Source organism: Vitis vinifera, chromosome 4 (genome assembly GCF_030704535.1).
Source record: "Vitis vinifera cultivar Pinot Noir 40024 chromosome 4, ASM3070453v1".
Classification (NCBI taxonomy): Eukaryota; Viridiplantae; Streptophyta; class Magnoliopsida; order Vitales; family Vitaceae; genus Vitis; species Vitis vinifera.
The window spans coordinates 15,099,831-15,244,009 of record NC_081808.1 but is presented as its reverse complement, the minus strand read 5'-3'; the positions used below and the strand labels follow the sequence as shown (position 1 = coordinate 15,244,009).

General features: G+C 33.5%; 3 protein-coding genes across 3 annotated transcripts; 2 read left to right on the top strand and 1 right to left on the bottom strand.

The window, feature by feature from the left end:
• The first annotated feature begins 36,485 nt into the window (after positions 1 to 36,485).
• On the top strand, positions 36,486 to 92,151 carry LOC100263947 (uncharacterized). The gene is made up of 16 exons (XM_059736575.1): positions 36,486 to 36,759; positions 48,761 to 48,835; positions 49,026 to 49,114; positions 58,388 to 58,472; positions 61,098 to 61,179; positions 61,834 to 61,925; positions 71,484 to 71,930; positions 72,569 to 72,628; positions 72,730 to 72,777; positions 78,364 to 78,496; positions 78,587 to 78,663; positions 79,826 to 79,924; positions 80,006 to 80,076; positions 80,177 to 80,267; positions 80,364 to 80,463; positions 90,497 to 92,151. The coding sequence occupies exons 1-16, from the start codon at positions 36,586 to 36,588 to the stop codon at positions 92,035 to 92,037; spliced, it is 3,264 nt and encodes a 1,087-aa protein (XP_059592558.1). The 5' UTR covers positions 36,486 to 36,585; the 3' UTR covers positions 92,038 to 92,151.
• A 24,633-nt stretch (positions 92,152 to 116,784) lies between these two features.
• LOC100241669 (uncharacterized) lies at positions 116,785 to 122,254 on the bottom strand. The gene is made up of 3 exons (XM_002266386.4): positions 121,832 to 122,254; positions 117,115 to 117,656; positions 116,785 to 116,994 (listed from the first exon to the last, which is right to left on the bottom strand). The coding sequence occupies exons 1-2, from the start codon at positions 122,177 to 122,179 to the stop codon at positions 117,141 to 117,143; spliced, it is 864 nt and encodes a 287-aa protein (XP_002266422.1). The 5' UTR covers positions 122,180 to 122,254; the 3' UTR covers positions 116,785 to 116,994; positions 117,115 to 117,140.
• A 17,668-nt stretch (positions 122,255 to 139,922) lies between these two features.
• LOC100246790 (protein CANDIDATE G-PROTEIN COUPLED RECEPTOR 7) lies at positions 139,923 to 141,633 on the top strand. Its single transcript, XM_010650643.3, has one exon. It carries the CDS (start codon positions 140,181 to 140,183, stop codon positions 141,513 to 141,515), a length of 1,335 nt encoding a protein of 444 aa, XP_010648945.1. The 5' UTR covers positions 139,923 to 140,180; the 3' UTR covers positions 141,516 to 141,633.
• The last annotated feature ends 2,546 nt before the right edge of the window (positions 141,634 to 144,179 follow it).

Here is a 144,179-nt window from a genome sequence, read left to right as displayed (position 1 = left end):
GTGGTTCTCTTTACTTGGAGAGTATATGTCAAACTACCATCATACGAACCTTAACTAAGAGCTTCACACTTATAGCTTACCCGAGTTTTGCATCTATAGTTTTCATTAAACCCTTTATGCTTGAACTCAAGTCCAATTTAAATAGGTAAATGTAATTATGGGCAGCTATATTTGGTCAAAATGTCATTTGTTATAGACCTTATCTTAATACTTAATCAAGGCAACACATATTATCTTTATATATTTGTCACTCATTCACCATTATTAGTATACCATGTCCCATCCCAACTCATACACATGACTATAACAAGTAAAGTCATCTATAAATGTGATGAAGTACAAGACATCATGCCTTACTCTAACACTTATAGGATCATAGATGTCATAATGAATGAATTGCAATGGTGTGTCATATTCAGTTCCTTTTCTGAATAGTTTTGATGTTGTTTTGTCAACAAGACAATACTCACAAGTTGACATATCAATTTTAGTGAATTGACCTAGAAGATTTTCTCTAGCTAGTCTATTCATTCTTTCTTGTTTAATATTCCTAGTCTAGCATGTTATATGATAAAATTATAACATGCATTTCTAGAAGTAGTCATTAATAAATAATAATTATCAATAATATTAGGTAACACAATTATTAATGTCAAGAACCATAAAACCATCCAAAATGAATTTAAAATCAAAGTATGTTGTTCCCAAATACAACTCCATTACTGAATCATGAAAATTCAAATTGAAACCTAAACTAAGAAGGACTAACACAGAGACCAAGTTTCGTCGAATATTCAGAGCATAAAGAACATCATGTAGGAATATGGTACATTCTTTATGCAATTTCAATTTGCACATTTTAAAAACAATCCTTCAAATTAGTCCAATAAATTTCATCAATAAAAATATACCAAAATTAGAAAATTTAGCCCAATAGAAATATCCACATGGTATATGCCCTAGTCCAAGATTTCCAAATTAATAACCAAGATATAAGCACAATCAACCAAGATCAAATGTGACAAATCAAAATAAATTCAATTAGGTCTAAATTCAACGTTCCAAGATCCAAGCCTAATTTAATATGTAAACTCGAATCTCCAATCAAAATCAAGTCCAATTTATTAAATAAATAACTAAATAAATTGAGCCCAAATCAACAAAATTCAAACCCAAATTCAAAAACAATTAATGTAGAAATTAGAGATAAATAAAAGAAAAACTTACACATTTTGTGCCCTATGATGGAAATGCAATGGGGTGATGATTTTTCATGGGTGAGTAATGGAGAGAAAAAAATAGAGAGGTGGGGGTTGTTGGAAATGGTGCTGATGTCACATCATCGATAGTGGTATCGGTGACGTCAATAGTGGAAGGTGATGTGGTGAAGGAGAAAGAAAGGGAAAAAAAAAAAAAAAAGGAAAGAAAGGAGAAGAGAGGAGGTCGGGAAGAGAGGGAGAGTTTGCGGGTGTGGGGAGTGTTAAGATGTGGGTAGATGGTGGGAGGAAGAGAAAAGGAAGGAAAAATAGAGGAGGGAAGGTGGGAGAGTATCTTCCTAACATGGGAATGAGGGGAAGTATGAGCAAAAGAGAGAAATAAGGGATTGTTCGGAGTAGGTGGGGAAAAAAGTGAAAGAAAAAGGAAGTAAAATAAAATAATAATAATAATAATAATAATAACAACAACAACAACAAAATAAAAATAAAAATTGTAATACTAATAATACTAATAATAATAATAATAATAATAATTAAGATTTAAAGGGTATAAGTGAATTGAAACATTCAAATAGAATTAGGATTGAAATTTAGGGAAAAAAAATAAGGCTCAAAATCAATATAAAATAAATTTGATACAAATTTTGAGGTCTACATTAAGGTTCCTTTTGTAGTTTATAAGCATATCCAAATTTGACCAAGATCCTCTACTCCTTAATATTTTCTTAGTGGTCTTCCTTTATATCACTTTAGACTTGCAAAAAAGGATTATAGTTAATTTAATTTTAATAACATATACTCATACTTTAATTAAATATTTGAACAAATAAAAAAATTAATTAGAAAAACTTATTTATTATTATTATTATTTAATAAATTAGACAATTGTCTATTATTGCCTTATTTTGTTTTGAATAAATCAACATACATAATTTAACTACAACTCATAAAATTTATATTAGACATTAAGTTTTAATCATAGTCTAAATAAATAAATAAATGTTTTATAACCAACATAATTAAATTGGGGTCTTACCAAAAGGAAAAACTAAAAGACAATATAAATACATTTTTTTTAATATGATTTTACAAAAAAAAAAAAAAACATATATGTATACCAGTAGATGAACATGTGTAACGTACGTGAAAGTGCATGTACAATACAAATAAAAGTGTATATACTAGTGTTTTTGTTTTTTTTTTTTGTTTTTCAACAATATATTTGTTACCATTATGTTAAAATAAAATTTGAAATGATATATGCATCAAACTTCAACTAACCTTTTACAATTTGTATCATAATACAATGGATAAAATTTAAGAGTCTTATTGTTTGGATATAATGTGTTGGTACATTTAATACTATCCCCCATTTATCCCAATTAATAAATATATAATAAATGTAAATCAAGTATGCAAATATAGAATAAATACCCATTTATGATATTTTAGTGCTATTAGAATAATATAAATGATAAATTTATTAGTATTATTAACATAGGATGAAAAAAAAATTATTTATTAATAAAAGATAATTAACCATTTTCATGGTATCATGAGTAGTTATGAAAATGTCAAAATATAAAGATGTCTTCAAAGATTTAAATTTAGTAAGAGTATTATATAATATCATATCTTATAATATAATGTAATATCATATCATATAACTAATTATTAATATATTTAATATACCAAAAATATATTTAAGAATATAATATTTATAAATAGATTTATTAAATATACTATATTGATTATAATAATAGCTAATATAATATAATTGTAGACTCCTAAATTTGTCTCGTATCCATTCTCTTTTTGTTTATTTATTTATTTTATTTTATTTATTTACTATTATTTATTTATTGTTAAAGCCCATTTGGTTAATGTTTTTGAGTCTATTTGTTTTATTTTTTTGGCCCAACCTTTAAGCCTATATTATTCATACCCATTTAGGAAGACTAAATCTTAGCCCTCCATTTTTATTAAATCTTCATCTTCCATTTCAAACCCTAAAACCTTATCATTTCTCCTTTCTTCTTTCTTCACTAGTCATCCCACCCTTTTTTTTTGGTAAATTATCATTTAAGGTGGGCAAGGTAAAAAAAATAACAAGAAAGAGTTAATAGATTTGATAAGTGTTGTAAAGGATAGGCTAAAAATGTGATAATTTCTCTAAAGGCATTTTTTTTAAATGCCAAGACTACCCTTAATAAGCTTGTTTTCTTTTTTTCTTTTTATGTTCTCTCAATTCCCCAATTTCATTTCTTCTTCTTACCTTTCAAACACTTTTCTTTATCTTTCCTCTTTTTCCTTTTTTCTTTTTTTACCAATTGTCCCACCCATTTTTTTTATTTTTATTTTCTCTCAATTTCCTAATCTTCTTTCTTCTTCTTACATTCCAAACATTTTTCCTATTCATTCATCTTTTTCCTTTCTTCTTTCTTCACCAGTTGTTCCACTCTTTTTTTTTTTTCTTTCAATTCCCCCATCTTTCTTCTTCTTACCTTCCAAGCACTTTTCCATTTCCTTCATATTTTTCTTTTTTTTTTTCTTCCCATTTCCTACCCATTTCCTCCATCTCGTCATCCCACTTACAGTCCCATTCCTTTAACATCTTTTCTTTTCTTTTTTTTCTTTTTTTTTTTCTTCCACTGCTTTTCTCATTGATATCACTACTACTAAGTCGCCATCAACAGTACTGTTGTTCACACCACCTCTAACCGTCGCCCATTTCCTCCACAGACCACAACTCTTTATCTCTTTCTTTCTATTATTTTTATTTATTATCTACCTTTTTTAATTATTAGTTATTAATTTTAATTTTAATTTCAATTGTATCTTATTATTATTATTATTTTCTTTTTTTTCCTCTATGCATTGCCTTAAACAAGCCTCCATCTTCTCCACAGGACACCAATTTGCACATGGGTTCGTCAAAAAGAAGGTAAGTCTTCTCTTTGTTGATTCCTACAATGATGGTTTATAGGCCTTGGTGTAAACTCCTTAAAAGACCAATAGTTTCTTCCATTTGTCTTGGACCACCCGGGGAGGCTTCTTTTTTTTTCGTTCATTTTCAAGATGAGGGGGACCCCTTTTCTCCATGAACCTAGCTGCATGAGACGTGTAGCAAGAGAAGACAGTTGGCCATGGTGGTGGGTGAAGATGACGGATTGGTGGAAGGGTGCACAATGGAACGGGTAATGGCTTGCCGAAGAAGACATAAACAAGGGTTTTGGGAGATATTTTTAGCAAGGAAGAAGCCAAACGAGAGGGTAGGAGAGCTAGATATCTGTGGGTGGGGAGGGGAGGGGGGGCGCTTGCTGGTGAAGACAGTGAGCATAGGGGAGAGCAAGAAAGAAAAAGATCTGAGGACCCACTCACCCTGATTTCTCTTGGTTTAGGTATGATTCTAATCTATTTTGTTTCCCCCATTTTGAACTATTCTCCTCTGTTTTTAGTCATTCGTGGATTCCTTTGACATTTGGAGACTACTTGTGCATTTTGCTTTCTGTTTTGGAATATTCCAAGTGTAGATTCGTCATTGCATTTGATTTTTGGGGATCATGCCCATGTTTTTCTTTTGGTTCCACCTAAATCCCTCCCATTGACATCTGTGGAATGGGGCAAGACCCAACAACTTTCTTTTACGTATATATGCATGCTCTGTTTTCTTGTATTTTTCTGTCAAGCTTTTTTTTTTTGAAATGTTGAGCGCCACACTTCGTATGGGTCATCTGGGTCGAGGCGCTTATGGGAAAACTCAGGTCCCTTCCATAGGTGCAGACTACTTCACTTCCTCATTTTGGTTGTATTAGAGAGAAGCATTGGATTAGCAAAAGTGCTATATTGAAAGTTGATTATAACAGAGATGTGTTGCAATATTTGGTCAATGAAATTGTCACATCCATTTTCTCTGAGGAAGGTCATAATGAGGTCTTGAAGCTCTTTGATGCTTTGCAGCCTTTGTTCATGGAAAGTTTATTTTTAGAGGGTTTCAGTGTCAGCTTGGAGGATTCTTTCAATCCCAAGGAGGTCATATAGAATATCCAGAAAAAGGTTGAGGACATTTCATCGTCGTTGCATAGCTTAAGGTCGAGGTACAGTGAGCTGCTGAAGTTGCAGGCAGAGAATCACTTGAGACGTACCTAGTGGACACTCATTTTTTTTAGAGGAGATATGGGTTGTCTTGAGGCATATGCATTGAGTGATCTTATCAAAGAGGTGAATGCAATTCAAGCTTGTGGAGATCATATGACAACTGATGGCAAATGCTTTAGAACAAAGAATGTTGGTTGATAATGATATCGAGTCGAGATATAATGGGTTTGGCCTGGATGAATATTCAAGGCACGGGACTTTGAAGATACACACAAGAAATGGGATAATGATTGACGCATGCAAATTTGTTTCGCCCAAATTTTGGACCGGATTTAATAAGACCATTTGGAATGGCGCAAGTGATAGCATCGAACCTGTTTAGCTCCTCTTCTGTAGCCTTCATGCGAAATTGTTCCCCACTTGCAGCTTCACGTCTGCCAAGTCTTTCAGCCACCAACCTCCTAGCCTATGAGTGGCAACCAGCAATGAGCAAGATGAGAGGTGTCCATGTACTAATGCATCTTTAGGGGTAGCATCCTTCTAAACGGGCAACAATGAGAATGGGATGCCACTAACTCACTTCTCATATTGCACCCTTGTCATCTATCCTACCCATGAACAACACCACCAAACCCGTGTCTCTCTTACTACCCGTGACTGTGCATCAAATCCATTCCCCTCACCTTTGCATTACCTTTGCATGGCCACACCCACTTTCATGTCCATCCCCATGCATACCCATGTCAGCCATCCACTACACCCCTTACCACATTTTCTCTTTCTACCCCACATACCCTTCATATTCATCAAAAACTCTCACACCCATACCCACCATATCCCTATTCATACCCGTTCTTCTCACTAACTCGTTTTCCATACCCATTTCATACCCTCATACCTACATCGTGCTCATTCTCATTCCTTATTCGCCTCAATACCCGTTAAACTCATTTGACTCACCCGTCCACCAACCCCATGCATATCACTCTTTTTAACACCACTGAACTCATCTTTCTCTCACTACATCATCTACCTATTCTACCATTCATCCATCATAAATATTTTCCTCATCCTCTCCCCTGCGCGTATGACCCGCATGCATGACCATGTTGACGTATGCATGGCCTCTTTAGGCACTTCACCTCTCGAGCTAACAAACGCATGAGACCTTTCATTGATGGTTCTCCAAGCTCAGTCGCCAACAATCAAAGCGAGGTCTCTAAGTTATTTCTGAATGCATTCGGGTTGTTATGCGGCATGGTGAAATGGCATGCATCCTTAAACTCCTCTTGCTTTCGCGAGAGGAAATCCTCCTACAAGACACTCTCTTCAGCCGCTTTCTAGAAGTGTTTTCTCTCCTTCAAAATACGGGGAGAAGTCTTTGGAATGATGCCGATTCAACATATATTATTCGTCTGCACTCACGGGGTCACCTAAGATTTAAAGGTTGTGGGTATCGGTGATAAAAAGGTCCATGTCACTATTCGGGTGATGGGAAGTGTATTATAGGGCATTATTGTTGGGTAATAAATACAGATTTTCAAGCTCTGTCATGTTTTGCCGCTCCAGACGTGCCTTAGCTTGTAGAATTTTTTGACTCATGGATCAGATAGCGACATGGTAAATACGCTGAGTGATGGAGATGCTTTCATAATTCGGGATAAGGAATTTTTTACCAACACTCATTGTGCTAAACACGCTACACCGGCCTGTTGGAGCAACTGTTGGTCTAAAGGCAAATGTCCTTTATTTTTTGTTCCAAAAATCTGGAATATATAGGCGTTTGAGTGGAATATTTATTAGCTAAGCCTAAGTGGTCTTCTGGAGGGGAATAGTTTTTTGTTACTGACAGAAAAGTGGGTCCCGGAACCTTTATAGATGGGTGAATTATGACCGGCATCTTAATCATGCATACTTGGAGGGGCTATAATGATATCATGTCGTCCTCATGCGAAACTGTGGAAGTTTGTGAGTTGCGGCTTGAAAGTTTCCTTACTTGCATCAAGTTGTCAAGGTGGTTGACATTGTTGATATATTTAAGCTTCAAGTGCAATCAGTATTGGACAAGAATCAGTTTGCCATTTACGTGAAGAGACATGTGAAATCGTTGACACCAAAGCTCATTGGAAAGATTACCCAGATTTTTTAGGATGCGGGTTGGTCGCTACAAGCGGGTCAAGTGCACAGAAGGAGTGTCAAATACCACGTTGAGGAAGCATGGGCCATGATGCATGAGGCTAAACTTCTCATGCAAACAATGGGCCTTCAACCATGGGTTGTTCCGAATGAGAACAAATTAATGTGGATGAGTTGTGGATCTTGCATTAAGGGTGCCCTATTCCTTTTGATATCCTGCCTCAGGCCCGTGTCTTGCACGGCCTCCTCCGGGCCTACAATGCCAACCACCGCACCTTTTATTGATTTGTTTGTTCATTTATTTATTTTATTTATCATTCCTTCGTATTTTGGTTTTCAAACTTCTCTTCAAAAATAAAAAACCTCCAATATTCACATTCATTTGTTTAATTATTATGCCTCATTATTATCATTATTCCATTTATTTGGTTATTCACTTATTCATTTATCTAAAATCCTATCTCTGAATAATTCTCCAAAATTCCAATTTTCGAATTTAACTCTCAATTTCTAAAATCCTAGTTTTCTAATTTCCAAACTTAATTTCCAATTTCCAAAATACCGATTTTCACATTTATTTATTTATTTATTTACTTACTTATTTATTTATTTATTATCATTATCATCTTATGTGTTTATTTTCAAAAGAATTCCACCTTCGATTCGAACGATTTCCAAAGATTCCTGTTTGTGTAATAAAATTTCTACGGTTTCTGATTCCCAAATAATTTTCAATTCCAATCTCTCTCAAATTCAGCTTCCAAATTTCCAATTCTCAAATTTAATTCTCAAGACTCCAATTTTCAAACAAATCCTCGAAACTCCCAAATTTCAAATAAATTTCAAAAATCCAGTTTTCCCTCGAACAGTTTTTAATTTCTGTTTGGTGATACATGAGATATGTTTTGTGCTCTTTATTGTACACTGACCCCATTTTTACGATAGCTCCCTCAACGTGGTATTTGATACTCCTTCTGTGCACTTAAAGGAGTGCTACGACCTACATGAGATATGTTTTGTGCTCTTTATTGTACACTGACCCCATTTTTACGATAGCTCCCTCAACGTGGTATTTGACACTCCTTCTGTGCACTTAAAGGAGTGCTACGACCTTTACCGTACCTTCCCGATAAGTAACCTGACCCCCGAGCTCGATCCGATTTTTCACTAACCACCTTTTCCAAAATAAGGAGTCACACTTAAGGTTTTCTTTCTTATTTTGTTTACCTTTTTAAAAATAAAACAAAAATAAGTGGCGACTCCAAGTTATTTTCTAATAAATAAAATCATTTTCAAAATAAAAATCGAGCTCGCTATCTAGTGGAAAAAACGTGAGCCGAAATACGGGGTCCACACTTGGGTATTTGCATTGGATCTTGGTTTTGGTTTAATTGATTTGGGCTCACTTGTTGTTGGTATAATCTATAGTTTTGTTAGATCATTGGGTTTAGTTTGTTGGATTTCCTATTAGGCATTTGATTTATTTCTTTAGGTCTATTTTAGGGTTTTTTTTTTAATACTTATTGGTATTAGGCCTATCCATTTTGCCGATGCATGGGTTATGACATTTCTTTTATTTTTATTTTTAAAGTGGGAAGAGAGGTGCAGGGTTGGTTGGGAGTAGTAAGAGCAGTTGGAGGTAGGGTATGAGCATGGGCAGAAAGCTGGTAAGACTAGATTTGGGATAAAAAGATCACTTGGAGTTGGAATGATGACTCTCTCTAGATTTTTCCTAAAACTCTGTATTTTTTTTTTTTTTTATGAGAGGTTGAGATGTTTTTTGCATTTCTTAACTTTGTTGGGGAAACTGTGGAGAGCCACTACTGATATTGGGATTACATTGTAAAATGGTACATATTTATTTATCTCAATCATTTATTTTTGTACATATTTGCTTTTATTTCTATACATACTTAGTATCTATTTTTATACATATTTGTGTACATGTTTTGCTCATTTTTATCATTTATCCTATGGATATGTAATTGTTGTATTGTCATTATTTTGTTATTGAATTTATTTATTATTTTTTTATTAAAAAAATACATGTATAGGTATTTGAATGAATAAGGATTAATATATTGGTTCACTTTTAAAAGATATTATAATAAATAATAAATAATTTGTTTTTCTCTTGTTTTAATAAAGTTTTAAAGTTGTTTTTTTAAAACAAAGTCATGACTAATGAATTTAGGAAGCATTGTTTCTAAATAATAAACTTAAAATATTTTTGTTTAAAATAAATAAAGTGAAACCTTCTTCTTTTAAATTAAAAAATATAATTAAGATCATTTTTATTAAATAAAATAATGTCTTTTTTTTTTTGTACAGTCTAGAAAACCTTCTTCATAAAATAGATTTTCTTTTCTATTGTAATTTTTTTTTAATAAAAATGAAAAAGTATTACTTCTAATGAAATGGGAAACAATTTTTTTGATCTATTTATTTATTTATTATTTTTAACAATATAGCATTTTTTTATAGAATCTTTTCCAATAAAATTGGGTAAGTTTTTTTAAAATTAAATTTGAATTGAAATTTCCTTTTAACTAAAATTTATGAAAAAAAAATGTTAATATAGATATTTTTTTTAAATAACAGTTCTACAAATCATTTTGGAATAAAAAACTATTTTGGAATATGTAAATGAATTTGTAAAAATTGATTTTCAAAATAAAACTAAAAAAAAATCTTTTTTTTTTGGTGAATAGAAGTTTTACCATTTATAAATAAATTTGTAAAATTCAATTTTCTAAATAAAAGTTATAAAAAGTCATTCTTAAAAAAAAAATGTAAAAATCCATTTTCTAAATAAAAGTTGTAGAAAAAAAATTGTTTTCGATTTGTAAATGGAATTGTAAAAATCTATGTTTAATAAAAGTAAATCAAAATCCAACTTTTTAGGTAAATTCATCATTTTTTTTTTATTATTATTTTTTTAAAAAAAGGCAAAGCTATCTTTTAAATAAATTTTTTTTTAAAATCCCTTTTTTCAAGTTAAGTAAAATCCTTTTTTAGATAAAATTATAATTGTTTTAAAGACAAAATTCCTTTTTTTTCTTTTTTAAAGTAAAGTTAGATGAGAATTCCTTTTCAATAAAAGTTAAAAAAAAAAAAAAAAATTCCCTTTTCATTGGATAAATTTGTGAAAGATTTTTTTTTAAGGTAAATTCTTTTTCTAAATAATTTGTAATCATCTTCTTTTTTTAATGATAAAATTGAATCCAATTCTTTTTCTTTTAGATAAAATGGTCAAAGTGTAAACTTCTTTTTCAAACAAATAAAGCATTTTTAAAATGAAAAAATAATCAAATTGGAAAATCAAAATGGGATGCTTCAATGAATAAAATATGAAAATTTGTTTTTCTTTTTTTAAAAAAGTAAAATCAAATAAACTTTTATTTATTTATTTATAAAATCCAAATCTTTAAAGACAAATAGAATCAAAGTTTTATTTATTTATATTTTATTTTTATTTATTTATTATTATTTTAATATTATTTTTGAGTTCTAATAAAATTGAAATTTTTTCCTTCAAATCAAACAAGATAGAATATCTTCTTCAATCAATCTTCTTTTAATAAAACCAAATAATAAATCATTTTTGATAAATAAAAAAGGGACTAAGACACTTTTTATAAAAAATCACTTTCCTATTAATAATTTTTTATTATTAATAAAATTAGATTGATTTTTTTACCATTTTTGTAAATAAAGTTATAAAAGTCTTCTTTTTTTAATTAAAAATTATTTTGTAAAAAAGTTATAACTTAAAAAAAATTAATTTGTATAATTTACTTTTCTTAAATGAAAATAAATCCAAATACTTTTGTAAATAAAATTGTAACAATTAATTTCCTAATAAGGGTAAATAAAAATCATTTTCTTGCAAATAAAAATTGTTTTTAATAAATTTTTTAGATAAAATAAGTGCAAATAATTTTCTTAAAAATAAAAATTGAATACAAATGAAATTCGATCAATTAAATTTAAACTTTTTGTTTGTAAATAATTAAATTGAAATCATTCATTCAAAATCAGTTTTTTAATAAAATCCTTTGAAATTTTTTGTTCTTAATTTAAAAATATTCTTTTTTTAATCAATTTAATAATTCAATTTGCATTATTCTCTTGTCATTTATTTTTTGAATTCTTGTAATTTGATTTTATCGTTATTTTTGTTTGTATTGATTTGTGTCCTTAATATTGGTATCCATGAATAATTAATTAATTACCACAATTTTCTCCGTTCGTTTAATAGAGGTTGTATGTATAGGAGTTTAGAGGAATATTATGACTTACCATTATATCTTCCCAATAGGTAACTTGATCCCCAAATCGGTTTTTTGTAGATGTCTTTTCTAAATAATGAGTCACACAAAGTTTTCTTTCTTATTTTATTTTCTCTTTAAAAAAAACACTAAAATAAGTGACGACTGCTAGTCTTTTTCAAAAGAAAATGAAATTTTGACAAATGAAAAACAAGTCTCACCATCAAGTGGAGATATGAAAAATGCAGGTGCACAATAATATGTTATAATAATATAAAATTAATATAAGATTTTTTATCCTTTATTTTTTAATTATTTTATATTTATTGATAATTAACTTGTTTTTATCCTTATAAAACTGAATTGTACCATTGGTAATATGTTATGATTGTTATTTAGGTTCATCATTACATAAAATAAATTCCTTAAGTTGAAATTTATTATAATAATTCTAATAATTATAGAATCTTCATAATCTAATGTTTTAAATTTTAATTTTTAATTTTTAATAATTTTGTATGACTTTTTCTAATAATATTTTTTTTAAATATTAATAATCACATAAAATTTAGTCATTATCTATTTATTTTCTTAACAATTATTGAAAATTAAATTTAGATAATAATGAAATTAAATTAACTAGTCATACAAGTGATCCTAAGGTTTGAAGAGACAGCTCTTCATGAAGACTTGAATTTACTACTTTAAATAATAAGGAGTTTTCTATTTACTATTAAGACTTTTGTTCATTATTTTTTAGCATATTAAATGAGATCATTTACATTAAATATGAGAGTTTTTTATTTAAAAAAAATAAGTTCAGGAGCATCATTTGTAACTAATGATATTTCTCCATTGGAACAACAAAATCATTTTGGTTCATGTTCAAACCTTTTAACATGACATGATTTACAAAGTGGCACTTTCACTAATATATTGGACTCAATATTTATATTTTCTAAAATAGATCCTATTATTTTTCTTTTGCATATCTACAATATATAAAAATTAATTGAAAAATTGAAGCATATTACCTTTTTTATGAGGGAAATTTTTTTACCTATTATATTTGTGTTGGATATACAACTATCAATAGATAAGTCATCTTGGCATGATGAAGACCCTATAAATTAAAAATCAATAATTTTACATATAAAGTTGAGGCCTATAATATTTTTATTTAGACTAAAAAATATGTCTTACCAATTTTGAAAGTACTAAAAACATTTATCTACTTTTTGTCTTTCTCAATCAATTGCTCAATCATAATCTCATGGTTGGAATTTCCTATAAATAATGTAATCATGTTATCAATTAGATTGTATTAGATAAATGAAAATGTTAAAACAATTAGATGTTTGATTTGTCCCTAGACAACGGGTGTTATCAACAAAATTTATAAAACCTAAATCACCTTACACTAGGGTAGCATGGCTACTATAGTATAGTGGCTCTAGGATCGTCCACAGGGATGGGTTTTCTTTGTACAAGTGACTTTAGTGAAGGTAATGAAATGGTGTTTTTTCTTATGAAAATTAGCTTTTAAAGAAAATGGAATTGTGGTTGAAAAAGTTGATTTTAAGTTAAGCAAAAATAGTAATTGAAGTTAACTACAAAAAGAATGTCTCTTGGAGCTTTAGGTCACTAGGATCGGGTTCCTTAAGCAAAATGAGAGATTATGGATCTTCTCCTCGCATTGGAGACAATAACATAAAGGATGGTTATCTCCTGAACCGGTTTTGTATTTAGCAATTAAGATTTGATCCAAAGGGTTCCTGAAAAATGGCAGTTGCTTCCCATTAATGGCTTCAAACACTAAAGACCCTCACCTTGAACCACCTTCCAATGGCTCATACTTGATAACTAATGAACATCCATGGATCTAGCAATAAGCATTCATAGAATCCGGAAAACTTACCAAGTATTGGCCATTCAAGGTGATTCTCACCTTGAACCACTTTCCAATGGCTCGTAGATAGCAATAAGCATCCATAGAATCCGAAAATCTTACCAAGTATTGGGCATTCAAGGTGATTCTAAGGGATTTAAAGCTAAACTTCGAAATAAAAACCATTAATAGTTAACAACGACCTTCATTTAAAGCAAGGAAAACTCCCACCTTTGCATCCGGGTCCTTCACCTAGTTTTCATCACTCCAAGAAACGTAAAACTTAGCCACTCCTCTCCTGAGAAATCATCCTCAGAGGTTGTTTGGCTAGAAAGAAAAATGAAAACAAAATGAGAAGGAAAGATAGAGCAAAAACTCTATATATTTCTTCCTTTTTGAATTACAAGTGTCATATATTTTATATATTTTAGATTATACAAAAGGATCTTCTTATATAGAGAGGTCTTTCCAATCCCCCTTTATAGTTCCTAACCAAGAAATCCTATCATTGGTTGATTACAAGGATAAAATAGTAATTTACACAAAAATCTAGAGATAAAAATCTAACGGAGTCGGTGCACAGGAAGATTTCGCAAACCATGCGAAATTTCGCATGGTGTGGTTTCGCAAGGTGTGCGAAATTTTGCACAGTGTGCAAAATTGCACTTTACTCAATCCTGCAGCTGTTCTTCCTCTTGATTTCGCATGGTATGCGAAATTTTCTCTTAGACATGCGAAATTGCTACATGTTGGATTTCTTTCTCTGGTTTTCCTCCTTACATCTCTGATTGGCTTGGCAACCTATTGCCAAGCTTGGCAAAGGGCTATGAGGTGCTCCAAAGCTCTAGTTCTTCATGTATTTGAGCTTCAACTTGCATTGTCATGGATTGCACAAAATTCTCCCTCATTCTTTGCTTGTTTCAATGATCAAAAAGCTACCAAAAACACCAAAACTAGCTAAAAACTTATTAGTAACCCTTGCTAGGTTCCTTAATGTGCCAATTGAGTTAAAAAGTATTTCAAATATCTTACTTAATCACAATTTATAAAGAGTAGGCATTATGCAAATTTAAGCATCAAAAGAATTTCCACTCCCAAAGGTCCAATTCTTACTCTTCCATAAAAATCTAAGTGTTAAACTTATTAGTTTCCGATTATAGTATGTTGAACTATTCTCTCCCCCCAACTTAGTTCTTTCTCAAACCTTAGCAAACTGACCAACCTCTAATAAGCTAAGAATGCACCTCTTTTATTTCACAATAATTTTTTTTTTCATTGTAGGAGTGCAATGCTAAAGGTATTGTTTTCTAAAGTATCCATGTAACGGGGATCCATCGATGAATCCCAACCAATCAAGGTTTAGGGCATCAAGCTTTAAGGATCTTTTGACCACTAACTCCTCAGATTTCACCCCGAATTTTTGAGATTGAAATTCAATACCCAAGCACCTACAATATGTTAAACTCCACCTATTCACCCTTGTAACGAGCATTGAGGTCGGTGACTCCCAACCAATAAAGGCTTAGGGCACCGGGTTTTAAAAACTTTCGTCATATACTCCTCGGACCTTGCTCGGGTTTCAAGGCAAGTGAAACACTTAGTTTCATTTCTTTTTTAAGGCTCATTGGCCTTTTATAAGGTGTCCCAACACTATTAAAACGAGGTCAAAGGTATCAAGTCGAAATTTTCTTAAGTTCAGGGGGTAAGATAGTTTTTCATCTTATAATCGGAACCTAATGTGCACAGTGTGTGGTAAGATTAAAGTGGAAGAAATAAGGTTGAATTCAATAGGAGTTTCAATAATTCATCAACCTCAATAAGCATAATACAAACTCTAAGATTCAAGTAAAAAGGCAAGAACTCAATTTTTCTTATTTCATTTTGAGAATTTTTCCTTAATAACCATGGAGAGTAGAGTAAAAAATTTTAAAATTAAGCAAAACAATACTTCCTTCCTCAACTCTCCCCCCAACCAAGATCAACATTGTCCTCAATGTGTCAAGAGCAATTGAAAATAAAGGGAGGAAGTGGTACCTCTGAGTGAAATGGAGTCTGAGTCGTATGGGAAAAACCACATGAGTCAAAAAACAAAAGAGTAATGAGTAGAGGAAATCGAAAAATGCCAAGTAATAGCAAAAATGATGTCTATATATTAATATGAGAAAATACAATATGAGATAGCATCATGTAATACATCCAATCCTAGAATATAAAGCATCAAAACAAGGAACAATCTCCACTAATATAATATGTAAATACAATAAGATAAAGAGATGTCCTATGATCAAGTAGTGGGAGCCTCAGGTGGAGATGATGCATCCTCAGGTGTAGCTGTGACTGTGTCAACTATCTGAGGCTCATCCTAAGGATCAACTGAAGTAATGGCATCTGTGGTGGCCTCTTGAGGGGGCGGGATCTGGACCTCTGCTGTGGTAGTGTCCTCAGCTAGAATAGTATCTTCAATTGGAGCTAAAGGCTTTGATGATGCAGGAAGGTCAGGCTAAGGTGGAGGCAGAAGACCTAGGTGTTGCTGGATTTGGCGAAGTATAATAGTCTGTTGGTTCTGCTAAGAACTCATCTAGCCATCTGTTGGAAGAGAGCGGCATGTGTGGTGGAAAGTGTCTGCAAAGTAGCTACAAGGCCGCGAAACTCCGAAGTAGAGATGGTGATGGAAGGCTCAAATGTAGTAGGGACAACAGGTGGAACAGTAGGAGTCATAGGGGGAGTAGCAAAAATAGCCTCAGGCATGGGCACTGGTGGTGCTGGATTAGGTGATGCAGGGGCAAGTGGTATAGTCTCTGTCGGAAGCTTGCCCTGCTTTGTAGGTACTGGAGTAGATTGTGTCTGCTCCGCCCGTGGGGGCTCTAGAGGTGCTACCATGGGATGGGCTCCTAGAGGTGCAAAATAGCCCGCTAATTGATTCCATTTGTCAAGAATGAATCGTTCTCGAAAAATGCGGTGACGCTCATGCTGAGGCTTAGTAGGAAAACCCAAATGCTCCAATATCTGGCAAAGCAACCTCGGGAATAGCAATGGAATTGTGTCCGCCCTCCGAAGCTTCTTCCTATGGACCTTCTCCTTAAAATGGACGAGGGAGGCCATGATCAAGTGGTGCAGGCCAAAGTAGAAGCCTTCTGATATGCGGAACAAAGCATCTAAGATAGCTTATCGCCTCTGTACCAAATGTTGTAGGGGAAAGAGGTTAGAGCGTAGCACCACATCTATGAGAAGCATCCCAGGTAGAAGCTCCTTCCAAAGAAGGATCGAATCTGTAAAGATCCCCATGGATAAAATGCGGACCATGTCCCTCTGAGATACTGGGGACCACTGGTGGAAAGCATATGGATCAACTAGCTCGAAAAGAATCTGTAGAGCCTCTGCAATATGTCTACCCTCGAGGATACCATGACGTCCATCAATGGTGAAGTGAATTGAGGTAGGACTCGAGACGCCACGAGTAGTCATGGACCAGTAAAAGTCTAATGCTACTCTGGGATAAAAGAACTCAAGAGGAGTCATAAGCTGCTCAAGATGGTATCTCTGCAGTAGGCCATAAAAGTCTCGGAGCTCAGGCTTCTGTCGGAAGGCCTCTTGATCAAAATAGAACTCCTAGTGGAAAGGTCTCGATATGCAATCTAAGTTGCCCTCAATGGGCGATGCTGTGAGCATCGGGCATCTGATAATAGACCCTGGTGACATGTTGGAAGGAAGCTTAGAATCTGCAGGAGCTCGAGCATGTGTAGCTACAGAAGGCTCAGGATGTGAAGCTCTGGATGACTCGCCTGGGCTTGAAGTCCTAGCCGTCTTGGCAGGAGGGCACCTCACTAAACTCTGAGGGTGCAAAACAGTCGCCCCTTGTGTAGTAGCTGGTCTCCTAGTCTCATACCTGCGTTGAGGAGTAGAAGATAAGGGACTAGTGGGCGTTCCACCCTCAAAAGAGGGAATTTGCGGGGCCTCTATGGTGGCGAATCATGAGGTACTTGAGCAGAGGAGGCTTTCTGCCTCGGAGTGCGACTCTACAAAGGGACACCATGGGCCCCTTGGGTCCGTGCCATATGGAAATTGAGAAGTGGGACTCTGGTTCGTGCTCCAAGGGGGTGTCGAATGGAAGAGAGATGGAGGAGTGAGATGCTAGGGGAACATGTGAACAGAGGGTGGAGATTCGCAATGGGACCAGGGTGACATTGTGAAGAGGCCATAAGGTGGCAGAGATATTCGCAATGGGAGGGTGCTTGCGAAATTGGGGAAAAATTGGGGAGTTAGAGTTCGGGGGTATTTAAAAGTAAATTCACATGGGCGTTTCGCAGACCATGCAAAATTTTGCATGGGGTGCGAAATAGATTTTCGCATGGTGTGCGAAATAGATTTTCGCATAGTGATTCAAAATTCGCAAACCCCTTAGATTTTTACACAGTGTGCAAACTGGTGTTAGGTGTGCGAAATGGAATTTAAAGGGTTGGTATTAGGCTTCGCATACCCTGCAAAATTGCCTTGGTGAATCTTTTCTTCAAGGTTTTTCCTCTGCCAAGAATCTTTAAGGACATGCCCAACTACTTTGAAGTCCCCCTTGAAATTGATCATCAAAAACCTAAGTTAAATCAAACCAAAATGAAATTAAAGCGAGAAATCAAAATCAAAACAAGTTACAATACAAGAAAACTCTCAAATAAAAAATAAAACAAAAAGATATGGACTTGATAGTCTTTAGAAAGACTAAGTCCATCCAAAAAACTGGTCTTGTCAAGCTTAATGTGGATCAAGGAGGATGAATTTCTCATTGTCACGAGAAAAAGGTTCCACAAAGGGCTTGAGACGGTGGCCATTCACTTTGAAGCTACTGTTGTTGTTGGAGTTGAGTAGTACCACTACTCCATTTGAATGCACTTGGTGAATGATAAAGGGACCTATCCACCTTGATTTCAGTTTGCCGGGAAAAATGTGGAGCTTAGAGTCATAGAGCAAGACTTTTTGTCCCTTTTGAAAATCTTTGCGGGAAACCAACTGATCATGTCACCTCTTCAATCTCTCTTTTGCAATTTTTGAATTGATGTAGGCATCATTTCTCAGTTCCTCCAACTCATTGAGGTCTAAGAACCTCTTAAACCCAACTCTGCTCAAATCCATGTTGAGCTTTTTTATTGCCCACCAAGCCTTGTATTCCAATTCTACAGGGAGATGACATGTTTTGCCATAGACTAGGCGATAAGGAGACATCCCAAGAATGGTTTTGTAAGTTGTTCTATATGCCCATAGTGAATCAAGGAGCTTAGCAGACCAATCTTTTCTATTCGTGTTCATAACTTTCATCAATATGTTTTTAATCTCCCGGTTTGCTAACTCAACTTGCCCACTAGTTTGAGGGTGGTAAGGTATAGCTACCTTATGCTTCACCCCATACTTGGCTAGGAGAGTTTCAAAAGGCTTATTGCAAAAATGAGTAGCCCCATCACTAATTATGGCTTTGGGCACCCCAAATCTTGAGGAGATGTTCTCATTGAGAAACTTGAGAACCATTCCATGGTCATTGTGCTTGCATGGGACTGCCTCAACCCACTTAGAAACATAATCTACTCCCACCAAGATGTAAGAGTAGCCAAAAGACATAGGGAATGGTCCCATCAAGTTAATGCCCCAAACATAAAAAAGATCAACTACCAAAATGGGGTTCAAAGGCATCATGTTCCTGTGTGTCAACTTCCCAACCCTCTAGCATCGATCACAACTCTTGCACATGGTGTGGGCATCTTTGAAAAGTGATGGCCAATAGAAACCCGATTGCAACACCCTCATGGTTGTCTTCTGAGAAGCAAAGTGGCCTCCACATGCATTTTCATGGCAATGACTGAGGATCCCCTGTTGCTCTTCTTCAGGAACACACTTCCTTATTATCTGATCCGCACAATACTTGAATAGAAATGACTCTTCCCAATAGTAGGCATGAATTTTTGCAAAGAAGTACTTCTTATCTTGTGTTTTCCACTCACTTGGAACTTCTCATGTGACTAGGTAGTTAGCAATGTGAGCATACCAAGGAGCAACTTCTACCAACATGAGAGACTCCTCTGGAAAATCATCATTGATGGGCAAACCATGGGAATTATGTGCAATAGCTAGCCTTGAAATGTGGTCTGCTACCACATTCTCGACTTCTTTATTGTCTTTGATCTAGAGATTGAACTCTTGAAGCAAGAGGATCCATCTAATCAGCCTTGTTTTTGCATCTTGCTTTGTCAACAGATACTTCAAAGCAAAGTGATAAGTGAAAACCACAATGAAGGACCCCACCAAGTAAGCACAAAACTTATCCAAGGCAAAAACTACAACTAACAATTCTTTCTCGGTGGTTGGGTAGTTTCTTTGTGCCTCATTCAATGTCTTGCTCGAGTAGTAGATCACATAGGGTTTTCCATATTCTTTTTGCCCAAGAACAGCTCCTATGGCAAAGTCACTGACTTCACACATTACCTCAAAGGGCAGTTGCCAGTTGGGAGCCCTCACTATTGGTGTTGTTGTTAGAAATAGCTTCAATTCTTCAAAAATCCTTTGGCATCTATCATCCCATATGAATTTAGTATCCTTCACCAATAGTTCACAAAGAGGCCTTGCAAGCTTAGAGAAATCCTTGATAAACCTTTTATAGAACCCGACAGGGCCAAGGAATTGCCTTACTCCTTTGACATTTGTTGGGGATGACAACTTGACAATGAGTTCAACATTTGCTTTGTCAATTTCAATTCTTGCTTGGAGATGATGTGCCCAAGGACAATCCTTTGTTGTACCATGAAATGACACTTCTCCTAGTTAAGCACTAAGTCTTTCTCAATGCATCAGTTCAAAACAACTTCTAAGTTGACTAAGCATTCATCAAATGCACTTCCATATATGGTGATATCATCCATAAAGACTTCCATAATACGCTCCACCATATCACTGAAAATGCTTAACATGCATCTTTGGAAAGTTGCAGGTGCATTGCATAAGCCGAAAGACATTCTCCTGTATGTATAGGTGCCAAATGGGCACGTGAAAGTGGTCTTCTCCTGGTCTTCAACATCAATTTCTATATGAAAGTACCCAAAGTAGCCATCCAAGAAACAATAAAAATGATGCCTAGAGACCCTTGATTCGTGCCCAATTGGTGTCTCAGCTAATTCGTGTCCAGCTGGTGCTCCTTGATTGAGAGAGTAATCAACAAAATTTATAACCTATTACACCATGTACTAGGGTAGCAAAGACAAAGCTACTATAGCATAGTGGCTCTAGGATCGTTCACTAGGATGGGTTTTTACTTCACAAATGATATCAATTCAAAGTTGAATTGGTGTCTTTTCATTTCAAGGTTAGTTTTAAAAGAAAACATAAAGATGTTTGAAAAATGATTGGTTTTAAGTTAACCAAAAATAGTAACTGATTTTACTTACAGAAAAAAATGTTTCTTGGAGTTCAAATCACTAGGCTCAGGTTCCTCATACAAAAAGGAGAGTTCCGGTCACTTGTTTCTTTCCCTCGCATTAGAGAATTAACATATAGTTAATTCTCTAACCGGTGCTGTACAGATGCTTCCCATTAATGGGTTCAAACACTAAATCCCTCTCACTGATGCACCTTGCAATGATTCATACCTCTCACCTAGCACTTGCCATTCAAGGTGATCTTTAACCTTGGATTACCCATCAAAAGCTCGCAAGAGATAACTAATGGATGTCTCCGTAGAGTCTAAAAGCTTACCAAGTGTTGGCTATTCTAGAAAATCCTACCTTCAAACCATCTACCAAAAGCTCGCAAGAGATAAACTAGTGCATCTCCATGGACGGAGATCACTTGCCTTACCAAGTGTTAGCCCAGGTGATTTAAAGGCGTTTTAAGTTAACTAAAAAGATAAAAACCATTAACGGGTCACACTTTCTCTTCATTAAAAACTAAAACAACAAAACTTCCAAATTATGCATGTGGAAACTTACCCGGATTTCCTCACTCCAAGAGACAAAAAGCCTAGCCTATCATCCTCTGAGGAAAAATCCTCAGAGTTTGGTTAGCAAGAAAATGAAAATGAAAGAGAAGGAAAAAAAAACAGAGCAAGGCTCTGTATATTCTATATATTTATAAATCTATATCTTTTATAGTGGATGCAAAGGAATATATATAGAGACGTTTTTCCAACCTTCCTAACTAAGAAATATTATGGTTGGTGGATTACAAGGAGAATAATGGAAATTTATACAAAAATATCTGAAGAAAAATATCCAAAAGTGTCGGTCGCAAATATCGGGAAGCACTAAGGACCATTTCTCAGGTGAAAACGAGGTTTGCGAAATTTTGCAGATGCACAAAAAGGGCTGCGAAATCACTTCGCAGCAAAAAGCTGATTTCGCAACGTTGCGAAGTTGGTTTTTAGCTTGCGGTGTTCGGCTTTTAACGTGTCGCAACTATCGGAAAACTTCAGGAGGAATTCCACAGCACTGTGCAAAATGGCTGTGAAATCATTTCGCAGCAAAAGGGTGATTTCGCAGCCGTGCAAAATTCTTCCTTCAGCTTGGAGTGATTGGCTTCCAATGGCTGTAACTCCTTCATTTCAACTCCGAATCGCACACCGTTTGAAGCACTGGATTTCTGACTTCCTAAGCTTTGAAACAACATATAGTATGCATAAATTGGACTTCAGGAAGTGCTCCAAAAGTGGCTGACATGACTGTCATAAAAAATTGCTTCATGGCAGATTTCTCTTTGCTTCCCCTCCTTGCATTCCGGATTTGCTTATGGCAAAGGACTTCAAAGCTTCGATTCTTCATGTTTCTGAGCTTTCCATTACTTTGCCATGGATTCCAAAGAACTCTCCTCAATCTTGGATTGCTTTGGTGATCAAAAAGCTATCAAAACACCAAAACTTAACATAATTTGATTAGAATTGATTGCAAGGGTCCTTAACATGTTAATTGGGTTAAAAGGCAATAACTACTACTCAAAAGTGTTTAAAAGAGTTAATTACAAGCTATGAAATAGCACTTTTTGAGTAGTAATCAACCCTCTCAATCACCTGATCAATAAAGGGCAACAGGAAATGGTCATTCCTTATCACTGCATTCAATCTCATGTAATCGATACACACCCTCCAACCTGTAGTGAGGCATGTAGAGACATCTTATCCCTTATCATTTTGCATCACCGTGATCCCAGACTTCTTTGGCACAACTTGAGCAGGACTCACCCATGGGCTATCTGATATGGGGTAGATAATACCGACCTAAAGCAACTTAAGAACTTCAGCTCGCACCACCTCTTGCATGTGAGGGTTCAACCTTCTCTAAGGTTGATGAACTGACTTAGCTTCATCCTCCATGTAAATATGATGGGTGCAGACTAAAGGACCAATCCCTTTCAAATCAGAAATTTGTCACCCTATTGACTTCTTACATTTTCTAAGGACTTCAAGTAGACAATCCTCCTGATGAATGGTAAGAGATGAAAATATAACAACAGGGCACTACTTGTCTTTTTCCAAGTATGCATACTTCAACTCTATGGGTAGTGGTTTAAGAATAAGCTTTGGGGGCTCCTCCTTAGCAACTTTTTGTGTCTCCTCCTCATTGAATAAGGGTAGAATTTCTTCTCTCCTTCTCCAATGAGATAGGGTAGCAAACAAATCTGAGGGTTCAGGTAACCCTTCATCAAGATCCCCAAGACTCTCAATCAAATCCTCCTGCATTATCTAATCACAATGCTCCTCCACTAAAGAGTCAATCATGCACACTTCCTCTGGACCTTCTTCTTCTTCTGGATGGATATGCTTTTTGCACAAATGAAAGATGTTGACCTCTAATGTCATGTTACCAAACGTGAGTTGCATGACTCCATTCCTACAATTGATGATTACATTTGATGTAGCTAGGAATGGTCTTCCAAGTATGATAGGAACAGAATTAGTTCCTTTGACAATCGGATCCATATCAAGAACAACAAAATCCACTAGATAGTAGAATTTGTCAACTTGAACCAAGACATCTTCAATCACCCCTCTTGGAATCTTCACTGATCTATCTGCCAGAGATAGAGTGATGGATGTTGGCTTTAACTCTCTAAGTCCCAACTGCTTGTAGACAGAGTAAGGTAGCAAATTCACATTTGCTCCCAAGTCCAACAAAGCTTTCTCCACATAGGTCCCTCCAATACTCACTAAGATGATAGGGCAGCCCAGATCTTTGTACTTCACTGGAGACCTGCATTGTATGATGACACTCACTTGCTCAATCAAGAAGACATTCTTGTTCACATTCAACCCTCTCTTTACAGTGCATAAGGGCCTGTTTGGTTGCTGTTTTTGAAAACTGTTCTGGAAAACAGTTTTTGAGAACAATTTTTAAGAACAGTTTTTGGTGTTTTTTAAAAAAAAATTATGTTTGGGAACTGAATTTTGAAAAACAGTTTTTGTTCTCAAAAACAAAAAAACATGTTTGGTTGAGTTAATAAAAAAAAAAATTAGAACAAATAAAATAAAAAACACGTTTGAAAGATTTTTTTTTTTTCTAATTAATAAAATATTTTCTTCAAGTAATTTTATATTATAAATTTATAAATAATTTTTAGATATATAGTTCATTTAAATTAAAAAAATTATTTATTTTATTAATTTAAAAATAAAAATATTTTTTATATTTTTTTAAAATAAATCAAACATAATAAAATCATTTTTATTAATATTTTTTTATTTAATCTTTAACTTTATTAAAAATTATAGCATTCTCTATTAAATTGAGATAAAATTGTTCTCATGATTTGTTTTTTTTTTTTATCTCTACTAAATATAAAATTCAAAATGCCACCCTTCTCTGATCGGGCATCAAGAAGCCCTTTTCTGAAGGAAGCCCTTTTCTGAAGTTGCCCTCCAGCCGAGAGAATCCCTAAAAGGCCATATTTTCCTCTGCCACTCTCAATCCTCACAGGTACTAATCTAATCATGTTATTATTATTATTATTTTTTTTTGCAACCCCCGTTTGATTCCCAAGAAAATCCATCCCCCATTCGATTTTCGGGAAAATTCATCCTCGTTTGATTTCCGAGAAAATCCAAGCAAAAACCCTGCAACCCCTGTTTGATTCCCAAGAAAATCCATCCCCCATTCGATTTCCGGGAAAATTCATCCTCGTTTGATTTCCGAGAAAATCCAAGCAAAAACCCTGCAACCCCCGTTTGATTCCCAAGAAAACCCATCCCCCATTCGATTTCCGGGAAAATTCATCCTCGTTTGATTTCTGAGAAAATCCAAGCAAAAACCCCAAGGAAAACCAAAAATCCCTGCGTTTTCTGGATCCGTTTTAGGGGTCTCTTTGCTATTGTGCGATTGGATTTAAATTTCACGAACCTTGAATCAAAACTGAGAAACAAGAAGAGGCGAGCCACTATGCTGGAGAAGAGATGAAAACGGGAAGAAAAAAAAAACACGGGAAACAGATTGTTTTTTTTTGGTTTAATTTTGTTCTGTGAACAAGGGGAAAACAAGATTTTGTTGTTCTCTAAACAGTGTCATTTTGAGAACACGGGAAACAACAAAAACAAAAATCACTCTCTCAACCAAACGAGTTTTTGGTGTTTTTTGTTTTCAAGAACAGAAAACAGTTCTTGAAAACACTAAACAAACATGCCCTAAGTCCTTCAAGAATTTTGCATATGTCGGCACTTGTTTGATCATGTCTAGTTTCACTTGCCTCAACACTTCAAAAATTTATGATGCATTATTGGTTCCCTTTTTGCCATGCAAAGCTTGGAGGGAAAAGTGGAGGCATGTGTTTCTTCATCATATCTTCCTTGATGACTATCCTCTTGGGTTCTTCATTCACACTAGAATCATGGTCATCTTTCTTTGTACCTTTCCCTTTTCTCTTTCCTTTAATTTCATCACTCTTTTCTTTTTCTGCTACACTCTCTTCATCATGCTTTGGCTTGGATGTGGGTTGATCAACCTCTTTACCACTCCTCAAGGTGATAACTACTTTGACTTCCCTCACCTTCAAAGATTCTCCCTCTTGAGCCTCCATTTAATGGATACCCTTGGGATTTTGATGAGGTTGAGAAGGAAATTTTCCTTTCTCTTGCACTGTGTTGAGGTTGGTAAGCCTTGAGATTGTGTATTGGACATTGTCTATCTTCTAAGACAGATCACTTTGCATCTCATCCATCCTTTTGTTCAATGTACTCTCCACACTATCAATTCTTTGATTAATTTAAGCATTGATGGACTTCTGATCTCCCACAAAGTCTCCCACAATCTTGCTAAGGTTCATAATAGCTTGTTCAAGATTCGAGGCTTGCTGAGGTGCTTGAGCAGGTTGTGTGTACGGAGGTGGCTTTGGTTTCCAAGAGAAATTTGGATGGTTCCTCCAATTTGAATTGTAGGTGTTGCCATATGAAGCATTGTTATTGGGCTTGAATTGACCAATAACATTTGCTTGATCATCAAACATCTCTCTCATTGCTGGAATGGTAGGACTCCTCCACCAAGTGCTCATAAGATTGACAAATGGAACAAGGCCTAGCTTGCACTGATGTCTCATAAATGGCTTACACTTCTTGTACCTTCTTCATTTATAGCTCTTCCAATCTCCTTGCCATAGCTGCAACCTTTGCCTTCATGTCAATGTCTTCATTCAAAACATACATCCCACCCTTAGCATTAGGTTGAGACTTCATTCTTCCCACCTCTCTAGTGTTTGTTCATCCCATATTCTTGAAACTTCAGCCATATAACTCAAAAATTCCATGGCTTCCTCCGGATTCTTACTCATGAAGTCTCCTTCACACATAGTTTCTAGGAGTTGCTTCATTGAAGAAGACATACCATTGTAAAAATAACTCACTAAGAGTCATGTGTCAAAGCCATAGTGAAAACAAGCATTAATAGCTTCCATGTACCTCTCCAACACTCATAGAATTTCTCATTCTCTTTAGCTGAGAAGTTCAAAATTTGTCTTTTCAAACCATTGGTCCTATGAGTAGGGAAGAACTTCTCAAAAAACTCGGCTTGCAAATCAGTCCAAGTTCGGATACTCCTTGGCCTTAGAGAATTGAGCCAAATCTTGGTCTTATCCTTCAAGGTGAAAGGAAATAGCTTGAGTCTCATCAAGTCAATTGAAGCTCCTCCTTCTTGGAATGTATTACAAACCTCCTCAAATTCCTTAATATGTGAGTAGGGATTCTCACTTTCCATCCCATGGAAAGTAGGTAGGAGTGGCATAATGTGAGGTCGGATTACTAACTACTCAGTGGGAGACACTATGCATGAAGGTGCACTCATGCAAGGTGGATGCATGCGGTCCCTCATGGATCGGTATGCATTGAGATTGTCCTCTTGACCGTGTTGGCTATTTTGGTCTTCAGGTGGAACATCCATGATGTTCAAGCACACTTCCAACTCAGTTTCTTGAGGAGTTTCAATTTTCACAAGTCTTCCCTCAATATCTCTTATCCAATAGGGCATGCACAACTAAAAATCACTAAAACAAAAATAAAGAAAACAAAATAAATACAATTCTAGGAAGAGCTTAAGGTTAGCTAAAAACTAAATAAAAGATAAGATAAAATTGAGACAAAGAAAAAGAATTAGTAAAAGAAAAATCACCAAACTTGTGATGAAGATCACAAGTGTTCACCAAAAGTAATGTCAATGTACTTTGGCACCATCCCCGGCAGCGGCGCCATTTGATTCATCCCTAGACAACGGGTGTTATCAATAAAATTTATAAAACCTAAATCACCTTACACTAAGGTAGCATGGCTACTATAGTATAGTGGCTCTAGGATCGTCCATAGGGATGCGTTTTCTTCATACAAGTGACTTTAGTGAAGGTAATGAAATGATGTTTTTTCTTATGAAAATTAGCTTTTAAAGAAAATGGAATTGTGGTTGAAAAAGTTGATTTTAAGTTAAGCAAAAATAGCAATTGAAGTTAACTACAAAAAGAATGTCTTTTGGAGCTTTAGGTCACTAGGATCGAGTTCTTTAAGCAAAGGGGGAGATTTCAAATCTTCTCCTCGCATTGGGGACAATAACATAAAGGATGGTTATCTCCCGAACCGGTTTTGTATTTAGCAATTAAGATTTGATCCAAAAGGTTCCTAAAAAATGGTAGTTGCTTCCCATTAATGGCTTCAAACACTAAAGACCCTCACCTTGAACCACCTTCCAATGGCTCGTACTTGATAACTAATGAACATCCATGGATCTAGCAATAAGCATCCATAGAATCTAAAAAGCTTACCAAGTATTGGCCATTCAAGGTGATTCTCACCTTGAACCACCTTCCAATAGCTCGTACTTGATAACTAATGGATATCCATGGATCTAGCAATAAGCATCTGTAGAATCCAAAAATCTTACCAAGTGTTGGCCATTCAAGGTGATTCTAAGGGATTTAAAGCTAAACTTTGAAATAAAAACCATTAATGGTTAACAACTACCTTCATTTAAAGCAAGGAAAACTCCCACATTTGCATCAGGGTCTTTCACCTAGTTTCCATCACTCCAAGAAACGTAAAACTTAGCCACTCATCCCCTAAGAAATCATCCTTAGAGGTTGTTTTGCTAGAAAGAAAAATGAAAACAAAATGAGAAGGAAAGGTAGAGCAAGGCAAGGGCTCTATATATTTATTCCTTTTTGAATTACAAGTGTCGTCTGTTTTATATATTTTAGATTATACAAAAGGATCTTCTTATATAGAGAGGTCTTTCCAACCTCCCCTCCTCCCTTATAGTTCCTAACCAAGAAATCCTATCATTGGTTGATTACAAGGAGAAAATAGTAATTTACACAAAAATCTAGAGATAAAAATCTAACGAAGTTAGTGCATAGGAAGATTTCGCATGGTGTGGTTTCGCAGGGTGTGTGAAATTTTGCACAGTGTGCAAAATTGCACTTTACTCAATCTTACAGTTGTTCCTCCTCTTGATTTCGCATGGTATGCGAAATTTTCCCATAGACATGCGAAATTGCTACATGTTGGATTTCTTCCTCTGGTTTTCCTCCTTATATCTCTGATTGGCTTGGCAACCTATTGCCAAGCTTGGCAAAGGGCTATGAGGTGCTCCAAAGCTCTAGTTCTTCATGTATTTGAGCTTCAACTTGCATTGTCATGGATTGCACAAAATTCTCCCTCATTCTTTGTTTGTTTCAATGATAAAAAAGCTACCCAAAACACCAAAACTAGCCAAAAACTGATGAGTAACCCTTGTTAGGTTCCTTAATGTGCCAATTAAGTTAAAAAGTATTAACTACTACTCAAAAGTGTTTAAAACAGTTAATTTCAAGCTATAAAAGAGCACTTTTTGAGTAGTAATCAATGTTATTACTCGATTTCCGTCATGTTATATTATTAATCACAATATTGTTTTTTTTCTCTAATTTGTTTATATTTTCATTCAACTTTTTTTTAGCATATGTTTCTTATTTTTTTCGATATTTTTTTTTTCTTCATATAACATTGAGTACCAACTTTTTCTTTTACTTTCTAGATCTTTCTTTTGTGAAGAATCTGGGTCCATATTCTTTGACAATAAATTGATTCTAAAACGACATAATAACCAAAATAATTATGAATAAACTACATTATTGTAAAGAATTAATTTGAAAAACAAATATATATATACAAGAATAAATAATCGAAACAAACATATAATAAAAAAGAGAACTTACAAAAAATGAAACACGAAGTATAGTAAAAGAAAATAAATTGTAAATTAATTATTAATGTATAGGAATCATTAAATGATTTAAATAAATGAACAAAAGTAAATAAAAGAAACTCATTATAAATAAGACAATATTATAAAAAAAATGTATAACAATATTGCACAAAATAAGTAATATAAAATAATGTAATATAATAGAAATAAATAAATTCAACACAGTAATTGATGAATAAGAAAATAACAAGGGGCAAAACATATTATTATCATTAAAAAGGATGAACTACATATTGATTATTAATTGACAAAAATGAATTCAAATGAGAACGTAATTATGGAGCAATGAGTGAGTGAGCCTTGATTTCTCTCATATTGGTGAATAAGGAGGTTTGGCCTTGTATGTATTGTACAACATTTTTAAAAGATTGTAACAAAAAAAAATATTTAAAGGTTTTGAGTCATTGGTATTGGTGCTCAAATTTGATTTTAAAATCTTTATAAAAAAATCTATGCTCCTCCAAAAACTAACTTGCAACCCATTTATGAACAAAAATGAAAATTTTACATTTGAAATGAAATACTTACACTCCTTATAGAGTTTACAACCCACCTAAGACGACCAAAAAATAAACCAATCACAATCATAGATATTATACATATCATACACTCCTTATAGAGTTTACAATCAAATTAATAAATATTATACATAAAGAAAAATATTGGTCATACTCTGGTTTTTACCACCATGGTGATTGGATATTAATAAATTTTTGAATTTAATAAATGAGAACCACTTTGTAAATAAAATTGTAAAAATTCATTCTTTTTTTGTAAAAACAAGTGAAAATAATTTTTGTCCCCAAATTGAAATTTTATAATAAATTCTTTTGATACAATAAGTGTAAATAATTTTTTTTTGAAAATTGAATATAAATGAAATTGAAAAAATAAATTGATTCTTTTTTTGTAAATAAATAAATTGAAATCATTAATTCAAAATTATTTTTAATAAAATCCTTTGAAATTTCTTGAAAACCATTTTATTTTATTTTATTTAGTTCAATAAATCATTTTTGCATAATCCTCTTGTCATTCATTTTGCGTATTCTGGTTATTAGATTTCATCATATTTTTTTTTGTATGTTGATTTTCACCATGACTTGTACATACTCATTTACATGATTAATTTCTTTGGTATCCATAATTAATTAATTAATTAATTTCCACAATTCCCTCAATTCGATTAGTAGAGACCGGATGTATACGGACTTAGAGGGGTGTTACGACTCACCACCGTACCTTCCCAATAAGTAACCTGACCCCCAAACCCAGACTCGTTTTTTCATAGACATGTTTTTTTCTTCAAGAGTCACACTTAGGGTTTTTCTTTCTTATTTTGTTTTTCCTTTAAAAAATAAAACAAAAATAAGTGGTGACTCCAAGTCTTTTCAAAAAAATCAAAATTTCGCCAAATAAATAAAAAAACAAGTTTCACCATTGAGTGGGAACGCATCGACCAAAATACGGGGTCCACAAAATGAAAGCACACTCATGAGAAAAATGACACGTACTTAGAATAAAAGATTATATCACTAAATGAACCAATGAGTACATCATGTGTAAAACGAAAAATGACCACAAACGACTGGACTCTCAACATGAACTATAAACAACGACTCTGAACCCATCGCTAGACCCTACTCCTAATCACTAGCTTGGTCGAAGAGCAAACAAAGCAACAAGTCTCATATCAAATACGAAATCAAGGAAAACAAGGTTGACCGAGACTAAGGAGTTGGAGGTAAAGGGATAGATGTGTGTCTCACACAGACAAACAATACATGTATCAAATAGAAGAATAGCAGTCATGCAAATAACATGTATATCACTCAAATCTACATACAAGCTAGGTAAGAATATGATACACAGGATAGGTATATAACAAGAATAAATAATATGTTGAGATAAACAAGATAATATACAACAAATAAAATCAATCATGTTAAGATGAATGAAATATACAAAAATGAGAACATACAATCCAGAGAAAACAACACACCAAGTCAAACGATGTACAATAGTGAGTCTATGCATGTGAAGTGAGTAGAATAATCATGAAAAAATCAGAATCGCTATGCCAAGCAAAACAAGATGAGCAATTAACGATAATTGGCATGTTAGTGTACCAAACTGATATAGCAATGAAGCACAGAAAAAGCGACATTGGAAGCCCCCTAGGATGTTGAGGTAGTGCATATGTGGAGGTGATGACCACCTTGCATGGAAGTGTCTCATCTCTTCGAAGGCGTGCAGAGGGTTGCGTACCACCAGAGGGTACGATCGTTTCTGCTAAAGATCTTTTAAAGTCCACTCATCTTATTTTAGGGCCACCTTGACATTGTAGGATGAGCTTAGATCCTTTGATTAGGATTCCTTCCTCACACGTGGGTGCATATGAGGGTCTTCAGAGTCTCTTTAGTTGTAGTTCGAATCCAATGCTTCCTCATTTGGTCTCTAGTTGAGAGTGCTTAGAGATCAGTGCGAGTTTGAGTATCAATTAGACCACCATTTGTTGTATGGTTTTGGTTTCTTCTTGTCGTTCATTGAGTCTAGCACCCTTTCTCCCTAGAGCTTTAGATGATCTTCTTTTCTTGAGTTGACACTTTCTTTCGGTTTGTTGTCACTTTTTACTTGACGTTTTGGGATATGCTCATTGATTATGCTCACTTTTTTATATTCTTCACCTATTATGGGCTTGATACTTCATTCTTTGGTTGACTCTCCTGATTCTATTTTTAACCCGATATTTTTATCACCTTATCATTTTTCTTTATTGAGCTTGGGTTAAAAGTGAATCAAAAATATTTTGTTATAGATGGAGTATCAATCTCATGACAGTGTTGTTTTTTCACACTCATTCATTTTTTGGATTATTGATAGGAATTCTTTAGTCACATTTGTAGTCATCTCACAGTGGACACCTTTATGACCTTAGAGTTTATGTCATTTACCCAATTTTAGATTGCCATCATAGGACCATATATCATATGATGTGTTATACTTTTGACTTGAGGCATCTATTCATTTGCGCATTGTGGTATTGAGGCCTGACCTATCATGGAGGATATTGAGCCTATTGACCTAGGATTAGGAGATCGACCTAGGGAGTTTAAGACTGTGACCCATTTCACTTTCCGATCAGAGCAGTACCATATCCATATCCTAACTTTGTAGACTTGATGACCTACCCTTTGAGCGTGACATGACATCACCCCTTAGTACCATTATACGACCTTGCCATCCTTATTTGCTTTTGTATACTAAAGTACCATTGCCTATTTTTTCCATCATTTCCTTGATCTGACCAAGTAGAGTTCGAGATGGTTAGACCTGAGGTGAGCTTTGCATGATGATAGATGGATCATGATGAGAGAGTGGTTTGACTGCTTGACGATATTGCTGAGGTAGAGGGGTTATCGTGGAACATCTAGATCTGAGCCATTGCACATGACTTCAAAGAGTCGGGATGACTAGAGATGGTGATTTTATGAGATGATGGTGAGTGGCTTATGATGATAGAGTGAGGTGATTATCAGAAGACATTGATGGTTATCACAGAGCATCAGTGAGAGCTTTCACACGACTTTAGAGGAGTTGACATGACTATGTTGGATGAATGCCAGTATTTAGTATTGGCCATGTGAGATATTGAAACCACAATGTTCGAGGTTGTGGTTAAAGGATGGGTGGCCATCATTTCATGAGCCCATTAACCCTATCACCCTTACGTATACCCGTTGCTAGCCCATTGAGCCTCATACGAGTACCATAGCCTTTTCTTTCATCACCTCATTTACCTATTACGCCGAATTGGGGACCCTATAGTGCTTGCATGCTTTGATTGGATACATCATGAGTTCTAGACCTGACACACATATTCTGGCCTCATTCCTCACTCTCCATTGTGATGTTTTCCTCTTTGACATCATCTCATCACTTTTTCCGGCATCACATATCCCCACTTGTGATATTCACTCTCTATATTTTCTCTCATCATTACTTACTCGACATTATCCTTGTTTCACCTTCAATGGTGGTTTTTCACACGTCACTGTATGGAGGATTGTCACATTCTTTCCCCTCATTCACCTCATGGGCAATGGTTCAGAGATTTTAGTTTGAGAGGTTGTCTTGTTAGTGAGGATTCGTGTTACATCTATATGTGGAGAGGGTTTGATCATTTAGGTATATATTTTCATGGGAGTTCATTCACTATTGATCAGAGTATGCGCAAAAAAAAAAAAAAGTGCATTGTTCTGTGCTAGTTTGCTTCATTGAGTTCATGTGTCAGAGAGAGTTCGTATGAGTGCTTCTTTTTTAGATTCTATCTTGGTATATTTTGGGTGAAAGTATGAGTCACCCATTCGATTTTTGTGAGAGAGGCGAGCGACCTTTCTTTAGTATCTCTGGATCCTTGCTCTATCCACCATCCCATCTGTTTCGAATGTGACTACTTTCCATGCTTTGATGCAAGCTGCCCATCACTCACTTTTCCATCTCTTTGCCTTCTTCTATCTTTATTTTATTCCTTCATTTCACTCTATTTCATCTTATTTCTTTCTTTTCTCATCTTACTCGATGTTTGACTTTGGTTCAGTGTCCACACTTTATTCTTGCTTATTCGATGTGTCCATTCATTTATCATCATTTTTCTTGTGGGAACCCCTAGGTCCAGGACTCATGACATTTTCTATGCATTGCATTTCATGCATGAGGGGTATGGGGGTTATATCATTGGGATCTTTAAGCCTAGTTTCGATTCATTTTGTTCACCCTATTACTTTGGCCTACGTTATGTCCCGCGTCTTAAGACCACCTTGAGGCTATTACTTCGCATTGTGTTTGACGGCTCACACATGGGCAATACTTGAGATTGGTTGGAGATTATTTCTTAGAGCATGACGGGTAGGTGTGAGAGCAAGGATTCTGGCAGTTAGAGAGGGAGGTGCGTTTGGAGACGTTTGGGTTGGGGGGAGATATTTTTGAGGAGGAAGCCAGAGGGAAAGGAGAGAAATGAGATGAGATATTTTCTGGATTTTTTTTTCTATTGTTTGAGAAAGGGGAGAACCAGAGTGAGAGATACGGGGTTTACAGAAAAATATGGGGGTAGCTTGAAGAAAAAGGGAGCTAAGGGGAAGAAGAGGGTATTAGTGGGGGTAGTTCACAGATTTTCTAGAGAATTTTTGGAGCCAAAATGGTGAGAAACCCATCACAAATTTGTTGGGGAGAAGCATTTTTCAAATACATTTATTGTGTATTTTCCATCCACTTCAACTGGTATGTTTTTCTTCTCCTTTTTTTACTGGTTCTAAGATGATGTTTGTTGGTTGGGAGTAGCATGTTCACATCTCTCTTCTTAATGGTTTTTGCTACAAATCCGTTTGTCCTTGTCTCATTTTCCCCATGAGATATTTGTAACCTTGTTCTGTTTTATATATATATAGTCATTTGATACCACCCACTCTCGTCTAAACCCGTTGATTCAAATATGAAGCATGGCTTGTACGGGTCCTTTATTTTGTTCCTACCATTTGCTCTGTATTTGTTGTTTTCTATATTCTTGGTGTTCATCCATGGTGTTAATGGGTTGTGTTTATTTAATTAAATAAATCAATGAGATTGGAGATCGAGTGGCAGCCATAGAGGATTGATCTGGTGACATGTTTGTTGTTGAATTAAAAATTCTAAGTGGCCGGTCATAGAAGTTAAATGGAATGTAGTTTTTGATGTTAATATGGAATCTTGAAATCAATGCAATCGTTCATGAGTATGTGAAATATTAGTGCTTATTTATGTGAATAAAGAATTCAATGTAAAATGGGATTGGTAATGTTAGTGGTTGTTTGTCTTAATTAAAAAGTCAATGTGAATATGTTATGAGAGAGAACAACACTTGCCATCATCAACCTCACAGTACAATGCCGTATGCACCCCCGGGGACCCACTTGTGTATGGTTTGCATTGGCCTCATTATGCTACATGTCATCTTCATTTTCTTCCTCTTTGATTTTAAAAATAATTTTGTTTTCGAATCCCAATTTTCAAATAATTCTTTAGATTTTAATTTTTTAAAATAATTTTAAATCTTCCATTTTTCATCTTTAGCATTTTTCTTAGGTTTTGAAAATCCATTTTTCAATAAAATTTACCACAATTTTTCTTATGGCAAGCAATTTTCATAACTTCCATGATTTTAAAAAAATGTTTTAAAATAAGTATGAATTTATTTCCGTAATTCCGAGTGATGGAATTTACAGAATTAATTCATGCAAAAATAAATTGGGCTTTGGTGGGGGCCCAACATCAAATAAAATTTTCTTTTAAACAAGAATGAATTTTGAATGAAGTGTCATACGTGCTATTGGCGGTTCCTCATCTTGTTTGGTGATATGAGTGACATATTTCATGTTCATTACTATGCACTAACCTTATTTCTTGATAGCACATTGTGGCTTGTCGCCCAGGTATGCATCCACTCCCTTTCTGGTCTTTTTATATGTATGTTTAGATTCTCACATGTGCATGATCACTCTGAGTATTCATTGATTCCCTCATCAATTGCCATGATTGTTTCATTTTATTAGTAGAGACCTAACTTTAGGGACTTAGAGGGGTGTTACGGTCTTTACCGTACCTTTCTGATAAGTAACCTGGCCCCCGAACCTGATCCAGTTTTTCACAGACCACCTTTTTCAAAATAAGGAGTCATACTTAGAGTTTTCTTTCTTATTTTGTTTACCCTTTAAAAATAAAACAAAAATAAGTGGCGACTTCAAGTAATTTTTCAAACAATAAATCATTTTTCAAATAAAAATCGAGTTCGCCATTAAATGAAAACGCATGAACCGAAATGTGGGGTCCATACACTTATTATCATATCTTATCACAACTCGTCTTATAAATGAGCAGTAAAAATAATGATTCAAGTACAATATAATGATGAGAAAATCGATATAGCAATTGAACTTTATGAAAATATTAACAATGAAATTTTTGTAAAAAAAAAAAAAAAAGTTAATTAAAAATAGAAAAAAAAAAGTGAAACTTTAATAAATAATTTAAAATTTAATAGCAAATATTAAACTAGATTTCTTAAGAAAATAATATAAATATGATAGAGTAAATACTCCCAAGTTAACGAATTTGTTGGTGGAAATACTGGGGATATTTTCATACCCAAGATTAAGATTCATTTTCACTCGGATTCTCAAAGGAGGTCGGGTTAGAACTGAGAGAGGAAAATGCAAGAAAGAGAGGAGGCAGAGGAGTTGGTGACGCCAGGAGAGGTGTTGGGGAAGGGTTCGCAACTCAAGGCAGGGAGGGGAGCCTACTTCTTACCCCAAAATGGCACCGTTTATGCTTCCCTCACTGGTCGCCGCTCTCTCATCCCTCCTTCTCCCCTTTCATCTGACCAGGTCTACTCTCTTTTCTTTTCTTTTTCTTTTCTAGGGTTTTTTTTTTTTTCATGTTTACTTTGCTCCAGAATGCTGGAAATGCCCCAGTTTTATCTTTTATCTTCATTTGTCTTTTCATTGTTAATTATGCTTCTGTTTTGGTTGGGAACTGTTTTGCACTCTGTTTGGATGCTGAGAAAGTGTTGGCAAGAAACTGAGCGGAACTTTTGAATCTTAAACTCTTTGGGCGTTTTTTTTATTTATTATTTCATTCCTTAAAAGGGGAACAAAAACCAGTCGGAACGATATTTTTATTAGATTACTAACCAGCATTAGGAACTGTTCGATGCCATGTTTGGTTGCTGAGACATTGTTGGGAAAGAAATGAGTTGAAAATTTGGAGTCTTAAAGTATTTACCTTAGTTGAATCATGTTGTCTACTCTGCTCGGTTGCTGAGAAAATGTCAGGAAAGAAGTTTTGAAGCCTAAAACTATCTGGGTTTGTTGTGTTGTTGAGTTGTGGCCGTGTTTCTTTTCTTTTTTATTCTTAATTAATTTTCAACCGATAGAAACATTATAAAATGCCTTGACTCTTCTTCTCTCTCCTTTCCTTTTTATTTTACCCAATTTTCTCAGATGCCAAATGGAGGTTTAAGGTTGCAGGTATAGTTCAAAGGGTCGAACTTATGAAGTCATATTTACTTTGCTTTTGCTCTGTTTTCCTGTAACCAAATAGAGTATTAGGGATTATGGACTCTAGGTTTTTTAGGTTTAGGCATGATGAAGTCACCTTTTTTATGACATGATGTTTATGTGCTGCTGTTGCTGTGGAGGGTTGATTATTACCTAGGAGAGCAATGGAGGCTATCAGTTATTGGTTATGATGCTCATTTTGAGTCTTTTGAATTTTAGGGTTTAAAGATTCATGTGGTTATGGTAGGAGCCACATCTGGCACGCTTCAGTGGCCAAATTTCAAGGACTACCCACTTCATCCTGGGCCTTTTTCGTAGGTCTAGGGAAATTGTGGAGGGTTATTCCTAGGATGCATGGGTTTGAACAGCATGTGCAATAGGGTAGGCTTCCTGTTTGCCAACTGGTTCCTGTCATGATTAATGGCATTTCCCTCTACTGCTTCAGCTGGCATCTGAAGCATTTGTCAGTCATGGAAATGACATCAGGTTGAGAGTTAGTTGTAAAATCTCTAAAAGACGGTTGCATTATAATTAGGTTTGTTAAGTTGATTCAAAAGTTGTTTAAGCTCATCAAGAGCTTCTGGATGTGTTTAGACAATTTTACCAAAATGAACGTTTAGCTTATAAAAGAGCTTAATATGGAAGTCAGGATAATGATGCTTCTTATAAAGTCAATTTTTTTAGCTTATGCTAAAAGTTTCATGTTTAATGAAACTTTCTTTAATATCAAGATTGTTTTTCTGAAAGAGTGCATCATGCTTTAGGGTATGAAAAGTGGTGTTATTAGGGTGAAGGATACAAAACTTTATAAACTAGTAAAAAATCCATGATAAGTAAAAAGACAAAAATACCATTCTTGTCTTTTCTTTATTTTAATCATTTTCTCCTTTTCTTAATTATTATTTATCTTTTCATCTTGCTCTTTTATTTATTATTTTTGTTGTTTTTTTTTTATTATTATCATCATTATCATTTATCATCATTTTTATTAAAACTATTATTTTAATATTAATGTTGTTGTTGTTGTTATTATATGAACATTTTAGTTCTTTTAACATTATTTTTTTTTTTGGATAAATTTAGTTCTTTTAACATTATAATGATACACACATACCCACACACGTACATATGTTAGTATTTTAAATATTATTTACTATTAATATTTTATATTAGTATTATTATTTGATGTATTATTGCAAGCAATTACTTATTATTAAAAATATATAATAATAGTTATATTAATATATATATTGCATATTAATATTATTATTGCCTGGAGATAATCTTCATTAGAAACTATAACTGCACTAAACTGCCTTTAAGTCTCAAAATTGCCTACATTATTTCTCTTGAGCTGCATGAAAGTACGAGTTTTTGTGAGGAAAATGCTCAGGGTTTGTTGGAACTTTGAACTTGTTAATGGAGTGTGCTGGAAGAAGCAAGTTTGAAGAAGTTTTCTCTTGGTGGAAACTACTGTTTTGGGGAGGAATCAAAATCCTTTGAAATTTCCTTGGAGTCAGTTAATAGTTAGGTGATGGGGAGAATTATAGAGAGGGGTCGAGGGTTTTTTGGGGAGAGGGGTTGTGCTTGGCTCCTTAAGGTGATGGAAGACTGCTTCGAAGGGAATTTTAAGGAGCCTTTCAAAAGGGTGTGGAATGAAGGTGGAAGGGGCTACAAGCTGGAGTTGCACAACAACAAAGCTGGAAGATTTTTGCTGTGTTCAGCTGTGTGCATAAAGGGAAAAAGGTTTTCTTTGGCTTTCCCAAAGGGAAAAGTTTTCCAAGGGGTTTGGAAGACCCTTGCCACTAGTCTTAGGAGCATTGGGGTTGTCCCTAAGTCTAGGCCTTTGGAGGAAGTCTAAGGAGTTGATTAGGTGTCGGGAGGAAAAGGGAGGTGGCATTCTGTTAAAGCATTCTTCCTTTGTAGAGGTGCTGAACAAAGGCAAGAGGGATGGGCAATGTAGGGTGGATTGAGAGTGAGACTAAGGAGGTTTTAAGTAACTTGGTGTCTCTCAAGAAGTGTCATGTGGGGAGATGGGATGGCTCTACAAAACCGTTTGCCAGTCTTGGACTAGGCTGAAATCATGAGCTTGACAATCTTGGGGTTTGAAAGGGGATGTGCATTTGCTTTTGTTGGGAGGCGCTTTCATTTTATTTGAGTTTAAAGATGTTACTAAAGCTAAAGGAGTTTTGTGTTTGTGCCTAGGTTTTTAGGGAAGAAGACTGCAGTTAGACTGGTGGGGGCCAGATGTTGACTGCTTCAGAGAAGGCGCCTGCATTAGTGAAGTGTGGGTGAGCGTATTAGGTTTACCAATGCATTTGTGGGGAAAATATTTCTTTAAGAGGTTAGGCGATGCTTGTGGAGGTTTTGTGATGGTGGATATGGAGACAAAGGACAGGCATCACCTGAAATGGACTAGATTACTCGATAAATCTAGTGGGAGAAAGGCGTTGAGCAAATTGACTGTTGTGGACAGAAAAGATGTCTTTAACGTTCAATTGTGGTGGGAAGTTTTGCCATAGTTGTCGAGGGTGGTCTCTAAGGAGAGATACAGGAGCACAAAAGCCTAGGATGAAAGGGAGGGAGGCTCACGCATGGCAGGGAGAGTTGAGGGGGATGGAGGGAGATGTGTTGTTGAAGTTTTGCAGGCTTTGGTTCTTGATCCTTGTCTCATAGCGCAAGCAACGTCGAAGAGAGCTTTTTCAAATGAGGTCAACAACTTGGACGACGAGCTTCTTGGACCCCCTTATGGGATGCTAGGCCTTAGGTCTTTAAAAGACAAGGTTGTCGGTGAAAGGAGCCCAAGCGTCTTCTTGGGCCAACCCATAGCTTCCTCCTCAAGTTCGTTTGAAGAGAGCCAAGGTGGGCTTTCCAAGTCTAGGTCATGTCTCTTAAGTCCTTCAGGGAGCTGACCCATTATTTTTTATTTTTTATTTTTTTTTGATAGATAAACAACCAAATATATTAGAAAAGGCTAAGAAGCCGCACGTATACAGGGGTATACTGAACAACCCAAAACAAGGCTGAAAAAAACAAAAAAGGGGAAAAGCCTCACCCACCCTCAAGTGGTCGCAAGCCACTCCAAAAAGCCTAAAAGAGAGTAGGTTTCCTCACCAATGTACACCCTAGCCCAACTCCACAAGTTACATACAAAATTTTTTTTGAATTTCTGAATATCTAAAGACCCTCCCTTGAAAGTTAACCTATTCATTTCCTTCCAAACCGTCCAAAATATGCACAACGGGATGGAATTCCATATCTTTTTTCTTTTTTTCCCCACAAAAAAACCCCTCCAGCTAAGTAACACTTCTATAACTGACTCTGGGAACACCCATTGAACTCCGAAAATGGCAAGGGTAATCTCCCAAATAGTTTTAACCACTGTACAATGTAAGATAATATGATTCGCATTTTCCTCTTTGCAGCCGCACAAATAGCATCGATTAGGGAGCTGCCACCCCCTTCTTTGAAGCTTATTCAAAGTGAGGATCTTCCCCCACGAAGCTTCCCAAACAAAAAAAGACACTTTTGTTGGAACCTTATCCATCCGAATGCGTCTATTCGGAAAAACACCGGCTGAGGAGCCACTCAATATTTTGTAGGCACCCTTGGCCCCAAAAACTCCATTGCCTTCCCGTTTCCATCTCACTGAATCCTCTTCAGGAGAAATCCTGAAGTCCTTCAGAAGATTCAGCATATCTCCTATCTGATCCAGCTCCCAATCATTGAAATCTCTAGCCAAACTAAGATTCCAACCTCCTTGACCTAGGCTAGAATCCCATACTTCACAAACTTTGGCATTCTTATGACCCGCCAAGGTAAACAACTGAGGAAAATTTTGAGAAAGCGCCTCATTGCCACACCACTTATCCGTCCAAAACAAAACTCTATTTCCCTTCCCAACCTTAAAATCAATGCTCTCCCAACACCAATCGGCCTCCTTCATGATCTCCTTCCACAATCCCACCCCATAAGGCCCACAAACTTCCTTAGTCCTCCACCCACATCCCTCTTGACCATATTTTACCCTATCGCTGTTTTCCAAAGATTATCCTTCTCATAGGCATATCTCCAAACCCATTTGCCCAACAAGGCTTTGTTCAACAAGTCTATCTTTTGGATGCCTAAACCACCCTCCTCCTTAGGGCTGCAGACCACCTTCCAATTAATCAAGTGAACTTTCCCCTCCAAGCTTCCCCCCCCCCCCCCCCCCCCACAAGAAATCTCTTTGAATTTTTTCAATCCTTTTTGCCACAGCCTTGGGAATGCGTATAAGGAAAAGGAGGTAGATGGGTATGCTGGCCAAAGTGCTCTTGATAAGAGTAATTCTTCCCCCCTTCGAAATATATTGCCTTTTCCACTGGGCTAGTCTTCTTCTCATTCTCTCTTCCACCCCATCCCAGGAAGAAGAGGTTTTATGTTGGGCTCCAAGGGGTAGCCCCAAATAAACAGTGGGTAAAGCCCCCAATCTGCAACCTAGCTTAGCCGCCAACTCCTCCAGCTCATCCACTTCCCCACAGGAATTAGAACACTCTTAGCCAGATTAATTCTGAGGCCGGAGGCCGCCTCAAACCATGCCAAAATCCAGCTTAGATTGGTAAGTTGCTCTCTTCTAGCTTTGCAGAAAATGAGTGTGTCGTCAGCAAAGAGGAGGTGAGAAACAGTCAGCTCTTCCCCCCCTCTCCCCCGCAGCCTATAGCCTGAAATAAAGCCCCTCACCAGCCCATCTAATAAGGGTGCTAAGCACTTCCATACCCAAGACAAAAAGGTATGGAGAGAGGGGGTCTCCTTGCCGCAACCCCTTTGAATTCGAAAAGAAACTAGCTGGAACCCCGTTGATTAATATGGAGAATTTGGCAGTAGAAATACACCACCACATCCAATCCATCCAACGAGACCCAAAGCCCATCTTCCAAAGTACCTTCATAAGAAACTTCCAGTTGATGCTATCATAGGCTTTTTCGATGTCCAATTTGCATATCATCCCTTTCTCTTTTCTTTTATACCAATAATCAATCACCTCATTAGCTACTAGAGAAGCATCCAAAATCTGTCTCCCTCTCACAAAGGCATTTTGGTCAACTGAGACCACCCTATCCAACACTTTCTTTAGCCTATTTGCTAGGACTTTGGCCAAAAGTTTATACAAACCCCCAAGCAAGCTGATTGGCCTGAAGTCCCCCAAGTCTTCAACTCCTCCTTTCTTAGGAATAAGGACCAAAAAGGTGGTGTTGAGAGACTTGGCAAAGGACCCATGCTCAAAGAATTCCTTAAACAGATCCACCACCTCCTCCTTCACAAAATCCCAGCAATCTTGCCAAAAGGCCACTGTGAATCCATCCGGGCCTGGAGCTTTGTTTCCCCTCATCTCCATCAATGCAAAATGGATTTCCTCCTCAGAGAAAGACATCTCCAAGTCTTCAGCTTCCCGGGAATTAAGTTGATTGAGCTGCAGCCCCTCAATATCCGCTCTCCACACTGGCTCTTCTGAGAGTAATTTCTGGAATGCATTCACAATCCCATCCCTCACCTCTTGATCTTCGGTCAGCAGCTCCCCATTAATCATAATCCTATCCAAGGAATTATTCCTGCGGTGGGCATTAGCCATACGGTGAAAATAACCGGTATTCCTATCCCCTTCCTTGAGCCACAGCTCCCTAGACTTCTGCCTCCAATGAACTTCTTCCATTAGCACCCATTTATAGAAGGCATCCTTGGCTTCTTTTTTCTGCTCAGTTTCAGCTATAGATAGGCTCCTCTCACTCTCCACTCCATCCCAGTACTCCAGCTGCTGAAGGGCAGAATTTTTGTTGACTTCCAACCTTCCAAACACCTCCCTATTCCAAACTTTAATATTATGTTTCAAAACCTTCATCTTATAGGCCAATCTGAAACTGGCCCTTCCTCTCACCTCAATCCCTTGCCACCACCCCCGAAGAAGACCATTAAAGTCGTCCACTTTCAGCCACATATTCTCGAATCTAAACGGGGTGGGGCCCCTCCTTATCCCCCCACCCATCAGCAAGATAGGAAAGTGATCGGAAGTGGGTCTATGCATTCTGCATTGGGCTACCCCATTGAACATATCTAGCCACTGCTGAGTCACAAGAAACCTATCTAGTCAAGCCCAGGATTGGTTATTCCTGCCCCCACTCCAAGTGGCAATACCCCCTTGCATAGGAAGATCAATGAGTTCTAAATCATCAACAGTTTGGGCAAAACTTCTCATAGCACCAGACAACCTTCCCTGTCTACTCCTTTCTCGCTGGGACAAGATGACATTGAAGTCTCCCCCTAAACACCACGGATCTTCCCACAAGCCTCTAATCGCCCCTAGCTCTTCCCACAAGCAATCTCTGTCTTCTTTGGAGAAAGGCCCATACACACCAGTAAATATCCAGGTCATCCCATCTTCCACATTCCTAATCCTACAGGAGACTGAAAACTTCCCCACCTCCGTCTCCATCACCTCCAGAGACCTTTTATCCCAACACACCAGAATCCTCCTGCAGAGCCCAAGGCGTCTAAAGCCGCCCAATTAGACCACCTACCAGAACCCAAACTTCTCACCAAACCCTCCGACAATGTCTGAATTTTGGTCTCCTGAAGACAAAAAAGATCCACCCTCTGCCTTCTGATCACTGCCTTAATAACCCTTCTTTTGGAACTGTCATTGGCTCCACGAACATTCCAACTTAGGAGTCTTAGCTTCATTTAAATTCCGTAATTTGGCACCCCCTTACTTGCTCACCACCGTTTTGCTTCTTCCCCCCTTCATAGTTAATGAAACACTCTAATCTTTTCAATTCTCTCTCAAATTTGGATTTCTCCATAATGGTTTTGCTATGAACTCTTTCCCTTCTCTTACGAATTTTAACCAGGAATTTCATAATGTCCTTCTCCAGACCTTCTGTCGAAAACCCCAAGAAATTACTAAACTTGGCCAAGTCGCTTTTCTCCCAGCTAAGCTCCCCCCTTGCCTTATTTACTCGTGGCACTATTTGATCAGAGCCCAATTCCTTTCCATTAGCTTCAGTTCTGCTTTTGTTGACCTCCACCAAATCCCAGCATTCGATAGTCTCACTCAAGGGGGGTTCCATGCCAATGATCATTTGAAGCGGATTTTCACTCTCGTCACGCTCCTTTTCAAGCCCAGAAAGGTCGCAATACTCCCCCACTGGAGTCCGACCGAAAAAAGGAGAAGGGAAAGAAGGAGGCTCAGAGATCAAGCAATCGGACTGAAATGGAACATTATCATATCTCGTTGCTTCCTCTACAAGGGCGAGATCAGTCTTCGTTTGCTCTATGTGGAGGAACTCTGCCTCGCTCAGCCTGCGCAGCCCATCCTTCTCCCAAAACAGAGAAATTTTAGAGAGTGGGCTTCTCGAGTGGCTTGGGCCACAACTCTGGGCCTCAACAAATTGGTCACTAGGCTCCCTCACGGGGCTTTAACCATCGGCTACTAGTCCAGCATCCACCGTGGGCTTCCAGGCCTTGGTCCGTCTAAAGTCCACCTTCTCCTTTGGCCCAAAAGAGTCCATAGAGGAGGAGGATGGGTTAATGCCCTCAGACCCACGAGGCTTCACCAAGAAGCCCATCTCTAAAGGCCCGCTCTGCATAATCCCTGCTCCCTGGGGCCTTAACTGCGGCCCACCAAGCCAACGATAGCACTCCATGGGTCGCCCCGACCCAAAAGTCAACCTTCGCGTCCCATCCGTAGACTGCGTCTGCTCCTTGAGCCTCGAGCCCCCTTCGGCCTCCCTCACGTGCTTGCCCTCGCGTGGCTGGAACTCACACTCTACCTCTCCATCTGTTACGAAGGGTTTTCCTTTCTCGTCGGTCGACATCACTCGCAACGTCGGCCTAGTCTCCCACCACAAGGTTAGGGAATAGCACATATTCTCGACCCATATTTCCACCATATTAGGGATTTTCTCATCTTTTATCCTTACCCGAATTCTAGCCCACTGTAACTCTTCCATCCTCTCCGTTTTAACATCTATGTCCAAAAAACCCCCGCACCCCTCTCCTATCTTGCTCAGAGTGTCCCGATTCCATAAAGAAATGGGAAGGCCCACTATCCTTACCCAGGCCTCTCTTTCTTTCTCTTCCTCCATCAAACATCCCGTCCTTTGGCTCCATTTCTCCAGTCGCATGACGAAGCCACCGACCGATATTTCCCCATCATCTAGGGCTTTCTCAGCTTCTGTTATCATCTCAAATTCTAGTAATGCCTTGCCGTCTTCCAGTTTGGCCAAGCCTAAATTGCCCTTTAGCCCCCACAATTTTGCCATTTGGGTCCCCCAGCTTCTCAAATCTTCCCCCCCTCCTAGCATTGGGTCCCAGCAACTGACAAGGCACTGGGCCAGCTTCTCCAAGTTCACACATAAAGCCCTGTTATCCACTTTCACCCTAGCCACCTCTTCTCCAATGCTGCGATTCTGCTTGACCACCTTCGCAAAGGATTTTCCCAGCATGGGTTTCCAAAACTTGTCCTTGTCCTTTTGTCTCACTTGCCCATCTGGAATAGACTCCATCTCTCACAGCGCCTCCACCATGAGGGCCCAACCCCTTTTTGCTCCTCTGCCTCTGGGTACAAAGATACTAAACCTCTTCTTTTCCCGATCTATAACACCCAGGCGTAGGAAACATCCCCCCTTGTTTTCGCCGCGCACTAAAGAGAAATATCTCCCATTCTCTTGCCAGAGTTTCTCCCAATGGCCAGTCCTCGTGTCCTTTAAACAAAAGACAAGGCCTTCAATGAGCGGCCCTAAACTTGCCGGCCCCAACTTAATCCAAGAAGAGACACCTCCCTTTCTTTCCACTATAAAGATTTGCGTCTTGCCCTTCTTCTTCTCTGTCTCAACCTTAAAAGTCTTCGACTCTATCCTAAAACTCCTTTTCCGACCCCCTGACTGGAGATAACCCGCTGAATCCCCGTTCGCACCTTGGAACCAGCTCTCTTCTCCATCTCTCTCACACGCTCTCTCTCTAGGTCTTTCTCTCTCCTCCATTTCTTAGAGCAACCTCCTCTTTTGACCCATTATTTTTGGGAACTTTTTTTATTTTTTTGATAAGTAAGCAAAGTGATGTAGGACAAAGGTATTGTATTAATAAGAGGCGTTAAAGAAGCCACCCAAGATGTACAAATAAGAGAAACTTACCCTCTTACAGTTGTACCCAAAAACAGACCAAACAAAGATGTACGAAAAAGCCCTCCCTCAACGGGAACCCACCCAATCAATGAAATTTATTAATGTCGTAGGACCATCTTTTATAAACAGTTTGGTCTTCGACCAAAGTGAAAAAACAAAAAGGCTTTCAGCCTTTGCAAGGACAACACCCCATCATCAAAAGCAATGTTGTTTCTAACCTTCCAAACTGACCAAAACAAGCACAGGGGGGCCACTTTCAACACTGTTTTGCGCTATTTGCCTACCCAAGCACCATCCCATCCCACAAGGGTCTCCCATTGTTTTTGGGACCTTGGTTAAGATATCCCAAGAAGGGCTTCTCAGACTTCCTGCCCACGATGTTTTTGGCATTTTCTTAGAGCATTTAGTCAATCCCCTTCTAAAGGCGGCGATTCAGGGTCTAACGAAATGGGTTTTGGGAGTCGATGAAGCCTTTGTGGTAGAAACGATAGGTTTTCATCCCCCTGCTTCTCTTCCTTCTCCGACTAGGTCTCCAATTCATGTCATTGAGCTAGCATGTTGGGGAAGGGTGGGACCTCCTTTAGGGACTCTAGATTTTGGTTGTTTATTGCTAAGAATGATGCTACAAGATGGGAGGATGTTGGATTTTATGAGGAGTGCAGTGATGGGTTCTTTAGGTAAGGAGTTAGTGGTTAAGGGCTAAGGAGTTAGAGGCGAACAAAGCCTTAGAGGCCTGTTGCATTTTGGAGGGGGAGGAGCTTGTGTCTATTAGTATTCCTGGTGAGTTTGCCAATTTCAACAACTTTTTTAGGTTGTTTGTGGTGGGTTTTGAAAACGAAATTAGTTCCCTTCTAAGGAAGATGGAGTCAAGAAAAGGACATGGGGTTAAGGTCTCAAGGGGAAGTAGGAAATCGTTCTCGTCTACTCGTTTAGAGAGGGAAATCCAAAAACTAGAATGGTCGGTTAATTACAATTGCTCTTTTCTCTCAGTAAGGGGAAGGAGGAAGAGCAGTGGAGTTTTAACTCTCTCAATATAAGGTCGTGTTTTTCACTCCCAAATTGGTTGAGGGTTTTTGGTTGCAGAAGGGCTCAGGGGCATTTTTTTTCTTTTCCTTCCTAAGCCTTTCCAGGCTTTAGGTGTTTCTTTTTGTGTTGGTTTTGGCTGTTCTTTGATCATTCCCACTAAGGATAGTCCAGTTTTCTAGGTTGTTGTTAGGGTGGTTGGTATTTGCTCTTCCCTTCCTTCTTACTAGCCTTTTGGCCTTTTTTTGTATACTTTGTGTGTACTTTATTGCACCGTTTTGCTAGCACTTTTTAGTATATTCTCTAATTCACCTATCAAAAAAATTATTATTGCAAATAATTATTTAGTGTTGAAAACAATACAGATAATATTTAATATTAAAATTTACATAATAAAGTGAATGATAATAATAACAAATAGAACAAAAGAAATGAGAAAAATGAAAATTTAAAAAAAACAAAGGTGAAATGGTAGAAGAAAGACAAAAAAGGGGCAATTTTGGCATCTTATGATAGTCAAATGGTCAAATATCCTTAGGAACAATTTAAGTGGAACTCATGAGTTGTGAGGTGAAATTTCAATCTTTTATATCACCAATTATATAATTCTCCCTTTCTCGAAATATATTTTTGACTTCAATGTCAACTTCAACTTTAGCTAAAGCAAAAAGCTATCCAAAACATGGCTAAAATATAAAACATGCTATTTATATTGGTTCATTTGCATTAAAACCTATATTGATGGATGTGGTAAAGGTTATTTGCAATTAATTGGATGATGTGGTTACTATGCTTTTGACCAATTATATAATTCTTCCTTTCTTGAAATATGGTTTTGACTTCAATGTCAACTTCAACTTTTAGCTAAAGCAAAAACCTATCCAAACAAGGCCAAAATATGAAACATGCTATTTATATTGGTTGAGTTGCATTAAAAGCTATATTGATGGATGTGGTAATGGTTATTTGAAATTAATTGGATGATGCGGAACCATAATGGTCCATATACTTTAAGAACAAGTTCTAGGTTTGATGTTACCCTTAGATTTTACTTATGAACTCATCTTTTTAAGAATTGATGTTTTAACTTACTCTAATTTGTCTTTTACAATTTTTTTTATTTTCATTGTTGTTGATGATGTCATTATTAGAGGCCAACTGTCGAAGTAACAGGTCATAGTGCCCATGGTGCCATTCCTGAGCCTGGTTCCATTGTCATTGCCAGGGTAAGTTTCTTCAATATTTATCTCTGTTCATTTATTTTGATGATCTCTTGTATATACATGCTGCAACTTATTCATCAATCAGCAGCATTATATGTTTTTTTGGGTTCAATTCAAGGATTTCATTATAAGAATTTCTTCTAAACAGAATTGAGTTTGGGATGACCAAGATTTATCCTCTGGCTTATGATAGGTTACTAAAGTTATGGCTAGAATGGCCTCAGCTGATATAATGTGTGTTGGCCCCAAGTCTGTGCGAGAAAAATTTACTGGAATAATTAGGTATGTAAATTTTTATGTATCTGTCTAATGGAAAAAAGGATGCAAATCTGTTATTTAGTTGTTGATTGTTGATTTGTGCAATGAATTGCAGTTTAAATGATTTAGAATTATCATAAATTTCCATGTCCATGGCTCATACAGGCTTATTTACAGCACATAGGCAGCATAGTATTAGACAGCCATGATTTGGTTAGATAAGTTAATGGCCTTGTTGATTGGTCAAAGTTTGCTGGCTCTTCTCGCATCTAAGGGTGGATATTACTCCAAGTCTAAAGAAATTTTGCATATATTTGAGTGGATTGATCTAGGAACTTAATTTCACAGTTGGACCTGAATTTACACAGTTACAGATAGATCTCTGTTTCAGGATTATGAATGGAAAGGCTGCCTGGGCAACTTTAGTTATTCGGTATTTCTCATGGCTTTTAATCGCTAGAACAAACATTTGTTTACTTTTATCATAATTAATTGATTGAATGACTATTATACTTTGCATGAAGAATGGGATTCATTGGTAAATATTATTTGTGAACAAGGCATTGGATGAGAGGGGTAATGCAGGTAGATTTAGAAGTATAATTGCAGATTTCCATTTTAGTTCTCCTGCTCCAAGTGATGACAAGTGTCAAAAATGGCTTCAACATGGTCTGTGTCAATTGCTCATTTTTCTTTTCCTTTGTTTTGATCAGGTTTGTAACTAGGGAAGGATTTATCATCCGTTTCTGTTTTACTCTGTTAATGAAAATGCTTTTGTTTCTGATAAAAAAATGGTGTATTTCAATTGCATTGTCAAGAGTTGTGGTTAATGGTACGATTCCACAAGATAATCTTGGAGGGTTTCAGTGTCAAAGCTAACATTATAATCCAGGAGAGAACACTCACTGTTAGTTTGAGGGTTTGGGGGATAAAGATAATTTCTTAGTCTTTGTCTTTGTGATTCTCTAGGTTATAGCAGCTAACGTGAGGTTCTTTTGTGGGAGATAATAATGTGTCCTTGGTGAAGGAATCATGAGATGAATTAATGGATCTCATCCTTCAGATATTCTTTTGTGTCTTGGAGATGAAGAGGGTATGAAGGGAGGTAGGGATCCAGAGTTCCAACTGCATGGAGATATCTCGGTGTTGTAGACATTGAAGGGGACAGAACATTGGAAATAAAATAAATAAATAACTAAGGTTAGGGCTGTGAAATGAAATATTGAAATTTGTTCGCTAGTTGAGTAATAATTAGGAAGAATCTGAAGAAAAAAAAGAAAAACATCAGGGAGAAAGAAGAGGGTGATAGGATCCACCAGAGTTTCTCTGCTAGGAACTAGGAAATGATCCTAGTTAAAGAATAAGAGAGACTGTAACCATTAGACTAGCTCCAGTTCGTCCTAGGCTCCTAACATTATATCTGATTACCTGGAGAAGAAGAATGAATATAAACCTACTAGAATTGCACTAGTATGTTCAGACATTACTTCTAGGCAAGGCTTCACACCATTTAAATCTGTGAAACCATCTTAGTATTTAGAAATTTCTTTATTTTCATCCATTGTCAAATGCATACCATAAGTCTTTCATAGAATGTTTTCAAGCTCTTTAGGATATGCATTCTGGAAACACTGGAAAGTTAAAGTTTTTTCTATATTTTTCGCTAACTTCTTGCACATTCTTAAGGTTTTTGGAAAGTTAAAGCCCTTTCCTTGATTATCTATTAATTGAGCATTTAGATTGAAATTGGAATGTTTCGGAGACGCTTGTTCTATTGGCACTTAGGATTCTTAGAGATACGTGTAACTAATATTTGACTAGTTGGGCAAAAAAGATATCAGTAGAGTCTGAGTTCCTAGAGAAACATGAGTTCAATCAAGCATGTTGGTTGGTTAATTGATCCTGTTGAATATAATGAATTTATAGTGTACAATCTTTCCTTTTTAATATAGGTCACATGTATGGTAGTTAGGACTCCTAGCCTTGTATATATATATTTTCTTAATTGTAAGTAGACACAATGAATGAGAATCAAGGTTTTCTTCTCTCTCTCTCTTAACATGGTATCAGAGCCAAGGGAGAAAACCTAATTCTTTCCAGTTTCCCCGTGTCATCAATTCCGGGAAACCTTACTGTGACCGTGTTTCATTTTGGTCACCTTCCCCAGACCCTAAAGCTTTCCGGTCGGTCGAATTGTCATCAGAAAACATTCACCGCCGGCGATTTTTCCGGCGACGTCTTTTTCCCATACCGCAAGGAGCGCCTGGAGGAGATCTCCAATTTTTCCCAAAGCACTGGAGCCAGAAAACCACCCACGCGCCGGCCACGCGCGTTTTTTCGGCCGGCGACTGCATCTCACGCGCCGGCGCGTGAGGGCTCGTGAGCCACTTTCCGACGACGCGCTTCCTCCTCCAGCCTCGCCTGACGCCGACTAGCCACCCTTCATACCTGTTTCTGCCATCCGAGCCCTGCACATGCCTCTTTTGGGGTTCTTTTGCCTCTGCCGGCCCTCCGAACAGTTTTTTCGACGTCCTCCGGCAATTTTTTCTCAACCCCAATCCCTGCACGTGCCTTGGGAAGTGTTCTTCTACCTTTCCGGTGGTGCCACGGTTATTTTTCTTTTCCATTTGGTCTCTCACACGGGCGATTCTTTGGTTTTTCCTTCTTCAGCTGCATCTGAAGCCGTATTAGGGCTCTCTTCGATCCAAATATACTTCATTATCTAGATAAGTGGATATGGCTACTAAAACTTCCATTTTTTCCTCTGTCATATCTAGATCTCCTATGATTACTTCGGAGAAATTGGTTGGCAGTGAAAATTATATTTCTTGGTATACCTCTGTTGAACTTTGGTTTATGGGACAAGGATATGAGGATCACTTGGTTACACAGGAGGCAGATATCCCTGAGGTTGAGCGCGTACAGTGGAGAGATAGATGCCCAGTTATGTAGTGTATTATGGCAATCCGTTGATCCCAAGATCCTTCTTCATCTTTGGGCCTACAAAACTTGTTTTAAATTTTGGACTCAGGCCAAAGGATTATACACGAATGATATCCAGCGTCTTTATAAGGTGGCTTCTGCTATTGTCCATATCAGCCAACAGGACTTGGATCTATCTACTTATATTGGCCAGATTGCCTCTCTTAAGGAGGAGTTCTTGACTGTGATGCCTCTTACTCCTGATGTTGGGGCTCAACAAACACAGCTTGATAAGTTCTTCATGGTCCTTACTCTTATTGGCCTCCATCCGAATCTTGAGCCTGTCCGCGATCAAATTCTTGGTAGTTCATTAGTTCTGTCCTTGGATGATGTGTTTGCTCACCTCTTTCGTATCTTGTCCACTCAGACTTTGCCATCTGATAGCATTTCAGATTCTTCTGTGTTAGTTTCTCACACTACCTCTTGAGGAGGACGTAGTGGTAACCGAGGTAGAGGCCAACGTCCTCATTGCACCTATTGCAATAAACTTGGCCACACTCGTGATCGTTGCTATCAGTTACATGGACGACCTCCTCGCACTGCCCATGTGGCCCAGTCCTTTGATTCTCAGCTGCCTCAGCCTCTGAGCTCCTCTGCATCTCAGGCATCTCAGGCTTCTGTTACCTCTGTTGCCCAGCCTGGTAATGCTTCTGCCTGCCTTACCCACACATCTTCTCTTGGACCCTGGATTCTAGATTCTGGAGCTTCTGATCACCTATTTGGTAATAAGGATCTTTTCTCCTTTATTACTACTACCTTTGATTTACCTATTGTTACCTTAGCTAATGGTTCTCAAACTGTAGCTAAAGGTATTGGTTTGGCCCTTCCTCTGCCTTCTCTACCTCTCACTTCTGTCTTTTATACTCTTGAATGTCCTTTTAATCTTATTTCCATCAGCAAAATCACTCGTACTCTTAATTGCTCTATTACCTTTTCTGATAAATTTATGACCTTGCAGGACCGGAGTACGGGGAAGACGATTGGCATAGGACGTGAGTCTCAAGGCCTCTATCACCTCACCTCGGATTCATCTCCTACAGTTTGCATTTCCACTGATGCTCCTCTCCTCATTCACAGTCATTTGGGCCACTCTAATCTCTCCAAGTTCCAGAAGATGGTCCCTCGTTTTTCCACTTTGTCGCCGCTTTCGTGTGAGTCATGTCAGCTTGGGAAACATACTTGTATCTCGTTCCCAAAGCTTTTGAATAATCGGGCAAAGTCTCCTTTTGAGCTTGTCCACACTGATGTTTAGGGTCCTTGTCGGATTGCGTCTACTTTAGGATTTCAGTATTTTGTCACTTTCATTGATGACTATTCTCGATGTACTTGGTTATTTTTAATGAAAAATCGAGCTAAGTTATTCTCTATTTTCCAGAAATTTTATGCTGAAATCCAGACCCAATTCAATATTTCTATTTGTGTGTTACGCAGTGATAATGCCAAGGAATATTTTTCAGTTCCATTTACTTCATTTATGTCTCATAATGGGATTCTTCATCAGTCTTCTTGTGCTCATACTCCTCAACAAAATGGGGTAGCTGAACGCAAGAATCGACATCTTGTTGAGACAGCTCGTACTATCCTCCTCCATGGTAATGTTCCTTTTCGTTTTTGGGGGGACGCTGTTCTTACCGCTTGTTATTTAATTAATCGTATGTCCTCTGTTTTACATGATCAGATTCCTCATTTCCTTCTCTTTCCTGACCAACCACTTTATTTCCTTCCTCCTTGTGTCTTTGGTTGTACTTGTTTTGTTCATATTCTCACTCCTGGACAGGACAAGCTTTCCGCCAAAGCCATGAAGTGCCTCTTCTTGGGATATTCCAGACTTCAGAAGGGTTATCGCTGTTATTCCCTTGAAACTCATCGATACTTTATCTCCGCTGATGTCACTTTCTTTGAGGACTCACCATTCTTTTCCACCTCTTCTGAGTCTCTTCCTGTCTCTGAAGTCTTGCCCCTTCCCATTGTCTCCCCATCTGATGTTGTGCCTCCTCGACCACTTCAGGTTTATCATCGTCACCCTCGTGTCGCTGCTCCTCTCTCTTTTGCTGAGGCACCTGCTGACTCACTTCCTATCCCTTCGGCTTCTCCTGCCCCGACTCTGCCTTCTCCTGATGATACCCATTGCTATTCGGAAAAGTACTCGCTCTACTCGTAATCCTCATCCTATTTACAATTTTTTGAGTTATCATCGATTATCTTCACCCTATTCTGCTTTTGTTTCTGCTATATCCTCTGTTTCTCTTCCAAAGAGCACCCATGAAGCTCTTTCCCATCCAGGCTGGCGACAGGCAATGGTGGATGAAATGGATGCTCTGCACTCTAATGGCACTTGGGATCTTGTTGTTTTACCCTCTGGTAAATCTACAGTTGGTTGTCGTTGGGTCTATGCAGTTAAGGTTGGTCCTGATGGTCAGGTTGATCGCCTTAAGGCCCGCTTAGTTGCTAAAGGCTATACTCAGGTTTATGGTTCTGATTATGGTGACACATTCTCCCCTGTTGCCAAGATTGCTTCTGTTCGCTTGCTTCTCTCCATGGCTGCTATGTGTTCTTGGCCTCTTTATCAGTTGGATATTAAAAATGCCTTCCTTTATGGTGATCTTGCTGAGGAAGTTTATATGGAGCAACCTCCTAGTTTTGTTGCTCAGGGGGAGTCTGGTTTAGTGTGCAGGTTACACCGTTCTCTATATGGCTTGAAACACTTTTCTCGAGCATGGTTTGACCGTTTTAGTTCTGTTGTTCAAGAGTTTGGCATGCTTCGCAGTACAACAGACCATTCAGTTTTCTATCATCATAACTCCTTGGGGCAGTGTATTTATCTGGTTGTTTATGTGGACGACATCGTCATTACAGGCAGTGATCAGGATGATATTCAGAAACTAAAGCAACATCTTTTTACCCACTTTCAGACCAAAGACTTGGGGAAATTAAAGTATTTCTTGGGAATTGAGATAGCTCAATCCAGTTCCGGTGTAGTCCTTTCCCAAAGGAAGTATGCTTTAGACATCCTGGAAGAAACTGGTATGTTAGACTGTAAACCGATAGACACACCTATGGATCCGAATGTCAAACTTGTACCAGGACAGGGGGAGCCTTTAGGAGACTTTGGGAGATATCGACGACTCGTAGGTAAATTGAACTATCTCACCATTACTCGTCCAGACATTTCTTTTCCTGTGAGTGTTGTTAGTCAATTCCTACAGTCACCATGTGATAGCCATTGGGATGCCGTAATCCGCATTCTTCGATATATCAAAAGTACACCAGGCCAAGGTGTGTTGTACGAGAACAGAGGTCATACTCAGGTTGTTGGTTACACAGATGTAGATTGGGCTGGCTCACCCACAGATAGACGTTCCACTTCAGGGTACTGTGTTTTTATTGGAGGTAATCTAATATCTTGGAAGAGTAAGAAACAAGATGTAGTAGCCAGATCTAGTGCTGAAGCTGAGTATCGAGTTATGGCTTTGGCAACATGTGAACTCATATGGTTGAGACATCTTCTTCGAGAGTTGAGATTTGGAAAGGATGAACAAATGAAACTCATCTGTGATAACCAGGCCGCATTACATATTGCATCCAATCCTGTCTTTCATGAAAGGACCAAATATATTGAAGTTGACTGTCACTTCATTAGAGAGAAGATCGCATCAGGATGTGTTGCTACAAGTTTTGTTAATTCAAATGATCAACTAGCAGACATTTTCACTAAATCTCTCAGAGGTCCTAGGATTAAATACATTTGTAACAAGCTTGGTGCATATGACGTATATGCTCCAGCTTGAGGGGGAGTGTTGAATATAATGAATTTATAGTGTACAATCTTTCCTTTTTAATATAGGTCACATGTATGGTAGTTAGGACTCCTAGCCTTGTATATATATATTTTCTTAATTGTAAGTAGACACAATGAATGAGAATCAAGGTTTTCTTCTCTCTCTCTCTTAACAGATCCTATCAAAAAAAAAAATTGTTGGTTGGTTGATTGATTGATTGAGAAGAAATTTCTAGAAACTGGAATATGATTGATTGAGAAAATGTTAGATCAACTGAGAGGCGGGAAGTTGCAGTTTCCAATTTCATATTTTGCTCTATGTGAAAAACCGTCTTTTATTATTATTATTATTATTATTATTATTATTTTAAGATTTTGGTAAGGGAATACAACTTACTCTGATTTGTGAATGAATTTGTCAAAAACTTTTGACTTTTTTAAAAGAATCAAATTTTGTAAAGAGAGAAAAAATTCACAATTTCATCCTTGTGGATTTAAGCCTGTCCATTTGTGCCATTGACTCGGTGCATGGCTAATGTGGCAGATTCCATATATGGAAGGTGATTTTGCAGTTTGGGACTTGTTCCATTTCTCTTCTTCACTGTGAGCTTCTACCAGTGAAGCTTTTGCGGGCATCCCTTTGAGCCTTATTATGCGAGATTGGAACCTAGTTTGCAGAACCATGAGGTTGACTAATGAGTCACCTTGTGAATGGCTACCACCATTTGTATGTTTTGTCAAGCTAAATTTTGATGGATGTTCTTTGGGCAACCCAAGGCAGCTAGGAATTGGAGGTTTGATTAGAATGTTCAGAGCATTCTCTAAACCTGCAGGCTAGGGTCTAGCCATTGTGGCAAAAATTCTAGCCCTTCTGAAAGGGTTGTTATCGGTGAAAGTTTTGGGTCATTCCAATTTTCTAGTAGAAGGTGATTATGTTATTGTCATATCATGGGCAACTAAGAAAGAAAGAGTAGTTGCACCAGATTATTGACATTTCGTCAGAGTTAGGATGTTCTTTCTGTTGGACTCCTCACTTAGGCAATGGCATGACAGATGCGTTAGCAAAATGTGGAGCTAGACACTTGTTTTCTTTTATAGGAGATTTTATACCATTGCAAATTGTAGTTAGGTTTGACTTTTTGGACTAGTATACACTCATCTATCTTTTTTATCCTTCTTATTATAAACAATTACATACCTTTTGGAAGTATTGCTCATCCTTCTTTGTCCTTAATATTTCATCACAACGAAATTGTTGTTTCTTATAGAAATAATAATAATAATGGACTAGTATTCACTCATCTATCTTTTTGATCCTTGTTATTATAGACAATTACATACCTTTTGGAAGGATTGCTGCTCATCCTTCTTTGTCCTTGATATTTCATCATCATGAAATTGTTGTTTCTTATAGTAAAGTCCCATGACGGATGACAAGGTCAAGTCTGAATTGGAAATTTAGACTTAATAATAATAATAAAGTCCTACCTATCAAAAATAATAATAATAGTAATAATAATAAAGTCCTATGACTGATGACGAGGTCAAGTCTGAATTGGAAATTAGACTTGGTGGTTCTAGTTCAATCTGTTTGTGACTATTTTGGTTGGTTGATTTCCTTCATTCTAATTTGGATTTGGTGGTTCTAGTTCAAACTGTTTGTTTGTGCCCATTTTGGTTGGTTGATTTCTTGCAATCTGATTGCACTGTTGAAATTTGTAGATTAATATGGCTTGGCAAGGATTTTTAATTAGACTTTAATACACAAAATGTTCACCCCCGCCCTCCCCCCCTCTCTCATATTATGAATCCTAGACTCAACAATGTTTCAAATACTTTCCTATTCTAGTTCCTTAGAGGTTGGAACTGGATAGGATTTGAGTTATGACCTCAAAGCTGTGGGATAAAAGCCAAATTATTCAGAAGAAAGAAATTGAATGTTGAAGTATGGTCTCCTCTAACTTGTCTGGTTTGTGTAGTTTATGATATATAAATGCTTTGATTCTTAATCAAGAAGGTGATGTTTTATCATGCATAGATGCTTTCACTAGCATCTTGGCTGTAGAAATCTAATGATGTTTAGGCTATGCATTGGCATCACTAAACCTTTGTTCATTTTTGGTAAAATGTTTTGATTGCTGTGTAGCACTCATTCATTATATTCATGCTACAACTAATAGCTCCTCACTTCTCACTACTGCATTATCAAGTATGGAAACTGACCTGATTGTGTCATATTACTGGTTCATGGATACTTGAATGGACAATATGCATCTGAATGATGACCAAGCTATCTTCTGTCATTATATTGTTGCAGATTGATTTAATTGGTCTTGCTTCTATTTGTTGCATATATTGGAAATTAGTGCATAAATTTTGTTATTTCTTGCTCTATTCGTATTTCACTTGCATATTGCGGTATGACTTTTATATATTCAATTTGTTCAGTTGGTTTTTATAATTTAAATAGACTTAGTTTTTTAATTTTTGGTGGCAATATCTATAGAAAGTAAAAAATCCCTCTATGTTATTAACAGGCAACAAGATGTTAGAGCAACAGAAATAGACAAAGTGGATATGCACTCGTCTTTTCGCCCTGGTGACATTGTCAGAGCTCTAGTTGTATCCTTATGCAAGACTGCCTCCTCTATCTTTCCATAAGAAAAGTTAATTTTTATTTTTCATCTTTATTGCATACTGATTGCACACTAGTCTGTGAAGAAGATTATTTTATTTTTGTTTAGTTTTTTGCCCATATATGCCAGTGATGGTAAGTAATACTGATTGGTGGCAAGTATATTTCCTAAGTTAATAGAAAACAGCAGGGAAAAAAAAAAACTTAAACAGCTTGTTTGGCATCATATATGGGAAGCACACTCTGAAATGGAGTTACTTTGATCATACAAGAGAAACAATTTCTGTATGACCCATCATATTTCAAATTGTTGACAGTGATTGCAATTGAAAGAGTACAAGCACAGGACAAAAAGCTTTCACCAGACAGACAAATTCCTGAGGGTTCCTCATTGATATACATAATATGCATGACAATATGTTAAAACTTGACAGGATTTTCTGAGCTGAATCTTAAACCTTTCAACTGAAGTATCTACATCAGTTTGTGATATTCTTATGGGAAATGGTCATTGTGGTTTTACACTTGCAGGCAAGGGATACCTTGCTGCCAGAAACTTATTTTCCAACTGGTGTGCATTAGATCACATTGGAGTTGAGTTATGCCAGTTTTCTTGGAAATGCTATTTTTCAGATTAACTTAAGGCACTGAAGTTGTATTTCTGTGTGATTTAACACCTAATACTTTTTTTGACACTGTTAGCTGCTTACATATATTAAAAGATTATATGGAATAACCTTTAAAAAAAAAAGGAAAAAAAAAAAGGGTGTGCACTAGCAAAACACTATTTATATCACTGAACCTGAATTTTGGATAAAAGAAGTTTATTAATGTTGTTGGAGATCAAGGTAGAGGAATAGCAATTTTGGAGGACAGGAGTTTGAGGATGTTATTGGAGATTAAAGGAGAGGAATAGCTTAAAGAGGAGAATTTAGTGTGTTGTGCTACCAAGAAGCTTGCTTTGCTTCATACATTTATGGTTCTCTTGTTAACAACTTTTTGTTTTACTTTAGGGGATGGGACGGAACTGGTTTGACTTGATATCAAATAATAAGCTAAGGCAAGGAGACTCATGTGGAACCTATATTTGTCATTGAAAGAGGCAGTCTCAGGTCCCTATTGGTTTCCATTGGAGAAGTGATTTCTAATTTGCTCTTTGCCAGTCATGGGATGGACTTGATTGGTTGCATTTTTTATTATTCTCCTTTACTGCAAGGCAGTTTCTGAGTTTTGGGAAGTGTGAAGTTAAATTTGCTGTTTTCTCCAAATTGTTGGGGCTGTAACTTATTGGAATTTTTTTTAAAATTCTTGAAAATTTTATTGTATTCTGGTGCATTTTTGGCTGTTGTTTAAAGAAATGTTCTCTTTAGAGTGATTGAAATCAACATCTTTGTGAGATTATTACATCTTGCATATATTGAAACCATGGTTGCAATCTGTAATGCTGTTTGGGTTATCTTCTTTGTGCATGTAACATTGATATAAGATCTATTTATAGTAAACTGTAAACTTGTTCTTCCTTGCCTCTTTATATGCATTGGATTGGAAAAGGTGCTATTTTATGGTGTACTGTTTTAAGATTTGCTCAAATTGTTGCAGTGGAGTTTCATGTACACTCACAATTACATCCGATTGCATTTGTGTGTTGTGTGCAGTATTGGAGGACTTTTTTTTTTTTTTTTTTTCCATTGATTATTGCATAGGACTGTAAATGGATTAGATTAGATTTGGAATGAAACAGGTGCATATGAGTTCAATCAGTGATATATCAAATCTGAACTTTCCAGATCTCAGTTCTCCAGTTCTAAATCCGTTTTTTTATATGGTGTTTGCATAGTTTGGCCAAATGAAATCTGTGTGGTGTGTGTGTGTGTGTGTTTGTGTATGATTGCATTTTTTATCCTTATTTGATTGTCAAATCTTGGTTGTTATTATGTTCACATACTTGGAATGAACTTGAAAGGGTTGAATAAACTAGTATTTTTATGGGAGTTTTTCAGCTCAGTTGGTAATGATGTTGAAGGATAAACACACTTAAGAGGTTCAGTTGGTGAAGCTGACTGTAGGAAGGCATAGGTCTATTTTGAAGGGTGTCAGGTCCAATGTTTAATTCTATTTGCCTACAAAAAATTTATATCATTCTCTTGACAATTAAAAAAAAGGAACTTTACAGGTTCTCAGTTCCATGTAAAAAAAGGGAAAAAAGAATTTGTTATGACGTATGTTGTGGGCCACCAATGTGATCCTTCAAATGGAGAATTTAACAGGTCTTACAGTTATAAAGATATGAGAGCAAAAATTAGGTTTTGGTGTGGTGATGGGTACAAATGAAGGTTGGAAGAAGCTTGAGCATTTGGAATTTGATCATGGAAAATGATATTTTTTCCCTCAATCTTTGCTTTTATTTTTATTTCTGGCTCTTTTGTTGGACTTTTTGATGTATTGCTTTCTATGGTAAGCTTTTGCATTTTAACTTTTTGCTATGCTCATCACTGTGTCATGTGGTTGCTATTCTTGAATGGTGATTCACTGTCTGCATCAATGGATTTCAGATTTATTTTTTGTAATGTTTAATTACAAATAATTTTCCTTGACACATTTTACTTAATAAGCTCTCCCTCGGAGATGCACGGGCATACTTTCTATCAACTGCAAAGAATGAACTGGGAGTTGTATCTGCAGAGAGCGCAGCAGGTGAAATTGCTTATTTCAGGTTTTATGTGTGTGTGTATATATAATTGAATTTTTATTTACTCTGAGTATGTTTGTGATATACCTTTTCTTCTTTGGATATGTATGTAATGTGTGCACCATTTGCCCTGTGTCCAGTTTCAGCCATGTGCACATCTCACCATTCTGTTGGCAGACTTGCTTGAATATTTTTCTCATGGGTTTCCTTTGTCTCACCATTTAACATGATCTATTAGGGGCACCTACATGATAATTGGTAGATAGCCATTTTAAGCCTTCAGTCAAATTCTTATGGCCATGTTTGGTCTGTTGGATAAGAGATGAGCTCAACTTCATGGTTGGGTTTGGCGATGCTATGTTCAACCCCTGATGGTGCCTTAGTACCTGTTTTTGTTTTTTTTTAATCACCTTATTGAAAAATTGTCTTGATGCCTATGGCATGTCTGCTCAAGTTCTAGTTCCATTCCAGTTCCCACTTGGTCTAATATTTTGCTTCTTGATTTTCCATCCTTGCTGGATGATTAAACGAAGGACCATTTATCAATGGTTGGTTATGTACCTTCTTGAATTTATCATATTATGTTTCTCTAGCATTCAGATAACCATAATCAGATGTTGATTACCGTCTTTTTAACATTGTTGTGCCATTATTGTTAGGTGCAACTATGGTTCCAATGAGCTGGACGGAGATGCAGTGCCCATTGACAGGACAAATAGAACAAAGAAAGGTTGCGAAAGTTGGAGGGCAAGCCTAAATCACATCTTAATTTCTGCTTCTTTGTTAAATTTCTTACAGGGATAGCTTGTTTAGCCATATTTTGGTGGGTGTACTTGTATCATGGCAAAGGTTTTTTTGGCATAACTGGCTGCTTTATTCATATATAATTGAGTTTCAATACACTTGAGGACCAAACAAATTTGTGGATTCTCAATCTTTTTGTTGGACTTGCCATTATCTCTTCTCTCTTTTGTTGTTTAGATGAGATTTTTGAATTGAAGAGAGAACAATGGATGAATAGATGGATATAGGAATGAATAGGTGGAAAATGATCTATTTTTTAGAACTTTAAAAAAATAAAAAATAAAATTAAAGATTAAAATTTAAAGACAATTATGATTTTTTTTAAATAACATTTTATAAATTTAAAATGTCAAATAGGTTTCACAGGTTTAAAATCATGTTAACAAATTAATTTGTGTTAATTTGTATGCAATTTATTTATTATATGGGTTTCATGAGTTTGTTAGGTTATGTATGTAACATAGAAATTGTATGTATTTTCTATATTCAAGGTCTGTTGCAATCTCTATACCGCATCCATCAAATCAATTCATCCGAGATAGCCCGCTTTAAGCTTTTTTTCTTTTCTTATCTTTTTTCCATTTTTTTTCTTTCTTTCCTTGCTTTAAAATTTATTGATTTAATTAAAATTCTGATTTATAGTACAAGAAAATTTGGTGAATTTCAACAAAAACATCGTCAAGTCTGATAGGATAAATGTTGCAACTTGGATAAGTTGGTAGGATTGATGGTTAACCCAAACCTAATCCGAATTAAGAGACGATTAACTCAAGTTCATTCCAACCTAATTTTTATCTTAAGGTATGTAACTCAAGTTTAACCTAATTTCATTTTTCTAAACTTGAATTGAACTCAAGAACTTGAGTTGATCGAGTTAAATTTAGATTGGTTGGGTTAAACTCAGATTAGTTTAATTGATTGAGTTATATAATTTAAAATCCAATTACTGTATTTTTCATTTACTATTACTTTTTTATTTTTTAAAATAAAAAACAAGATGTATATTCAAACATACATTAAGTTACATTTTCAAAATTCCCCCCCTACAAAGTGTAGTCCTAATTTATTTCTCACTTTTTTTTTTCTCAACAATGGCAAGTATTTTTAAGCTATGAATTATCCATATAAAATAACTTTATTGCTGCCTTATGCTTGAAGTATCATATTTTTTAGTTGGATTTATGTAACTTATATTTAGTCATTTAATATATAAATAAGTATTTTTACTAATCATTTATATATTTCAATAATTAAATTCATTCTAATAGTTGTGATTTAATTAAAACGGGATAATTTAATTAAATTTTCAACATAGCTAGGAGAATATGAATCAAATATGGTAACTCTTAAATGGAGATGAAAATAAAAATAAGGTTTCAAATACAATAAAACATCGATAAATTACTACTTGATAAATTGATTTATTTTTTATTAAGTGCAGATTTGGAGCTAACATGCTAAATTAACAGTTCCACAAATTTATAAGACAATACATTATTACAAAAATTTGTATAGTTTCGCATAAGACCCATTTATTAATAACTTCTTAATATGAAATTAAATTCATATGATTTGTTTAGAAAACCTTTATAAAGTATATATGTATGAAAAATAGTTAGTTGGTAAAAGGAAATATTTAATTTGTTTAATTATAATTGAAAAAACGGGTAACACCCAGAGAGGGTAAATGAATGTATTTAAAAAAAATTATTAATTAAGAGATCAAATTTTAACCCAAACTAAACCAAGAAATCAGGTATAATTAGATGATTAAGGGATACAAGAGATTTTTTATGTGAAAAGTCTCCACACTAACTATGGAGATAAAAAATCATGAGTTATAAGACCTTAAATCTAAATCCACTATGTGAAATCAAGTCATAGAATTATCTAACTGTTTAACAATAAAACTTTCTCGTCCATGATGCATCAATTTCCTATTGCTTCACTGAATACTCCTCAACCTTGTTAAAGGGATGTAGGTCTTCCAACAATTCTACATTCAATGCTTTAAATCCTTGAGAGATTGGGAATGGTATGACAAGTTTGATTACTCTCAATAATTGTCTTACACTAAAAGGGATCGGTATAGGCATCTAGGCCCTAAGGGATTAGTATCTGAGTTTTCCAAAAATAATTTTTGTGATTATGCAAAAAATATTCTACCATATTCTGATAGATTTTGCATGAGCGCTTGACTGCACTTACCTATTGCTCGAGCGCCTTGGATAAGCGCTTGAGCAATTCTAGCACTTGACAATTGCTTTCATCGCTTAAGCATCCCTTACTTTTCCAAAACATTAATTTAAGTAATTTTGGTTCATAAAAAATATATTGATCCACATTAACCCTTTATATACCTAACTTGTTACTAACCAAACCTTTTTAGACAAACCCACATGGTTTTAAAAATCGGATCAAACCATCAATCGATCATCATTTCAATCCAATTTGCACCTTTGAACCAACCTCAAATCGTTGAAACCGATGGTTAGATCGATGAACTGACTGACTTGATTGGTTATAGACGAATTGAACGATTGAAAAGACTTTTTTTTTTCTTTTTCTCCCTTTCAAAACGACACCGTTTTGCCCTTCAAACCCATCCCCTGGTATTCGCTGCAACACACCTCCCCACCACCTCTAGCTCTCCTTTTTTACTCCATTGTGACCCTTTCTAAATCCAACCCAACACATCACCACTAGCCAACAATGACACTGTCCCAATGGTTATAAACCTCCAGTCCCCCCTTTCTGCTCACCTCCAACTCCCTTTTTCTACGTCGTTGTCACCCCCTCCAACTCTAACACATCACCATTGACCAACAACGACACCGTCCTGATGGCTATAAGCTGTAATAGTTACCAATAATTCAATAGACTTTTGAAACTTTTAAGTTTTAATATATAAATGTCAAAGTTTATAACTAAATTTGTGACTATAATTTCATCAATTTCAAATCAAATTCTAGGCTACTAGTAACCTACAATGTTGGTGATTAAATGAGTCAAAGAAATCTTGATCTTTGAATTGATTATCTTTAAAGAGAAAAACTTTAAAATATCAATTATATGTATAGAAGTATGTTGTTGGTTGAAAATACCAATTATATACATAGAAGTTTGTCATTGGTTGAAAATGAGATATGTGATGGAGAAAAGTTTTTTTTTTTTTGGTATCATTGTTAAATTAAAAAAAAAAAAGGGAAAATTGTGAATTAATGATTCAATAACATATGAATATTTCAATCTTAGCATTTTATATGTTTGGTTAATTATGAACTATAGAATAAAAATATGAGTACATAACATTTAAATACAAAAACATAAGATTATGAGTCTTTCACTAGCATTTTCATAATTTATATATATATATATATATATATGTGTGTGTGTGTGTGTGTGTGTGTGTGTGTGTGTGAAACCAAGGTTTGGTTAATCTTGATTTTAATGATAACAAAACAAGGTTTAGAACTAATGATCATATTTCGAGTGTGATTAGGCAAGACGACTTCCAAAGTGACAATCCAAAGACAAATCAAGCCAAGGAGAAATCATGAAGAAGAAGACCATCTAAAAGAAAAGAGTTTTTCAAGACCAAAGCTTCTTAAGATCCATTTGTAAAGTTGTTGGTGCACTAGGACTTTCATGCATTTCATTCTTTATTTATGCACCAAAATCATCCAAAAGTAATATTGTTTTAAATATCTTAAGAATTGAATGATTTCATGTTTTCAACTAAAACTTTGTGTTAAATGATTTTTAAACTTGTGTTAAAAGGTTTTAAGTTGAAAAAGGTTGAGTGTTGAGCCAAAAAAATGGCTCAACCGATTCAACCAGTCAATCGGTTATGCTCGTCCGGTCGAGGATCGGTTGAGGGAGGCCAAAAAGTTTCTCTCTCTCTCTCCCAGTGGCCTTCTCTTCCCGGTCAAGGTTGAACCTCAACTGGTTGAGGTCTGGTTGAGGCCCAACGGTCACTTTTCCAAACGGCTAGTCAACCGGTCGACCCTTAGCTCGACTGGTCGAACCCCTAACGGCTAGTTTGACTTTTTTCTTCTATAAAAAGGCTCCACTCTTCATTGTTTCATAGGCTTAACCTTCCCAAATCATTCTTGATTATATTTGAGCCTTGGAAGAGTGTTTTTTTGTGCACCTTTCAATCCTAGTTTTTCTTGTATCTTTGAGCCTAAAGTTCTATTACTAGGATTTTGAGAGATCATTATTTGTATATCTTTGTGAAGAATTTTCTCAAGTGTGGGGTATCACTTGAAGGATTGTTCAAGAGTGGGATATCTCTTGAGAAGTGTAAAGGGTGCTTGAAGCCAAAAGTCCAAGAGGGTGAATTGGAACCATAATCCAATTGTAAAGAGATTGGAAGCTTGGTTGAAGCTTCAAGATAGTGGAACCCTCACTCGGTTAGGAGGTTAAGGAGAGTGGACGTAGGCAAGGAAGTGCCGAACCACAATAAACTCTCATGTTTGCACTCTCTCTTCCCTAACTCTTTTAAATTATATGCAATTGTGTTTATTTTGTTTATTATATATTTGCATATAATTGTCTCTTATTTTTGCATAGTTTAAATTTGTGAAAAAGAGACCATCACCCTATTTACCCCCCCCCCCCCCCTCTAAGGTGATTACCATAGTTTGGATTAGCCTCAAATTCCTAACAATTGGTATCAGAGCAAGGCTTCTTGTTAAGACTTAACTGTTTAAGAAGTAATGACTATTCCATCAACCTCATCCCAAGTTGAAAGTTTTTCAACCACCCGACCTCCACTTTTCACGGGAACCGATTATCCCTATTGGAAAACCAAAATGACTTGATTTATCCAATCTACTAATCTTGATTTATGGGATATCATTGAAGATGGTCCCCACATTCCTTCAAAATTAGAAAATGGAGTGATGGTTCCAAAACTTAAGCATGAATGGGATGAACTTGACAGAAAGAAAGTTCAATTAAATGCCAAAGCCGTTTTTATCTTACATTGTGTTATTGATAGAAATAAATTTAATTGTATTTGGCATTGTAAGTCGGCTAAAGAAATTTGGAAACTATTAGAAGTCACTTATGAGGGAAACGACCAAGTTAAAGAGTCTAAAATCAATATCCTTATGCATGATTATGAATTATTTTCTATAAAGGATTTTGAATCTATTGTTGAGATGTTTTCTAGGTTTCTTGTGATTGTGAATGAACTTGAAGCCTTGGGAAAGACCTATACCGAAGTAGAGAAAGTCATGAAGATCTTAAGGTCTCTACCAAAGAAATGGGAAACAAAAGTAACGGTTATTCAAGAAGCGAAGGATCTCACCAAGCTCTCACTTGAAGAACTCATTGGGTCACTCATGACTTATGAGATAGAGTTGTACAATCATCAAAGAGTTGAAGAAATGAGAAAAGTATAGCCTTTATGGCTATAACAAATGATGATGAAGAGGAAGAGAGTGAAAGTGAAAGTGATGAGGTAAACTCCAACTCTAACCATTTTGATTTTCAAGATGAGCTTCAAAAATTATATTTTAATCTTGAAAAACTTGGTTCCAAAAATATCCCTCTCAAGAAAAAGATTTCTTGTCTTCTAAATGAGCTCAATGAGGATAATGAAAATTTTGAAAATATTGAGAAGACAAAAATCCCTTTTGAAAAGGAAAATGAGGAGCTAAAAAATCTCAAATGGCCAAAAGACTTTTGATATGATTTTGGCAAATCAAAAATTGCATTTTTGATAAAAAGAGGTTAGCCTACAAGCCTTTCAAAAATCAATTTTTTTTAAAAAAGGAAACCTCTAGTTTTTCGCCTTTAACTATTTGCGATTTTTGTGAAAGAAGAGGTCACATTGGTGATATTTGAAAATCCCTTCATGTTCTTCAAAACTCTAAATTATTTTGGATTCCAAAGGAAAGAAAGACTAACCCTCTAGGACCCAAAAAGATATAGGTACCAAAGGTTTCCTAAAATTGTTTTGTAGGGATCCATGCAAAAAGGAGGATATGCTTACCTTGGAAAGAATGCGTTGACAATATTGGTAACGGTATCCCTTCTAAAGCTAAATTTGCAATTGGTATTATTTTGCTAATACTTGGTATATCTTTTGATAATATAACTTTTGTATCACTTTGATAAAATTGGCATATTTGTTCAACCAAGGTTTTGGATTTAAAAAGAAGATTTTTTATATACCTATGCAAAATTGAATGATCATATGCTTGTGTGCCCTAAAAGTTTTATTTAATTCATGTTAAATATCTTTTTAATGCATATGTTCTCCCATATATTGTTTTCCAAATCATGCTTTAAATGGGGAGTACTCTAAGGGTGAACAATCTTTTATTTGGAAACTATTCTCAAATGAAAAAGGGGGAGATTCATTTTTATGAGAAATTATATTTTTTGATAAATGTGATTCCCCTTATATACTTTATTGAAACTTTTTGTTGATGACAAAAAGGAGGAGAAGTAATGGTAGGTTGCTAACTTGGGAAGATATTTCAAATATTGTTTTAGCAATCTTATTCATATTGATGCTATGTGCTTTATTGGTTATATTTGTATGCATCATTTTTAATAATAATGTCTTGCCAAATTGCTAAATGCTCTTTATGCTATTTATGTTTTGATTATATCATTTTGAGCATCCTTAATATACTCCTTGAAGTTTCTAAACTTGAAAATTTTCTAAATTCAAAGGAGCATATATTGAGGGGGAACTTTTTAGCAACCTTGGTTTTGTCATCATAAAAAAGAGGGAGATTGTGAAACCAAGGTTTGGTTAATCTTGATTTTAATGATAACAAAACAAGGTTTAGAACTAATGATCATATTTCGAGTGTGATTAGGCTAGACGACTTCCAAAGTGACAATCCAAAGACAAATCAAGCCAAGGAGAAATCATGAAGAAGAAGACCACCTCAAAGAGAAGAGTTTTTCAAGACCAAAGCTTCTTAAGATCCCTTTATAAGGTTGTTGATGCACTAGGACTTTCATGCATTTCATTCTTTATTTATGCACCAAAATCATCCAAGAGTAATATTGTTTTAAATATCTTAAGAATTGGATGATTTCATGTTTTCAACTAAAACCTTATGTTAAATGATTTTCAAGCTTGTGTTAAAAGGTTTTAAGTTGAAAAAGGTTGAATGTTGAACCAAAAAAATGGCTCAACTGGTTCAACCGGTCGATCAGTTGTGCTCGTCCGGTCGATGACCGGTTGAGGGAGGCCAAAAAGTTTCTCTCTCTCCCAATGGCTTTCTCTTCCTGGTCAAGGTTGAACCTCAACCGGTTGAGGTCCGGTCGAGGTTTGGTTGAGGTCCGGTTGAGGCCCAACGGTCACTTTTCCTAACCAGTCGACCCCTAGCTCGACCGGTCAAACCCCTAACAGCTAGTTTGACTTTTTTCTTCTATAAAAAGGCTTCAATCTTCATTGTTTCATAAGCTTAACCTTCCCAAATCATTCTTGATTATATTTGAGCCTTGGAAGAGTGTTTTTTTGTGCACCATTGTTTCATAACTTGCATATCTTTAGTGCACCATTCAATCCTAGTTTTTCTTATATCTTTGAGCCTAAAGTTCTATTATTATGATTTTGAGAGATCATTATTTGTATATCTCTATGAGGAATTTTCTCAAGTGTGGGATATCACTTGAGGGGTTGTTCAAGAATGGGATATTTCTTGAGAAGTGTAAAGGGTGCTTGGAGCCAAAAGTCCAAGAGAGTGAATTGGAACCATAATCCAATTGTAAAGAGATTGGAAGCTTGGTTGAAGCTTCAAGATAGTGGAACCCTCACTCGGTTAGGAGGTTGAGGAGAGTGGACGTAGGCAAGGAAGTGCCGAACCACAATAAACTCTCATGTTTGCACTATCTCTTCCCTAACTCTTTTAAATTATATGCAATTGTGTTTATTTTGTTTATTATATATTTGCATATAATTGTCTCTTATTTTTGCATAGTTTAAATTTGTGAAAAAATGACCATCACCTTATTTACCCCCCTCCCTTTAGGATGATTACCATAGTTTGGATTAGTCTCAAATTCCTAACAATATATATATATATATATATATATATATATATATATATATATATATATATATATATATATTATACTTTATTTCTATTATTATTTATTTTAATTTTATAATTTTTTTAATTTTATCATTTTTAAAATTTAAAATTTTAATTTAAATTAATGAAAACATTATGATTTTAAATAATTTTTTGAAAAGATGGTGTTCCTCATAATTTATAATTTTTATTTTTAAAAATTATTTTTAATTTTAATAATATATAAAGTATATATTTATGATGTTACTAATTCGATTATGATTCAATGTTTAATCCAATTAGTCAATCGTGAATTGATAACTTTTTCGATTTAATGACCGGTCCGATTTTGAAAACTTTGAATACTTATAACTTTATAAATGAAGGAATAATAATTTTGAATCTTCAGTGAATAATAAGTTACTATTTAAAAAGTTTTCTATACAAAAAAATAATTAGGACAAAATTGTCAATACAGTAAAGGGTCATTGTCCTAAAAACAATAAAACAATATTAGATACAATATTTTGGAAAAATAAAGAATATCTTAATAAATTATTAATTTATTGATTAATTGATATATTTTCTTTAGTTCAAAGGTAATTATTTTATCAAGGTTTAACTATATTTGGGTGTAAGAAAATATTAAGGAAAGGAAATTTTTTTTTTTAATTTTCTCATTTTTTATTTACTATGGAAAATATGAATAAAATCAAATATAATTAAAATTAAATTTTTTTTCCACAATTTCAAATTATTTAATTTTTTTAAATAGAATAGAAAAAAATAAATTAAAATAAATTTGAAGAAACATGTAAAAACTTTTTTTTTTCTTCCACGTTTCTTTTCTTTTAATTTTGTTCTCTATTTTATTATCCTAAAATTTTCAAAAAATGAAAAAAAATGTTAAAAATTACAATGGCTATAGCTGTGTGTTTTCCTTATAATAATTAAAATAACTAAAGTAGATTTGCATGCTAGCAAAAAATTGACTTGAAATTTCATTTCAAATAATAAATTTGGTGAGAAGAATCACTTCCACTTTTGCTCTAAACATACTATGGTTATGTTTCACCTCAAAAAGCAGTAAGGAAAAAAATACTAAGAAAAATGATTTTATATTATTTAAGGTTATTATAAAAAATAACAAAGGAAATTAAATATAATTAAAATTAATTAAAAATTTACATATTTTTAAATTGTTTAATTTTTATATTAGTGATTTAAAATGAGTTTGAAGTAATATATAAAAATAATTTATTGATTTTAAATCTATTTTTAATTTTTTCAATTTTTTTTCTTTTTATTTTCTTTTTCCAACACTTTCGTTCCAATTTAAAAAAAACCAAACATAACCTAAAAGTCCAACAATCACAATTAAAACAAGATGAAATTCCCCCTCTCTTTTATCTATAATATCAAATCTTTTTAGCTAGGAATCATAATTTTTGCTTTAGGTTGGATACAAGCCTCAGATTAAATATATATATATAAGAAAAAAAAAAAAGAAGATTGATTTGAAATCCCATTCAAGCATTATCTTTCACTCCCTGGTTGGGTGGGCTCTACACACACTAAAACTCCAAAATCCCAACACAACCAAGAATCACAAAGCCCAACTTCCCAAAACTACCAATACCACAATACCTGCACCTGAAATGGCCTCTCTTCTTCATCTTCGTCATCCACACTCTGTCTTTAACCTCTCTTCTTCCTCTCCCACTCTACTCTTTCTCCACTCTCCTCATCACATCCCTCTTAAACCCTCTCACTCCACCTCTATCACCCTTAAATTCCTCCACTTCAGACCCCACACTGCCCCATTTGCTCTCACTGACTCTGACTCCCCCAAGTCCCTCAGCCCCAACCCCGAAACCCCGCAAACCCTTCTCCAAGAACTTGCTGTAAGCTTCTTTCCTTTTCTCTTCTGTTATTTTTATTTTTAATTTCAAAATTTAGTGTTCATGATTTCAGTCTTTTCGTGTTCTTTATGCTATACATATATGGTAGCTTTGATCTTTTCGTCTTCTGCATTTTCTCAATTTTCCATAATATTATTGTTATTATTTTTTCATGATTTGAGTTTAATTTTGGTTTTGCTGTTTTTTAACCACAACCCCACAGAAGAATTTGCTTTAAACATCATTTTTTTTTTCTTTCCCTCTTGCTTTTATCAGTTCCAGAAAAAACTTAGTGGTCTTGTGATTATTTCAGTTTCAATTTTGGGTTAAAATCTAGTGTTTCTGATGATTTCAACTTCAAGTTTGTGTTGTTGATGCAATTTTTGACATTTTTTGCAGGACAGTTTTGATCTTTTAATCTTCTTCTGTTTTCTTTTCTATTCCCAAAATTTATTTATTTATTTTTTGGTCATGATTTTAGTTCAAATTTGGTTTTTCTTATGCAATGTTTAGAACTTCCTTTTTCAGGACTATTTTGATCTTTTTGATTTTTGAATTTTTTTCGATTCCACAAGTTAATGTCTTTGCATTTCAATTTCAAATTTGGCTTCTGATGCAGTTTTGGACCTGTATTTTTGCAGGATAGTTTTGATCTTCCATCGGATTACTTTGCTCAACTTCCTCGTGATCTTCGTTTAGATGTAACAGAAACTTGTTTTGTATTTATTCCAATGTTGTGTGATTTGTTTAAATGATATTTTTGGATTGAGAGTTTTTGGTAAATGTTGTGCAAATGCTGAAGCTGAATGATGCGGCTTTTGATCTTTCAAGTGGGCCAGTGATTGATGAGGTTAGTTGTTTCAAACTTTTGGTATGAATTATTATGGAAACAACCATTGTTGTTCTTTTTCTTTTCTTTTCTTTTTAAATTTATTTATTTATTTATTATAGCTGCAATTGGTTGATCTTTCAGTTGTATGGTAGCGATTAAATCTATGAATCGACAAAAGAAATAAAAATGGCTTGTTTGTGATTGATAATTGATTTGTTTGTACTCTGATAAAAAAAATGTAATTGATTTGTTTGTACCACTACAGGACATCACTGGTTTAAGATAATAAACTGCAGTTTATTTTGTGTAACAATAACTTAAATTTATCTATCTATGGTGCCATGAACAAAGGAAAAGGGGCAAAGAAGAAACTACAACCAAGACCAAAAACTTGGAGAGACTTAGGGCCCGTTTAAGATAGTTTTCCCTTTTTTGGCTTTAGCTTTTAGCTCAAGCTGAAACCAAAGTCATAACAAAAGACAACATTGATATTTCAAAGGTTTTGTTAGACATGAAATAGCTTCCTTTATAAATCTATATTAAGCTCTTTTTTAAATCATAAACTCTTTTGACAAAATTTATCCAAACATGTATAGAAACTCTTATTGAGGTCAAAAAAGAGCTTTTGGCTTTTCAAAAGTTAATCCAAACATAACTTACATGATCAAACAGTTCTATATGATTCACTCTTCAAATTTTGAATGCTTGTGGTTCCCATTCACTTGGTCATTATTATGTAATAGTCATGATCTGGTCTGTTTTCCTTTGTTACAAGGAAGTTTCAAAATGTGAAGTATTTGTGTTAGACATTATATAACTTGGGTATGAATATGGCACATTTACTCAACATGCTTACCATGGAATACATACTTAATGGGCTAATCAAACAAGAAAGCATGGGACCATTTTATATTTCATTATGAGTTTCCTCAGTTACTTCCTCAATGTGCTTATTTTATTATGCATTGGGTACCCATGTTAGGCATGTTTTATATATGCTATTCCATTTTATAATTTAGTTGTGTCCTCATGTCCAAAGATCTTAAGACTAAGCAATCCACCAATAAGACACACACCAATAATTGTTACTCATCCAAGTTGTCACAACTCACAAGCACGAAGTTTCCCCTTAAATTTTTTGTGTTTGTGCGATGCTTAGACCCTTCAAGCCAGTCTTTTCCCAACTCACATGAGATGCACCAAGAAATGCACACAACACACAATTATAGGGTAACACCCGAACTTGTCTTACTCTCCAAAGGTTCATAAGAAATAGCTAAGACTCCCTGAGCAAGACTTCCACAACACTTTTTAGTGAGTTTGTGCAGAACAAAGAAGACCATATAAAGGCATTCAAACCCTACCCAGGTGATAGAGATCAGCCCACCAAACTCCCTCTCATTTGGGAAGTGGCCTCTTTCAAATTTGAAGTCAAATCTTCAGCCATTGCCACCTGTCCAGTGGTTTATTTCAAAGGCTTCAACCATTGGCCACTTGTCTTGCTACATGCATTGCTTGCCTTTGGCCTTGCCACCTATTCCCAAGCTCAACAACTCACTCACTTGTCATGCTACCTTCATACATGCCACCTACTCCTTTGTTGTAGAGATTTGCTTGTCTTGTGCCATGTGTCTAGCACATCTCAGCTTACCAAGTGTCTTGCTCTAGTTGTGCCTGCAGCTCCTTGCTTGGGCTTTGCCTAATGCCAAGATGCCACACCCTTGTGCTTCCATATGTCATGCTTTAGTGTTGGGCTCTTCAAAATGCCAAGTGTTGTATGTTATTAAGCCCATGAGTGTCATTCAATTCACTATTGTGTGTTTAGGGGGTCCATGTGTGTCAAACCCTCTCTTGGTCCACATGCTTGTGTGTGCTAAGCCCTCTTCTTAGCCCATGGATCATATCCATTGCATTATTGGCTCATGTGTACCAACCTTGTTATATCCTTCCATCCAAGGCATGCATAGTGTATATCAAGTATCACAGTTGTGTCTTGTGTCATTACACCCATGAGTTGCACCACACTCATGGCATCACACCCATGTGTGAGTGGTAGCAAGGCTCATCATCACACACATTTGAGGCCCTCATGTTGTGCTCTTGGTTTGACATAACTTGGGCCATCATCACTGCATTTGAGTAAGCCACCTCCTCCCTAAAGAGCATCTTAAGTCATTTCCAATGTGTTAGAAGAAGACATCATAAATGCTTGACCAAGCATAATGAATTTTCTGAAATTGAAGAAAATCCATAAAATTCTTTTTCCACTTGGAAACCCCTTCCATCCATTTTGAAGGAAAAATATCAGCTCCTCAAAATCTCATGCTTGAATTTTTGCTGAGTTGAGGCACACGTGTGCATGTGCACACTAGCATGCTGCCACCCCCAAGCCATTGCCTTGCTCTCATGACATCATTCCACTTGCATGATATGATGGCTTTATGTCATTGGATTGATGTGATCCCTAGACCTTTTATTTCTCTTCAGTTTAGACTTATAGCTCTTCATGCATGACTCCAGCAAAATGATATCAGAAGTTTTTTCTTTTGCTTATTCCTCCTTATTTTCCAAATTTATTCCATTGATAAATATGAACTGCAAGCATGGGATTTACTCAGGGCTTGGTCTGCTTTTATACCTGTTTCTTCATTAGAAGCACCTTCAACCGGAGAGGAAAAGCTATTATTCTTGCATATTCCTGCTGGTTATCCAAATTATATCCCACTAATAAAAATAATGCAAAAGAAAAAAAAAATGGAATTGGTTTTTTTTTATGTGTTGACTTCATACCTTTTCCCCCATCAAAAGCATCTTATATATATCTGGAAGAATCATACGACACTCCTTGTCAATTCCAGTTCATATCACCCATACCTTCTGTTACTTGTTGGATGGACATAAATGATTCAAGAAGTATCAAGCGTATTCTGTGTCATTTGTGTGAGATTGTGTTGTCCTTTCACCTGTTAATCACAGGAAAAAACAATATGCATTTCTTTGTCCTAAGATCTGATTTATCATCCTAAACATGAGAATAAGCTGGCAACCAGAACTTTTGAAGGTGGAACTATTTGTACTTTGTCACAATGTGTATCTTTGGTAATTATGTCTGTTGCTGGAGAAAATTTATTGACCAAGAAATAAGTTTGTTGACTATGAAATTAGTCATGCCGGTATCCTTGCCTTAGGTTTCATCAGTCAGAGAACCAACATCCAGAAGCATGCAATGTGACTTTGAAGGATGTCCCTAATTCATTCTTAATACTTTTTCATGAAGTCCTTGCAAAAATATAAGGTCAAAACATGCCTGCATTCTTACATCATCCTCAAACTTTTTCCATGGGACTATGTCATTGTTAGGGCTTAATCAACTCCTTTATTACATGTTTAGGTCTTCATATGGCATTTGCCCCTAGGTTTCATGATATTCATTCAACTTTTTATCCATCAATCTATTAAATTCACAAAATGCAACTTTTGATTCTTTATTGTTTTCTACATTTTAGTGCTCAAAAAAGTCTAATTTCCATTTTTCTTTTGACAATTGTCAAAATGTCTACATAATGTAGTTAATGGTTTTGTCGTTTTCTTTGGAGCTTGCTTAATGTACATGTCATATTTAATATGTCATGCTCATATGTCACATGAGTTACGTTTCTATGATAAGCTAGTGATTCTATATTGTTACATTATTTATTGTATGCCATGAAATTAGTCATCAATGAAGAGAGCTTCATGATAAGAAAAATATTTCATATTAAGATTCACTATCTCAAAATATGGTGGAAGAACATAGGTTGAGACATGCTAATTAACACACTTAACTGTTGATTAAAAAAACTTACTGATTAATCCTATTGGTCTATCTAATGGGACACGTTATGGATTACTATATAAGGTAACTTTCTTACCTACAACGTAGGTCATAAGTATTTAGTTTGAACATGTGTGAACTCTGCTTCGACCCATATGAGCCAACAATCCTAAACACATGAGAACATTAGGATTTTTCAACAGATGGTAATTTAGCCCTTTATTTATTTATTTATTTATTTTTTAATGGCTTCAGAAAAATTTTATGTGTTTCCCTCTGAAGGTCTAAGGGCTTCCCATTTCCTTCTTGTGCTCCCTGTCTAATAGTATAACCCCCTTTCTGGAATTCTGACTTTCATAAAAATCTTAATGAATGTGAAATAAACAATCTTAGGCCTGTTTGATAGTGGAAAGAAGAATTGTTTTCTTGTTTTTTTTGTTTTTTTTAAAAAAAAAGAAAAAAGAAAAAAGAAAAAAAAGAAAGCGAAAACAACATAGATAACATATTAGATGATATGTTTTCCTAACCTGTTTAAAAAAGAAATTTCCTGAAGATGGGTCATTTTTGGAAGACAGTAAAATGTTGTTTTTTGTGTTCTAAAAGATGCAAGCACGTGATTAGTTGAGGATGATCAGAAGTCTGACAAGTTTCATTATCCTTTTTTTTTTCCCTTTTTTTGATGGAGACGTGTTCATTATCTTAATTTTAAAAATCATGTTTCATTTCTGCTGAGGCCCCTTGCTTCTCTCTTGTTTCCTCTTGAAAGTGTTGTCTTAGACTCTTATCAACTTCTTCTCTAGATAAGGAACTTTGTTCCTTAGATATGTCGGGTATCTTTTCTTCAACATCCTTCTCTTGTTCTCTTGAAGAGCAATACCCTACTTCCTGCAAGCCTAACTGATTTGGAATTCAAAAGTTACCTCAAAAATCAAAGCTTTTGCATGGTTAATGATTTATGAGAAAGTAAATACCAATTATTTGCTTCTGGCTGGGGTGCCCTTCCAAATAATTAATTTTGAAAAATGTGTACTTTAAGGGAGCAGTGGAGCAGTTGACCACGTCTTTCTTTATTATTTTGTTGTGTTGAGTTCTGGCTTTTTGATTGGGATCCAGTGGTTGGTTCCTGGAGAGGCTCCAAACAAAAGGGTGTTTTTTTTTATAGGCATAAACAAAAGGGTTGTGTCTGTTCAGGAATCTAGCAGGAAATAAACAGCAGATTCCTCTCGGCATTGTGCTTTGTTGGCCACCCTCTGGATGATTTAGACCAAGAGGAATACCAGAATCTTTGGCAGCATAAAGAGCTATATCAGAGAATTGTAGGACAGAATCAGTTTCTTATCTTCTCCTTGGATCTGAAGGACAATGGGGTTTGCTTTTATTACTTTTAGTTTGATCTCTTTGGACTGGGGAGAGAATGGCTCCCCTCACCAAAGGCCAGGTCTCACTTATCACAGTCTGGGCACTAATGGTCCAGCATCCAAATTATCAATTGGGTATACACATCTTTCTCAGGCTTACCAACTCAAACAACCAGACAGCATCCATATATTTTTTATACCCAAGTTTTATGAGTTCTTAAAGAACTTGGTATTTCGTGTCTGAACGATGGCGTCTGGGACATGGAAGCAATTAAAAGTTAACCCATTTTGTTTTGATATACAAAGAATTGAAACTTGTTTTGATCTTCTTGGTGCATTCATTGGTCTCTAACCAATTGACCCCTAGAAATATTTACCATTTCAATGTAGTTCATCTTTGGAACTCATTACCTAGCATCTTATTTTTTTCAGTGTGGGCAAGAGCTGGGAGAGACTTTGTTAAATCTATCTCGAGCATGGGAACAAGCTGATACATCAAGTTCCAGTACTTTAGTGAGCAAGCTCCCTTCATTAGAAGGCTCTTTGACCGATAATGCCAAGACAGGCAAGAATAGCTGCAGATATAGTTTGGTTTTTACTTTTCCTTTTCTGGTGTTCCTTCTGAAGCCTATTTTCATTTTGCTTACTGAATTAGCATTTGGCAAGCGATTGGTATCTGCTGGAAGAAGATTTCAATCCATGGGGCAGTATGGTCAAGGTGAACTACAAAGGGTATCTATTCTTTGCATACCACATTGCCACCAAAAACTGTAATCCTCAAGATTCCCTGCTTAAAGCTCTAAGTTGCCCAAAACAATTGATTTATCTCTGATAAACAATCAAATTTAGCATGTTATTAAGCATGGTAAATTGATCTCACTACCATATTTTATGGTTAATTTGATATCGTTCCCTTGTGATATTGTACAGTTTGTCACACTTTGATGTTTCCAAATTGTTAATAAAAATTGAAATGTGCACAGATTTTAGATGTCACTTACTGCTCGTAAGTACAGAATCAACATGAAATAGGGAAATGCTTTTAGCTCAGCAGAGAGCTTACTGTTTGTTTCTATAAGAGTCGCAAGCTTGTTGTAGTTCTATCTTCCTTCCATGTCTATAACCGGCCACGTCAATCAAACTACTTGATTCCATGTCCCCTTTTCTCTGGTAACCTGCCACCAGTCGTATAGAGCACTCCGCCCACCACCACATATGTTAGAAGTCACTTACTGCTTGTAAGTATAGAATCAACATAAAATGGGGAAATGCTTTTAGCTCATATATGTCGTTTTTCTGCTCTCTTTAAAGCTAGTTCTTCCAATGAAAGAAAACTTCCAATTTTAGTGAGTTTTTTAAGATAATCAGTTCATTTTTGTTTACTTCCACTGTACATGCCCCCTTTTTGGCTGGGTGCTAATTAATTTATCTCTATTTGCCTATAAAAAAAAAATGGATAATCAATTCATTGAGTAAAACAATTTCTTGATCTTGATAGCTTGTCCCAGTCAACAACTAATGTAATCAATCTGCATATCGAGCAAGTGTTTTCAGATAATCATTCCATCCAGAAAATAATTTCCTTACCTAAATAGCTTGTCCAAGTCCACTGTTATCTCTAATCAATCATTTCCCCCCCTTTTCACTCTTATGCTTCAAAAAGTAATCCAGACATCATTTGTTGCCAGACACCTCTGCAAGAGGAATTTGGAGGTAGGGTTTGATTGTTGTGGAAAGAGGGTTTGCTGATGTCAATTCAAGTTTATTATGTCAATTCAAGTCTATGGGGATTTTTTCCACTCTTTTATGTGATATCGGTAACATAAGTTACATAACTATCATTTAATGCGCCATTAACATAGCTTTAGATTGTGGGTTTCTTTTATGATTATAGATTGCAAAAGCAATGACTATGACTGGGAAGCTCCTGTGTGCAAGTTCAGTGTCTGCAGAGACCAATGTACAACCAAAAGAAGAAACTAGGATGCTGAAGGTAGATGATAACCATACACATGTTATGGAAGTTAAGCCCAAGTATTTGGACTTAAATAACTAATGTGGTTGCCAACTGCAGTTTGGAGAACTTCAGGTTGCTTTAACATCTGATAAAGCCAACATTGGGGCTGCAATTGGTTTTGTTTTTGGGTAATTATCCTGTTTGAACTGTGAGTTCTCTTTTCTAACTTTATTTCTTGTGAAGGGGTCTCATGACAATATATAATTATCTCCTATGCACGATATGTAGGATACTCTCATGGCAACTAAGTCAGGGCGTCCAAAGCATACCTGAGAGCTCATTGCAGTATGCAAATGATAATGCTTTGCTTCTGGCTAAGGTGCTTAGGGGCAATGTCATTTAATTTTGATCTGGTTTTGTTCCCTTTCCTTACTGATCACTGTTACATTAATGCATGAAAAATATTTGAGTGCAGTCTCTAAGGGGAGCTCTACTTGCAATTTGCTACTCATCAACAGCCTTGTCTGCCTTAGCTACTGTGGGGCTTATTTTGCTTGCAAGAGAGCTCAAGTCAGAGGAAAAATGAGCATTTCACTGCTACTGTCTTGCTAGTAAGTGCTAATTTGTTTGCGTAGCTTTAGTGTATGAGTTCCAACAATGGGGATGACGTGAAGGATCTGGAACCTGTAAATGATCTAAAATGATTTTTAAATGTTCCAACTATGTGGTTAAAGAACTGAAATTGTAGCATCCGCTTGATTGATTCAGTAAGTTATCTGGAACTGTACCAGTTGAGCATTTTATTTGTGGGGGAAACTTTTTGTCTCCCTCCATTGTGTCTCACAACTTGCAGGTTCTATCCTGTTTTAAATCACAATTGTTATGTTTCTCTATATTATCTAGGTAGACGATTAGATGTTCAAGTAAAAACGTCCAGCAGTATTTAACCTTCAACACAGTAGGATGTCTCTCTGGATTAGACCTTCAAACAGGCAGGGGTTGAGTTTAAAAATCGAACAAAGTTTAGGATGCGCCTTATATAATTTATAAATTGTTTATAGAGTACTACTAAATCATCCAAATAGGTAACACACACAAAAATGTTAATGCCCTTGATTTTCAAAAGCATCAAATGTATTGACCAAACAATTTAGCAAAAGCGAATTTGTTAAATCAATAATTTCCCTTGTTTATAAACGAGGCGTATTTGCCATATTTTTCCTTCGCAATTTCAGAAAGCAAAGTGAAAAGAAATGAGGAAAAAACTGATCTATTGAGGTGTGTCTTTTCTTTGGGTGTATACAATGAGTTAGTTTGGTACATTTGAGTGGCATGCATTCATCTATAGACTCATTTACTATATTGGTGCTGCATATTTGAATTATCTTCTTTAGGAATTGTTTTCCAGGTAGTTGTTATTACATCCCAGTGTTGAATATGGTGGGTTGGCTCAGTAATCCTGAGAAAATATATAGATGTTTTTGAGGAAGCATCTTCATTCTTATAGCTCATCTGCTCTATTATTTTTCATGATCGGTGGTGTCATTCGCTCTCTTGGGAGATAATGAATTGCAATGTTCTTCAACAACTGCAAAACAATATTTTACTAAATCTTGCTTCATTTCTTGTGTCTTCATAAACTGGAGTCTGGGTTTCGTGGAAAGTTTCCAGCGGTTGTAGGACACATACTCACAATCAATGTCCTGTGAATTGGAGACACAGATGTGATTCTGAAACTTTGATTAACAGAAGTGCACAAAAATGAATTATTTTTGACACTTGATCTGTCTGATCTGTCTGCTCGATGTCACTAGATTTAGAGATATGGGATAGGATTCTGAGGCGCACACACCTTCACCTAACAGTCCTATGCCAAGACTCCTTGTATGTAATGTAATGCTACATAGATGGTTGAACAAGCTGCAGCCAATAACAATAATGGCAGGTGATTAACCCACCTACTCTGAATTATTACAGAGATTCCTAATCCCATTTGGGATATTAATCTACCCTTTTGGACTTTATGGAATCTGATATCTTGCCATAGAGATTCCTGAGCATGTGCAAGGTCATTAGATTGAAGCTTTGGTTGATAATATATTAATAGTGTCACCATCTTACTGAGTAGAATCTTATTTTTCTGCAAAGATTACTTGTATCAATTCTGACTTTCTCTTAATGTTGCTATCACAGTGTTGAAAAAACGGATTCAGAGAATGGACGGGTGGCTCCAAGTGACTGCAGCTTCATCGAGAGGTCGTGTTGTGTTAGCTTGTTATTGACCCCCTGGATTATAATTGGTAGAGGGTTGCATCTTTCATTTTTAATGTATATAAAGAACTCATGCTTGAAGCTCAATACGTAATGCTTGTAATTTACAAAGAATGCTCTTGCAAGTACTCTTACTGGTATGGGTGTGGTTTTGTGTCTTAACTTGATCCATTCAAATCTAGCTTGGGAAAAGTATGATGTTTGGATTGAGAAATCTTAACCCAAACAACTAAAAGTTAAGACTTGAGTTTATATTTGTTACATAAGGTTATAATTTGATCAGGTTGAACTTTGGCTTGTTTATTTTTGTTTGAACTTCAGATCTTTTTTATTTAAGTTGAATTTTATTTTCAGATATTTTAGGCAACATAAAAGTATATAAAAAAAATCATTTTGATTTTAAATCTCTAGTCTGAATGAAAAAAAAAAAAAATTAAGAAAAATCATGTTATACATAAGATGAGAAAAATGTTGAAAGATTTTTGGCTTCAACCAACTTTGCTAAGGATGATAAAAGTTTGGAAAGAATGAATGGTCGGATAAATTTTTTTTCTCTTAATTTTTTCTTAGGGCATGTCTGGTTCTTAAAAAGTACTAAAGAAAGAAAAAAATGATTAAAGAAAATTATTTTCTAAAGTTTGGTTTCATCATAAAAAAATATAAAACAAAATTAAATATAATTAAAATTAATTAAAAATTTATACATTTTTAAATTAGCTAATATTTGTCATGAAGAAAAACAAATGAAATGAATTTGAAGTAACATTTAAAAATAACCTTTTCTACTTTTCCTTTTTATTTTTTTACCTTAGCATTTTTCTTCAAAATTTCTAGGAATAAAAAATAACCTTAAACAATCAAACAAAGGAAAAAAATTCATAAACTATCTTTACTTTTTTTTTTCTCCTCAATATGGTATTAAGCTATGTTTGGTTCCCAAAAAATTCGAGGAAAAGAAAATAAAGAGGAAATGTTTGTGAAAGAAAAAGTGAAAGAAAAAAAAAATCCATTTAAAATTAATAAATTATTTTATAGACTGCTTCAAACTCATTTTACTTATTTTCATCTTTTATATAAAGATTAAATTAATAATTTAGAATATGTATAGATTTCCAACTAATTTTAATTATATTTAATTTTTTTTTCATATTTTCTTATGTTGAAATCAAATATGAAAAAATCATTTTCTTTAACATTATTTTTTCTTTCTTTAATACTTTTCGGGAATCAAACATAAACTAATATTTATCAACTCCAACTCTAAACCAACAAATAAGCTCAAAAAAGGACAACATTTTAAAAATCAATAAATCTAAGGATTTGAGGTAATTTCCAATAATTAGTTTATAATAATCAACATTATTGTTGTAATGTCTTGATCAACTCTTAAAAAACTTAAGATATTACTGTTGAAATTAAAAAAAAAAAAAAAAAAAGATCTTGAGATGTGGATGATTCGCTGCCTCTCAGTTAAAATATATTTAGACTAGGCCATCATTCATGATAAAACAAAGCAAATTAAAATTAGGTTTGGTTTGATTCAAAGATTTTATATATACCAACTTGATATCAGATTCCCTAAACTATTTTTTATCACATGATGGGGATGTCTCATTGCTTTGATATACGTCTCATTATTTTGTTCTCTATATATAATCCATTATTTAGTACTTCGGTGTCATTAGTTTATATGATAATCTTATTTTTTTGTAGCTTGATCTTATACATTTTCTTTATTTAACGGTCCAAATTTTACTATATACTTTGAGTCGAGTATATGAAAAGTAAGGGTGTGAATAAGGTTAGTTTGGTTGGTTTTTGGATAAAAAATTAACCGAACCAATATTGTCGGTTTTATATGTGATAAAAACCGAATAAATCAAATTTGGAGTGACAAAATTAAACCAGACCAAGCCTTTTGAGATCGATTTGATTCGATTTTCGTGGATCGGTTTTGACCCAACTTAGTAACATTTTTTAGTCCTAAACTTAGTTGTAAATTTGTATTTGTTTTGAGTCAAAATCCTATTAATTTGAGTTTATGTTAGGCCCTAAGTCTAATTTATTTTTAAAATTAATTGAAACAAACTTGGATTTGAAGTTAAAAATATATTAAACGAATTTAAAATTAATTTGACCATAATATAAAAAACAATAAATTACTTTAAAAGAATCTAATATAAATTTTTTATTAAATATCAAACAATTATATATAAATTTTAAAATATTAATTTGGTTCGATTTTTATCAATTAGAAGACAAGAAAATTGAAAACTGAACAAACAAGATTGGTGTTTAAATTTCTCAAATTGAACCAACCCTTTTTATTTTTGAAAACCAAACCAATATGATCAGCTTTGGTTGCTTTGGATCAATTTGTCAATTTTTTTACTTACACCTCTAATGAAAAGTTTGGTATGGTGCTAAATTGATAGCATGATTTATTTTTTTCTTCAAAAAATAGATAGAAATTACTTATTATTATTATTTTTTATTGAAAACCATGAATAAAAATGAGATATTGTGGAAAATAAATATTCCTTATGTTTGGTTCCAAAAAAATACTAAAGAAAAAAAAAATTAAGCATATTTTATTTTCTATGAAAATTTTATAAAAATTAGATATAATTAAATTGGTTGAATGTTCATATATTTTCAAATTATTTCATCTTTATATAGAAATTGATAGAAAAATAAATGAAACGAATTTAAATAAATATATAAAAATAATTTATTAACTTAAAATTTATTTATTTATTTATTTATTTTGTTTGTCTTCAAACTTTTTAGAAACTCAAAATAATATGTCATACAACTTGAATGATACTTTTATATTGTTCCAATCTATTTAAACTTCACATAGAAAAACTAAAACCATCAAAGCTTTAATCAATTAACCACTAAACTCTTCTTATTATTCATCAATTTTACGTACTTATCTTGCCTACTTAAAATATGTCAAATAAATAAATACATATATAGAAGAAGGATCTAGTAATGATTTCCCTTTTCTTTTTTCTTAATTCAAATTATTTTATTACTTCCTTTGATGTCATGGAATCAGCTAATTTTGTAGGGTTTAATACCTACATATTTTATTTCATTTTTTAAAGTAAGTCGTCTTTCAAGAAGCAATATAATATTGGGGTAGAGTTAATAACTGATGTAATGATAATAGTCAATAGTGTTTAGACCACACAAATTGTAGTCAAAGGGCAATTATTTAGAGTATCAAGATTAAAATAATGAGAACAAGTAGGGGTAGTTATTTAAATGAATGTCCCCAATGAACAAAAAAGGGTATATTTAATGTTGGACAACTTTTAAGAGATGTAGACACAAATGATAAATTATCATCCCATCTTGATTCTGCTTTGCCATCATTAATCTTATGTTTGAGTGTTTTGAAAATAAAATAAAATATTTTATAAAATTTAAAAAAGGCTTTTAAATATTTGAAATGTCATTTGTAATTTTTAAAAATCACTTGATATATAATTCTACTAAAATAAAAGTATAATTAAATATCTAAATAATATGATTACGTATACATAATATATATATATATATATATATATATATATATATATAATCAAAATATGAACAAATTGAGTAAAACTAAAATTAAGAATAATTTAATTAATTTGTAATAATATTATCAAAACACAAAACTTCAATGCAATACATTTCTAGTATTATAGAATAAGCATAATTCATATTTTGCATTATTGGTTAATTTTATTTACTCTCTATCAAGGTTTGGTTAAATACATGTGGTCTTCGTAGGTTTGAAATTTCATCAAGTACCTTTTATATCTTTTCTATTTTTTATTTTTATTTACTTTATCTCTTACTCAAAATAAGAGAGATATATAATGAAATTTTAAATCTATGGGAACTAAATTTATTTAACCAAAACCTGAGGAGAGATTAACCCTTATTATTAATTATGAATAATAGTTATGAATATATTCAAACCTAAATATTAGTAACCTTCAAATACCTCTACTTTAACATATAGACTACCTTCAAATAGTATTGAAAGGATGTTCCAAGGCAATGCATTTAGAAAAATTATGTGAAAATAAGAAGGTAAAGAGATATAATTTTATTTTTGGAGTAAATAAAGAAATAATATAATTTTACTCATTTTCAACCTTTAGACTCCTATAGTGATATGATACTACTGAAAATTGTTTTGAGTTCTTAATTAGTAGAAAATTCATTTTGTATAAAGAATATTATATAGAATATTTTCTAAGATGATATATTATTGTAATATTAGATATATTTATAAACTAAGTTATTAAAAATATCTCTATAAGTATTTTAAGTCATAAACGAGTTTGTAAAGACTATACGAGGTGATAGAGATGTGAGGATCAACGAAGGGACTCATAGTTCAGAGCATCCATACAAAGAATGGAAAAATATGAAATATTTTAAGAACTTAATAATTATATATGATTTTATTATTTGTAATATTTTTTATAATATAGTAAAAAATTTTCTCTCATATATGAATGTAGTCATAGTTATATTTATGTTCTTGAATTAACATTATTTGTATAAAATCTTTTGTTGGCACAATAAATACGATGAAGGTATTAAATACTTTCCTATACGTATGATAATCTTCATTTATATCAAATAATAAAATATTATATTAAAGACGTATATCCCAAAAAAAAAAATATATAGGGGAAGCTGATATATTTTTCTGTTTTATTCATTATTTTTCCTTTGGTTTTCTTTCTCACGATTTGGAAAATAAAAAAATTACGGACTTTCATATTTAACATTTCCACCAGTCAAAGCAATAGAAGATACATGAAGAAAAGTCAAACCTACTATTCTTTTATTTTCATTTTCTGTTTTTTTTTTTTAATTTCTCACTCTCTCTCTCTTCTCATTTTTATTTTTATTTTTATTTTTATTTTTTTAATCTATACATATACAGTCATTTATCACATGGTGGGACCTGTTTCTTGAATGTCCTTTTGGCTTCATTCAACCAAATCCAGAAATAAATAAATAAATAAAGGAACTATTGCAGTAACAATACTCTTAACATGCTTTTATCATTGGTTTATGAATAAAGAACCACTTTCTAATATTTTGAAAATATTTTCTTTTAAATAAAAACTAGGCATTTGAAAAACAAATGAAATGATTTTAATTTTTATTATATTATGTTATAAAAAAAATCCTACTAATATATGCTTTTATAATGATTTTAGAAAGTATTTTTAGTTTAAAAAATATATTTTTTTTAAATGTTAGGTATTTGATAAAATTTATAAAATATTTTTTAGTCCTAAACCTAGTTGCAAATTAGTATTTGTTTTGAGTCAAAATCCTATTAATTTGAGTTTATATTAGGCCCTAAGTCTAATTTATTTTTAAAATTAATTGAAACCAACTTGGATTTGAAGTTAAAAATATATTAAATGAATTTAAAATTAATTTGACCATAATATAAAAAACAATAAATTACTTTAATAAAATCTAATATAATTTTTTTTATTAAATATCAAACAAATATGTATAAATTTTAAAATATCAGTTTGGTTCGGTTTTTATCTATTAGAAGACAAGAAAATTGAAAACTGAACCAACTATTATTTAAAATTCTCAAATTGAACCAACCTTTTTTATTTTTTGAAAACCAAACCAATACGATCAGTTTTGGTTGGTTTGGATCAATTTGTCAAATTTTTTTTGTTTTACTTACAACTCTAATGAAAAGTTTGATATGGTGTTAAATTGATAGCATGAATTTTTTTTTTCAAAAATAGATAGAAATTACTTATTTGCGTGGTTTGATTGAAAACCATGAATAAAGATTATATATCGTGGAAAATAAATATTCCTTATGTTTGGTTTCCAAAAAAATACTAAAGAAAAAGAAATTAAGAAAAATAATTTTCTCATATTTTATTTTCTATGAAAATTTTACAAAAATTAGATATAATTAAATTGGTTGAATGTTCGTATATTTTCAAATTATTTCATCTTTATATAGAAATTGATAGAAAAATAAATGAAATGAATTTAAATAAATATATAAAAATAATTTATTAACTTAAAATTTATTTCTTTTTTTTTTGTTTGTCTTCAAACTTTTTAGAAACTCAAAATAATATGTCATAAAACTTGAATGATACTTTTATATTGTTCCGATCTATTTAAACTTCACATAGAAAAACTAAAACCATCAAAGCTTTAATCAATTAACCACTAAACTCTTCTTATTATTCATCAATTTTACGTACTTATCTTGCCTACTTAAAATATGTCAAATAAATAAATACATATATAGAAGAAGGATCTAGAAACGATTTCCCTTTTCTTTTTTCTTAATTCAAATTATTTTATTACTTCCTTTGATGTCATGGAATCAGCTAATTTTGTAGGGTTTAATACCTACATATTTTATTTCATTTCTTTAAAGTAAGTCGTCTTTCAACTTCCAATATAATATTGGGGTAGAGTTAATAACTGATGTAATGATAATAGTCAATAGTGTTTAGACCACACAAATTGTAGTCAAAGGGCAATTATTTAGAGTATCAAGATTAAAATATTGAGAACAAGTAGGGGTAGTTATTTAAATGAATGTAACAAAAAAGGGTATATTTAATGTTGGACGACTTTTAAGAGATGTAGACACATATGCTCATTTTCATCATCCCATCTTGATTCTGCTTTGCCATCATTAATCTTATGTTTGAGTGTTTTGAAAAATATATATATATATATATATATATATTTTATAAAATTGTAAAAAAGGCTTTTAAATATTTGAAATGTCATATGTCATTTTAAAAAATCACTTGATTATATATATATATATATATATATATATATATATATATATATATATATATATATATTATGTATACGTAATCATATTATTTATTACATTTCTACCAGTCAAAGCAATAGAAGATACATGAAGAAAAGTCAAACCAACTATTCTTTTATTTTCATTTTCTGTTTTTTTTTTAATTTCTCACACTCTCTCTCTCTCTCTCTCTTCTCATTTTTATTTTTATTTTTTTAATCTATACATATACAGTCATTTATCACATGGTGGGACCTGTTTCTTGAATGTCCTTTTGGCTTCATTCAACCAAATCCAGAAATAAATAAATAAATAAAGGAACTATTGAAGTAACAATACTCTTAACATGCTTTTATCATTGGTTTATGAATAAAGAACCACTTTCTAATATTTTGAAAATATTTTCTTTTAAATAAAAACTAGGCATTTGAAAAACAAATGAAATGATTTTAATTTTTATTATATTATGTTATAAAAAAATCCTATTAATATATGCTTTTATAATGATTTTAGAAAGTATTTTTAGTTTAAAAAATATTTTTTTTAAAAATGTTTGGTATTTGATAAAATTTATAAAAAATTTATAAAATTTTTAAAAATCAATTATAGGGTTTTTTTGAAAAAAATACTTCATATATGATCTTTTTAAAAACATTTCATGAGAAAACACTTCAACAAGTAGCATGATGTAAATATTAAATTTGTTTTTTAGAATATAATATTTGAAATAAGTAGATAATTTTGTTACCAAATGTTTTATATTCCTTACAATGAGAAAAAGAAAGAGAGTATTTTAATTATTTTTTAAAGATGAATAAGGGTGGAGAAATTAAATATTTCTCAAACATTTTTTTTTTTTTGTATGCAGGGCTACATAAATTTCAAAGACTATTTCTTTTGATATGATGCAATTATGAAAGTAGAAAGTATACTCTATTAGCTTACTCAAATTGGAATTTTTAAGTCATCTATTTTTTATTTTATTTTGATGGAATTGTTTAATTTGGCTTCTTTGCCATATTACTTCTTTTTTAAAGATTCTAATTTCAATATATTACTTTTATAAATTCAAGAAATATCCTACTTTGGACGTCTTTTGAGGGTTATTTTTGGATGTATAATTCAATTGAAAAATACAAATCAAATGTAAGAATCCAAAGTGAACAGGCCGTTAGTTAATACCAAATCCAAAGTGAAAAATACAATTTTCTTCTCCATTATTTATTTATTTATTTAGTCATAAAAAATTGAAGGAAAGAAAATGGCTCTTTTTCTGACAATGAAACATGGCCATCAGAGAGATTCTGGGCATATAAGAGTTAGTCTAAAATTGAGAAAGTAGTTTAATAACTGAAAATATATTTGATATTAAAAATGGAAAATACTTGTAATTTCCACCCAACATCTTCCTCCTCATTCCTCTATATAGCACCCTCCATCAACTCTTTTCTTTCTCTCACAACCAACGCCCCTCCCTCTCTCTCTGACTAATATGGCTTCTCTCACCTGCTCCGCAGCGGACCTCACCCCCCTCCTAGCCGGTGCAGCTACCAACACCACTGCCGTCGCCGACTACCTCTGCTCCCGCTTTGACACCATCGCCGCCAGACTCTCCGACACCACCTACGCCGTCGATTCCACCTACCTTCTCTTCTCTGCCTACCTTGTCTTCGCCATGCAGCTCGGCTTCGCCATGCTCTGCGCCGGTTCCGTCCGCGCTAAAAACACCATGAACATCATGCTCACCAACGTCCTCGACGCTGCTGCCGGAGCCATCTCCTATTACCTCTTCGGCTTCGCTTTCGCCTTTGGCTCTCCCTCCAACGGCTTCATCGGCCGTCATTTCTTTGGCTTAAAGGATTTTCCTTCATCCTCTTTCTACTACACTTTCGACTACAGCTACTTCCTCTACCAATGGGCCTTCGCTATAGCGGCCGCCGGCATCACCAGCGGCTCCATAGCGGAGCGGACCCAGTTCGTGGCTTACCTCATTTACTCTTCTTTCTTGACTGGCTTTGTTTACCCGGTTGTTTCACACTGGTTTTGGTCCCCTGATGGCTGGGCCTGCCCGACCCGGTCCAACGGAGACCTTCTATTCGGATCGGGAGCCATAGATTTTGCCGGGTCGGGCGTGGTTCATATGGTCGGCGGCGTTGCAGGTCTGTGGGGGGCCTTCATTGAAGGACCCAGGATCGGACGGTTCGACAGGACCGGCCGATCTATAACTTTACGAGGGCATAGTGCTTCTTTGGTTGTGCTCGGTTCGTTTTTGCTTTGGTTCGGTTGGTACGGGTTCAACCCCGGTTCGTTCATCACGATATTAAAATCATACGGTGAGAGTAGGGGGTATTATGGTCAATGGAGCGCAGTTGGGAGGACAGCCGTCACAACTACATTGGCTGGGTGCACAGCTGCGCTCACCACCTTATTTGGCAAACGCCTATTGGCGGGTCACTGGAACGTGACAGATGTCTGTAACGGTCTCTTAGGAGGTTTTGCGGCCATCACCTCTGGGTGCTCCGTGGTGGAACCATGGGCGGCGATTGTGTGCGGGTTCGTGGCAGCTTGGGTTCTCATTGGATGCAACAAGCTAGCGGAGAGAGTAGAGTACGATGATCCCCTAGAGGCGGCGCAGCTTCATGGGGGGTGCGGCGCGTGGGGGTTGTTGTTCACGGGACTTTTCGCGACGAAGAAGTATGTGAGAGAGGTGTATGCGGGGCCGTCGGATAGACCGTACGGGTTGCTGATGGGCGGCGGTGGGAAGCTGCTTGCAGCTCAGTTTATTCAGATAATAGTGGTGTCCGGATGGGTGACGGTAACAATGGGCCCATTGTTTTACGCACTGCATAAGCTGAAATTGTTGAGGATCTCTAGCGAAGATGAGATGGCAGGAATGGATCTGACCAGGCACGGTGGATTTGCTTATGTGTACAACGAGGATGATGAGTCGACATTTAAACCGGGTCTTCCCTTGGGGAGGGTGGAGCCTACCAACTCTCGTCAGAACTCACCACCACAACCAGCCGTGTGATTTGGGGGGTTTCATGCCAGATGCCTTCAAATTAAAAGAAAAGACGAGTGTAATTTGCATTGTATAATTTTCACAATAAATTTTGTAGCAAAATATAAATATAGTTGGCGTGAATTAACTTTTGTAAAAGTTAACAATTATTTTTAATTTTATTAAAGCCCATATATTAATTAGCTTTCTATAATCTCCTAATTAATATTATACAAAGTAATGGCACTTGTATTATATTTTAAGAAAAAAAAGGAAAAAAAAAAAAAGTCTTTTTTTCTTTAATCCAATGACCCACTACCCTAACATGTTTAAGGTTGATATAATATTTAGGGAGAAGTGAGTTTTAACCCACTAATTTAAAAATATATATATATAGAAATAACTTCAATTTGTATAAATTATTATTATCTTCATCAATTTAAAAATATTTTAATATATATATATATTAATAAATTATATAATTATTTTCTAAAATGACCATTTTATTTTATAATAATGTTAAATAAAATTATTAAAAATTAACTTATTATTTTAATTAAATAAAAGTATCTTACAAATAAATATATTATAAATAAAAAATTTATATAATATAAGGTACAAATCATTAGGGAAAAATGCATCATGATAATAAATAAAATCATTTCTACTATTTTATTTAATAATGATTTTATATTTTGTATTATATAAATCCCCATATCTTCTTATCTTTTTTTTTTATAAAAAAAAAAAATTGAATAAAATTTTTATTAGTTGACATCAATAATAAAATAAGAGATTTTAAAAATTAAAAATATAATTAAAACTAAAATGCTTAAAAATTAAATACAATTAAAACAAAAAAAGCTTAAAAATTGAAAAAATTAAATAGACTCTCAATGCAATTTTAGCTAAATATCCATATTTCCTACGCTATAAAGTAAAAATAATATTTTATTTTTATATTTTTAGCTTATATTAGTTTTAATTTTACTTTTAATTTTTTTAAAATTTCTTATTTTATTGTTATTTATTATTCCTAAGATTTTTGTTTTGAAGAAAAAAAAAATCTCAAATCAATTCTCATAACTAAAAAACATAAGAACTAGAAGGGAGATCGATTAACTAAAATTAAGCATCTACGTGTAGGAGTTTATTTATTAATTAATGTTTCAAACCAACTAGATTTATGTGTATTTAACCAAAAACTTAAAAGAGATTAATAAAATTAGCCCGATTTTTATTTAAACATCCTTAAAAGTTATATTTCATTTTCAAAAAATGTTCTAGATGCTCAAATAATAATTATCAACTTTGCTCCCATGAAAGAAAAAGCAAAATTTTTTAATAGTACTAAATATTATTAGAGGCCCCATATGGTATCATTGAAAAGTCTAAAATCACAAAAGCTAAAACAATAGGGTAGAAATGTTGATCAAGAAGCTTGAAAACTAGTGTTGAATAGCTCACCCTTGAATGCCTTCTGCATAAAAAGAGCAAGGACAGACCTTAAAAGTCATGTGTCACTCTTGATGGCTCTAGGCCAATTGCCACAAAAGTGGTCCTCTTTTTTTCATCCTTTTTCTTCATTTGGGATTCTATCTTCCACTATACCTTACTTTGCATTATTAAGGAGCCACATAAATTCATATGCCTTTTTTGAAACCTTCAATATTTCCATTCATACATAATTTTCATTTGTCACCATAAATTTACTCAACTAGAAAAAATAACATAAATAGTTGGATAGTGGAATGGGATTCATTATTAAGCCTAATTATTAGTCCAAATAGTAAATTATGGTATGACCCCTAGCCTTTTCTATGTGGCTAATTTTGGTTACATGCCTAAATCCTTTTGGTGAAGTAACCCCTGCTGCACCCAACTTTTTTGCTGATTTAGAAACTTGGGCCTTTTCTTTTGTCACATACCTAAGCATTTTAATTTAGAGATGTCTAAGGAATAAAAGGCCCATTGAAAGATGTTTTAGAATTGTTTTTGGTTTATTTGATGCCATATCATCAAATAACCATAAATGAGATTGTGATATGTGTAAAGAAATTATAATAATAATTATTATAATAATAATAATAAAATCTAACCATTAAGGTGGTTGCTTTTTTACTGAATGAAAAAATTCAAAATATTTGATTTTTTCTTTGAATTTTTCCATTTAATTAAAAGTAATATGTTAATATCAATCAATATAACTAATCTAATTTTATTGATCAATAAGTGCATTTTAATTATGTTATTAGATATCAATAAGTTATTTTTAATTGAACAGAAAATATTAAATATTTTAGTTTTTTCTATTCAATCAGAAAATAGACATCATATATATCTTTTTTTTTTCCTCCAATTTTTCAAAGTACAGTCGAGATTTCTTCCTCCTCATCCAATGAGTGTTTTCAATTCTTCGGTGTCGTAGAATTTTTCAATTGTTTTTCATATTAAACAAAACTTCTTTTGCAAATAAATATTTTGGGAAATTTTTTTGTAATCTTTTGATTGTTCAATTTGTTTTAAAATAAAATTTTCAAAAACTTTACAAGATTTAAAAAATTAAAAGAAATTTAAGACATAAAAGGTCTTTTGCATAGAATTATAGGTTACATAAAAAGATTTAAAGACACGTTCTATTATAAATTATTATTGCATGACTTAATTGCTTTCATTTGAGTTGAGTTTGAAGATGAAAATTTGTGCTAATTATTTTTTAATAAATAATTGTAATGATAAGAATATTACAAAAAATGAAAGGAGCAAAATTTTTTTTTAAAAAAAATTGGCATGTTGATTGATGGCTTTTAGTATTTTGATGAATATGAGTGTAGTGGGTGTCTTAGTTTTATGGGGGCTTGAATTATTCGAAAATCCTAGAATCATTTCACCAACACACTCCATAGTCCACAGAGAATCAATCCAATGTCTCTCTATCCAAACACATCTATCTATAAGCTCTCTGAGACCTCAAAAAAATACCCCTTCCATTTATTCCAAAATAAATCACTGTCTATCTACATTCCTTGCCTTATCATAGCTCCATGAATAGTTGAAGTACAATGACATAGAAAACAAGTTAGATGCCTTCTTCCTACTTTTCTTTTTCTTCTATTTTTTTAAAAAAAATAAATAAATACTATATATATATTGGCAATTTTATTTCTTTTTTATTTAGATTTTGGAAGTTGGGTTAAATACAAATTATTTAATTGTTTGCAAAAACCAACAACAGATTTGATAAATGGATTAATTCAAGGCCCTAAAAAGGAGAAGAAAAAAAAAAGGGAAAACCCAAAGTTTGGGAAAAGCCTTTAAAGCCATACGCCAACGCCAGTGAACATCATCATCATACATGGTGGTACAACTAAGGAGGGGGTGTTTCTTTTTAGAAAGAATTGATTCCCATGTTTATAGGCAATTTATCTACTTCCAAGACTCAGAGAATGGATGTGCAAATTGCACTTTGGTCTCTCTCTCTCTCTCTCCCTCTCTCTCATATGTTGATAAGAATTCAATGAATAAAATCAACAACCATCTCTCTCTCTCTCTCTCTCTTTCTCTTTCTCTCTCTCCCTCTCTCTCATATGTTGATAAGAATTCAATGAATAAAATCAATAACCAACAAGTTTGAGAGTCAAAAGTCCAAGAGAATATTCATAATGCAATTTGGGAGAGTGAGACACAAGTCTTTATGGCTATGTGTGATTTCCTTTTCATCACCTTGTGATTATATGCGCAAGTTTCGCTTTCCATGACTTCTTTTCTTAGCAAAGAATAAGAACAAAATATTTTGAGAAATAAATTTTGTAAACTAACATTTTAAAAAGTCAATTATTGTTAAAATTTGATTGAATTTTTCAATGATAAACTCTGTAAAAAGGAAATGGCTTTAATTTTAGAAACTGTATTTTAAAAATATTTTTATTAAAAATAAATCTAATTTTGATATTTTTTAAATTTTAGTTAAACAAAAAATCTATTTTTACACATTATTAAGGGGAAAACGTAGTTTTTTTTTATTAACATCAAAATATTAATAAAGAGAGAAAGTATATAAAAAAAGGTAAACAAAAAATTCTAAAATTTCTTTCTTTTAAATTTGGCCGTCCATAAAAAAATTAAGGGAAAAAAATTAAATTATTATAAAATTTAATTTTTCTCAAATGTCCACTTTTTCTTTTTTCTTTTTTCTTTTTATTTTTTAAGATTATTCCTCACATTTTCCTATGACATTCAAATATAAGAAAATATATATTTTTTTTTATTGACAATAGAGAGTATGGGGAAAGAGCACTTTTGGAAAATAAATGTGAATTTTTCAATAGGAATTATAATTTAAACATTTTCTAAAAATTTGTATATTAAATTTGTTCTCAAACAAATCAATGTTTTTTTTTTGGTAAGATATAAATGAGGGTTTAAAGTAAAATATCAATAAATATTAGAAGCAATTTTTTGTTAACTATAAATAAAACCTAAAGTAAAACTATAATAAATATTTAATGGGTTAAAAGTATAAGGCAAAACTATTATTTAAATGGTCTAAATTTTAAAAGTTAAATTTAAGTAGTTAAAAGAAAATCTCAATCTAAAGATTTGTTCATTTTGATACCTTTAAATTAGTCCAACCCATGATAATAAATTTTTATTGTTGAAAAATAAATTTAATTGTTAAAAATGCTTTTGGAAAGAACTCTTCAAATATATATTTTTTCAATATGAATTATAATTTTAAACAATTTTTTTTTTCCAAATTGAGTCATAATTGATTAATTAACCCCATATGACCATCTAATTAATCAATCTCATGAGATCGGATCACCTAAGATGACATATTATCTCAATCCCATGAGATATCATAGTATCTTTATTGAGAATACATATTGCTACCAACTTTCATTAATAGTGACTCAATCCATAGGGAATATACTATTACTTTACAATTTCACTCGTTGGTTAAAGCCACGACTAATTTGGGCATAAATTCAGTATTCTCTCTAAGTTAAGAGACAACATAATGAAGTAGCTTGGTGAATTAATGACTATTTAACAACTTTATATCATAACTCATCGTAGGTTTTGTTAAATGTGTAACCATACACACTAGTGTACTCACCATGAGAAACTTATCCCAATGGCTAAGACTAACCATTCCTCCAATAGGAGGTAGTGACATTATAGCCTTTAATGGGTTGCTTAGGCCCATAAATTGATTGTGAACAAATCATCTATTTGTAAAGAACTTATGATTTGGATTTTCCATACAACTCCTAATGCATTTAAGTCATATGCAATGCAAGACATGCTAGGTCAGAATGCTCATAAATTACAATGCATGAGATAAGGATAAAAATGAAACTAGAATATCATTAAATAAATAATGAATTTCAAATCTGTTACATCATGTCATGTCATGATTTTAAGAACTTTATTTTAACACATAATAATTCTTTCAATGGAATTTGTCATATGTCCTTTGTGGATAAGAGTATGTTGATTGTTCATAATATAGATGAATTTAAGACTTAAGGATTGAGAGGTAATCCTAAGAGGTTGATAGCTACTACTTTGTTGGGTTATGATATTAGTTCATGGGTAACTTGTATGCAATTGGATAGTAGGTCATGAACCTAAGAAATTAGTTAATTAATTAATAATTAGTTAATTTGTGTTTTGATTTGAGGTTATAAGATAATAGAGTGTAGTTGACTTTTTTATTGAACTATTAAATCAACTTCAAAATTTGATTATAAGGGAGTTAGTATTTTCTTATGGATCCTAATAGTCCCTACTTGAGCTTACATTATTTGATGGCACATGGTTTGAAGTAAATTTATATCTAATTATAAGTATGCATAAACATAAGCACATGAATGCTTTTTCATGAGCATAAGGTTGTACAAGTGAGTACAATTAACTCGCTTATAGTTTCTACTTAGGATATTTAATTAATTGAAACCCATTGAGTTAATTAAATAAGATCCATTTGAACCTTAAGTGACCCAAGCCCATCATATGGATCCTTATCACTAAGCATAGTTATATTAATTTTATAATTATTTCAAAATTTAGGGTATTTGACAACAATTGACAATTAACTATACACTTAACAAAATGATATACTTGAAAAGGATAAACAAAATAATTGTGGAGATAGCAAGCAGTATATTGAAAGCCAAGTCATTTCCAAAAGTTTTTTTTTTTGGGGGTAGAAAGCATTACATGTATAGTATTCTTGTTGAATGAGTGTCCTATTAAAGCACTTTTTGGAAACCTAAAATAGACATAAATCAAATGTTTCTTTCTTTCTTTTTTTTTTGTGTGTAAGTTTTAGCGTTTTGAATGTTACCATTTATTGGAAGGGTGCAAAGAAATTTCAATGATAAAAAAGAGAAGTGTGTTTTTGTTAGCAATAATGAAGTAACTAAATGTTACAAACTATATGATCAAGAAATAGGAAGTTAATTGTGGGTAGAGATGTTCAATTCTTAAAGCATGAAAGCTCGACATGGGCTCAAAAAGAAAGTAAGGAAAAATAAGTTTTAATTGAAGAAAACTTTGTAGAAAACAATGTGTATTAGGAGGATTATACAACAATATTTCTATTTCAAACACATTTCTCCTCTAAAAGTTCTCTTTTGCAAAATAAAATAAGGTAAGAGTCTGAGTTATGAGGATGTCTAAAACTTTCTCATATTATGGCAACACATTTTTAGAGTATGAAGTTATGAAACATAATGAAATTACTAATGAAGGTTTAGTTAAATTTAATTAAATTATTATGATGATATAATTGCTATATGTCTTTATGTGGATAATTTAATTTTTATTAGAAATTATTAGTAGATGTTTGAAGATTTCATGGAGGCAATGACACAACAATTGGAAATGTTCTTTTTTTTTTTTTTTTTTGAATTAAGGTTTAACAAATAGATGACGGTACCTAATCTAAAAAAGAAGAAGTATGTCATAGACATTTTAAAACAATTCAAGATGAGATCATCAATAGTAATTCACATTCCTATTTCAAGGTATAGTAGGAAGTCCTACATATTTCAAGGTATAGTAGGAAGTCTTCACTATATGACTTCTACTAAACCAAATATTGTTTGTGCAGTGGTAATTATCAATCAATTTATGGAAAAATTATATCAATCACACTTGCAAGCAATAAAGTGAATTTTGAGGTATATAAATGGTATTCATGATCATGAAATTTTCTATTCCTATTTAAGTAATTTCAATTTAGTGGGCTATATAGATTATGATTGGGGAGGTGATGTAGAAACTAGAAAGAATACTATTAGGTATGTATTTTCTCCTAGAATAGGAGCATTTGTATGGTCTTCAAAGAAGCAACAAGTTATAGTTTTATTAACCATAAAAGTTGAATACATGACATTGACTTCCATAATGTACAAACTAGTTTGATCTTATAGGATGTTTAGTTAGTTGAAGCATGACTAAAAGGATTCTACAAATATTACGTGTGATAATAACTTTTCTATTGTATTAATAAACAATATGATGTTTCATTGCAAAAACAAACACATAAATATCAAGTTTACTTTATTAGGAAATTTGTAAAAAAACATCAAAATTGAGCTTAAACTTTGTAGATCAGAAGATTATGTTGTGGAGATTTTTACAAAGGTATAGAGATGAATGCGTTCATCTTATTGAAGATGATGCTTGATGTGATTAAATTTAAAGGCCGATTTAAGGGATATAGTTGAAAATTCTAATTCAATTCAAAGTCAAATTACAAGAATTTTATGAATTTGAGAACTATATATTTAGATTTCTTTGTTAATTAAGAGTTATAATTTAATTATGAATTAGAGTTATAGTATAAGTATGATTAATTTATTATAAATATAAGTTTGATATTGATAAAGGCTTGAATGAAATAAAATATTATTTGAATAAAAATGATTGCCAATACCTAATTGTGTGGATTTCAACATGATATTTTTTAGCGATATTTTCTAAAACCGTCCTAGTATTTTCTCTTATATCTCACTTGAAGTTTACCTTTTTATCCTTTCCCAAACAATCTTGCAAAAGAAAAAGTAAAATAGAGTAATCAAATACCATGCGCCACTTTAACTATACTAAATACTCTATTTCAAAAAATAAAAAAAATAAAAAATCTTTCCTTTATTTTGATTTTTCACTACTCATATATTGATTTTTTTTTTTTCATTTCTAAAATTTTAAAACGGCTTCACTTCTTTTGACACTTCTTGGTTTTCCTTTGAAAAATTTTAATTTTCAAATATTCATATAAAAATAATTTTTTTTTTTTTTTAATTTTTTTTATCACGTGTTTGAAATAGAGGAATTTGAAAAGAAAAAATAAATATTGACATCCTAAATTCTAGTGTATGAGATGAAACGAATTTGTGAGTTAAAAAGGTTTTTGTGTGATCATTTCACTCCATTTTATTTGAAAAAAAAATTCAATTCCAAAGATGAATGAATTTTAAAGGGTTTAAAATTTACTAAAACATGTAGTAATATTTATGTTTATTTTTCTATCTTTGCCACTGGCCCCAATTCTTACTACTTGTGGTTGAAATTCAACCTATTTCATTTCTTTTTCATTAATTCAACTATGTAGTATCCAAAGACTTGGTTTAAAAAATAAGGTAAATATTACTACTGAAACTTTAATGGCCTCACAAAATTTGCAAATTGTTCTTATATTTATAGCTTTAATATATAACATATATAATTATAAAAAATTCCTAAATTTTTTTTATATAGCTCCAAAGGAGAAGTTCATGGATTTGGTCTTAAGAGGTGTTTGGTAAAACTTAATATTTATTACTTAATAACTTAAGTTGATTTTAAATTAAATTATATTTAAGTTATTCGCTTAAAATTTATTATTTAATTGTTATTTTAAATATTAAGGTTGTTTGATAAAATTAATTTAAAATTTATTTTAAATAATTAAATTGATATATTTATCTTTATAAATTATGATTAGGATAAAGGAGATTGAGTAATAATTAAGGTTATGGAATAGTAAAAATAACTTATAGAGGTAATTAGGGAAAATATGGATAAAAATGTAAAATGAAAATATAAATTTAAGAATAAGTTAATTATTTTTAAGTTGTTTTTGACTTTAAATCATATTATTAAATTATTTTACAAAATATACTTAATTTATTTAATAATTTAAATTAAATTATTAATTCAGTTTAAGTTATTATGTTGGTGTACCAAACACACCTTTAGTTATTCCCTTCATTTTGGGTAAAAATGTCGTTGAAGGTTAGGCTAATGTTCAATTCATTCCCTATACAATAAGACAAGAAATGGGTTCATGGAGGACCCGCTCATCTTCAAAAGTTCATTCATATATGATATAATATAATATTACCCACCCAATCCTCTACAACAAGAAGTCAAATTGGGAAGAAGGAATAGAATAAGTTGTATCATTTAATGAGAAATGTTGATTGAGGGCTCACTAGCCAGTAGCCACCATATAGTCTGCAGATCCAGCTATTGATGGGGCCCATATCTTGGATGAGGCACATGTCTAAGTTGGACCATTTAAAGATTTTCAAACACATTAAGTGGCTTGAATTTATTGTCATCTCAACCTCCAATTTTGTCACAACACATGCCTCTTTTACACCCACTCTCTCCACCATTACTAAACATTATCTTCCATTTTTTTTGGATGCCTAAAATTTAATTTCTGACAACTTCCGAATTTTTGTAGTGATATTTTAGTTCTTAGGAGTTAGCTAGAAGATAGTGTCTTATTTTTTACCTTTAATAAAAGCTCATATTAAAAGTAAAATGAAGAAAAAATTTAATATGAAATTATTTTATTAAGTATGAATTATCTTTTTAAATAAGTTTAACAAAGGCTTACTAAAGTCAAAAGCATTTTTAATAAAGGAGTCATGCTGCTCTTGCTACTTTTTTTGCCAAGTTTTTATCACCTAGGTTATGTTTGGTTCCCGGAAAATACTAAGGAAAGAAAAAAAATGCAAAGGAAAATGATTTTTTCATGTTTGGTTGTCCTATGAAAAATATAAAAGAAAATCAAATATAATTAAAACTAATTAAAAACTTATGTATTTTAAAATTATTTAATCTTTATATTAATGAGTTAAAATAAATAAAATGAGTTTGAAGTAAAAAATAAAAATAACTTATCAACTTTTAATCCATTTTTTATTTTCCTTAACTTTTTCTTTTCTTCTATTTTTCCTTTGTATTTTCCTTTCCTTGCATTTTCCTTCAAATTTTCTGATAACCAAACATAGCCCTAGGATTTCAGTAAACATGAAAGACATTTTTACATAAGTAAAAATAATAATAAAAAAAGCTATCTTGAAATTACCACAATTAAAAAAAAAAAAAAAAGTTATCCCTGAGAGAAGTTGTCTCTTTCTCCTTATGAAAATCAGAAAGAAAATGATTCTTCATCTAGGAACTCAAGTCCTCTCTTGAATTTTTTTTTTTTTTTTTCTATTTTCTTCATGAGAACTATACATATAAAAGAAATGGGGAGCAGTTTTTGAAAGTTTTAAAACTACCTAGAAATTATCACTATTAAAAAAGTAATATGTGTTCTCTCTTTGAGAAGTCATCTCTCTCCTTGTGAAAATAAAAAAGAAAATGATTCTTCATTTTGAATTGAAGTCCTCTCTTGAATTTTTTTTTTTTTTTTTGTGAAAACTATATATATATAACGACAAACAACAATTGTTGGAAGTTTTAAAACTATTTATCTTTCTTCTTTTGAAAATTAGAAAGAAAATAATTCTTCATTCTAGAAATAAAGTTCGCAGTTTTTAGAAGTTTAATTTAAAACTACCCAGAAATTGTCACTATTAAAAAAATGTATTCTCTCTTTGAGAAGTCATATTTCTTTTTGTGAAAATTAGAAAGAAAATGATTCTTCATTTTGAAATCGACGTCCTCTCTTGATTTTTTTCTTCTTCATGAAAATAAGGGTTAAGACTCTTGTGCTATGAAAAAGAATGGTTATTGTATTTGTAATTCTATTCATGACTTAGAAATAAAAAATTAATAAGTGAAACAATTGATCGAGATTCTTAGACATCTCATAAGATAACTTGAATGACACCTTTTTTTCCATCATATATATATAGCAACAACTTTCTTGGATTCTATGGTCTACTTGACACTATATTTATTGTGAGAGGCTAAATTTGATGGAATTGTTGGCTATTGATGGATGTATACGTTTCAGAGGCACTTATGTTATTGAACTTTTCCACACTTAAACATTTCTATCTAAAGAGATTCTTTTTACACTTTTTCTTGTTTGTACTTTTTAGGTTTAGGAACTTGTGCATATTTAAGAAATATGTGAGAAATAAAGCTTAATAAAGAAATTTAATTACGAAGTCATAAACTTAGAACAAAACTTTAATATTTTATTCAATTGTATCTTAGTGGAATTGAAATATGCTTGTCTTATCAAGGTAAAAGAAATTTAAATCATTATAAAGGCCAAGAAAAGGGATGCCTCTCCATATTCTCACAAAGCTTATCCTTTAGGTGAACAAGAAGATTCCCAGCTTTTGAAGAAAAATCCAAATAAGGCCCATAGGTATGTCATGAACAATTGCGATGAGTCAAGCTAAAAGGAAAAAGTCTTAATAATTTAGAGAAGCAACACTAGATTGGGTAAACTCATATCAATATAGATTTTTGTAGTATAGTGTAAAATAATTGAAGTAAACCCAATAAGACCTTGTTTTGAATTATATTAATATATCAAGGAATGATAAGAAATAACTGATAAACATACTTGCTTGTTTATGGAATTGAATCCTTAAATATATAAGGTGTATTATTATAAAGTTGGCTTCTACACAATAGATCATGTGATATACCACCTAAAATAGTGGAATATGTGCTTTTAGGGAGCACAATGCTTACTAGAAGAATGAGTTTGTGAGCTTAATTGCTCTTTTGAGTAAGATAATGGTTTAGAATTACAATGACTTGATAGGTAAGAAATTTATTCAATAGTTGCTAATGATAATTGAAGCTTAGATACCATGTAGACTATGATGATGTTGGAGAAAAAGATGAGCCGATAAGGGTGATGTTAGCCCAAGGTTTCCTTTTTGATACATTCTGATGATTACAAAACAAGGTTAAGTGAACTAATGTGCTTCTAAGTTCTTTTCAATCTTTTATTTTTTTTATTTTTAATCATCAACAAGTTAACAGTTATGAAAGGTTAATTAGAGCAACAGGAAGGCTGTACTAAGCTTGAAGGCAATTCTTGGGTGATTTTTTGTAAGGTTGATTGGTTCAATAGATTCATATTAATTTTCTTTCTTTAAAACACCTTAACTTATTCAAATTTTCTTAAATATTTTTATAATTTCTCAAAATTTGGGTGAAAATTGTTTTTAAGGAAAACCTTGCTTAAATTAGTTAAAAACTTTTAAAAGGTTTTCAAGTATGTTAGATGTTTCCTAATTGGTTAGTTTCCTTTTATTCAAGTTTAAAATCAATAATTTTTCAAAAAACTCAAAAAGGGAAAAATGGATCAATCGGTAGTAGCCATTGGCTGAGCTAAAGCTCAATTGGTTAAGGCATTGGTTAAACGCTACCTTAAAGAATTGAGGTATATAGCCTCATAATGCCTATTGATTATACCATTTTTACCTCTAGGGCTAATTGATCAACCAATCTTCAAGTCAACCGATCAAGCTTATGAAGGCATAATGGGTAGTTTTTCATTTGAACTCATCTATAAGTCTTTTAGACTTAGTTAATGCTAAGAGAGCTATTGTTTTCATTATTCATTAAGTCTAAGAGTCTTTCAATTATCTTTTTCAGTACTTTACTAAGAACTTGCATGATTCCTTACACTTGAGATATCTCACTCTTAACAATCACTTAAATGGTTCCTTACACTTGAAACTAAACTCTCACAAGGTTTACAATCGAAAAGAAAGTGATCAAGAATCCTAGTGCTTTACTAAATCCTCTTCTTGATTGTCTACCTAGGTTGAATTAGCTTGGATTCACATTTAGTGTCAGTAAGGCCTCTTGTTTGGACTAAATCATCTAAGGGGATGATGACTAATCATTAAGTTCATTTAATATGGAAAGGTTTTCAATCAGTAGAACTTAATCTTCATAAATAATGATTATTCATATCGGAAAAATAGAATGATATGGTTTCTAAAATTCATAAATTATGGTCTTTAGGATGTAATTCAAAATGGGCTTCATGTGGCTACCAAGATGAAAATGAAGTGGCTATTCCTAAGCCAAACCAAGGATAGAATGAGCTAGATAAGAAATAAACTTAATTAAATGCAAAAACCATTTATTATTTCCATTGTGTCATAGATAGGAATGCATATAATAGGATATGCCAATGTAAATCCACTAAGGATAGATAAAAGATTTTAAAATTACCTATGAAGAAATTAAAGAAATTAAGATAAACATCCCCGTGCATAGCTACAAGTTATTTACTACTAAAGATATGTCAATTGGATGAGTAGAAGGGAAAATTTGTATATTCACGTATTATTGAGTGTTATTTATACAAAGTACATGGTGTGTATATAAGCTGTGTTTTCTATAATTACAACCAAAAATGAGGGAAAGAATATGGGAGAGAATATGGACTGTGATTACAAAATCAATGATTGCCAAAAATGTATATGGGAAATGTCAAGTCAACTTCCTTTCCTTTCATGTTGTCGCAAGATTGGGCTTCCATCATGGAGACCAATCTTGGAACGATGATCCAAAAATTGGAGGCGCAACAACAACTTTGTAAGGGAGTTAGCAAATTGATCAGAGGTGTGGACATGAGAAACTTGAAGCAATTTCTTAGACATTTGGTCTTGAACAAAGTGGAAGTCTATGGCAATGTGTTTCATCCATGAATGAAATACTGGATTAACATAGACATAGGTGGCCCTTACATTGTCACAGTAAATCATTGGAGGACTGGAGCCAATATGAGCATTGAGTTCATGGAGAAGGTTCTGCACCTAATTAACTTTAGTTGTAGTGGAGGTGATAACTCGATATTCTGCTTCGGTGGAAGACCGAGCCATAGTATTTTGTTTCTTAAAGCTCTAACTAATTGGATTGAAACCAAGAAATACAACATAAGCTGACGTAGAAGTTCAATCATCAGAATTTCCTGCCCAGTCAGTATCCATAAAGGCATGAAGAGTGTGTGATGAGTGCTTACGAAGAACGAGGCCAAGATGAATTGTTCCTTTGATATAACAAAGAACCCTTTTAACTGTAGACCAATGATTAGTGGATGAGTGGTGCATGGACTAAGATAACTTGTTTATTACAAAGGAAATGTCATGCCGAGTAAGGAAGAGATATTGCATAGATGCAATGACCTGATGATATTTGGTGGGATCATCAGGTGGGACACCATTATGTAACAAGAAGGACACAATAACAGAGAATGGAGTTGAGATTGCAGTGGCACCAAACATATTGGTTTTTGCAAGGAGGTCATGTATGTACTTGTATTGAGAAAGAAAAAGACTAGATGATGTTGAAATAATTTCAACCCTACGAAAATATTTTAAGGCACCAAGGTCTTTGAGTGAAAAATGATGAGCAAGGCTAATAATAACTCTTTGAGCTTGCTTAGAAGAAGTTCCTGTGATGATGAGGTCGTTCACATATATGAAGAGAAATGTGGTGTTAGGGAAAACAAAAGTCCAGGAAGAATTAAGGATTAAGGCATCGAATTCCTCACTCATAGCTTGACGCCAATGAGGAATTTTCTACACTTGAGAGACGATGGTGGGTTTAATGGACTCATGGGAAGATAGGGTAGTGGTAGTTAAACTAAGAATTTTTTTTGGGGTTAAAGATATTATTTTTTGCTATAGTAACCATAGTGTGGCTAGGGGGGTGGTGATAGGGGTTTGGAATGGTCAAGGGAATCAAACATGGGAGAAGGTGGTGACAAGCTTACATGTGAGAAGTCTGGTGAGAGGTCAGCCTTGGAACAAGACTGAAGAATGGAGCTTGAGTGAACAATGTTGGTAGGTGAACTGTTGGATAAAGTATGGGTGTAAAGAACAGGAAAATGGGTTGATTGATCAATAAGAGGCCAATTGGAAAGGCTTGGGTCTTTGAGTCGATTATCATTTAGGAAAATAGTTTGAAAAGGAAACTCAGATTCCAAAAAATATACATGATGGGAAACGAAGAATTTTTTAGACTAGGGATCAAAGCAATGACATGCATTATGTTTAGTGGAGCAACCGATAAACACACAAGAATGAGAACGAGGATCAAATTTATGAGGTGCATAGGGGCAGAGCTAAAGGTAACACAAACATCCAAATACTTGTAATTTTTGAAAGTTTGGAGGTTTGTTGATTTTTTTTTTCAAAAGGAGATTGGTAGCTCAAAACTAATGTGGGCATCCTACTGATAAGATACGTGGTTGTTTGGAATGCAATAGACCAAAAATGAAGTGGCACTGATGCATGATGAAGAAATGTAAGTCCTGTTTCAATTACATGACAATGTTTACGTTCAACTGTACTGACCACTTGAGGTGTGTGAGGTGGTGAGTTAAGATGTTGAATACCAAAGTGGGAGAGTGTATGATTGAGGCTTTGATACTCTTCACCTCCATCTGAATAGACATTTGGATAGAGGTGTTAAAGAAGTTTTCAAAAATGTTTTTAAATTGCTCAAAGATGGATGTTACATCAAATTTTTTTTTTTTAAGTGGATAAAGGTATGTTTATTTGGTAAAATCGTCCACAAAAATCACATATTAACAATAATGATAAAAGAAAATGATTGGTGTAAGACCTCAAACATTTGTATAAATAACTTCCAATGGTCATATACAAGAAAGAGATGAGGTTACAAATGGGAGCCTATGACTTTTATTAGTAAGGTAGGAGTCACAATGAGATGATAAATTTATTGACTTATTCACATGCAAAGTTTCAGTAGAAACTAATTTGTTGAGAACTTGATATGATGGGTGACCAAGACTATAATGCCAAAAGTCCATGGTAGATGTAATGGAGAGAAGAGCTAGTGGTTTAGCTTAGGAGGGTGAGGCTGACGTTGGCCGCTCATAAACATGCCCTTTATTATGGCCTTAAGCCAAAGATGCCCTTGTGCTTAGATTTTTCACAATGAAAAAGTTAGGAAAAAATTCAATAGATGTGTTATTTTGATTGCAAAATTGAGAGACAGACAAAAGATTTTATTTTATTTTTTTAATTAAGGGTGCACACAAAACATTGTTAAGTGAGAAAGTGGTTGTGGGTGAACCGAGTGTGGTGGAACCAACATGAGTTATAGGAATTCCTTTACCATCTCCAATCATGAGTTCCTCATTATCACCATATTTCGAGTGTAGGGAAAGATTTTGAAGATTAGAAGTTATGTGATGAGATGCACCAGAGTCAACAATCCAAATGTCATGTCTCCAACTAGATCACTAGCCATGTAATTAGCTTGAGGTGAGAATTGTGGTTGTGGACGTGAGCGACATACTTTGGCACTATGGCCAACCTTGTCACATAGTTGACACATAATGCAAAGTTTATTATTACCATGGTTAGGTCATCAATGATGCTGTGGTGAATTGAGACTACCTTGATTGCCTTAGACATTGCATTTTCCTTGATCATAAATGAAATTTTTGTTGCCAAAATGAGAGGTTGACCCCTTATTGTTAAAATGACCTCCAGGATGTCCCGTAGAATTTTTGTTGCTTCCATTGCTCCTTTTATTGTTGAAGAAATATATTTGGTGAAAATAAGCAATGATTGGTGGGTTTTCTTTTTCGCTTTATCTTGCTTCAGGAGAGTTTCTTGATCCTATAGTTTGTCATGAAGCTCTTCAGATGTCATTGGAGAATATCTAGCTCGAAGAGTAGCACTAATTTCTTTAAAATCATTACCCAACCCATTGAGAGCATAAGCGATTAGTTCATCTTCATAGAGAGGATAACAAATGACAATAAGATCATTGACAATTGTTTTGATGACTTGCATGTATTCAACAATAGACTTTGAGTCTTTGGTTGTATTGATCAACATATTTCGTAGACTAAGCATCTTGGTGTGCGATATCTATTTGCAAATGTAGTCTTTAGTTTCTTCCATGCTTCATGAGATGTTGTTGTAGAGGAAACAAGAGGTGCTTCTGCTCAAGTGACTGATAAGAAGATGGCATGGAGAATAAGGCAATCTTGACATTTCCACAACTTGAATTTAGGGTTAAAGACTGGTGTCATTGAAACAATTGGTAGTATTGTTTTAGGAGGACAAGGCATAGTGCCATCAAGGAATCCTAGCAAGTCATAACCAAAGAGGAGATTGGTGAATTGAGCTCTCCATGAAGCATAGTTCACTTTGCTTTGAAGGGAACTTGGGTGATAGGATTGATTGAAATAAGGGTGTGTGACTGAGATGGGATATTGTTTTCGGTGATGAGAACAACTAGATTTTCAAAAGATGAGGAAATTGGATCGACCATAATGGATGGGGGTGAAGGTAGAGAAAAAAATGAGGAGAAAAGAAGGGTGTTGTTAGATGAATGACTAGGATTTGATTAAAGCAATTATAGCTCTGATACCATGTCAATTGGATGGGCAGAAGAGAAAATCTATATATTCACATATTATTGAGTGGTATTTATATAAAGTACATGGTGTGTATATGATTAAAGCCAAAATATGTGCTCTAATAACACATATTCGATATGATTTATGTATCATAAGACACTCAAATCATTTGACTTGATCAAAATTGTTGCTAAGGCCTTAGCCATGAGTTTAACTTTCATTTTGGAGATTTATCTTAGGTTTAAGGAAAGAAAAAGGTACAAGTTGAATCACTTTAGATTTTGAAAGATTAAGAAAGGGTTTAAATGAGGAAATGGGTTATTCAAGACTCATGGACTATGAGAAAAGACAAGTGAACATGGATAATGAGGCATGAAGAAAATTCATCAAGTTGAATGGAAATTTGGAACATAAAATCTAGTAGCAACATGTACTTTGAATTTGAAGCAAAATTTAGAGCACTTTTCAAAGTTCATCTTAGGCAAGCTATATATCATTTCGAAGCTCTAGAAGTCACGAATCCAACGCTTCAAATAGTGTGCAAATCGAAGTTGAAACGAAGAAATTATGACTATTTGAAGATAATTATGCAGAACTAAAGGACCATTTCAAAATTCAATTTATGAATTCAAAATCCAATTTGAAATGACCTCAATTTTGAATTCACACACTGCCACGTTGATATTTCGCCTCTTCTACTTAGGGAATTACATCTTGGGCACTTCATCCACCTTAATAGGCCCCACATGACTAGATATCACAATTTTATTATTATTTTTAGTCATTTTAGGTAATTATTTGTAAAATAAGTGGCCAATAGGAACATGCCATGTTTTAGGTTTTTTGGTGGAAACTATAAAAAATTGATTGAAGTTTTCTAGGGAGCTATTGATTTTTCTTAGGAGTAAAAATGACTTGATGACTCTTGGGAGGAGAGAAGAAGACCTTGAAAGTTTTTTTTTTGGTTTGTTTTCTTTCTTCTTTTTATTATTGAATAAATTATCGTTTTTAATTTCTTTGAAATCAAGAAGGGTTCTTTCTTATTCTTTTATGGCCTATGTATGTGAGGACATGCCCATAAGAGGCTAAAAAGCCATTTTGGGGTGAAATATGAAAACCTAGGGTTAGATCCAAAGAGAAATAATGGGTGAAATCGAATTAATAATGGAATGAATGAAAGGTTAGGGCACTAGTATTGAGATCAAAATACCCTCTAAAGTTAGTTTGACTTAGGAGATGATACAATCACATATTCCTTGATACTAGGGATTCTTGGTAATTCTTGATATCTAGTTATCAAAGGTTTTGTCATTATTATCTACCCTAAGGCAAATCTACATAGTGGTAAAAGCCTAAAAACTTTAAACCTAAACCTAGATTCCATGTCCATTCATCTATTAGGTAATTCAATGGCAACAAGGCTCTTGTTGAGGCAGTTGGATTATTTGGATTGCAGTTATAATCTAGTTCTTATTTGGATTCACATGAGATATTTTATGCACTATCATTTTGACAAAATTTGATTTATATTCCTTGTTTGGACAAATTCAATCATTCTTGTGCATTTGGAAATGGAAAACTTAGTCTCTTTCAATATTCAAATATTATTGGTACTGATTCATTAGTTGATAATCTATATAAATTGGATCTTCATGCCTTGCAAATTATTGAAACCTTGCATGCAAGCAGTTATAGTATAAAACGCAAATTAATTAATGAGAATTCTTCCATGTTGTGGCATAAGTGTTTAGGACATATTTCTAAACAAAGAATTCAAAGGCTTGTGTCAAAACGAATTCTTAATTCCCTTGATTTTTCATATTTTGAAATATGTATTGAATGTATTAAGAGAAAACAAATAGATGTTAGAAAAGTTGGTGCTAATAGGAGTTTAAACGTCTTAGAATTAATTCATATTGATATTGGTGGTCCATTCCCTACGGCTTCTTGGAATGGTCAATAATATTTTATTACTTTCATAGATGATTGTTCTCGTTATGTGTACTTATACTTGATTCATGAGAATCTCAATCATTAGACATTTTCAAATCCTATAAAGTTGAAGTTGAAAATCAACTTGGATCATTAAATCTAACCATGGTGGTGAGTACTATGGTAGATATGATGGATCAAGTGAAGAAAATTGTCAAGGGCCTTTCGCGAGATATATGTAGGAATGTGGCATTGTTCCTCGGTACACCATGCCAGGAACTTTAAGTCAAAATTGTGTAGCTAAGAAATGAAACTGGATCCTAAAGTACATAGTTAGAAGTATGATAAGTCATTTTTTTTCCTACCATAATCACTTTAGGGAGAAGCCTTAAAGACGGCAATATATATCCTTAACTGAGTTCCAACTAAAGGAGTAGCTAAAATCCCATATGAGCTATGGACTGGAAAGAAGCCTAGCATTAGGCATCTTCATGTTTGGGGTTGTCTAGCTGAGGCCAGGTTATTTAAGCCTAATAAAAGGAAATTAGACTTAGGAACAGTAAGTTGTAATTTTGTTGGATAGTTAAAGAGATCGAGGGGTTTCAAGTTTTATGATCCCTCGAGCAAATCCTTTTTTGAGACAAGAAATGCAAAATTTATTGAGGATGTTGAATATAGTGGGAGTACTGAACTTAGGAACATTGAATTTGAAGAGGAATATGCCACTATTCCTACTATTGCAATTGATAATGAGCAGGTAATTGCACCTGTCATTATGCAAGATGCAAATATAGATAATCAAGATGCTCTTGAGATATCTCTTGCTTATAATGAAGAACTCACCCCCACTCATGTAGTGGAACAACAACAACCTTAATTAGACATGCCATTGAGGAGATGCACTAGGGAGAGGAGATTGACGATTTCAAATGATTATATCATGTATCTCCAAGAACATGAGTTTGATATAGGACTGGAAGGTAATCCAATATCTTTTGGTTAGGTTAAACAATGCACTAACTCCTAAAAATGGATAGATGCCATGAAAGATGAGATAAAATCAATGGAAGACAATGATGTTTGGGATCTTCTTGAATTGCCTAAAGGAAATAAACCAATTGTTTGTAAATGGATTTTCAAAACCAAACAGGATTCAAAAGGCAATATCAAAAGATATAAAACACGTTTAGTTGCTAAAGGTTTCACAAAAAAAAAAAAAAAAAAAAAAGGCATTGATTATAAGGAGACATTTGTTTAATTTCATCGAAAGGCTCTTTTAGAATCATGATGACACTTGTAGCTCATTATGATTTAAAGCTACATCAGATTAATGTTAAGAATACATTTCTCAATGGTGACATTGAAGAAATGATATACATGATGCAACTAGAGAACTTTGAATCTAATGATTCAAAACATCGTGTGTGCAAATTAAAGAATTCCATTTATGGTTTAAAGCAAGCATCTTGTCAATAGTATAGAAAGTTTGACCAAGTGATCGGTTTTTTTTTTTTATTTGAAGGAAAACATTGTTGATCAATGTATTTACCACAAGATCGGTGGGAACAAATTTATTCTTTTGGTGTTATATGTTGATGATATTTTGCTAACAAACAACAATATAGGTCTGTTGCATGAAACTAAGAGATTTCTTACAAATGATTTTGAAATAAAAGATCTTGGTAATGCATCTTTTATGTTAGGCATATAGATTCTTTGAGATTGTTCTCGTGGTATTCTTGGCTTATCACAAAAGACATATATTGATAAAGTGCTTAGTAGATTTGGCATGAAGGATTGTGCACCAGAAGATACACCCATTGCTATGGGTGATAAATTCAGTTTGCTTCAATGCCTAAGGAACGAAATTGAGAAGAAATGGATGAAGAAGATTCCTTATGCTTCAGTATTAGGGAGTCTTATATGCTCAATTTTGTATGCATTCGAATATTGCGTACCTAGTTAGTATGCTTGGCAGATATTTAAGTAACTCAGGAATGGATCACTGGAGAGCAGTTAAGAGGGTTATGTGATATCAATAGAGTACAAAATATTTTACTCTCACATATTGGAGATCCTAATCATTTAGAGATCATGGGATATTTTGACTTCGACTTTACTAGTTGCTCAATAACAGAAGATCCATTTCTGACTATGTTTTCATGTTAGCTGAAAAAGCTATGTCATAGAAGAGTATTAAGCAATCATTTATAGTTACTTCCACCATGGAAGCAGAATTTATAGCTTGTTATGAGGCATCGAATCAAGGAATATGGTTGTAGAATTTTATCATTAGATTGTGTATTGTTGATGACATTGAAAGACCATTGAGGATAAAGTGTGATAACAAAGCTGCAAAATTATATTCTAAGAACAATAGAAGCTCATTAAAATTGAAGCATATAGACTTAAGATTTTTGGTTGTTAAGGAAAGAGTTTGGAGTCTTCAAGTGTCCATTGAACATATTAGTACAAACTTCATGATCGTGCATCCAATCACTAAGGGTTTACCACCTAAAGTGTTTCATAAGCATGTAGCTATTATCGGTGTGGTTCATCTGAGTGATATGCTAGTATAGTGGGAATTTGTGAGTTGATGTTCATTTCTTATTGACATGTTTTTCTAATAAGACTTAATTATTTTTCTTTCTTTATTGAAAACTCTAAAATAAAGTTATATTCTTTCAATTGCAGTTTTCCATAAAGTTTAAAGTGTATTGTTTAACTCTTTTGAGTTATAAAGTTGGACCAGTTGGAAATAGGCATGTTAAGGGGTCACATTACATGAAATTTCCATGTTACGCATCCAGACTTGATCTATGTCGTTGATTATATTAATATATGTGACCATTGATGGGCCTAGTTACAAAATATGGAATGAAGATTGCTTTGATCCTATATTGGTATCATGGATGGACTAGATTGTTTAGAGATGTTACTTGGTGAAGATAGCAAATATTGAGCTTATAGAGTTGTTTATTAATGTACAATTGTAAAGTGATGTGTGGCCCAAGTGGGAGATTGTCAGGAAATTATTAAAGTGGCCCACATATGTTGATTAATTGTAAATTATTAGCTATCATTTTCATTTAACCCATTAAAGTGATTAGATAAGTTTTTTTTTTAAATTTTTTTATTGGGCTTAGGCATCTCATTAAGTGTGGGCTTTAATATGTCGATACCACTTGATTTTATTTTATTTTTATGATAGACCAAAAATAAAAATAGATTGAGGTCCCCAATTTAAACAGCTTTAGAGAATTTACTCATATCTCATTATTAAGTGAAATAAGACTTTTCTCTTTGGAGAAGAAAGGTTTAGACATGGAAGACTAAAACCTCATTCCAGTGCATCACAATAGATTCATGTACACCTCCAATTTATTTTTCTTAATGATTTAACATGATCTTGATTTTGGGTTATACCATGATCTTGTTGTTTTTGGGCTATTAATATGAGATCTTGAATGAGTTATTGCATGAAATATGATGTTTAGGTATTCCTATAAGTAGCTTGGATATTCCTAACAAGTAGATTGGGTAATCCATACACATAATATTTTTTATTCATAAATTTTAAATCTTTTAATCATAAATATTAAAAATAAAAAATAAAAAATTACTTACTAAATTGTAAAATGATTTTTAAATAGTACTAACTGTTAGAGAGATTTCTTTTTTTTTTTTTTAATAACAAATATTGGATATTGAAATATAATATGTTTTTTATTCCTGGTATGGAAAAGACATGAGCATGGTAAAATATGTCATCATTTCGAACCTTTGATATGCATGCCAATTGAATATTATATACATAATACAATCTAAGGCATACATTTAGGTGATATTTGTTTTTTTTTTTTAAATTTAAATAAAGCTTAATTCAACTTAAGTTTAAATAGTATCAAGCATTAAATTATTTGTTTTCTTTTGCTTTTTCTTTTTAACTCAAAAGATTGAAGTCATTTTTGAGATTTTTTATTTTTTATCTTATCATTTGTAAGACAATTTTGTGTTATCTCCTAAACGGCATTGATGCCTTTAGTTTAAAGAACCTCTATGATTAGTTGTCCAATAATATATGGTGCAAGGGAATTTATTAAGGTCGCACAAAATCTTATGAATTGGAATGGTAAGAGTAGTTGTCCATGTGAAGACCATGAGGATGTATAATGTAAAAGACCACAATAATCTTAAATTTTGTCTTTGTGTGAGAAAAATAATTTACCATATACTGAATGTACGAGGTGAATGGACTAAAATTATGATGCCATACAATAAACCTCAATATTAGATCAACACAATTCAAGGCTTAAGCACAACTTTGCATAGCATTTGCAAACCAAGAAGGTAGATTCTCATTATTTTGAAGAGAATTTAGGTTTCTTATAAAGAAAAGTATATGACGCGAATACACTCAATATACAATATACATGCAATAATACTATGATGATTTAATAATAAACCAATCATCATCAAAATTTGGATAAGAATATTAATAATAATGCCAACATTAATTATAATAATAGGTATAATATTAAAATTCCTTTTTATTAATAATAATAATAATAATAGCTTCAAAATAGCCAAGAATGCACAAAGAGATAAATAACAAGGTTAAAGGAGGCATGTTGCTAACTGTTTTAGAAAACAGTTATAAAAAACTGTTTTTGAAAATAGTTTTTGAAAACTATTCTTTGATATTTTATAGAACAAATATCTGTTTGGGAACTTGAAATATTTTTAACTTGTTTTTAATATTTTTTAAAATAATTTTATATCCAATACTTTATTTTTAATCATTTTATATATCTGTTTAATTATTTTCTAAACAATCCTCAAAAAACAAGTTAAAACAATAAAAAAAAACTAAAATATGTTATCCGAAAATAATAAAAAACAACTAAAATATGTTATTTGAAAACACTATATTTTTTATTCTTAAAGACAAAAAATAGAAAACAATTTTTGGTTACCAAACGTGTTTTCTTTTTTTTTATTATTATTATTTTATTTTGGAAAACAGAAAACTGTTTTTGAAAACAATTATCAAACAGACTATTATTTTTTCAAAGTTTTAACTTTAAATTTTGTTCATAGGCCTTATAAGAATTTGTAAAGTTGATACCCTTTTTGATCATTTTCTTCATTTTCTATGATCCGACCTGTCTTAATGTATTCTTTTTTTCATACAAGATAATATCATTTAGAGGCGGGGAGGGTTGAAGGCGAGGACTCCATGAAGATTCATATATTGTGTACTCTTTAAGTCTAAGACACTATATTTTCAGTAAAAAGCAAAGACTCGTACATGAGTTATATCCTTTTGAGGAAAAGGATCAGAGAGGCCTTCATCTCCAGAATTAGAGATGGTCCTTTTGCCAGAAGCGTCCTTCATTGTTTCCGGTCCATTGCAGCTGGAAATAGCCAGCCTACAAGAAATTTGCAGCAAATTAGTCCTACAAGTGATGCTTTCCAAGGAAAAAAAAACTAATCTTAAGGATTAGCAGGGAAATGGTCACTTGCAAGAAAAACAGAAAAAAAAGTTGTACCTCCAAGTCCGCAAGGATATGTATGGTCACAATAACTTAGCCCAGGAGCCCAAGAACGGGAAAACAGCAATCAGCAGCCTCAGCAGCAGTGGTGTTTCTCGGTTCCTCCTACTCAGTTTACTTTTTTTCTGCTGTCTTGGTGGCCCATCTGGCACCCTTCTTGGGGTTTTATTTGCCTCCCCTTCTTTATCTAGCTCATCCCATCCGCCAAAACTTGGTGCAGTTTTACTACCCTTAACTGAACCATCAGGTGCTCCTACCCATGACTTGTAAGTCTCCCTCCCTTTGCAGTTCTCCTTGTTCTCTCCTCGCTTTTCCTCATTCATTCTAGTATTCCTAGCAGCTTGGGAAAATGGTTTCTTCTTTGTCTGGGATCTAGGTTTTGGCCTGTTGCTTGTCCTTCCCCACACCTTATCAATGGCTAGAGAAAGGGCGGTCTGTCCTAACGGAAGTGCAAGAGCCATAATGAGAGCATTTGGACCTGTTCCTAGCAGCATCGATATGGCAATGGCTGGAAGCATCCAACCAAAGGCTCTGAACACCTGCAGTGACTCAAGACAGCTTTATGAATATGATTGCATATCACATAACTAAAATATTAGCAAAAAATGTCAGAGCCAAGATAAGTGATTGCTCAGCTAGTTTTAAATCGATTATCCAAATGATGGCTTAGCCAGTAATTTTGGGTTAGAGACAAATCCCTATAGATGATCCTTTAAATAAATTGGAACTGAAATTATTCCCAAGTAGTTGCTCTATGTGTGCAGGCATAAGGAACCCACAAATCATCTTTCTGTACATTGTGAGATGACACACACAACCACTTTTATGGTTCGTCTTCAGTGTTCTGAGCATAAATAAAGAGGTCCTTACCCCACTGGTGGATTACTGACATGGAACAAAGTAGCAGGGCCATGTGGTGGGGTGACTTTTCGAACAAGATGAATAGAAAAACATTTAGGGATATGGATTGCGGCATAGAAATTGACAATACATTTTTTAAAACCTTTTCTTTATAGTTCCTCCCATTTGAAAGGATCTTCCACTTTTCTATGATCTTCATGGATTTTTGTCTTTAAGTCTCAAATATACCTCCCAACTATTGGCTTCAACAATCATCTCTACATAAATTTTACTTCAATTTGAATAAGCAACAACAATCAATATAGGATGTTTGTAAGAAGTTCAAGATTCAAAAAGATATCTGCATAACCTTGTAAATAATGATAACTAGCGAGTAGAAGCTTGGTAACAAAAAATCAAATTGGCCTGGGTCTTTGTCCTATTATATGTTATTAGTCACTGATGCACATGATTTGTGCACCAGTGCCAATTTGGGGCTTCTTGTCAAAACATATTATTGAGAATTAGAAATAGAAAAATGTATAGGAAACTAAATTCTAAATCTTTGATAGAAAGAATGGCAGTGTCTAGATGGCTCTAAGGTTCAGAAGCAATAAAAACCAAAATCAGAGATATAGACATAGATATATAACCAACTAAAAGGAGAGATGCAACATCTATTCTGTTTTACCATTTTATGTGGCCTCTTCAAATTGAAAGGGTTGTTTCAGTCACATGCTAGTAGTTCTTCTTCCCCTTTCTTCTCTATAAGAACCATTTCCAAGTTGTAGTTCTTTTATCTAGATATTGTTCCCCATTTGGTGATTTTGTTATGTTTATCATCTTTTAAAGAATGAAACAAGAAGTCCTAATGAGGAACTATAACAGTATTTTAATGTTATTAAAGAAAAATAATGTCACATGGAAAAACCAAATTGTTAGTCAAAGAAAGTAACATTTCACCAAAACAAGCAAAATCAAATTCAGAAAAGCCTTATATGAGCGAAACCTAATCATCCATACTCCTCTATTTCCCACTGAAACAAACAAGATACAAATTGATCGAGTATAAATTGACTAAATTTTGTCCAAATAAGATATTTAATCTTTTAATAATAATTTGCAAAATGACTGAAGTATATTAAATGGCCATGCATCCATTTAACACTATTATATAACGCTTGGATGAAATTGGCAAGCATAACTATGCAATTGTATTAAATAGATGGTGAAAAAGAATGAGCAGCTTTTAGACTACAAAATAAATTTTTTAGATGTTGCAAAAAGTGGAAACTGTAAATGAGGTAGGAAAATAACAGAGGAAAGTTGCTTTGTTACTTACATGTAACAACAAAGGAGACATTAAGAGTAGCAAAACAACTGCAGAATCAAGGTTCATGATCATAGTATAAAGCCATTGAAGAAAGTAAATCAGTCAAGATAAAGCACAAAATGAGTGTATATATATTGAGCAAAAAATCAGTTCTCATTCTTCTTCTTTCCTTTTTGCCACTTTCTTATCCTTGGCTCTTTCTCAAAACCAGATAATGGAATCTAATTACACTGGAGAAGAAAAAATGGGATGGTCCAAGCGATTGGCCAAGAATTGAGTTGAGCACTTGCCAATAATTTCAAGGTATCCAAAAAAGTAAAAAAATTTACTACTCTGGAATCAGATATTTGTATTTGATAGCAAAAATAGGGCACCTAATCCATGTTCACATTGCTTTGCAATCTCACCACAAGCCTAGTCACAACTTCTCAGCATATTAGTAATCACTGTTGAATATTAGCAGAGAATCTCGCTAAAATCTTGCAGTATTCTACAGGTGAAATTCTGAAGAGAACTACCCCCATTTATATCATTGTAGATCAACTCCAATGTTGTCCTGAGCAATACAATACAGCTTAGGATTTAAGAATCTCACTATGAATTAAAGGTTCCAGCATAGCCAGAGCTGATATTGACCCAGTTCCAATGAGTCAATCACATAGACAACGCAACTCGTCAACAACTCATCCTAGATATTTAAGGCCAACAACAGTCACTTGGCTAAAATTAACAAGTAGTCTCCTAATAATCCTTACACTATGTCTGGTTCCAGAAAATTTGAGGGAAAATGAGAGGAAAAGAAAATAAAAGTAAAGGAAAATAAAAAAGATTTAAAATTAATAAATTATTTTTATATACTTTTTTAAATTCATTATGATTTTCTTTTCCTTTTCTATATAAAGATTAAATAATTTGAAAATGCATGAGTTTCTAACTAATTTTAATTATATTTGATTTTCTTTCATTTTTTTTATGGTAAGTCAAACACGAGAAAACCATTTTCCTTAACATTTTTCCCCTTCTTTAATACTTTTTGGAAACTGAACGTAGCCTTAATTTCCATGAGGAATACACTAATTAGATAATAGCAATTTGAAATTCCAAAAGATGCTTTGATGCTAAATACCCATTAAACCATAGTGGGTTTTGTTTTCTAAAATTCCAAATACAGAAAACAACATATTTTCTTTTATTTACTAATTACCACATCTTCCAAACAACCAGACTAACATTTTAGAAATTTAATATTTTGAGTTGAATGTCAAAGGACAGCTTTGATGTCCACACTTCTTTCCTTATTTTAACCCACACTTCTTTTCTTATTTTAGCCTACAATTGTTTCCTTATTTCTCCATTTATTATTATGTACAGTTAGCATATATTATTTGACAGATTATAGTTTACATGTATAGGACTAGAATCATGAGGGAATTTATTTGCTTTCCATGTATAGCATCCTTGTAAAGTCTATATATAATATACAAAACTCAAGGCCAAGGTATTCGGCCATTCACACAATATTTTGACACTGAATACCCCCCAGGTTCCACTAGAAGTACCTCAAGATAGATAATAAGAATAAAGCAATGTGAAGTCCCAAAAGGTTTAATCCAAACAGAATATTCATGGACTTGTGTTCTAAGGTTTCAAATACTTAAACAACAAAATACCAACAAATAAAATAAATAAATAGAGAGAGATAAAGCGGGGGGGGGGGGGGGGGGGGGGGGGGGGGGGGATCGGTAATTTGACCGACAAAGGACATTTTCATTTGCTTTCCTAAATTTTCTTGGATGCCAAACTGGATATAAATTTTCAGAAATATATTATATTTCTCATTCTCTAGATTGAATGATTTATTAGATGAATAAGTTACCAATTGAATGATTTACTTTGCTGCATTTCCAAAGCAACCAAACAAACTAAAAATTTTAGAATTTTAATGTACTTCCATTCCCTAGATTTCTCAGCAACCAATTAGAGCTTAATCAAGCATATTCAACTAATAAATTACCAAATTGATATGGGATTTGTCACTAATACTGAGAACAATGGAATACACCAAAGAATGATTTACTTTCTTTTAATTTCCGACATCTCTAAGCAACCAAATTAACTTACCTGACTGATATGAATTTTGTTCCAAATGCTGAAAACATCAAAATGCACAAAAGAAGTTATTGATTTTCGGTCATTTTCCTACATTTCTTAACCAACCGAACGAACTGTAAGTTCCAAAATCATAATGACGCTCATCCTCCGGATTTTCTCAGCAACCAAATGGAATCTAATCAAACACATTCAATGATTTATCTAGATTTTCTCGGCAACCAAACAGAACTTGTAACGACCCAATTGTCCCAAGGGTTAGTAATTGGACTTATAATCACTTGGGCACCCTCCCCTTGACAGGGAGAACTTGGCCATCCTCCCTTGACATCTGGTTTTCCAAGGCTGAGTTATACCCAATGTGTGCGTAAGAGAACTTAATAAAATAAATAAATCCGAGGAACAAATAAATAAATTGACTTGGGTTTGTACCTTGAAAACAACCCCAAAACCATCCACAGATTCTTCCCAAAATTCGAACTCTCCATCATCGTCAATACCTGGAGAATCATCGAACCACCAGGTCCTCTGCTCCTCTTTCCTCCCGAAATCAAACTCATAATCTTCATCGTCGTCGTCGTCGTCGTCACTGACAAAATCATTGAATCTGAAGCGCTGGGTTCGAACTGTTTCTGCGTTGGAGTCCCAGCGCGGGGCAGCTGTGGGAGGAGAGTTGGCGAAACGGCGTCGTTTAGGGACGGGGAATTTAAGGTTTTGGAACGGTGATGGTGGAGGTGGTGCAGTGGCGGTAACGGGCAGTGGGAGGAGTTGAGCCCCCATTGAGGGATTTTCAAAAACGACACCGCATTGTTATTTAGCTGACAACTGAGTTTGCATTTTCATTGAAGTTGAGGAAAAGTGTAGTGCTTTGTAAAGGTTTGGCCATAAAAAATAAAAAAAAAATAAAAAAAATACCAAATGTTAATTAAAATTTTATACACTATCCATTTATTAAGTTACGAAAAAGCGTGTTACACACACTTACCTGGTACTAATTACAAAATACAAACCCATTAAAAATAATTTAAATTTTATATACTCACTTATCAAATATAATATTTAGGATTATCAAACCTAGTACCTATATCATTAAAATATAATACTTGAATGGTTAAAAATACTACGTTTGATAAAAATAAAAAGCATAAAATGTTAACTATTTTTAGATAATTATTTAAAATTTTTATTTTATAAGCTTAAGTTTCTATTTTGTGATTATGTAAAAATAATTACAAAATAGAAATCCTTTAAAAATAATTGATATGCTTATTGATCAAAAATAATATTTAGGATTATGAAAACCTGATGGCGTGTGAGTGGTGTTTGGGTCGCGTGGGTCGGTAGGCTCCTTGCTTGTGCAACGAACTAAAAAAATACTTATCAAAAAAAAAATATTTAGGATTATGAAAATATGGTACCAGAATGTTCACAAAAAAATGTATGAAATGTTAATTATTTTTATATAACTATTTAAAATTTGTATTTTATAAACTTGAATTTTTATTTTGTGGGTTTTTTTATATGAGTGTATGAAAACACATATGAAAATTTTTCGAATCGCATTATATTAATTGGAATATGAAAAATGAGTTGGGTGAATGCATTTTCAAAATAAGATGGATTTCCCAAAAAGAATTATTGTATGTGAGACTTGGATGACCATTATGAAATTTTAGATATAAATCAAGAAAAGGAAATTTTGGTAGAGGAATTTTGAAAAATTTTAATTTAATAATTATTTTGTTTAATTATGAAATTTTCTTTTCAAATAATTAAATTAAATAAGTAGAAAATGACCGTTTTATATTAAAAATTATCAGTCGTATATATGAGGATTATAGGATCACCAAAATCTTAATTAAAATATATATGAGTGATTAATTAAAATTAATTATTATTTATAATTATTAAAGCATATTAGTTCATATAATTCTAAATTAAATATAAATTTTCCTAATATGAACAATCAACTAAAATTTAATCTAAAATTTTTTTATTTGTTTTTTAATTAAAATCCTAATATATCAATTGTATTTAATTAAAAATAATTTTAAAATTTTAAAAAATCAATTTTTAGAGGGGCATGTTGGGAAATTATTAAAATGGGCCCACATATATTGATTAATTTTAAATTATTAGTTATCATTTTCATTTAGCCCATTAAAGTGATTAGATAAGGTTTATTTATTTATTTATTTTTTATTGGACTTAAGCATATCATTAAGTGTGGGCTTTAATGTGTAGGGATCACTTGATTTTAATTTTATTTTTATGATGAATCAAAAATAAAATATAAATATAAATATAAATAGGTTTAGGTCTCCGTTTAAATAGTTTTAGAGAATTTACTCATGTACCATCATTGAGTAAAATAAGGTTTTTCTCTTGGAGAAGAAAAGTTTAAATGTGGAAGACTAAAACCTCATCCCACTGTGTCATAATGGATCTAGGTATGTTTCCGATTTATTTTTCTTGATGATTTATAACATAATTTTGATTTTGGGTTATAACATATGATCATGATATTGGGTTATAACATGATCTTGTTGTTTTTGGACTAGTAATATGAGATTTTGAATGGGTTATAATATGATATTTTGACTGAGTTATAACTTGAGATTTGACGTTTAGGTATTCCTACTAGCAGTTTGGATAAATCTTACAAGTGGTATCAGGTGAACATTATGTTAAATCATTGAGATATAAATTTCCCAATTCTTTTCATAGATTTTTCTGTTCATTGATATATATATATATATGTTTGTAGTTGTTTCTGTTCGTTTGTTATATTTTGGAAAGTTTTGTTTTTTCCTTGAGTTTAGATGTTTGAACGGAAATTAATAATCAAAATAAAAAAATTGTGGATGTGGCTCACATTGGATTTTTTTTAGGGTTTTTTAATTCCATGTTGCATATTTTGAGGGAACTAAATATCTTACTAGGTCAATTTTTTGTTTTATTTACTTAGTCTAAAAGTTTCTACAAGCCCAAAGACTTTGAACACATTGGATTTTTTTTAGGGTTTTTTAATTCCATGTTGCATATTTTGAGGGAACTAAATATCTTACTAGGTCAATTTTTGTTTTATTTACTTAGTCTAAAAGTTTCTACAAGCCTAAAGACTTTGAACCCAACAAACTAGCCCTTCTGTATTATTATTATTATTAGTCGTGTATAATGGAGGATAATTTTTTTACTAGATTATAAACACATGTGGAAGTAAATATGGGATAAATTTTGGTGTTTTCCATGCATGCAACATGTCAGTCCAAAGAAAGGCATGTTGTTGGCATGATTTTTTTTTTTATCAATATTTACAAACCTTTTATTTAAGAGTACTAAAATTCAGTGTTACGTTTAGTATCTTATTGACCCCATTTGTTTTATGTTATGTCATATTTATTAATTACGAGCTTGTTATTTTGTTTTGGATATAGTAAATACAACTTCTATATCTACCAACTTAAACAATATTCCAATGCTTAATGACATTAACTTTAGGAAATGGAAGGAACACATTACCATTGTGCTTGGGTGTATGGATCTAGACTCTTCAATTTGGTCAAAGAAACCTCCCATCCCTACTAATAGCAGTACTATAGAACAAAGGGCATTTTATGAGAAATGGGAGCATTCTAACCCTATGAGCCTGATGATCAAGAAACATTCTATTCTGGATACCATCCTCTATGCTCAAGGAAGAAAATGTTAAGAGTTTCTTAAGCCAAATAGTAGACCGATTTGCTGGTAATGAAAAGGTCAAAATGAGCACCATTATGTCTAAGCTCGTTTCAATGCAGTATAAAGGCAAAAGAAACATAAAAGAGTATATCATAGAAATGTCTAATATTGTTACAAGGGCACTAAAGTTAGAGTTGTCTAATGATATTCTTGTGCACTTGGTCTTGATTTCTCTTCCTGCACAGTTCAATCCTTTTAAGATACACAACACTCAAAAAGAGAAATGCTCTTAGTGAGCTCATTGCCTAGTGGTGTAAGAGGAAGAGAGATTGAAACAAGAGAAGATAAAAAGCGCTCACTTGGCAACTTCTTCCAATGACAATGCTACTAATAGGAAGAGAAAAAATAACAATAAAGGAAAATGAGTTGTAGACAATAGGACTTCACAACCTAAGGTGTAATAGAAATAAGATAAAGTTATTACTTGTTTCTTTTGCAAGAAAAGTGGACATGTGAAAAAGGATTGTCCTAAGTATGCAAAATGGCTTGTCAAAAGGGGTAAACTTCTCAACTTTGTTTGTTCTGAAGTTAATTTGGCCTTAGTACCAAATCACACTTGGTGGATAGATACAAATGCAACCACTCACATAAGTGTGACTATGCAGGGTTGTCTAAGGAGTCTACTACCTATTGATACTGAAAGATTCATCTATGTGGGTGATGTCAACAAGGCTCTTGTTGAGGTAGTTGGATTATTTAGATTGTAGTTAGAATTTGGTTATTATTTAGATTTGCATGAGACATTTTATGTACCATTATTTAGATGGAATTGGATTTCTATTCCCTATTTGGACAAATTTGGTTATATTTGTTTATTTGGAAATGGAAAATTTAGTCTATTTCAGTATTAAAAAATTATTGGTACCGGTTCATTAGTTGATAATCTATACAAATTGCATCTTCATGCCTTGCAAATTATTGAAACCTTGCATGCAAGCAATTGTAATATAAAACGCAAATTAATTAATGAAAATTCGTCCATGTTGTGGCACAATCATTTATGATATATTTCTAAACAAAGAATTCAAAGGCTTATGTTAGAAGGAATTCTTAATAGCCTTGATTTTTCAATTTTGAAATATGTATTAGATGCATTAAAAGAAAACAAACAGATGTCAGAAAAGTTGATGCTAATAGGAGTTCAGATGTCTTATAATTAATTCATATTGATATTTGTAGTCCATTCCCTATGGCTTCTTGGAATGGTCAACAATATTTTATTACTTTCATAGACAATTGTTTTCGTTGTGGGCACTTATACTTAATTCATGAGAAGTCTCAATCATTGAATGCTTCTAATTCCCATAAAGCTGAAGTTAAAAATCATCTTGGAAAGAAAATTAAAATCGTTAAATCTGACCATGGTGGTGAGTATTATGGTAGATACTGTAACGCCCAAGTATTTTTTTTAAGGATAATTTAGGAAAATAATAATAATAATTAAATTAAATTAATTAATTAATTAAATAAAATGAAAGAGGGGTAAAAGTGTAATTTTATGAATAAATACCTTAGGTATAAATTAGAAATTTTGTTCTCCCTGTTCTTTTTTTAATAACATTCCTGTTCAAAATTCCAGAGAACGTAAAGTTGGAGTTAGAATTCAAGGTTTGAAGAACAAATCTCTATAGGTAAGATTTTTTTTTTCTTTTAATTCTTCAATCTTATTTTCTTAGATCTGTCACTTTTTGTGAAAACTTTAGGTAATTTTTGAAGAAACCCCAATCTAGATTAGGGTTTGTTTAAAAAAAATTGAAAATTTTGATTTTTTTTTATTTATTTTTGTTAGTACGATTGAAGATATAAAAAAAATCAGAGGAAGAAAAGAAATTTTAGATTTAGATAATAAATAAATAAGTTGTTTGTGGAGACTTTAGATTGAAAAGAAAATAAATAAGTAATAGGAAGAATTACATGATTTCTGGATTTTGGAGGGGTGATATAGATACTTGTATTTATGGTATTAGGGCATTGTATTTGTGTGCACATTACTGGAAAAAAGAATAATAATAATAATAATAATAATAATAATAATAAATAAGCGTGTGCATTGGATGGAAGCAAGGCCTTGAAATATATATATATATATATATATATAATGAATCATCATAATAATGATGATGGCAATGGGAAGAACTTACTTTGTTTTATTGGTTTTGTGTGTATCGGAGACAAGTGGGTAATGGTTTAGGTGACTATTGAATTGGATAATTAATAAAATAATAATATTTAGTTTTAGATTAATAAATAAAATAATAGTAATAAAGGTTTATTGTAATAAATAGAATGAGAGATTTAGTAAAATAAAAAATAAAAAAATTATAGAATTTTATAATGAAATAAATTTGTAATTTAACTAAATTAGTAATGTGTTATTAGAAACAAATTGAGAATTTATTAATTTTATTTAAATAACGAATAAATTAGTTAAATTATAGATAAATAGTAATAGTTATTTCTCTTATGTTATATTAGGTGAAAAGTAGATTTTTTCAGAATTATTTTTCTCCCAAGTTTTTGAGGACTTCTTTTGAGGTAGGGGAAATTAATGCATTTGTTTTTTTTAGAAACAAATTTTTATATACATCATTTGGAAAAGTTTTGAGTTATTATTCGTTTTATGCATGAATCAAATATGTTTTTGCATGAAAAGTATGTTAGAACCTTATATTTTGTTTACAACGGAAAAATGTGGAGATATTATGTTTTGCACATTTGAATAATTGAAATAAGTGTTTAACTCTAGTTTGTTTGGCTCTTGTCAACGGGATAAAATAGTTGACTTTTGACTTTTTAGCCTTTGTCAACGGGATATAATAGTTGATCTTTATATTTCTTGGTGGGGAATGTAATTGATTTGGACCCCAACGTCTAGGGGTTTGGTTAGAGGTTACTAGTACTAGTAACGTTTGGTTCCGTCCACCTTAAATGAACAATTTGAGGTTAGCCACCTATTTGAAAAGTCCCACCTAATTGGGCACCATTTGATCTTTGATGACCAGAGTAAATAAATAATTTGAATGTTTTGATTGAATTTGATATGAAAATGTTTGAATCAGAAATGAAAGTGTACAGTTAAAAGTTTTAAATGTATTGGCAAAACTGACTTAAAGGTTTATGAAAATAAGTAGTTATAATATCTCTTATTTTGCAAGTGAACTTGAAATATTTGATCCATGGATTGCATTAATGTTCCTTATTGGGCTTTGAGCTCATTCCTATTTGTTGATAATTTTTCAGGTACCCTTAGTTTGGGCGAGGAGTGATGGCTAGGTCGGGGAATGGTCATCAGTAAGATTTTGGTTAGGATGTTATTTTTGGACATTGTTAGCTTATAAGTTTATGTTTATTTGGATTATTTGGTTTTTGGAAGCTATTTAGATTTGAACTTACAAATTTTTTTTATGATAGTTTGAAGTTAAGATTTGGAGATTATGAAAATTTGTTAGCACTTGATTTGTTTGAGTTTGCAATCTATTTGGATAATGGATTTTGGTTGATGGATGCTTAGTTTTAAAGTTACGTTTAAAGATTTTAGAATTTTGTTTCGCTACTCTGAACAAGTATTTGGTAATTGGTTACTTCCAGTTACAATATGATTGTTTGAATCAGGTTACACTTTAAGCCTTCGAGTTTGAGGGTGAAATGACTGTCACGTCCTTGGAGTGGGTTTTGGGGTGTGACAGATATAATGGATTAAGTGAACAACATCTAGGTCCTTTTATGAGATATTTGCATGAATGTGACATTGTTCCTTAATACACAATGCCAAGGACTCCAAGTCAAAATGGTATAGTTGAGAAACGAAATCAAATCCTAAAGGACATGGTTAGAAGTATGATAAGTCATTCTTCTATACCAAAATCACTTTGGAGAGAAACCTTGAAGATTCTAGTACATATTCTTAATCGAGTTCCAAGTAAAGTAGTAGTTAAAACCCCATATGAGCTATGGACTAGAAAGAAGCCTAGCATTAGGCATTTTCATAATTAAGGTTGTCCAATTGAGGCTAGGCCATACAGGCTTAATGAAAGGAAATTGGACTCAAGAACAATAAGTTGTTATTCTATTGGATACTCAAAGAGATTGATGGGTTTCAAGTTTTATGATTCCTCAAGCAGATCCTTTTTCGAGACATGAAATACAAATTGTATTGAGGATGTTGAATATAGTGGGAGTGTTAAGCTCAAGAACATTGTATTTGAAAAGGAATATGTCACTATTCCTACTATTGCAACTAATAATAAGCAAGTAATTGCACATGTCATTATACAAGATGCAAATACGGATAATCACGACACTCTTAAGATATCTCCTACTCATATTGAAGAACTCACTTTGACTTATGTAGAGGAACAACAACAACCTCAATTGGAGGTGCCATTGAGAAGATCCACTAGGAAGAGGAGATCGATGATTTCAAATGATTATATCATGTATCTCTAAGAACATGAGTTTGATATAGGATTGGAAGATGATCTAGTATCTTTTAGTCAAGTCAAACAATGCATAAACTCTAAGAAATGGATAAATGCCATGAAAGATAAGATGAAATCAATGAAAGATAATGATGTTTGGGATCTTGTCAAACTGCCTAAAGGAGTGAAACCAATTGGTTGTAAATGAATTTTTAAAACCAAATGGGATTCAAAAGGCAGTATTAAAAGATATAAAGTGCGTCTAGTTGCCAAAGGTTTCACACAAAAGAAAGAAATTAATTATAAAGAGCCTTTCTCTCTAGTTTCATCGAAAGACTCTTTTAGGATCATTATGGTACTTATAGATCATTATAATTTAGAGCTACATTAGATGGATGTTAAGACTACGTTTCTAAATGATGACATTAAAGAAATGATATACATGGTGCAACTAGAGAACTTTGAATATAATGATTCAAAACATCTGGTGTGCAAATTAAAGAAGTCCATCTATGGTTTAAAGCAAACATCCCATCAATGGTATCAAAAGTTTGACTAAGTGATTACTTCTTTTGGTTTTAAGGAAAACACTATTGATCAATGTCTTTATCATAAGATTAGTGGGAGCAAATTTATTCTTTTAGTGTTATATGTTGATGATATTCTACGAGAAAGTAACAATATAGGTTTGTTACATGAAACTAAACTATTTCTTGTAAAACAAATTTGAAATGAAAGATCTTGGTAATGCATCTTTTGTGTGTTAGGAACCCTAGATTACTTTATTCTCATGCCTTAGATCTCATAGGGTGCATGCATCTATCCTTAAGGCTCTTTAGATTTAATGCAATAAAAAATAATGACTTTCAAAAACCATCATAGAATAAAGATTTAGAGATTTGAAACTCATATATATGATCTGGATATTCCCATATTAAAATCCATCCATTAAAGAACATGCCTAGAAAAATTGAAAAGTCTCTCTCCTCATGTTATTGCCCACGTGCGATTCCCATGCACGTGGCCTGTGTAATTCCCGTACACGTAGCTTGTGCATGTCCCATGCGCTTCTCGTGCACGTAGCCTATGCATGTATCGTGTTCTATAGCCCTACATCCAAGGAGGTCTCGTACACTAAAGATTTTTTTCTCGATGACTCGAACCATAATCTTGGCACTCCAAAGTGTGGGCTTTGGACGGGAGAAGACTATGAATCTCTCTATCTCTAGAGGTGGAAGACAACTCTCACCAAAAGTCATAAAGAAACCCTAACCCTTAAGGGGGTATTTATAGAATTACCCATTATGCTTAAGTAACTTAAGCCCATCAAGGCTTGGGTCACTTAATTTAACCCAAAATGGGTTCTAATTGATTAATTAACCACAAAAAGCCATATAATTAATCAACTAACCTAAACCAGAGACATTGTTCATTATTTCTTATGTAATCTTACAAAATTACCAAAACACCCTTATGCACAATAATGAACCTAGAGTCAATCCAACCCTCATAAATCGTATGCCATCATGGTATATGAGCTTAGAGCGGGGACCATTAGGACCCATAGGAATATTAACTTTCTTAGAATCCAATTCTGAAGTTGATTCAACATTCCACTAAGCTCGGGTCCGTGACCTACTATTTACTACATGTAAACTCCCCATGAACTAGTGTTTGTAATCTAACAAGGTAGTGCTATCACCTATCAAGATTACCTATCCAATCCTTAAGTTACATATCCTACTTATTATGTGATCAACTAACATACTCTAACTTCAAGGAGCATATGCCAAATTTCACTAAAGAAATTACTATGATCACAAATTTCATAATCACATATCTTTTGGATCACACAAGGGTACACACTATCTTAATCCCACATGATATCATAGTGCCTTTATTGAGAATACATGTTGCCACCAGCCTTCATCAACAGTGACCCAATCCATAAACATATATGACCACTATAGGGTCTCACCCATAGGTCAAAGTCTCCTATTCATTTTAGCACGAGTTCATTATCCTCTCAAGGTTGAGAGTCCACGCAATATAGTAGCTTGGTGAATCATGACAATTGATAACCTTGTGTCATGATTCACCGTAGGTCCTATCTAGTGTGCATCACATACATTACACTTACCATGAGAAACTTATTCTGATGGCCAAGACAAGTCATCTTTCCAATTATGTGTTTCCTTTTCTAGTGGTATTTCAGTTTTTTAAACTTTGCCACCGTCCCACTATTATCACATAATAGTATATTAGATGATAGAGCCAAGGGAACTACCTATAAGCCAAAAAGACTTCCTTTGTTACTATAAAAGCAACAAAAACCACTTAGAGTGTGTACACATACCTAGAAGTAGACTTATTAGAGTCCTTTTCAAATTGAAAGTCCAATTTCTTAGTATGAAATGAGTACCAACTCATCACAAAGACTCACAAACATATAATCTCTCATTCCCTAAGGATACTTGAGTATATGTTTAACATCCACCTAAAGTTCTAATAAGGAAATGGACTAATATCCACTCATTATTCCTACAACAAAGCAAATATCTAGTCTAGCACATAACATCGCATCCTTAAGACTATCCATTGTAGAAGCATAGGATATTGCTTTAATGTGATATTTCTTCATAGATGTCCAAGGAAATTGATCCTAAGAAAGACAACCCCAAACCTAAAGGGTAATAGACCCTTCTTGGAGTTTTGTATCATGTACTTGACAAATGCTAATCAATGTAGGTGACATGGTGCAATTTGCTTATTCTTGTAGTCCCAAAGGACCTTAACCCTAAGAATATATTGTGCCTTCCTCTAAAGTTTCATCTAGAACTAAGTAGACTACCAGATCTTAACTGATGACAATATCCCTACATCATATCCAATGAGTGGATTGCCATCTACCTGTGAGATCTTAGAGCATCAACATGCTTCCCTGTGCCTTCTTGTACATACAAAGCCCTTTGCTATTAAAATGTTTGGTTGTTATATATCATAAATGAGACGCACTACAATATATAGGAGTAATATGATGGAGAAGATATTTTCCAAGATTATTTATTTAAATTGGTTGTTTCTAAAAATATTGTTATTTCTTTAGAACTATTTGTGTATTAAAATTTAGGAGCTTTTCATATTCTTTCTTGATGAAAGAAAGAAAAGTATACCTACAGTTGGTCCTCCAGGCTCTCATTCCAAGAGAAAATGAGGAAATAGTTATGTTTGGATAGTTCAATGATAAGGAATAAGAGAACAATTCTTTTAACACAAGAGTTCCGGTTTAGAGTAATTTTAAAAAAGAATTTTGATAAAATATTCACTCTTAAAAATTTTAAAACTATTTTCATACAATTCTCACAATTCTAATTAATAGAGTTAGCAAACCTTAAAACATATCTAACATGCTAGAACCTATCCTAGGGCTTTGATACCAATTTTTGGGAACCCTGGATTACTCCATTCCCATGCCTTGGATCTCATAAGGTGGATGCATCTATCCTTAGGGCTTTTTAGATCCAACATAACAAAAAATAATGGCTTTAAAAACCATTATAGAATAAAGATCTAGAGATTTGAAACTCATACCTATGATGTGAATATTCTTAGATCAAAATGCATCCATTGAAGAACATGCCTAAAAAAACTAGAGAGTCTTTTTCCTCATGTTGCTGCCCATGTACACATCCCGTGTGGTTCCTGTGCACGTAGCTTGTACGAGTCCCATGCGATTCATGTGCACTCAGCTTGTGCACGTGTCATGCGATTCTTATGCACATGACCTATGCGCGTGCCATGCGTTATAACCTTGCATCTAAGAAGGTCTCATACACAAAAAATCTTTCACTCGATGACTTGAATCACGATCTTGGCACTCCAAAGTGTGGGCTTTGGAAGAAATGAGACTATGACTCTCTTTCTATCTCTAGAGGTGGAAGAAAACTCTCACCAAAAGTCATTAGGAAACCTTAACCCCTAAATAGGTATTTATAGGGTTGCCCATTGGGCTTAAGTGACCTAAGTCCATCAAGGCTTGGGTCACTTAATCTACCCCAAAACGAGTCCTAATTGATTAATTAACCACATAGGGTCATCTAAGTAATCAATTAACTCAAACTAGAGACCTTATTTATTATCCCCTGTGCAACCTTATGAAATTACCAAAACACCCTTATGCATAAGAATGAACATAGAGCTAATCCAACTCTCATAAACTGTGTCATTATGGTATATAAACTTAGAGCGAGGACCATTGGGACCCATAAGAGTATTGGCTCCCTCATAATCTAATTCTAAATTTGATTCAACATTTGACTAAAAAGAATCAAATACCCTATGTAAATAACAACAAGACAAAGCTCAGGTTCGTAACCTACTATCCACTACATGCAGACTCTCCATGAACTGGTGTCTGTAATCTAACAAGATAGTGCAATCACCTATCAAGATTACCTCTCAAATCCTTGAGTTATAGATCCTACTTATTATATGATCAACTAATATACTTTAACTTCAAGGAGCATATGTTAAATTCCACTAAAGGAATTACTATGGCCATAGATTTCATGAGCACATGTCATTTGGATCATCTAAGGGGACATACTGTCTCAATCCCATTAGATATCTTGATGCATCTATTGAGAATACATGTTGCCACCAGCTTCCATCAACAATGACCCAATCCATAGGGATATATGACCACTTTAAGGTTTCACACATAGGTTAAAACCTTTTGTTGATTTTGGCACAAACTCAATATCCTCTCAAGATTAAGAGTCCAACAGTATAATAACTTGGTGAATCATGGCAATTGATAACCTTGTGTCATGATTCACCATAGGTCATATCCAATGTGCATCACATACACTAGTGCACTCACCATAGGAAACCTATCTAACAACTTAGACAAGTCATCCCTTCAATTAAGAGGTGGTTCACTAAAGTCTCTACTAGATTGCCCAAATCCATTAATCGACTCTAAACAACTATTCTACTTATAAGGAATTCATGACTTTTATCTTTTATGTAACTTCTAATGCAGCCAAATCATGTACAATGTAAGAGACATGGGTTGAATGCTCAAATCAAAGTCAATACACTAAAGAGATAACAAAAGGATAGTTAAGTCTAACTTTGTTACATCATGTCTTACTTTTAGGGGCTCAACCCAACATTATGTTGGGCATATAGATTCATCGAGATTGCTCTCGTGGTTCTTAACTTATCACAAAAGGCATATATTAATAAAGTGCTTAGTAGATTTGGTATGAAGGATTGTGAGCTAGGAAATACAACCAATTCTAAGGGTGATAAATTTAGTTTGCTTCAATGCCCAAGGAACAAAATTAAGAAGAAAGATATGAAGAAGATTCCTTATGCTTTAGTAGTAGGAAGTCTTAAGTATGCACAAGTTTGTAAGTGTTGAGATGTTGCGTACATAGTTGGTATGCTTGGCAGATATTTAGGTCTAAGATTGGATCATTGAAGAGTAGTTAATAGGGTTATGTGATATCTATAGGGAACAAAAGATTTCATGCTCACATATGGGAGATTTGATCATTTAGATATCATGGGGTATTCCGACTCTAATTTTGTTGGTTGCCTCGATAGCAGAAGAACAACTTTGGGCTATGTTTCCTTGTTAACTAAAGAAGCTATGTCATGGAAGAATGTTAAGCAATCACTTATAACTACTTCTACCATGGAAGCAGACTTTATAACTTGTTACAAGACATTAAATCAAGGAATATGACTGTAGAATTTTATCACTGGACTATGTATTGGTGATAACATTTAAAGACCATTGAGGAAAAAGTGTGATAACAAAGCTGTAGAATTGTATTCTAAGAACAATAAAGCTCGTCAAAATCGAAGTATATTGACTTAAGGTTTCTGGTTGTTGTTTCAAGTGTCCATTGAACATATTAGTATGCAAACTTCATGATTACGAAACACTCACTAAGGGTGTGAAGTGTTTCATAAGCATGTAGCTCGTATGGGTGTGGTTCATCTTATTGATATGCTAGTATAATGGGAGTTTGTTAGTTGATGTTCAATTCTTATTGGCATATTTTTCTAACCAGACTTAAGTATTATTCTTTCTTTATTGCTCTGAAATAAAGTTATATTATTTCAATTGCAGTTTTATATAAAGTTTGAAAGTGTATTGTTTAACTTTTTTAAGTTATAAAGTTAGACTAGTTGGAAATAGGCATGTTAAGGGGATCACATTGCATGTAATTTCCATGTTGCACATCCACACTTATCTATGTCATTGATTATATTGATACATATGACCATTGATGGGTCCAGTTACGAAATATGTAATGAAGATTGCTTTGATCCTATATTGATATGATGAATGAACCAGATTGTTTAGAGATGTTACTTGGTGAAGATAACAAATATTGAGCTCATAAAGTTGTTTAATAATGTACAATTGTAAAGTGATATGTGTGGCCCAAGTGGGAGATTGTTGGGAGATTATTAAAGTGGGCCCACATATGTTGATTTAAGTGTAAATTATTAGCTATCATTTTCATATAGCCTGTTAAAGTGATTTGATAAGTTTTTTTTTATTAGACTTAGGCATCTCATTAAGTGTGGGCTTTAATGTGTAGAGACCACTTGATTTTATTTTATTTTTATAATGGGCCAAAAATAAAATAAAAATAAAAATAGGTTGAGACCCTAGTCTGAATAGTTATAGGGAATTTACTCATATTCATCATTGAGTGAAATAAGGTTTTTCTCTCTAGAGAAGAAATGTTTAGACGTGGAAAACTAAAACCACATTTCACCGTGTTATAATGAATCCAAATATGATCTTGATTTTGGGTTATAACATGATCTTGTTGTTTTTGAGCTATTAATATAAGATATTGAATGGGTCATAACATGTGATCTTCTTCTTAGTTAAAACAAGTTCCACATTTATCAAATAAAATAGTTAATTTAGAGTCTATAAATACAAACAATATTTTGGAGCAACAACTTAAAAGTAAAGACCCCTATATTTGGGAATATTTTTTGAAAAAAGTTCTTACGGAATAGTATTTTAGAACACATCTAATTAAACATAAACGAGCACTACATATGTTGATGGTTATATGAATATAATTAAAAGATGTACCTTCAAACCTACTACTAGGAATGGCAACGGGGCGGGTATGGTCCCATACCCGCCCCGTACCACCTTGTTTAGCTTTTTTTTTTTTTTAAAAAAAAAATTATTTTAAAATTTTTTAATTACATTAAAATAAATATATTTTATAAATAATAAAATTATTATATTTTTTATAACTTATTTTATTAAATTTTTTATTATTATCTATATATTAAAAATAGTAAAATAAATTTTAAATGAAATTAATTTTAAAATTTAAATTAAGTTAAATTTTATATGTAAATAGGGCGGGGCGGGATGGGGCAATACCCGAACCCGCCCCGAACCTACCCCGGGTTTAAAAAAAAAAAATCTCATACCCGTTCCAAATCCGTTTATTAAATTTAAACCCCGTCCCATTAGGGGTGGGGTGGGACGGATGTCCGAAAAAACCCGCTCCATTGCCATCTCTACCTACTACGTCTTTCAAGAATGGCCAATGATCTGAATATGTCATCACCACTAATGGAAGCTACAAATAGGTATGGAAGATGGGCACGACTCATTGAATGTTGATGGTTATCCGGCTTGGATTTTCTTCATAGATGGTATGAAGTTTCTTCACATGTGAAAATCTGCAATGATATAAACTAAAGTGAAAATCTAGAAAACAAAGAATACAAAATATTCCTCTACTATCTCAACAACTAAACACCGAAATAAATAAAAAGTCTATAAAATAGACAACAACGTACCATTCCTCCATTATCAACCAAAATCCTAACGTGGAATTCTAGAAAATTGATAAAAAAAAAAAAAAAAAAAGTTGGACCTACATGCTCTCAGCAACCATAAATGGAAATTGATGAATAAAAATCTCAAAAAAGAGACATTGAAAATTTACATCAAGAAGGAAGGATGATAAATCACCTATTTCTTTTAGCATAAGCTTGTTGAAGAGGATAAGGTCGCCATATTAAGAGGGTTCCAATATGAACACGTCTTCGGGTAAAAAGAGTCATCTTCACTAGATAAAAGAAGTTTGTTTAAAAGAGTTATCTTCCCCTTAAAATAGATATTTAATTTCTAAAATTATTTTTATCTTATTAATTAAAAATAATGATAGTGAAGAGGGCAGTCTCATAATAAAACATTTTCATAGAATTTTTTATTTTTTTATTTCATCATATAAAATGATAAGATGACCATTTAAAAAAGTCTCATTTGATAAAGATGACTATTTAAAAGAATTATCTTCTCCTTCATAAAATAAATATTTAATTTGCAAAGGCAATATTTATATGATTAATTAAAAAATGACAATTTCTTTAAAAAGGTCATCAAAACAACGGTTATTAGCAGTTGTAAAATCTTTTTTTTTTTTTTTTCATTTTTTTCTTTAATTTGTTCTCCTTATATTCTAATTTTTTTTTCTCAACCAAGACTTTTCAATAAATGTTTCGAACAACTTTTTTAAATAAATTTATTATTGAATAAATATAAATGATAAAAGGATTTTCTTTGAAGATTTTCTTTTACATTAAAATTTGACAATTTTATTAACTTTAAATATACAAAAAAAAGTATCTAGGTCACTTGATTTCAATGAAAGGTTATACCACATCAATATGCTAACATCATACGATAGAGCTTTGGATATTTTCTCTAAATCCACCGCCTTTAACAAGTGTATTTACTAAAAATAATCTTTTCTAATTCCCAAAAACTTATAAAAACTAAAAACCTAAAAATAAAATAATTTTATAATTAACTAATATAAAAGTTATAAAGAATATCCTCTTCACATTTTCAATACTAGTTAATTCTCCACCCGTTTGGCTAGAAGAATCAATAGTGATGATGATTGCTTTATCTACAATAAAATCTTAATAAATAAATATTTAATAAATTAATAATCTCACTTAATTAATAAGATCTTTTGTTCCTAATTCGAGTCAATGTACTAAAAATTAATAACCTCTTTAAATAAAAAAGATAATATTTTTTCTTTAGAAATCCTTAAGAGCCCAAAGAAGTATGAATTAATAATTGATGAAATATATAAGAAAAATAACAAACAAAAATTCATAATACATTAACTTTTAACAACTTTTATTTAAGCAATTCAACTTATTCTCAAAAAACACATTTAAAGTTGTCTACATTTTTATTTTTTTATTTTTGTGTATCTAAATTAAACTCAAGCTCATCCTTAATTTTTTACAATGCATACACTACCTCTTATATATTGGTAGAGTCCTTTAATTCGGCTTCTATCTATTAAATTTTGACCACATATATTATTTTTAGATTTATAAGTCATACATATATATAAGTACGGTAATATACACATGATGTTCCTCTACCTCGAGACACTCAACCCAAACCCAACCTAACCTCATTGGAGTTAGACTCGGGTTAAACTCAAGTTGATTGGGTTGAATATAGGTTAATTAGATTGATTAAGTTGTATAATTCAAAATACATCTATAATATTTTAATTTTTTTTTATTGCTTATATAAAAATTTAAATAGTAAATAACACAAAATTTAAGTTAATGACAAAATAATAAACATAAAGTTATATATTTGTCTATGTATATATATAATATAATATAATTTGATATTTTTTCTTTAAAATATAACAAAAATGAATATTATTATATATGATAACATGCACTATAAATATTATAAAAATAATAAATCGGGTTCAAGTTAGACTCAGGTTGTCTGAAACTTGGTTTGAACCCAAACCAAATTGAGTTTGGATTAAAAAAATCTAACCCACACCCAACCCGTCAAGTATTGAAAATAAATGCTCAAGCACATGCTAATGTTAGGTTAGGTTGAACCAACCCATCCAAGTTATACCCCTAGTTTTACTATATTAAGTCCATCTCAATATTCTTTTGACAAGGAAGATGCTACATTAATTAAATCTAGCTATCTCATTAAATTGATAAAATTTAAAATTAAGTATGAAAAATTTTAGTATGGAATTATAAAATGCAAAAGTATATATATGTTGTGAGCCTAATCCAAGCCCATCCCAAAGGCCCAATTGGGTTGATTAAATATCAATCATAGTGTGGATTAAAAATGTTGGATCTTGACCAATTTTACATGTTGATTCCACCTTCAATTTTTTTTTTTATACAATAAAATAGCAATATCCAAGAAAATTACAAATTTTAAATGGAAAATTTATCAAATATAATGAAATAATCACTGTGATTTTTACTAAAGTTAAGAGCATTTATATACTTCTCAAAGTAGAACATAATATTCTCTCTTGATTGATTAACATGTGTTGTAATATCCTCTCTTGTTTGATTTACACGTGTTGTAATATCCTTGAGTCCTTCCCAAATCTTTGGCAAACAAACCGTTCTCTTCCAAAACAACAATCAAACTAAAATCCAACCAAATTCCAATTTAATCAAAATGCCTATTTCTCCAAGCAAAATTATTTGTCTGAAATAATTTCTCCCAAGATCCAATCCAATTTTCCATTATGGGAAACTTTGATTTCCATTTAAATCTCCCCCATCGTCCAATACTTCATCTTTTAAATGTTCTTATCATCATCTCCCTCATCCCTTCTTCTGTATCTGAGATCAAGAACACACGCATCATAGATGATTCTCGTCCCATGATCCTGTTTGAGCGATTCGGATTTGCCCAATATGGAAATGTGGCGGTTTCAGTGAGAGATTTTTCATGGAAATCAACCCGACAGAATGCAGAATTCGAACCTTCTTCAATGGGGTTCTTTCTGGTTAGAGATGTATCATTTCCAAGCATATTCAACGAGTCCGAATATGCAGATAACTTTTGTATTCTATGGAGTCGGTTTGTGAAAATCATCTTCAAATTCGATAACCTTGCTGCCTACAATGGTTCTATGCTGATAGAAGAACCAGATGAGTACAGTTTGATTTTCGGAAACTGCCAATCAGAAACACAAGTTTCGATGGATGTTCATACTGAGATGTACAACATACTAGACGGCAACAAAAATTTTCTGCCTGCTGGCCAAACCCCATTGCCAAGACTGTATTTCATATTCTTTCTCATATACTCAATCTTTGTCAGCGTGTGGATCTTCATTTGTATCAAGCAAAGGCCGGATATCCATAAAATCCATATGATAATGGGGGCATTGCTTCTCTTCAAGGCACTGAAAATGATATGTGCCTCAGAGGACAAAATGTATGTGAGGAAAACAGGCACACCCCATGGATGGGACGTGGCCTATTACGTATTCGGGTTCTTCAAGGGTATAATGCTGTTCACTGTGATAGTGCTCATAGGCACGGGGTGGTCGTTCTTGAAACCGTATCTGCAAGAGCGGGAGAAGAAGGTTTTGATGGTAGTGATTCCACTGCAAGTGATGGAGAACATTGCTTCAGTGATTATTGCTGAAACGGGGCCTGCAACAAAGGATTGGTTGACATGGAACCAGATATTCTTGTTGTTGGATGTGGCATGCTGTTGTGCTGTTTTCTTACCCATTGTTTGGTCCATCAGAGGCCTGCGGGAGGCCTCCAAGACCGATGGCAAGGCTGCTAGGAACCTGGAGAAGCTCACTCTCTTCAAGCACTTCTACATTGTTGTGGTGGGCTACTTGTACTTCACCAGAATCGTGGTTTCAGCGGTATCGTCTGTTATCAGTTATCGATTTGAATGGGTTATGACTGCTGCTGATGAAGGTGCAAGCTTAGCTTTCTATCTCTTTATTTTCCATAACTTTCAGCCCACCCAGAAGAATCCATATCTTGTGATTGATGACAAGGATGAGGCTGCGGCAGCTCATATGCTTGAAGAAGATGATTCATTTGAGCTCTAGTTTCTATTACATGCATTTCTCTTCATCAATCTAATCTGTACAGTCATATATAACTGGGTTCACCATGTGAGCTAGCTTACCTTCCAAGGAAAAGAGAAGAAAAACTTCATGAGTTTCTTCTCAGCGTCTATTTGTGTAACTTTAATGAAATAATAGTGAATCCATGCTCTTTATTTGATTAGTAATTAATACTACTGATGCTGTTCAGGTTGATACATCATCTTTGTAACCACATCCATAGTAATTAGTACAGTTTGTAACACCTCAACCCAAAAGCCCAAGAATATAGCCCACTTAACATTTTCAGGACCATCATATGAGGAGGTCTATTTTGGGCCTGTACAGGCCCTTTTTTGTTGTTTTACCAAAATCACAACATTAAGCCCCACAAAAAATCACGCAAAAATAATAGTGGGCTGGGTCCATTAAGTATTGGGCCTAGCCCCATTACTGAAATGGACCATCTGGAACTCATGCTGTCCATAGATTTTCTATCCTCAATTATGGTCCATACAGTGATCTCAAAGTTCGTGAAGGAAAGAACAAGTTCATCTTATTTTCATTTCCCCCCTGCTTTCTCTCACAACCAAACGACAGAAGTCTAATTTTTTCCCCCTCGACGTTCAAACAGGTCTAATTATGTAGCAAAGCTTGGAAAATCACGCTAGTCAAAATTTAAATCAATCAATTATTTAGAGAACCATTACTAAAATCCTCTTCTTTTTATCATTTCTGCCTCAAAATATGTCGGAACTCTAGAGTTTTCTGGGCCTAAAACATGGCCCATTTATTAAACCCAGTAGAATTGGGCTTAAGCCCACTTGAGGCCATCTCATAAAAAGTGTGATCTCTTTTATGGATACGTATTTAGCCATAGCATCCATTTCTTAATATCATAATGAAGACCTTCTTGGACTCTTGTGAGTCTGGTGGCTCCTTTAAATTTTGAGCCACAGTTAAGAAATAGGTTCAATAATTCATTCTTAGAATCAACCATTCTGCTTAATTCAGATAAGTTACATTATAACATCAAAATAGATGGCTAATTAGTACAAAATGCCAAAAAAAAAATTTGACCAATTCCATCTCCAACCTTTTTCTTTTGAGTATCAAACAAAGGAAAGAAACCCCACTAGGATCCTCTCAATATCCCAAATGGTGAAAAATCAGAGTGATTTTTCTTGATTAATTAGAACAAAGGTCATAAATATCTGCTTCCATTCTTACAATTAATCATTCTCCTTGACTTTCACACAAGCATATATATATGGCCACAAAAGAACAAGAAAATTTTAACCAATTCCTTATAACCTTTCTTGACTATCAAACAAACCCTAGAAGAAAGAATAAAAAGGCAGTGGGATACTCACAACCCAAAATTGAAAAAGGGCCCGCAGTGTAGAGTGGGGGAGAGAGAGAGTGGTTGATAATGTAGAGATGCAGCACTCCCGCTTTAAATGCTGGGCAGACAATAGGGTCAGCGACTTTGATCAAGGACAATGGCAGCACCCCTCTCTAAACAGGCAAGATGTGAAAGCTCACTCACTCATTCATTCATTCACTGACTTCTCCACACAATTCTTCAACTTCTCTCTCTCTCTCTCTCTCTCTCTTGTGCTTTGGGCAGTGTGCTGATCAACCCAACCCCTACCCCCTAACCCCCTACCCCAACCCAGGTGAGAAAAAGAAAAAGAAAATCTACATCTAAAGTTACTATTCTGATAAGTTAATATGATATATATAACTTAGAAAAAAAGATAGGGATTTGTAGTAATTACTGTGAATTGGAGTTGAAGTGAGTCATTTGACTCCCATCTCTACACAAGTCTCCAGCACCGATCTCACAACTCAAGAGGCCTGGGGCAGTGTGCAGATCAACCAAGTAAAAGAAAAAAAACAAAGTGAAAATTCAGTAGTGCAAATGGAAGCGCCAAGGGGCCTACCACACATGCATAATAATAAATAGAATAAAAATATAATGAACACCCATATGATAATGCCATCATAGCATAGCTGGTGAAAGCTCCTTTTCACTTTTCTAGTGTCAGAAAAGCAAACAAAAGAAAGAAAAAGAGGGAAGGAGGAAAGTAGTGAGGGAGAGAGCATGCTTTGGGAAAAGTAAGTCATTTTATTTATTTTATTTTTTTATGTCTCTCTTTCTCTCTCTCATCTTCAATCATAAAGCAATCGATTACAAAATGATTTATCTCCTCTCACATCCATCTTTTCTGTTCTGCCAAAAAAGTCCTGTATCATTCTGCCCTTTGCATTTATTACTCTCATTTCGAGGAATGGGCCATCTAGGGGCTACCCAACCCCCCCCTTCCTCCCTCCCTCCCTCCCTCCCTCTCGCCCTCCTCTCTCATCTGTCAACCTCATGGTGTACAACTTTGTTGTGTAATAAGATGATCAGTATGACTTTCTTTACCCATTCCTTTTATTTCCCTATCTTTACTTGCCCTCCCCGTCTGTGTGCTCCACTCTCCTACCATTCTTCCATACCCCATTATACAATGGCCTTTTTTTTAATCCTAATTTTTATGGTTAAATCTCATTCCTTTCTATATCTAAACACTTCCAACGAAAAAAAAGTTGGGTGCAAGCAATACCCAACCCATCTCTTAGAATTTTTCTTCTGAAATTATTCAGATTTATGATATTTTA

Bases quoted from the DNA above. Each gene is read 5' to 3' on its own strand.
- LOC100263947 (XM_059736575.1), top strand. From the start codon at position 36,586: ATGCAAGAAAGAGAGGAGGCAGAGGAGTTGGTGACGCCAGGAGAGGTG. The intron at 80,268-80,363 runs GTGCTTAGGGGC...ATTTGAGTGCAG, and splicing joins ATGCTTTGCTTCTGGCTAAG to TCTCTAAGGGGAGCTCTACT. The intron at 80,464-90,496 runs AGGAAAAATGAG...TCTCTCTGACTA, and splicing joins TGCAAGAGAGCTCAAGTCAG to ATATGGCTTCTCTCACCTGC.
- LOC100241669 (XM_002266386.4), bottom strand. From the start codon at position 122,179: ATGGGGGCTCAACTCCTCCCACTGCCCGTTACCGCCACTGCACCACCT. The intron at 117,657-121,831 runs GTACAAACCCAA...GAGTCACTGCAG, and splicing joins GTTTTGGGGTTGTTTTCAAG to GTGTTCAGAGCCTTTGGTTG.
- LOC100246790 (XM_010650643.3), top strand. From the start codon at position 140,181: ATGGGAAACTTTGATTTCCATTTAAATCTCCCCCATCGTCCAATACTT.